We start from the raw sequence: 121,466 nt of genomic DNA on the forward strand, positions 1-121,466 counted from the left end.
GATTACAAAAGTTTAGGTGAAGGCCTGTTGAGGTAGGTAGTGTCAGTAGTCGTAAATATTGTCACGCTAAATATAATTCTCCATTGGCATATTGTCACAACGAAATGTCACGAGCGGAATTAGCTACCGTCTATTAAACCATTCAAAGTTTTTTGAGACTTTCGCAAGGAAACATCGTAAATCACCCTACAGACGGATTGTTGACAGTGTGCTATTTTTTGGGTCGGATTTGTTGATTTAACTAGTTTGATAAGATTATCTGTCAATAAGGCTTTTTGAACGATTTTTTTGTTACAGGGGTCAAAAAACTCGAACAGACGTTATTGGAAGCCTTGAGGTAGATAAAGATTTGCGCAACGAGTGTAAAATCTTGTGAATATTAACATGCAACCTAAATTTGAAGTCTGAGGCGCAGGCGAAAAGTCATGAGAACAAATAAATCTTGCGACATTTTACATTCCTGAAATTGTTGGAATCCTTAAAATCTCCATGAATTTTGATATCATTGATGCAGAATAATGAATGAAACTGTATGTATAAGAGCCGTGGCCTAATTTCCGGACAACCGGAATTGTGAATAAAAATTGTGGCCGTGTTGTAATCATGTTGCATCCTCCCATTGCATGTAGTCATATTAATTTCCTATTATCCTGTTTAACATAATTCTGAAATTCGATCATATCATTGTTCGTTTGCCTCCTTGAACTTTTCACGGCTATAAATCGTGGGCACTTGAAAACCGCCACCCTCTTCGAAAATATTTTGACTAGTCTTTAGATAAACCGCCCTTTTGTCCCGTGCCTTTCCGTGTCAATACCTCGACCTTCTTTCTTCCCGTTAAAAGCAAAAAGTCGCACCGAACCCTCTGACAAGCCAACTATCAATCAGACAAAAATACAGCAGGTAATTTAAAGTAGAAGAACCCGAGTCCGTGTGTTTACAGATTCTAATCAAAACAAGGCGACCGCCTGGTCAGCGCCCAGCCAAGTCCACACAAAAGCAGTGCTCATTCCTCACCATCGGTACCATTTGGTCCACTAAGTTCACCTTCGCAGAGTGATGCTCTTGGTCTTTAGGAAGGCGGCATTAGTCCAAACACTACAAGCTCGCTCAAGATTTACTGAGGTCCCTTTGCCGACACGGCTGCTCCTTTATCAGGTGACACTTCTTGTACTAATGAATGTTTTCGTGGCCTTATTCACTTGTCCGACTCTATGTGGGTTTCGAGGACCACCGTTTGGACGAAGAGAGAACCGGACGGGCTGCACTGACCGGATAACACCTAAGAAATTCGATTCATTAGGAATGGGTGCGTAATCGGAATTCTTTCCGTTGGCCAGACGGAATTCTTCGGGCGCTTCGGGACCGACGCGGAAAAAGTTAATTCATTAAACTAATTTTTCCCAGACATGATAAACCATCAAACGAAGCATTTACCTCTGCAAATTAACAAAATAAATGCTTTCCCCGAGTAACTAATTTAATTAACATAAACCACAAACCACCAACCACACATCTCTGCGACAACCGCTAGTACTTTTAAAACAGTAATAACCCAACATTTAAAATCAAATCCTGAAGACTTCTAGAAGCGTCTCACCGTCAAACCGACTTCCATCGCGATAAAATCTCAAAGCATCCATATAAGCGCATCCCAACCACAAGATCAGATGATCGCAAAGATAACATTGACCATATCTCCGAGTCTCTTCTTGTTACCCCATTTGTTAGCCGGGATAGAGAATGTACCATATCTGAACTGGCTCGTTTTTGACGTGGTATTTTTCTACAGGCGTTAAATTAATAGTGTAGTGACTGAAAGATATAGCTACCTTGTTAATAAGAACCCACGCAAGAGCTTGACCTCCCTGGAGCGTGGGTTTTTCTTGCGAATAAAGATCAGCTCCGAATATCGGCCACTATGTCCAAGAAAAAGGAAAACTGACCTACGAGAAAATCAGGTCTTGTTTACGTTTTCCCAAGAGACGGTTACATCACTTTGTAAATAGTCAGAGGTGTGTCTAATATTCTTCGAAACGATACTTTATGTTTGCAAATATTAGGTGGATTTATAAAAACGGCAATATTTTTAGTGGTGTTGCTTTATCAGAAGAGTGCACTGACCGGACTATGTTTGTTTCCATTAGGATCATGTTGTAACAAAATTGATGATGATTACACTGACATGAATGCAATATGAAACTTTCTTACCAAGTCACTATTAAAATTAGCACCAATTAGACTCTCCTACTTGTCATAATTTAATAACTAGAATCCCCAGTTTTCCCAACCTAGAAACTTCACCTTCTGTTCCGGAGGGTGTCAGCCATGAGAGCCATAAGCACAAAGCTCCAGCATCATTTACTATGCCTACCCATAAATAATAAAATTCTTCCACACAGATCGCATCTCTAACACCCGCTATGTAACAGGAGATCGTAGCACGCTCTCGACCAATGGCATTCTTCTTCGTCCGACGTGTTTTAACATCTAGTTTCTTCTCCTTCGGTGGACGAAAGATGAAGAGTGTTGGTGTAACGTGCAAGAAGTCGAAGATGCCGTGAGTAGGTTGTGTCGAGCGATACCTGCTGAGTTTCAGATATTATTAATATTCTGACGAGTCACCGAGCTATTCAAGAGGTCGCTGTAATACATGTAAAATTCCGGATCTCTTCAGATGGATGATGAGTTTGGATTGAACATTTCGTGGATGGTGAGGTGATCGACGGATGCATGCCCTTCCTGAAGGGAAGACGCCAGTTCGGAAAAATAATGTTAATAATACAAGAATATAAGTTCCAATTCTCTTATTTCAAAATTTTAGGGGATAAATCTCTAATTTCACACAGGTAGTCTGGCAATTTTTTGCAACTGAGACCATAAATTTTCTTATTTACTTACTTTAAGAAGATTATGTTTTGTGGGCGGTGCATATAAATGAGATTACAATCAACTATGGAGAGATTAATTTTACACATTTATAATAATTTGGGGCTATTTTGGACTTTTGACTCAACTCGAAAAAATTTCTTGGAATAAAATTTCATCGAAATCTACAAATTCTACAAAAATTCTCAAAAATATCTTAAATTTTATTTTCATCTAGTTACCATTGAATTCTTTTTGTGCCGCTCATATTGTACTTTGTCTGAACTAGCCCTGTCATTTTGAGCGTCTGTCAATAATGTCACTTGTCAAATGTCAAAATCGCAAATAAGAAAAGAATTTAAACAATAAACAGAAAAATTAATCAGTTTAATAATCGTTCTGATGATGGTAGCATTGCTATCGAAACGCGTGTCAGCATTTTTTGACAAAATTTGGTGTTTGGGAATAAATTGTAATTTTGATAACAAAAATTAAGCAGATATTGAACTTTTTATTTATTTGTTCGGAAAATCGTAGGCGACTAGATGAAAATCATTTTGAAACGCTTTAGAATTTGAGGCAAAGTTTGTATTTTATCAACGATAATGTTAGCAAACGTAATTTTTGGCAATTTATGAGTTTTTGTGGAAACAATCGCCAACTCAAATTTAATTTAATATAACGGTGCGAGCGGCACAAAAATATTACATGCTAAAGATAACTGGATGAAAATCATTTTGAAGCACGGTGTAGTTTAAATTAGCAATTATTTTTACAAAAACTGGAAAATTGCTAAAAATTGCAATTCTTAGACGCCGCAACGCCAAATTATCTGTGATTAAAACAAATTTTTTTTCCCAGACTCCAAAAGCTTCAACTGTGAACGCATGCAAATTTTCAAATTTTTATTTTTAAATTTAAAGATTATTTTAGGCTTAGTTAAGTTGCTGAGTTCATTTTGGGCTAAAATAAATTTTTAATTTTATGAAAAGTACATAACCAAAAAAAATATCGTTTATTTTGTGTTTTCCAATTTAAAAACATTCTATTTTATTCTCCAGATTTTTTAACTTTATATTCGATGACCAGTATTAAAAAAAATAAGATTTTTTTATTTCGCGTTCATAATCAAGATATTTCGATACGCGTTTGAGCGTATTTTGGTATCGTAATGGAGCAATCCCGTGCCAATATTTCCAGGATCTTATATTTTTCTTAGGTTTGCAGCAGACAAACCGTCAACCTGCCGTCAACGTTGACAATTTAGATTTTGGTTTTGATAAACCATGATAAATCGATCAATACACTATTATTTCTTGTTGTACTTGGCTTAATAATTCATCGGAGAAAAACTCTTTAGATGCAAGAGAACCATCATGATCATGATCAACATCTTAGCTCTCTTGGCTCCTTTGCGCTCCGGTAACCTCAAAACGTCACACCTGTCAAACTGACTGAAATTGGATTTGGCTACTTCGAATTTTTTTCCCGAACATTTTGCTAATGCCAACTACCCTAAAAATCCCTAGATTTCGAAATGAAGTTTTTTCGTTTAAAATAAGGCGAAATAGAAAAAATAGCGTATGATACTTGTTCATAATGCATTTTACCGCACTTACTATTTTATTACTTTACTACTTTAAAAACGTGCGTGCGACAAAATGTTCATTATGAAATACGTTTCATAATATACTATTTTCTATCTCCGTCAAAATAAAATTAAAATGGACTTAACGACTTAAGCCGACAAATAAGAATAAGATTAAAGAAAAACAAGGAAGCAAGAAGAACTTCTTACAATAGAAAAAACAAAATTTAAGGATGGGATTTATCTAATTATTGCGAAACGAATTTTTAGGAATTTCCAATGTAAGCCATGGCCAAAAAGCTCTTCTTTGCGAAATAGCCTATTTTACTATCAATTTTATCTACAAACAAAAAATTGCAACAAACAGATGTCACATTCCTGATAAAAATCGACTCAGCGAACGGATTAATCTAATCGTAAATTTGTAATGTGGAAGTTCCAAAATTGGGCTAAAAAAAGCGATAAAAAATTCGCGTTATTAAAACCACATTATCTGGTCTGTGGGAATTTGGCAAAAACGAAAGCCCCTTGTATATTTTTTTGCGGCAACTAAATAGAAAGTGTTCTCCATTTGGATTATTGTCAACTTTTGCTCTTGTCTGATTTCTCTTTCTTCCAAACCTGCTCAGCGGTTAACTGCTCTCATCCTTTTCCAAGTTTTTCCTACTGTTGAAGTCACCTGCTCCCAGGCACATGCACATTTCAGAAAAGTAATTCAATGTATAATTTGTTGTTGGTTTGTTGGCGGCAAAAGCAAGTATTTGGTTTATTCGCTTAACGCGCATTCCGTGTCGCATTCCACCTGCAAGTTTACACGACCGTAATATCCAATTACTGAGTTATAAACTTCTTCTTGGGCTCAAAAACTAGATACAATTTTAATGTGCCAATACCAGTATTTATTTAAGGACATGCAGTTAAATTTAAGGACCTAATTACCGACTCGACTACCATTATGGGAACGAAACCATAAAGTACTTGTATGTATGTTTGTTCGAAAATTAATGGAATCGAGAAAATTGAGACGTGTGGCTCGTTTACTTGAAAACTACACACGAGGGAATTTGTTGATAATTAGGAGTGAATTCTATAAGGAGTGATTATGACGGAAAAAAGACCACATCCGTGCTATTAGCTGTGTCAATACACCACTACAAGACGTCGTTATGGACAAGATGACGCAAATGCTTGTTTAACTAAACGTTAAGCTAATTAACTGGCAGAATTCCTTATGAAAAACTTGCATCCTGCGTGCAAGATAAAACTTCACCTTCCAGGCTTGTTATTAACTATTATTATTATTACGAAGTAGGGTAAAGGTGCCTAGAGCTCATTTCACTGTCAAGAAAAGAATTTTAAAATTTCAATGACAAAAGCATCGATCCGATAAAACATCAAACAAATTCCGCCAAACAAGCATAATGTGAAGTTCTTTGCAATTTATCGTTCAAAAAATCCGACCCTCGCAGTAGGTGTCTAATGGCCGATTAGTGGGCTATAAAGTTAAAAGACATAATGTCTTTGCGAAACAATACATTATTATCCGGTTTCTTAGGTGAGTTCATTAGAAAATTAAATTTTACAACCACAGAATGAATTTGAGGCGAAAAAATGTTAGGCATCAATCAGTACTGTAAAATAAAGACAAACAGAAAGGAAATGTCATTAAATATAAACAATTGAGAGTCAAGGCATGAAGTTCATTATCACTGTCGTAATCTCAAACACCTCAGAATTTATTAGCAAATAATTGTACTGATTTGAAAGATTTTATTGGTAATAACACTTACCTTCAATTGCAACAAACCGGTTTAATTAGCGTTTTACCTTTAACATTTTAACGCCTAATTAAATAATTAAATTAAAAGAGAAAATAACAATCAGCAGATGGTAGTAAGACACTCAATTACGCAAGGCACAATGCCATAACAGTAATGAGAGAAATTCTTATAAATGTCAAGAAACCATCTAAGTTTATGTGATCTGTCGGTAGTAAAAGTGCGCACGGATCTATGATAAATTAATAAGAAACTAATTAACGAATTGGTCGAATTTTAAATATGCAAAATCCAGGTATAAGAATACGACTAAAGCACAGGAATGAAAGTACTCTAAATCTTTCAAGGCCAAGTCTGCAGTGTGGTATGTGGCATAACAAATTGATTGTAATCATCAAATGGAAATTTTAATGAAACACACAATTAAATGGCATTTTATCGGAAATGTGTGCCACCTCAATGAATACTAATAACGACAAAGTTATGAAGTCGTTTCATTGCAACTGAATAAAGAGACTTAATTAAAGTCTCAGTTTTCGAAAAAAAAAGTGATCTTTCGTAAGCTCGTTCTTGGCTGTCCTAATGAATCAGTGGTTTTTTCGACGCTCGTCATCCTCTTCAGAATACAAATTAACTCCTAGTTAAAGTTAGCACGACCTGTGCGTCTGGCCTAGCCCCTTAAGGGTGGAACACCGTAAAGCAAAATTTCAGTTTTCGTAACTATGCAACCCAACTTGCAGTCGACCTGACAGCTGTCAATCATCAATAAGGGTGCAAATCCTCTGTTAAAATTTACACATTTTCTACTTCTTGAGAGTAATAAACCAAGCCGACTTGCTTTTGGTCAACAAACGCATTTCATCTCGCCGTGTACATTTAAGTTCGAAATTGTTCTTAAAAAATAGTTACGAATTATTTAATATCAAAAAGGCCCAATGTATTACGATATGATAATAAAAGTACAAGGCTAGCCACCTAATAATTTTGAGCACAATAACATTTTTTTAATAAAATTTAAAACAAACAAGATAAAAAAATGAATGGCCGTCCGAGCAAAGTTGTAAGTCCCAAAATTTGCGATTCAGTTTTATTTGCGGAATAACATTATTATCATCCAAACAATAAATTGTAAATAAAATAGGAAAGTTTTTTTTTATTCCGAAAACGCTTGGAGACAAAGTGCTAAAAATTGTATTCAGCATTTTGAAGACCCGGTATTTCTTTTGAAATAAAAAATTGTTAAATATGTAGATACATGACATATTTTCAATGTTGATTCTTTTTATGTAAAACATCTCTTGGGCGAGGCGGTCGGTTTCTTACTTTTCTTATAAACCGTCAGTTTGGTCAGAAATGTTCCCAATTCACCTACTTGTAATAAATTAAAATAATTTAAAACTGCACGTTTTGGTAATAAATAATTTGCATTTTATTATCTTAGGCCCAAACTTTTAGTTTGCAAGTATTTTTCACATTAAATATTGATGCCAGATGTTGGACTAAAATGACCAAAAACAAAAATTGGGGTAGGGAAGAATATAAATGAGCTAAGAGGTCTAAACTAATCACTATAGTTGAGTGCGTCACATAGTGCTTTCCTGGCTTTGTGATTTTTCAACTGCTTATCATCAACAGCTAAGTATTTATAATTTTGGTTATTAGAACCAATAATAATTAGTTTAATAACATAATTGGGTATTAAACTGGACTGTAGTAGATATAGGTCTGATTAATTAGTAGAAAATAGCTTTTCCGTTTTTAATTTACCTAAAATGGGACATACATCAAAAAACAATCTTAGCGTGTTCGCCAAACGTAAAAGTAAAAAACAACTTGTTAAATCAATTTTAAAGAAAAGAAGACAGTGTTCAAAGTCTGAACCGACAGATCAGAAATCAATTAATAGCTCAGATAACGGTAACTTTAATGTTAGTGAAAGTGATTATTCAGATGAAGTTTTCCTAATTGAAGAAAATTCAACTTTGCATAAAAATAACGCCGAAACGTTTATTCCCGATGGTCGTAGAATTGTTGATATTGGTCATTTTTTCTCAACTCTGAAATCTATAAAGCATAACATTTTTGATTGCACTTTTGATAATATTGAAATTAATAGTGAAAAGCGTTACGGTTTACAAAGCACGTTTTTTTATAAATGTACGATGTGTGGGGTTGTGGGACATTTTAGCACCGAACCTGATGATAGAATTTGTAAAATTAATGATGCGGCTGTTTGTGGTGTTATCTCTACAGGTGGGGGTTATAATCAATTGTCAGAATTTTGTTCGGCCTTAGATATCCCTCAGATGTCTCAAGGAACATACGGCCGTGCGGAGAGTAGAGTTTTTGAACACATTCGAAATCTTTGCGATGATCAAACTATTGAGGCCGGAAAAGAAGAATACGAATTAGCTATTAGAGCAGGGGAAGTTGATAGTGATGGAGTACCTTTCGTAACAGTCATTGTGGATGGCGCATGGAGCAAGCGGTCATATAAATCAAACTATAACGCATTGTCCGGTGTAGGCTGCATCATAGGTGCAAGAACCAAAAAAGTTCTTTTTGTAGGAGTTAAAAATAAATATTGTAGTTTTTGTAATATTTACAAAAAGAAAGATAAAGTAGTCCCGGCACATAACTGTTTTAAAAATTGGGAACAGTCAAGTACGTCAATGGAAGCGGCATTAATTTTAGAAGGGTTTAAAAAGTCAGAGCAAGTGCATAATTTACGGTATAAACGAATTATAGGGGATGGGGATAGTAGTGTTCTAAAAAAAATTCGAGCTGCAAAACCATATGGTCCGCATTATTTCATAGAAAAAATCGATTGTCGAAATCACATACTTCGCAATTATTGTACCAAAATCAGAGAGATATCAAAAACTCCCAAAACAGATGTAACGCTTAGAAATTTTCTAAGAAATAATCTTTTAAAGTTCAGAGTAGCCATTGTAAGTGCAATCAAATTTCGTAAAAATGAAAATTGTCAATTAGATGAAAAAATTGAAAATCTTAGAAAAGATATTTTAAACGGACCGCGACATATATTTGGTAATCACGAACACTGTGCCGGTTATTTTTGTCAGAAAAGTGGTCAGACAAATGATATTTCATTTTCGTTTTTCAAAAATAGTCCATTGTATGAACCATTTCAACAAGTTGTAAATCGAGTTGCCAATTTATCTTCAAGTTTGCTTTTTGACGTGGATAATAATGCTGTCGAATGTTATAACGCCATTGTTAATAAATTTGTGGGTGGGAAGCGGATTAATTTTTCTTCACGGGGGTCTTACCAAAGTAGGTGTTTTGCCGCTGCAATAAGTTATAATAGTAAAGGGACATTTTTGTATCAGTTGCTAGAAACAATGTCGGGAGAACATAAAGTTGGTACATATACACACATCTTTGCACAAAAAAGACTTATGAATAAAACTAAAATGAAAAAGTTTACTAAAAAAAATAGACGCGACAGCGCAGACTCTGACTACGGTAAAAACAATAGTATAAGTGTTCACATAGATGATATGTCACCAGATGAGTTTCGGAAAGTAAAAGACGGGTTTTTGTTAAAGTTATCACAATCAGATCCAGTTACTATTGAAAAAAATACTCGGAGCCAGCGGAAAAGCAATGAGTGGAATAAAGAGAGAGCCATCCGATTAACCGCAAGTAACTTTGGCAAGATTTGCAAAATGAGAGATTTAACCAATACTGCGAATACGGTTAAAAATATTGTTTGTATCGATAGAGCGTCATTAAAAACACTGCCAAAGTCAATGCAATTTGGAATCGATAACGAAGAACGGGCTAAAATTAAATTTGAAAGTATTACGGGATTAAAAGTAGAGTCGTGCGGGTTATTTATTGACATCAATCAAAAATTCTTGGGAGCTTCTCCAGACGGATTAATCAGTGCGGATACAACAATAGAAATTAAATGTGCTTATGCGGCTCGCGACAAAAATATCAAAGAAGCGATTAGGGAAAAGATAATTAGTTACTGTACTATTAATGAAGATGATATGATTGTATTAAAACGTAATCATGACTACATGTACCAAGTGCAGGGGCAACTTCATATAACGCAAAGAAAATGGTGCTATTTTGTTATATATACAGACGTAGATTTAGAGTATTGTTTAATTGAAAGGGACATTGAATTTTGGAATAACAATATGGCACCCATACTAGAAAAATTTTACATGCAAGCAATGCTTCCGGAAATAATTGATTCTCGTTGGTGTAGAAATAAACCAGTTCGAACAATTTTAAAAAAAGATTTGTAACCCACTCATTTGCTTTTTTATTGTGCGTGTTAAACAGAATAGAATCTAAGCGGTTTCTGACAATTGATTTACATTTTCTTTACTGACTGTTTTTCTCTACTAACAATTTTACCGATTTCCATTCCTTTCCCGGCAAGATGTGGTTCTAGACCTTCTCGTGGTTCTTGCTGAACGACTCAATGTGATAATAATGTGTCGACTAACATAGGACCATTTTTTATAATGCATTTATATTTTAAATTTGCCCAAACTACAAGGCTATCTATATATGTAAAAGTTGTCAATACCACATTCAAAACATTAGTAAACTACAGAAATTGTGTAAAAATGAGAATAAAAATTTTATTTTAAAAAAAATTAAAAAACATGTGGTGTAAAAACTGGCATAAATTCGACACATAAAAAAGATTAATATCTGTATTATCAATTTTATTCATTTTTATATTACGAACCGAATTATACAATAATTTAATTGAAATAGTAAAGTTAACTTGTTCGCTCGAAACCCATGAAATAGGAATTGTATTTGGGAACACCGATTTTTTTATGACAGGGTTAAAATTTGGGTCTCTTCACTGCAGGTATAGAGGGACAGACACCCCATGGAGAGTATTAAGTACTTAACTGCATATCGTAAATCATGCATCCAGAAGAATGTTGAGTTGCCTACCTTCGCAAAAATTGCCCTATTTTGTTATGGACTTTTTTCATAATAACTAAAAAAGTTGCGACTTTTAAGAAAAAACGGCTTCGTACCATAATGTAAAATAAAAGTTGCTACCACCTCGGCACTTTTTTAAAACGGTACGGCTTATAACTTCTTCTGAAAATGGATTTTAGAATTTAAACGTTTTATTTTTTATAAAAAAAAAATAACAACTTTTTTCAAAAACCGGCTTCGTACCCTAAAACAAAAGTGTCTCAGCAATTTATTCACATTTCGTTCACCATTCCAACTCATAGGATGTGACCGCAATTTGGATTTTCGTTTTGCATTGCCAAGCGGTCTACTGCGCTTTACGGTGCGGGACCCTTAAATGGAAGAAACAGACGATCGTGTTGAGACACATTCCTTTCGTGTATGCGGTCAGTGTTAGATGTCACCGCCGCCACAAGCACACATCGAAATTCGAATCTTTCGGCATCGAATGTCAGCCACAAAAAAGGCCAACCTCTCTTCAATGATCCCAATTAATTCGACCTGGACGGTATCGGGTTGCCTTCTTTCCGACGAAAAAGGCCACTTTTTGGCCAACTCTCCCAACGGAATCGCCTCTGAGGCCTTCACTGACCTTCCGTGCCGCCACGCCCAGCGAGAGATGAACTGTTTTTCGTCATTATATTAAATTTACACTTTGGTTTTACTCGTTTTTCCACGGAGGCCGATTAATGGAGGATCTGCTCTTCTGCTGACACCTGCTACCACTAGTTGCGGTGCTAGACCTAGCCTGACGGCTGCCAGCGCCAGCTGGAACGCACGATGGACAAAATGCCACTATTCTTCCAGGGACTTTTTGTCAACGGTCCAAAATGTTCAAACAGGCGAATGAAGAACTCTTTGGAGTCCTGCTTAATCGCAGCACTAACAATAAAAAAATAATGGCCGATATTTTAACAGTCTCTAATGTGTTCCATCTTCCAAAAATTTGAAGGAAAAATATTCCATAAACCAATTGATGATTATACACATATCTACCTAATCTTTTGGTTACAAGTTCTTTTGAAACTTTTCAAAGAAACCCAAAATTTTTGCCAAGCTTTATATGGGAATGTAGAACCAAAAATGTGACAAAGTAACAGACTTGTGCGTCTAGAGGTAAAAATTTGTCTTTAAGTATATGGGAGTATTTTGTAAGAGTAGTATAAATATTTTATACACCATAAATTTAATGTTTCAGCCTATGGCCATCCATATCTTGGCCCCATTACCATAATCACCAGTGTGAAACTTGCCATCGTCAGCGCCGAAGCTCTTAAGACACCTTCAGACCACACATCCAGCGGCACGCGCCGTTCCTCGTCTTTCGAAGTGTCTCGTTCGGCAATTTCCGTGGTCTTCTTGGGTGATCCTGTTGCGCAGAGACCACACATATAGCGGCACGCGCACGTTCGGCTGATTTCGGTCGCGCACGCGCTCTCTCGACACCTTGGTCCGCTAATCGGCCAATTTGTCAATTACGGCACTGACTTAAGCCCACCTAGCACGTTTCCCATTGGTTGTACGCAGCGTAAACGCAAGTGTTAAGTCGGTTTAACTTAACGTAGAAAAGTGGCTTTTTGCGCGGCAAAGTGCCAAATCGAGGATGCCGTGATTGTGGCGCTGGCAGTCTTTTGTTCTTGCTGGTATGGCGAGGGGCGAGGGGGCCAGGCGACATTCCACTGGCCCGTGGGAAAGCCGCTGGACTCTTGTAACTTGTACAGCGCTACCCATTCTCACTCCTTCACTACTAAAAAGCTGACTAAAACGTTTTGGTTATTTTGGAAGATCGACGATTTACGATAACGGCTTTCGAGAATGAGTTATGTGGGGACGGGGGCATTTACATGCGATTCATCGCTTATCGGCTTTGGGACACTTGACCAAATCTTCTTCAAAATGCTAGCCTTATCGAGACCTATCCTACATTCAGTCTTCTTCATTTGCCGATGGTAATGATCACTTGTAAACCACTGAATTTTTAAAAATTCAAAATAATCGATTTTATTACAAAAAATAAACACATTATTAAATATCGTATTGTATCAACTGTTTTAAAATGTTTTAAAAAAAAACTACAGTTGCGAACAATATATTTTATAAGAACGATGAGAACTGATTTTGAAGCCGGTTCTGTATTTTTTTTGTTTATTTAAACAGCCTAATTAAGTATTAGATAAATAATCGAAAACAGTAATAACCAATCAAAAGTACTTTTAAGATTTAAAGATTTAACATAAAAAAATAAAAATTTGCATCAGAATAGGCAGACCCGTATTGATTTATTTTTGTTTAGATCGATGGTTTATTAATTCTTTTATACACGACACGGCAATAATAGTGAAGCGTCAGTTTAATTAGATTTCGAGAAACATGAAAAGGTGTCCCAGAGTTTTTGCTTGAAACTTCTGAACAGTTTATTACGTGTTTATGCAACCAGTAAAATGCGTGTAATAATTCAAAGATTTCATTTATTAAAATGTTTGTTCGATTGTTTAAGAGCACCAACTTTTAGACACAGGGTCAGGCAACACATTGAAAACTAACTTAATAAAACAGCATTTTTTCCTCAAATTTTGAATACAATTTGCATTAAATCTAAAATGACAACTGAGATATTTTTAACACATTTATATTGAAAAAAAAGTAAATTAAAGGTTGATTTTACAAACCCTCACAATAAGCTAAAAATTACATTTTTAAGACGTCGCGACGCTAAAACAATCAGTGATAAAAAACAAATTTTTGCGCCAGCTTCTAGAACGTTCTCAACTATGAGCGTAAGCAAATTTTCAAAATTTTTAAAATTAAAGACAATTTTAGGGGTAAACACAAGTGTTGCCGGACCTTATACATATAACTAAATTTAGTTTTATTAAAGTTTTATTGGTAAATAAAAGAGTTATTGTCCATAGTAATTGTCTTTAATAATAACACATTTTAACTATAATTTTTGTGTAAAGTTAGATACTAAAAAGTTTTGTATAAATAAGAAATTCTAGATTTATAATAACCAAAAAAAAAATTGGTAATAAGCAAATTAAGCATTAAAAAATAAAATAAAATATAGTGTATTATGGGTTGCCTGCTAACAACGCTATCAACAAACTGGGGATTTTTTGTAGGTTGGTACCGGCACCCAATTGGCGCCATTTCATGTCAATGTCAGTTAGTTGTCAAACTCTAACCGCAATTGATTTGACAATTTTCCCTTTTTTTCGATTTTGGTGTAAATTATTCGTTAAAGCATGGCTTCCTTGAAAGACATGTGCCAGCAGTATTTTGCAACAACTGATATTTACGAAGTTCTAGGAGTAGAACGGACTGCCACAGAAAAACAAAGTAAGTCAAAAAAAAACGATTAATAGCAGCCAATTTTCTTGTCTTTGTAGTTAAAAAAGCGTACCATAGATTGTCGCTTCTTGTCCACCCTGACAGAGTTGACGCCAGCCACAAGGAAGTGGCAACAGAGAAATTCAAAGTTCTTGGAAAAATTCACTCTATTCTTCAAGATGAAGATAAACGCCGATGTTATGATGAGTGCGGTGAAATTGATGATGAAAGTGATTCTAATTTCAATTGGATGGAGTACTGGGGAGCGATTTTCAAGAAAATTCATCTTAAAGATATAGAGGAGTATGAAAGGAATTATATTGGTTCAGAGACTGAACTGCGCGATATAAAGAAGGCCTATGTCGGGAGCAAAGGCAATATGGATCTTATTCTGGAGATGGTCCCTTTCAGTAACTGTGATAGTGAAGAAAGAATTATGGAAGTTGTCAGGAAGATGATTGATGATGGGGAAGTTGAAGAGTACTCTGGATTTTTCAATGAATCTAAACTGAAGAAGACCAGAAGGAGGAAGAAGTATGAAAAAGAAAAGAAGCTAGCTGAGAAGATTGATGGTAAAGACTTTCAGTATCCACTTCAATCATGTTTAAACTTATTTTTAGTGAAAGCGCTGGAGCAAGAACATGCAGAAAACCACGAAAAGAGAATTAAAGGCTTTGCCGATTTTATTAGTAACATTGAGGCGAAGTATGGGGGCACCACCAAACGCAAATCAATCACAAATGGCGCAAAGCCTTCCCCTAAAAGGAAGGCCAAAAAATAGAAGACGAAACGATAAGTTGAGCTTAACATGTCTTCTAGATACTCATTTTGTATTTTTTCATTATTATTAGATTTGGATAGAGCACAGTATCATTTATTTTTCAAAATAATTACAAAAAATATAAAACTCCCAATTACTCCCTATGGATTAGAACATAAAAGCCTAGACACGCTAAAACCGCGTACTGAAACAAAGAATTAAAGTTGCATACACGACTTTTTCTTCACTTACCTTAAACTTAGGATATTCATTCATTAAAATAGTGACCATACCAACATAAGGAAGAAAACCTCTAGCTCTCCCAACTACATCTTTTTTTGTTAACCATAATTGTCCAGGGGCATATAGCCCTCTGTCATCGACGCTGTTATTGTCGCCTTTAGTCAAAAACTTTACGGCTCCACTTTCCCTTGAAAATAACTTTCAGTTATAAAAATTTTAAAATTAAAAAATTACTTTTCATGTAGTTTTAACACCCTGTGGACTATTGGAATATCTCGCCCTTCAACCTTGAAGACTACGATTTCTCCAACCCTTACAGGTTCCTCAGGATAATTAGTTAAGAATAATAAATCTCCCCTATGAAAAGCAGGTTCCATACTACCAGAAAGAACCACAACAATGGGGCTCTCACTACCCGTAACTACCATTAAGCCTTTCCATATCATAAGTGCAGAAGAAACTATCATACCAAAACTTAAAACTTGGTATAAGAACTGTAATGTGTTTGGTGGTTATAAATATTTAAACACATGTTAACCCAACTTACTTGACGTTTATTCATGCGTTTCACATCATCAAACATTGTAGCGACATCCATTCTGAATTATTTCTGTAAAGAATATGTAAAAATGTGGAACAAATGGGGGCTTTTCAAACTCCACGTCAGAGTTATCGAGTTGTTGTGGCTGATACGCCGAGAGGTATGACAGCTTTTTGACAAGTGACAAGTCGTTGTTACCAACCGTACAAATTGATCGGTTAAGTCCCATGCACACTAGAACAAACGATTAATGGTGTATTACTAGTTGCCTGACTAGGCAATAAAACCATTTCGAAAAACTTTGAATTTTTATTCAGTCTCCACTTCTCATGAGTTATTTATCTCGGATCGATTGACAAAAATTTCCTCAACAGATTTAGAATCACCGATAGTTGCACTTGGTGGCTTTTCTTCGTTGCGTCCCCAAACTGAAGCGATGCTTTGCAAAGTTTTCAAATCCTCCAAGCTCTGTTTTACTTTCAACAACTCCAAATTGCACATATTTTCGGTTTCAGCCAATTTCCTCTTGTAGTTTTGCAGCTCCAGCAACTGTTTTATTGAGTACGATTTTAAGACATCGTCAAACTTCTTCGAGTTTCCTTCACCACTCCCCAGACAACAAACACTGTTGATGGATTTAAGAACTTCTTGTCTCAACGAGTTCCTCGACGGTATTCTCTTTGTACACGTGCACATCATTTCTTGTTGCTGCTGGAGAAGTCTAATTTTTTCTATGTCCTCTCTCCAAAGCTCCTTCTCCAGTTTTAGCTGATCTTTTAAGTGCATTATGGAGGTTTGCAACGAAGTCATTCTTAGGCGAAGACGCTTTTCGTTGGATTCAAGAACAATTTTTTCCGATAGTGAAATATCGCTGCTTGAGTCGGTATTGTCTGAAAGATCCCCACACTCTGTGTTTGTGAGAAGAGTTTCAACACTATTTTCCATTTTTAAGGATTTAAAAAAATTCAATCTTTCAACTTGAAATGAGCCTTCTTTGAAATTCCCGCTGCGTTCCGTTGGAGAGTTTTAGTTCGTCAGATTGGCAGAAAATTGACAGCCGCAGGTCTTTTTTAGATTTTCGCTGTGTTGAACTGTCAACATGAAGTGAGTATTTTGATAAATCTAGCTAAATTTTGATCATCCGCCAAGGAAATGGTCATATTGAATTAGAATTGATCGTTTTTTGAGTAGACGAAACTATAGTTGCGGTTTTTTTCCAGGATTGGGTTGTGTGTTTACAGTGGGTACAAAATTTACCCCGGACATGGCAAGACCATGGTCAAAGCCGACGGAAAGGTAAGAAAATGTTCATTATAACCCCCTAAAGACAGTTTTCCCTCAGTTAATTGTCTTTAACACAAACAAGTAACAACAACGTAACCTCACTTTTCAGACCTTCACTTTCCTCAATTCAAAATGTGAGCGTGCTCACTTAATGAAACGCAACCCCCGTAAGGTCACGTGGACTGTTTTGTACAGGCGTAAACATAAAAAGGGACAGGAGGAAGAAGCCACCAAGAAACGTACCCGCAGAACCCAAAAATTCCAGCGTGCGATTGTAGGTGCTTCTCTGAATGACATTTTAGCCAAGAGAAATCAGAGGCCTGAAGTGAGGAAGGCACAACGAGAGCAGGCTATTAGGTGAGATTTAACAATGTGAAGTTTGGGGTCTTATGGGGGATTTTAGGGCTGCCAAAGAACAGAAAAAGACGACGAAAACCGTTAAGAAGGCCACCCAACCTGCAAAACAAGCTAAAGCTGCCCCTAAACAGAAAGCCGCCAAGAATGTGCAAAAGGCTGCGCCCAGAGTAGGAGGAAAGCGTTAAGTGTATAAGTTTTATAAATAAAAACTTTATTCAAGGGATCGTGTTTTATTAGTGTTATTATTACTATTATTTTAGTAATAAATGAAAATAAAAATCCCCTAAATCTGAGTTTCGGAATTTTGACAGTTCCGATTTCTAAGGTTGTGGTTGCCAACCTCACTAAAATCTTTCCTTTTTATTTCTTTCATGGAAGTGTGACATCGAAAAGTAACAGTATTTAATATGAATTTACTAAAGCAGGATGAAGACTCCTTAAATTTACACGAGTTGGGCTTAGAAAAAATTAAATACGGGGAAGAGCTCATTGTCTCAATTCAGCAGTATAAAAATTTAGAAGGCATACAAAAACTACAACGCAAAATTACACAAGAATTGAATTTTTTGCGACAGGTGATTATACTATTTTAACTTTGAAAAACTATTTAGTTTCATGCAGATACTTAAGAATGGAAAAATCAAGAAAGAACATATTCAGTGTTCAAATCTAACACATTTCTCAGCAGTGATGAACACCCTTTCTAAAATAGACAAGTGCATTAGTGTTAACAAGGTATTTGTCTTAGAAGACAGAAAGATTACCATTGATATAATTTGCGATGATGGACTGACGTGGATGAAAGTAATAGCAAGGAATCCAAAGTCTTTAAGTCAGATTTGCATGGGAGATGCTAGCTATGGAGTGAGAAGTATTATAGATCATGCAGAAGATTACATGGATTGTGCAAAGTTGAATCCCAGACTTTTTCAAATTCCAAAGGTAATTATTTTCTTATAAGACTTTAATTATTGGCTGAAAATCTAAAAAATTGATTTCCCAACACAATTTTGTGATTTTATAAAAAATGATGACATAAGTAAACAAGATTTTTATTGGGCTTCATTCTGTCCAGGTAGTATTTGTTTTTGTTAATGGCGTAGGAAACAATTTGGCTGCAAAAATAGAATCCTTGGGCATTAAAGTCGAAGGCCCGCGATTAACAGAAATCGATATTAACGAATCCGAAAACACAAGCGAGGACGAATTTGAAAAAACGAATGAGTCAGTTGAGTCAACTTTATCCTCCCCCAACATTTCCCACATCACAAAAATAAATTTAGACGTCTCAGCAATGCTAGCTTACGTTAGTTCAGTTTGTAATGGTAGCGCCAATCTGTACGAATTTCCAATTGGGGTCTTGGCTCAACAAGCAGAGTGGGAACGAAAGAGACCCCAAAAGCCCATTTTAGACGAGTTTTTCAAAGGTGAGCACTAACTAATCAAACTTCAATCAATGTTCTTTTCAACAGGAAAAAAAAAGTATTGTTGCGAAACCGCAAAAAGCAGTTTTCTAAGCATTGTGAAGACAGTCGGAGGCCCCAATGAGAAAAAACGCTCCGAAGAGTTCTTAGAAACGGTCAAAGTGCTTCCAGATGATGCTACCGCTGAAGACGCGTCGGACGATGACCACAGTGTTCACAAGAACGTTCAGTTAACACCAGACAGGTCTTTAATCGTAGGGGGAAAAATAAAAGAACGCTCTCTGACGATTTTTACTTTTGGGGACCGAATTGGGGCTGTTACTGTCACGTCCAACGATGGCTTTGTCAGGGCTGCTAGACAACAGGTTCGGGAACAAAGGCAAACGGCCGAAAATTTATTTCTGTTTTTAGGGTATCGATTTTGTGGTCTTCGTGCATGAGTCCAGGGCTCTAACGGAGCAGAAGGAGCAAACCCGAGCTATCGGCGTCAAAGTTCCTTCATGACGTTTCCTGCTTTCTGTATTTATTACTGCCAGGTTCTCTTTGAATAAGATGTTTTTATTGAATAGAAAACAAACTACAAACTAAAAAGCTAGAAAATAAACTAAACTGTTTCAAACTCGGCCAAAACTCTGATGGGGTTCTGCGGTTTTCTTTGTGATCCCTTTCGTACCACGGCGCGGATTTCCTTCCGCTTTTCCAGTCGAACCAATGGTTTCTTCTCCGGGGCCTTCATCTTCCACACCACGACAGGTGTCTGAAAAAATAGGTGAAATTCTGCTCAGATGGTACAAAACAGATTACCTTCACAGATCCCTGTCTTGAGAACTTAGTAGAAGCGATGTACGACGACTTCACCGTAAGCACCACCGCGTTCATCAAGTTCTTCGCATTTTCAATCAACGACGTCGCGCTTTCCACCCCCGCAATGATCAATTCTTCGTTGGAATTATTTTCAACGTCTGCTTTTACTTTCGCGATGATGTTAATCTGATGGGAGTACAAAGCGACCCGTTCGATGTAAGCCTGCAGATCATTCTTGATTGAACCTTGAGGGCAGTCATCTGCTATTTGTTGTGTTAATTCGTTTAGTCTGATTCCAGCTTCGGAGATTTTCTTAGCTGAGCTGATGACATCGCTTGTGGTTTTGAGGGGGCCGCGTTGGCGTACGAAGTCGGTCATTTGGATCATTATCATGCACATGTACTTTGCGAGAACGACAATGTCGTTGTTGGCGTCGTCCCATTTTGACACTTCTTTGTCGAAGGTGTGTTTCTCGCTTTCGAAGTTTTCGACTTGTTCTAAAATCTTCGTTTTTTCTTCCTCTGGGAGCTGATTCATAGCTTGCTATAAGAGACATTCCTTTAGCTTTGCGTGTGGGAGAAAGATATCTTACCCTGGCCATCGTAATTCCGCTGTTAACATCCTCAACCTCTTCAATCGTCGTGGAAGTGGTCGTGGTGATGAAGTCTGTGGTTACCTCTGAAATAAAAATGCAATGGTACGAAAAAACACAATTTCCTTACTCTGTATCAGGTTGTCTGTGGTGTACATTGAATCCTCAAACTCGACCTCCTCCGGATCCAATTCTTCGTCAGCCTAGAAACCTTCTCTCAACACTTATTCTAATTTCAACAAGAACTTACTCTATTCATGAGCACCGCTCGTCTCACTTCGCGAACTCCATCATAAATCAACCTCGTGGCATCTATAAATTCATTCTCATCGATCTCCTGCTCAGGGTTTTCCTCCATGGACTTAATAATCTTCTCCGTCTTCGCACAGAACTTCTCAAAATCACCATTTAGCAACTTTACCGCTGCCAAGACATTCTTCGTGTACATGCAAGGCTCGTAGTTGTCCATCTCTGTATTGACAACATCAGAGATCCTGCCAGCACGATTGCGGATACTCTCAATCACGGCCCTCAACTTCTGCGGGTCTCGTTCTTGTACAGCAATTACATATTGGTTCATTTCTTCGTACATGTGCTGGTCGAGGACCGATAAAATGTCATCAATGGTGCTGATGTCGTCTACTGCTTCTAATAAAATGCGAACTTGTTCTTCCCATGCCTGTTTGTACGCAGTCATGTTTTCCTGATCGGTGATGCTTTCGGGCGCTTCTGCTAAGATTCTAGCAGCGTTGATAACTCCTTCGCAAAGACTTGGGAGTTGGGAGGCGATCAAACGCACTATTTTGACGCCGTCTTCATTGTTAGACAACTCGCATACATGGTTGGCAACTTCGATGAGTTTGTTGCAGTGCTCGGTGAAGATGGCGGCGCATCTTTCGACGTCTTCGACATCGCCATTTTCCGCGGCAGTCACTAGAGCTAGAAGTGGGGTTTCTGTATCAAAGAAATTGTCGGAGACTTCATCCGCGACTGCTTTTCCCAACTGTCTCTTCAGCTGTTTTGTCCTCCTGGTGATGTCCTCCAGAGCTTCAGGGCTGGGTTGAGTCATGGATTGCGTTAGAAGATTTTTAAGAGCTTCACGAAGCTCGGTTGCCCCTGACATGATCTTGTTTCTCCGCTCGTCGTTGATGCTTGTAGATTCAGAAATCAAAGACACGCCATTGATGAGCTCTTCCATTTGTTGTTCAAGAAGAGTCTGCGTGCGGATTTCTGTATAATCAACAGAAGTTGTCGTTTCGAGAGTTTCAAAGGTTGTAGCAACGCGTCCAGCACCTTCGTACTGCCCAGATCCATTCTCTGGTGTCTTTCCTTGGGCTATGTCACTGATGGTGTTAACAGCCTCGCAAATTTGCCGGATAACTTGGTCTTTATTAGCGACAGCAGCGGGAAGATCAGGATGGGAAATGAAAGACTTCGATGCTGAGAGCAACATTGTGCTACTTTTCTTAAGGACTGCTCTGGCAGCGGCCAGATCGTCTCTACTTCGAGGATCAATCAGATGCTGTTGGCGCCTCCCGGATTCTGCAAAAAGCTGCCGCGATTTCTGGGTGTAGTTCTTCAGCTCTTCCATTAGTTGGTCGCGATTGGCGCCACTCCGGAGCTTCTCCAAAGACTCCACAACAGAGTCAATACTTTGGATAAGAAGTTGGACATCTACCATGTCGGCGAGGATGAGCAGCCGCGTCACTGCCGCAAGTAAAGCTCTGGCGGCTTTCACCATTTCCGAGCGTTTCTCGGAGGAGCATGGATTTTTAACAAACTCTTGCGAGGCGGAAGACATCTTCGTCCCTGGATTCGTTCAAGTGATTGGGGGTAAAAATTCTTGTATACTTACCAGTGGTGCGAATCTCTTCAACAATAGCCATTATGTCTTGGGTTACATCGGGGTTTTCGATGGCGAGTTGTTCACCGTTTTCGATAAAATTCGTAACGGCTTTCTCCATCGCCGCCACCAAAACTGCGCCTTTCTTCGACTTGCCCCTCCCTTTTTTAACAGGCTTTTGGGAGCTCACCAGAGTCGTAACTCCAATAATTAGGGGTTGCAATTGTTGTTCCACTAATCTGGAGCGCACTTCGAAGTTTTTGGGGTCCCATTTTACCTGGATTTTGCTCGCCATTGCGTTTGCGGTTGGCAAGGACAGGATAAATTCGTCTACTGAGGTGACAAGCTTATCAAGGTATTTTTTATCAGTTGGCAAACAATTTCACAGTAATGATGAGTAATAGATAAAAACCAGCTCACTCCCCGGAATATAAACTTTAAATGCACGTTATAGCGGAGTGAGCACGTTCGGATTTTTTTACTGTGATTCATGAGGGAAAACGTGTTGGATCTGAAAATAATGAGAAGTGGTCTTCGCTGTAGAGCTGAAGAGTTTGAAAAACGCGTCAGTTTTCGTAGCTGTTTATCAGAGCGACGGGTCATTGGTTGTTGTTGACTTTATCTTATAAAATGAAAACACAATAAAGACATTATCAATTTATTCAATTAATGTTGCCCAGACTACTCTGCCCACAACACCAATCATCTGTTTAACACACAAATTAAATAAAAAAGCCATTTCACTCTTATTAGTCTAATACCCTTCATCAGACCACGTAATTTCATAATCGGCGTACTTCTTCTTTAAAATATCCACAGTGATTTGATGATCCGCCTTCCCATATCCCTGTGAGTATCCATAAACCTTCAAAACTTTCTTAGTCGGATCATGGCTAATTCTTCCTCCTCCTAAGACTTTTGAGCGCCAGTCTCTTATAACATTAGCCTCCTTTAAATTCTGAAGCTCCTCCGTTACTTTATCGTTGATATCAGAGTGGTAAGAACAAGCCGCGTAGCCGCGAACTATATTTTTATCCTCAATTTTACTGTCAGTGTTGGGACATGTTAATTTGATAAGGATATACTTGAAGACTCCTTTAGGATCGATGTCTACGTCAACAACTTGGGGAATCACCGCTGCCATGTCTCGCGCGCTAAAATGAACGATTTAAAATACGGTACGGTGGCATTTGACGAATGATAAATTTAAGGAAATCACTCTATATATCTTGACTGAATACCTTGAGCTGGGGCAGAGCCAAAATTTTTTTACTACGTTCAAATAAAGACGCCGGAAAGTTGAGTGACGTAACGTTAATTTTCTCTGATAATTAATTCGATTATAATGAGCCACAGTTAATAGTTTTTTCTGTGACTAGTTTGATAAAATTAAACTTACCACCGGCTGTAATTCGATAACCTCGCTTTTAACAAGTTTGACAACATTCCATGTTTTGACAGGTGACAGCGACGTGGGGGATTGCAAAGTTTGTAATTGGTACTAACACTCCATTTTTATGTGTAATTTCAAAAGAGTAAAAAATAATACTTATTGCTTGGTACGACAGATCTGCATCTACATTTTTTGTCGACACTTTCAATCAATTGAGATTCTGTTCTGATTTATTTTTTCTTTTATTAAGGAAATTGTTAGGGATTTTCGTGTCGCTCACGTGGTGCTCTTTTTCCTGCCTGTCAAGTTGATTATTTTTTCAGTCAGTTGTGGACAGTTGTGAGAGGTGTTGTGTGCGTGTACAATGATGGCTGCTACGTTAACCCCAGAACAAGAAGAAGTAAGTTTGTTGGTTTTTACAATTATTTATCGTTGTTTACGTTTTGCACGACCTCAGAGGAAGTTTTTATCGATCGTTTCCTTCACATACGGCACAAACTACGCCAAACAAAAGTCAAACATGGGTTTTAGGTAGGTGTCTTGGTTAAATTACGGAATTGTGTATTTTATGTTTCCTTCCCACGCAAGATACACAAGTTAGTCATTGTTTCCATGCTTTATTGCTGAAGATTTTGTTACCGAAAGATTGCAGAAGAGGTTTTTGACGGAAAGTTTATCGACTACCTGTGGAGCAATTGTTTTTTGTTGTGGGCTTTAACTTTGTAAACAATGAGGTCTTGAGGTCTTGGCTTTGTTTCTTTGATTTTTTGTGTCGTCAGAGGTTTTTATTGAGTCGATCAGTTTATTTTGATTGATAGGAAATTATGCAACGAAATCAGACAGAAGCACAATTATTGATTGCTGTGAATAACTAAAAATGAATTTATTCTCATGAACCGATAAATCAGATTGTTCGGTTTAAATTGGTTATAATTTTTCTTCCATTGTTAGGGAGCTATAAATGACTAATCCCACTGAATTTACTTCGATTTCTTGAGTTTGTGTTGATTTTACCATCTTTGGAACTCCCATCCATGTGTGTCATGGTCTTCTGTTCCCTAGTGTTGCGTTTATATGAGTCAACAGACACGTTTTTCTTTGGTGACGAAAAGGTGAGGCTTCAAACTCCTCATTTACTAAGTATCTTTTTCAATTCGTTTCTCTTTCGATAAGATTAGCACGCTTTTTATCGTTTTCCAGTTGAGTAATTGACTTTCTTGGTCTGTTACATGCACCGATGAAACTCAACCAGTGATATAATTCTTGCACTGCTTCTGTTGAATCTTTCAGTTATTCCCAAAGAAGCACGTTTGGAATATCAGAATGGTATCGTTTCAGCGGTATATTCACAAAAATAACTTTTTATAGTACACATGTGTTGGCTCGAATCATCTGGAAGATTTCACGTAAACATTATTCGTAGTTTGATTCTTGGTATAAAACTGTTCATGGAAAATTCGTTGGTAAAATTGCGGTGGCAGAAATAGCGAGGAGTCGAATGAAGCTTCTTGGTAACATATCCGGAATGACATTGTTGTCAATGGGGACCATGCGAGGCTTATTTATAAATCACTTTTCAGTTGATTGCTATTCAATGTGTGACCGCTTGAGGTCAGCTTCTGTGCATCATTTAAATACGAAAATTAAAGGTCGTGAAATGATGTTTCGTCATTATTTGTACCTTTTTTTTTTTGTTTTTGATAATGAAAGACACACTTCCTCGGCGCCCTTTTATAAACAGGCCGTGCCATCCATTTTATGGCACCCGTTTTAGCTGGTGCTGTTTATTTTTACGTTCGTTAAATGAGGACGCAAATAGAAGTTTCCGGTAGAGACGCTTTGGCAAGAGTGACTTCCGTTTTAATAATCGACAACTTTCCTCGGGTCGTGACTTGCTGTTTCATAGCGTTAAACGAGTTTCGTTTATTTGTCTAACGGAATTGTCACTCTCAATTACTCCTTTTTTCAGGCAACGAAAGATTTCATCGAAAAAGTCAACGCGAAATATCGTAGAAAATTAGGTCCTGTGTCTTGGTCCACTGCTGTCCGATTTTTGTACGCCCGAAAATTCGACGTCCTTCGAGCTTTGGTCCTTTTCGAACAACATGAGCTTACGAGACAACGCGAAGGCTTGAGCTGTTTCGACCCACATAAAGAGCCTCTTCACTCGGAGCTCCTCACTGGAAAATTCACTGTTTTGGTAGGTTGTGATGAGTTTCTCGGGTTGATTTATAAATTAGTTTTCTTTTCTCACTGTTGTTTGTTTTTCCAGCCGAAAAGAGATGCCGCCGATGCCGCTATAGCTGTGTTCACCGCCCATAAGCACCAACCGACGACCAGCACCCATCAAGTGACTCTTCAAGGCGTCGTTTACCAGTTAGACGCCGCGCTGCAGAATCCTCTGACGCAAAGAGCAGGGATTGTCTTCATCTACGACATGTCTAACTCGAAATATTCCAATTTTGATTACGACCTTTCGCAGAAGATCCTCACTTTGTTGAAGGTTAGTAGCAATCAACCTACTACCGATTCATTGATTATGTATTAGTCAAAGAATAAGTCAAGTGGAAAGTTAATTCAAATGACGAGTCGGAATTTCACTGCGAAAGTTCTGCGGTTCTACTGCATTTCTTCCAGTGGACGCTTTGAGCCTGTGATGAAAGCCCGAAATAAATTTTCTGAGTAAAACCGCGAACTATGACAAACAACCTGTTTACGCCTTGAAACCGACAAAATTTTATTTAAAACCTCCGTTTGCGAAATGTGCCATTGTATTCTTCTCATTACGTAATTAATTGTATTCATTTTAATTACCTACTTTTTTTTTCAAACGGCACAGCCTTGACCTTGCGAAAATCGGACGCGATGATTAATATTTTTCCCTATTTGTGTTGGGACGAAATGTGGGCGTTTAAGCCAAATAATAAACATCTACTTTTTGCGTCGTTTATTATAATTGTTTGTTTTGTGTGGACACCGAGAAAATGGATAAAGAGGAAAAGCGCCCACATAATAAAACCTTGTTTTCCAAGGGCAGTCATTATTTATGTTGGTTATAAAATCAGCGATAATAAAAGTATGGAAATGCGCAAAGAATGTGTTACGTAAAATGCGGGTCAACAGCTTAGTTTTTTCGATTTGAAAGAAAATGCTTTTCATATCTGCTATTACAACAAACCAAAGCAATTACGTCTAATCATTTTATGCTTTTAGTTTAATGGCAGTTGAATCATACTAAGAAATTTCAGCTTTGATTACCCATAAAGTTGTTCAGTTTGAGAGAATTTCATTATTTAAGTTGGCGATTTTAGTTAAATCCGTTCTGATCGTAAACAGTTTATACTTCACGTGGGGAAATTCAGAAGTTTGGTTGATAAATTTTATGTCTTTGGAAAATGCTTGGAGCGGCACGGCATCAAGAAAACTTTACTGCGATTCGATTTTTAATCACCGAAAATTTACAGTTGAAATGACTAATGAAGAGCAAAATTATGCATAGAAATTACCTTACATACGTCATCGGCTTTTTCTTTTATTTTTTTAAATTAGAACATGATCATGCAAACATTTGTAACGTATTTTTTGCTTTTTAAACGTATTTATTGAATAAGGTGAGCCAGAAATAAAAAAAATTAATAGCTGCCCATTAACATCACTGATCGCTGTTCATTAAATTAAATTGACACATTAATATTTTTCGGACCAGAATAAAACGGATTAGTTATTTGTGTAAAATTCTAGACTTTTAGAAATTTTACGATAAAAAGATGGCATTGGGCATGGCCACGGTTTTACAATCACGAAATACGTTTTTTCTGACCACTGGGTCATTTTGTTTAAAAAATATATTAAATATTATGGTTCAAACTGGAACTTGCAGCTACCGTCGACTTTGCTCGGGAAAACAAGTGGTGTCCGTTTAAGTGAAGTTTCACTGTATTTGATTCCGTTTTTTATAAAATGTCCCAATAAGGCGGTTGTCCCAATTATCTAGGGCCCCAATTAAGCGGGGTCGACTGTATTTGCAAAGATTAATAGTCAAACCAAGAATTGTATTGGGAATTAGAAAACAATTAAACTAAATTGGCATTTTAAAATTTTGCAAATTAGATTTCACTTTTCGTATCTTTCAGTGTGTACCCACGGGGATTCCACGGGTTCTCATGGCCTTGAGGGGTCCGACATTCAAAGCTTTACAAGAATCAAATCTACAAATTTCTGAGTTAGAGTTTTAAAATAAAAAAAAACTTGGTTAAACGAAAAATAGCCACTTTAGAGCCCACACATAATTTGTGACGCCACTGGCATCTTTAATACTAGAAATGTACCAAATGGTCGTTAAAATTAGTTTCCTGTCGAGATTTTTTTGGTTTTACTAAAAAGGACATTCAATCTGTGTACAAACCTGCGCACACTATTATTCAAAGTGTTATTTTATTTGCAACCTTCGAACGATAGATAATAAATTTCGCAAAAGACAGTAAAACCATTACGTCTCCACACAGATGTCATCAGTTTTTTAGGTCGTTGGCAAGATTTACGACCTTCGATAATCTCAAACCATCTGGCTATAAATCGATTGTATTGATTTTGTTTCAACAGGAAGAAATAGACGAATTTTGGGTGTTTTTTGGGCAATTTTTCGTGAGAACGCAGCTATGGAATTTTTTACCTTGGTGTAAACTCGCAGGAACTCCTTGAAAACATGGATAAATGCTTCGCGGAATTTCGTAAAATCGAAAGAAATTTGCTTATCCCATCATGAGTTCTTTGAAAGCAAGCATGATGTAAAAAACGCTGCGCATTAAGCAATTTAAAAATTGCATCTCTGCCGTCATTGTTATTAAAAGTAATTTCAGGATAACCGTCCTAAAACAAATTGTGGTCACGTAAAAGTCCTTAAATTTGTCCACCTGCTTTTTATTATATTCGAATCAGTACAAAATGGAACACGTTCACAGCACAAGCGTCCATTTTTACAAAACAAAACCTACTTATTACGGTGATTAAGCGTACGCAACCGCATTTTTTTCATTGTATTTATATGAACCTGTTACACTAATTATTTCGAGCTTATTAAATCCACGACACGACGAGGCACCCACCATTACGTCGGAAACATCTTGGAGTGAGTCATTTTAGTTGTTTGCAATCGTTTCCGAAGTGCGCGCCTAAAATTCCGATATTGTTATTTACTTTCTCGAAATTTTATTTTCGCGTTCGAATTCGTGCGAATGACTTTTTTTCGAAATGACGATGTGCGCAAACTCGACATACGCGGCGTCGCGGCGTACATACACCGGGACATCGATTTTAGTCGCATGAAACGTTTTGATCTGTTGCTCGAGAAACTAGACAAGAGGGTAAAAATCGCCCCTGTATCAAGCTGCAACTGTGGGGACGGGGTGTGTGCTGCTTTCACTAAGGGTGCTTTTTTCATGCGACGCTGGAACGGTTCTAGGTAAGGAGCGTTACGTAATTTGTGCGTCGATTTTTGTTGTTGTGGTTATTAGGGGTTGGTGGTTAAATTGGGTGGATTTCGTAACGATTAGCCGACGTGGAAGTTAAATTCAGAGTGTGTGGTGCGAATTTCGCGATGCTGGTTTTGTTATCTTCAGGTATGTTTGGTCATTTCCGGCTTCCTCACAACATCTCTTTACAGTTATCAACCGGCACGTCTATCGCATACGAATGTGGACATACCGACACTTCATTGTCAATAGTTGTGTAACGGAGGCGTCTTTTGTTCATCAATTTCCATATTCCTTTCCGCTTGTTTTGTTTGAACGCCAATTCCGCGATACTCACCTATTTCAGTCAGGTAATGGGACTTCCTCCACATTGTCTCAACTGATTGTTACTAGAATTTTTTTACTCGAGGACCATTGAATTATTTACTTCCGGTACTCATCTCTTATTTGTACCACTATTGTCAACGAAGAAAGCAGCTGAAATGTCAGTGCAGTTTTTCACGTCGGTATTGATAACAAACGTAGGTGTGTGCAATGTGGGTCATTATTCATAAGTGATTAAAAGAGAGAGTGCTGATGATAATAAAACGAGGCTTTGTTCGTTCTTAACTTAGTTTATCTATTTCGAAAAAGATTATTCACTAGGTGCAATTTATGTAACAACACCTGATGGAAAACCGTGCCAAATACTGCAGGAAATTTGTGGTGGACGTATAATTCCTCATTGATGTAATAACAAGCGATAGCGGAAAATACATTTGTGCAACAATGCCTATTATGAGCTTTTATGTGTGGATAATAGAAATCGAGGCAGCACCGTTTGTCTTTTCGAGATAAATGTAATTTGCATCTACTGCTGTGTTAACGTCCTATTTTATATTAACACGTCATGGAGGATATTAACTTGTAATTTATCAAACGGTTATGACATAATAGAAGCAGTAGCGGCTACCATAATTGTTCGTGTGTTCTAACATTAAAAATACACACACAATGGAACGAAAGGGTGCTACATATTTGATAACAAAGTGAAAACGTGTGATGAAATATTTCCAATTTAATTCAACAATGACTGACATTGACCTTTATTAATTAACTTCCTTGCTGCGATCGATTCGTGGAAACAAATAAAAGTCCAAAGGTTTCAAGTCAAATCATGTCCACGAGGCCCTGTTGCGGTTTAAAATGTTGGTAGCACTGTCAACCAAAGCTACCAACTTCGTTCCTAGTATTTTACAGTACCCCCTCGTTTTTTTCACCACAACTTTTTTTGTGTGACTTGAATTGGTCTCGACAGGGAGTGAAACCTATTCAATTTAGTTCTTTTCTCGGAGCTCAATTATTGAGGTCTCGTTTAGTACGAATCCAGCGAACAGGTGCTTTTTTAATTGAAATGTTTCAAAAAAAGTTTGATGGATTTTCTTTCATGAGTATCTAAACTGTTATCGATGTACGCTCGCTGGTTTTAAAATACTTTTACAATAAAACCACTGCATTTATGTAGGCTATAAACAAGATTTATTGCTATTCTGATTGATCTTTTATTGATAAAAATCTAAAATTCTCTCACACGAAACCGTGCAACTTTTATTTTCTTCGGAAAATGTTGATAGTGATGAAAGATCCGACTCTAGATTCTAGGCAGTTTCTTTGATATTGCAACTGCAATTATGTGAAAGGTGACATGTTCTAATATTATCCTCATGAACAAGTCAAATGTTCCTTAAATTTAAACGCCGCTAAAGTTTTATTGCGTTCAAAATTAACGAGTTTGCTGTAAAGTGAAAACCCTTGAACTCTCAACTGAACTTGGAAAATTATGTTTTTTTAAATAATAAATACAAAAATGTGTGTTTTTATTTAGAAAAGTGGTGTAACGTTGTGTCATCGCTCTCAAGGTGAGCTGAAAGGTGACAAGAAAATTGTTCTAAAAAAAGTGTTGGGAGTTTCTTGTTGCCACGTGCAATTTACACCCAATTGTATCAAAAAGAAGAAGATTTCAGGATGTCATCTGCAGATCTCGTGGTTTCAAAATATTTTGCTGTGATAAAAAACACCTTTGAAGTTTTTTCTGGTTCGTGTCCTATTTACGTCTTTTGATCTGTAATGTAGTTAGCAGTTGTATGGTTAACTTAACTGGATAAAGCGAATTCGTTCATATCAGAGCTCTTTTTGCGTTTGTCGTTCCATCTAATTTTCCAGCTCGAATCAAAGCGCACACAGAAAAAGCACCTTCACAACGACGACATTTCGTTGTTTTCCTGTAATTACACAACTCTGGAATTGAACGCGACACCAGAAATGGAGTTGGGAGTAAAGTTTGTTAATTGCACTCCACGGACTAACTCGTCTCTTACGAATTCATGCTACATTCAAAATGTAAATTATTTTTCTTTTTCAGGGTGGTTATCCAGCCAAGCTTAAAAAGGTGCTCATAGTAACGGCCCCATTGTGGTTCAAAGCTCCGTTCAAAATCCTCCGATTATTCGTGAGGGAGAAACTCCGCGAAAGAGTTTACACCGTTTCAGTGGCGCAACTGGTAACGCACATACCAAGAGAGTCCTTGCCGACCCAACTTGGAGGCTCTCTTATTCTGGACCATAATGGTTGGCTATCATTCTGTATGCAGTCAATGACCGCTCGGGAGGAATCCTCGTTGCCGCAATATGGTTGGTAGTCCTCCAACGAGTCCGACTTCTTTTAACCCCGTTTTTTTAGATGGCAAAACGCCATCTCCGCAGAAGCGCATCCGCACCCCGACCGAGATCGAGATCTCGGCATCGACCAATAATATAAATGTGGATAGTTGGACTGAAGAAGGGAATTTGAACCCTCCAAGTAGCGCTTCGAGTGGATTTTCAGATGATGACTCGCTCCATGGGGATGGTGCCGCTCTTACAATGCCACAATTAGTCGATTATGTTAGAGATAGAGGACGTTCGGGGCTTATGCAGGAGTATGCTGAAATCCGAGCGAGGCCCCCTGATGGGACTTTTAATGTGGCGAAATTGAAAAACAACTTGCCGAAAAATCGTTACACTGACGTGTTGTGTTATGATCATAGTAGAGTGATTCTTTCGGAAATTGATAGTGATAAGGACAGTGATTATATACATGCCAATTTTGTCGATGGATACAAGCAAAAGAATGCTTTCATCAACACACAAGGTAAAGGAAATGAACTAGCGGTTTCTCGAGGAAATGACAAAAATTTCCTAGTTTCATTTTTGGCTTGCTTCTGCGGCCGGGAAATGCTATCCGCATTCCTCGTATCACTAATGCAGAATTCGCGGATGCGATATTTACGTTATCTACACGTTATGACCCATCATTTATATTCATGGACTTTGTATGTATATCAAAATCTATTTTCTGTCTTGTCACTTTTCGGCCATAATACCTGCCATATGTCGTTCGCACGATAACGCTGACGGCCAACTCATAAAGAAGTTAATTTTCTGATCCATTATGAATTTTTTTGTTAAATATTTGGATTAAGATTACAAAGCCAAATTCGGGTTAAGATAACGAGTTAATGAAGGCAAAAACTCATGTCTGTTATTGATGTAATGATTGCAGGTCCTTTACCCAAAACGACAAATGAGTTTTGGCGGATGATATGGGAACAACACACTTTAGTGATAGTGATGACGACAAGAGTGATGGAGAGAGGGCGTCCGAAATGCCACCAGTACTGGGAGACTGAAGTCGGGGGCGAAGCCACCTATGGTCAATTTACGGTGAAAACGATAGCTGTGGAGCAAGACTCGGATTATACAGTTACCACGATTAACCTTATCAATACTAAAGTAAGAAAGAACGCACCGACGGGTCTTTGGGGACTGTGTTCAATAACCAAAGACTTGCACCAAAAATAGAGTTCGATGCCCCAAAGCCAGTTTTGCTCTTTTCAGACTGACGAAACTAGGGAAGTCTCGCATTGGCAGTTCACCTCGTGGCCCGACTACGGCGTCCCTCGTTCAGCTAAAGCGATGCTGGAGTTTTTAGAAAGAGTTCGACGAAAACAGACCGCCATGGTCGTGGCGTTGGGCGACACATGGGCGGGTCACCCTCGAGGGCCTCCAATCGTGGTCCATTGCAGTGCGGGGATCGGGAGAACAGGTACCTTCTGCACGTTAGACATCTGCATTTCGCGCCTGGAAGATCTGGGGACGGCGGATATCCGAGGGACCGTCGAGCGAATCCGCTCTCAACGCGCATATTCCATCCAAATGCCTGATCAGTACATATTCTGTCATCTCGCTTTGATCGAATACGCTCTTATGAAGGGTCATCTGCAATCGGCAGACCTCTCTGGGTTTGATCCGAGTGCGGATGACGATTCTGATTAATTACTTGTGCTTTTTAATTCCAACATGTGAAGTGAATGTTTATAAGGGCGATTATTTATTTTTAGTTGTATGTCACATTTTATGGTCTTGTTCCAACAGTTCCTTGTACAGATGGTTTGTTTTGGTCGAAAACGCGAGTTTTACAGGTTTTAACGGAAGAGTAGTTGTGTATTGTGATTGTACGACAGACTTGTGATTATTTAAATGAATTTTAGGCGAATTTTTGCAGGATTCTGCGCCGATTTTTACATATCTTCCTTTTTGGGTTCGTTAGCCGTGGTTGTCGCAAAATAAAAATAGATCTATCTTGTAATATGACATCCAAGCGATTGTTTGGGATATTACAAATTTATTTTTATATCCTAATCCAATAGATGTGTATGTACCATTCAAAGTTATTGTTGACTTTAACGCTTCCTTATCGAAATGTACTAAATAATTCATATAGATAGGGTTAACTAATTCGAGTTCAAACACCTGAACTTTCTAAAGACTGTCCAGTTTTAAAATGTGTACTACTTCTTATTTGTGAAGCTGTTTAAATAGAAAACCCCAAAGTTGCGTTGTTGCAGGTTCAGTTTCAGAGGTTACAAGCCAAAATGCTAGTTTTAACCGGATCTCAGATCCTTATAATAACTTTCGTGTACTAAGTATTATTTTCATTAGCAGGTACCAATAGCTACTTTCTGAATGAGGACAATTGCCCTTATCCAAAAGTAGCATATTGATACCCACTTTCATTATTGTGAAATAGTTGAATTTATGAAACTGTGTATTGTAAATATTGTATTCTGATTTCTTAATACAAAACGCTTTTTACATTTTATTTTATTTGGCCACCAAACTTACATCTTCGGTTACTAAGTACGGCTACTACACATAACAAAAATGTATAAAATTATCAACAAGGGCATTAAATTAAAATATCACCAACAAATTAAGTACTTAAAGCTTTGACCTGAGTTTGAGAGCGCGCTCCCTCAAATGCCGCCGCAGTATTTTACCAGTAGGGTTTCTGGGGATTTCGTCCACGAAGACAACACCACCGCGTAGTTGCTTCTGAGTAGACACGTTATCTGAAGGATTGAAGATTAATCTTCGGATGTACGTGGCGTTCGAATACTTTACCTGCAACGAATTTTTGTAGTTCTTTGTCTGTGACGGGTTTCCCCGGTTTTTTCACGACGAACGCGAGGGGCAGTTCCCCAGACCGTTCGTCAGGCAAGCCGATAACGGCGGCGTCTGCCACCGCCGGATGTGTGAGTAAGAGAGCTTCGAGTTCCGCCGGCGCCACCTGATAGCCTTTGTACTTGATGAGCTCTTTAATTCTGTCGACGATGTAAAAGTAGCCGTCGTCGTCGTAATACGCGACGTCTCCTGTGTGGATCCAGCCGTCTTTGTCTATCGTTTCTGCCGTGGCTTTGGGATTGTCGATGTAACCCTTCATAATTAAAGGTCCCTTGAAACAGATCTCCCCTTCTTTGTAAGGCCCTTGCGCCTTCCCACTGTCATCAATCACCTACGAAAAAACTGAAGACTACGGAAACAGAACGGAAAACAAATTACCTTGACCATCATTCCCGGGACGATTTTCCCAACTGATCCAACTTTCGTGGTCCCCAAAGGACTCACCAAGACCCCTAAAGTAGTCTCGGTCATGCCGTAGCCTTGGGAAACGTGCCCCACTTTGAAACGGTCCTTTAATTCCCTTTCCATGTCTTTTCCCATGGGGGCAGCCCCAGTTCTGATTTCTTTGATACCCGATAAATCGTACTGTTTGGTGAGGGGGTGTTTGAGCAGCACCAACATGACTGGGGGCGGCACCACCAATCGCTTAATTTTGTACTTGACCAGCGCGTCCAGAAAAACTTTCGTTTTGAACTTGCTCAGAACAGCCATTTTCTTGCCACGGAGGAGGTTTAGAAACATTAGCATGAACCCCATGGAGTGGAAAAACGGCGCGAGGCCCATCATAGCGTCGCTGGGGTCGTCGTTTTCGATGATTTGGGCCATGGTGGTCCTAATCACCAAATGTAATCGAAGTTTTTGTTTATTGGTACAATTTTTACCTCATGACGTCCACGTAACATGTCATGCTTTCGTGAGTGCACATCACTCCTTTCGGCAAGCCGGTCGTTCCTGAAGACATGAGGATAGTGGCGATGGATTCAATCGGTTCCACCGCCGTGGCTTCGAAACTTTCATCAACGTTTAAGTCAGCTCCTGCGAAAAGTGAAGATGAATATTTGTTTTGTGCAATTCTCTTGTTACCTGCGATTAGATCTTCGTGCATAATGACTTGTTTGTGTTTGAGTTTGTCTTTGCCGAAGAGAACAAGATATTTTATTGTTGGGTGCTCGGGCAAGATGCGTGTCATTTTCTCGATGGTCAATTCAGAGCAGAAAACCACTCTTGGCTTTGAGAGGCTGAGGACATGTTTCAGTTCACCTTTGGAAGAATACATTCGTTTAATGTTTGTTTGTTTTTAAATCATTAAATTTACATAAGATTTAATGACTGCGAAAATAGACAAAAAATACATGATGAATCAATAATGAGTCGACAAATATTCAATGGTCACGCTGTTAATTTTAAAGGTCAATCGTTCTAAATGATTAGATAATAGTTGACACGTTATTACGACACTGATTTTTGTAAAGATAAAGTTTACACTTCTCACTGTGTTGACTTTGAAACTTTATCTTTCAAGGAGTTGGACTCCGAGCGGATCAGCTGAGGTATGCGTACCTGGAGTATAGTCAGGGTTCAAAGGGGCGAACACTGCCCCTGCAAGAAACGTAGCAACTGTAATAACAGCGAATTCTAATCGATTTTCGCTATTTATGGAAACGGACTCTCCAGGTTGAATTCCTATCCTTCTAAGCCATTCTACAAGTTTAATAGCGCGGCTGAGTAATAAACTGGCGGGTAATTCTTCATCTGTGCTAACATCAACCTAAAGAGCAATATCAGTATTTTGCAATTGTTTAATTGGCGGTTTTTAGATTATACTTACTTGTAAAACATTATCACAATGTGTCTTTAATAGCAGGAGTAAAAGTTCTCCTAAAGAACCTTCAAGAAAGCGTTCTAATTCAGGGCCTACAATAACGTTGGGTTCAGTTTCAGGCATTTTTGAGCACCTGTTGAATAAAAGAAAGATTAATAACTAACAATAAAATGAGAACAAACGGTTTAAGTATATTTTAATGATGATTATAGTTTCCCCACTCCTATTCAACAATCAGTGATATAACAATCAATTTAGGAATTTATAAGTACGTAGATTATTTATTTAAGGGCAAGCTCAAAATATTTAATGCACTGACAAAGTGTATAAAACATTTATGAGCCGCAAACATATTACCGGAATTTGCCCTTAATTTAAAAGTTGATAAAAATAATTACTTTTATGAAGGAAATATCACTTATTAATTGAAATGACTGACCAATGTAAACAATTAATTTTAATAACAACTGCATTAAAATACCGTGTAATTAACTTCTAATTAACCGCCAATAAATTACCTTTAACAACAAGCGGCACTTGCTTAACACTTAACTTTAGGTTAGAATTTAAAATGTCAATAAAATGTCATCCGATAATATTGACCAATCAAATTCAAGAACTCGCGCATGTGGCTTCAGTTTAAAACCCATCCCAAGCAGTGGCGTAGGCGTTTTGTTCCGCTTATTAATTTTCATTTATTTTTAATTAGAACATCAATAATTCATTGAAAGTTATCAATTTTGTAAAGGCGAAAATTTTACAGTAGTTTCTATTTTAAAACACAACGTAATTCGCTTGTTTAATTAAAATATTTCATTATCGCCGCCTCAGAGATTGGGGATTGTTGTGAAGTTAGCCCTAATGACCCTCAAAAATTCATTTTTTTCCTTTACCACATGTGTGAGTCGCACAGTTCTGTACTCATTGGCAATTACCAACTTCGAAAATGTCTTATTAATAATTTTAATCATTAATTCTTTATCTGCAGGCTAACTTCACGTGGTGCTTTGAAATGAAAGTTGACAAGGACGCCGCCTGTCAAATGTCAAGCTCGTAAACACTAGCTAACCTCACTTTTCTCAAATTTGTGTTTTTGACTAAAAAGTGGACTAATCACGTTGTTTAACGTTTAAATAACCGCCATGACCTCAGTAGATATTGTGATTGAAGAGAAGAAAGATGATGCGGTGGACAGACAAAAAGTGAGTTCGCATAACCTGTAAATTAGCTTGATTGTTTTTTTAGGTGTGCCCCTTTCTTCTTCGCGTTTTTGTGTCTTCCAATGGTTACCACTTTAAACCGACAGACTACAATAAAGGGAACACTCCTCAAAATGAGTTACAAATTTATACCTGGAAGGACGCGACGCTCCATGAATTGACTCAATTAGTCAAAGAAGTGAATCCTGATGCGCGAAGGAAAGGGACTAAATTTAGCTTCTCTCTAGTTTTTCCTGACATGAGAGTCCCTATTTACCGCATGAGGGAAATTGGGAGCACGACTACAGGGATCAAAGGCCCTGATGACTTGAAAACTTTGAGTCAATCAAGGTTCTCAATAGGAGACTTTATGGACATTGCCATCACTCCTGCTGACTCGTGGAACTCAGGAGGGCGAAAAGGGTACTCTCAGAATTACAACAACCACAGGCAGAGGCCCTACTAATTCTATTTCTAACAATAAGTTTCTTTCTAATTGTAAGCAAATAAATATTCAAGCCACTGATTGTAGTATTTAATTTATTATCTCATTATGGCATTACAAACTATCCTATCTAAACCTAAATATGTCCCCCAGGAGCCGGTCGGAACTGTACTTGTTGTGGCGGTTTCCTAGGTTGCGGATGCACCTGTGGTCTCTGCGGAAGCAAATCTTCATCTTCCTCTTCAGGTTCATCACATTTGTTCCCCGTTTCGTAACTGTAATCTCTGCGCACACCATCAGGATCTATGTATCCGTACTTCCCGCGAGTAATACAGTCGATACCCAAAGTTTCTTCTTTGAAAGTACCATCTTCATTTTCGAAACCCCATGTTATACTGCCATCTGCATTGTCAGTTCTGTACTTTCGAAGAATTTGGACTGGAGGCTTGCGAGTTCTGCTAGGGCGCCCCTCGTCATCGAGATATTGAGAGGGTTGTCTGGCAGGGCTGCGGGTGGGCTGCCTTACCTGCTGGGGAGCGGCGACGGGGATCTGTTGACGAGTCTGAAAGAAAAAAAAATCTAAATTACAAGAGCATTTTTTGTGTTTTATTGGTTGCATAATTTTGCTTACATTGCCGAATAATTGAACTCTGGAAAGACTGTTCGGAACAGCGTTGAAAAGTACAAAAAGAAAGCAATTAACAACAGTTATAGTTTGTTGTTTGTGTATAAAACTTCATTGTTTTCTATTTAGCTTCTAAAGAACAGTATTACAAAGTCATGAAGTGTTACAAAGGAAATGAAACTTAACGGAGCAAAAACAACAGAGAACAAAAAAATAATAAAATGGAAGAACGAGTATTGATCTGTAGCAGTTTGTGCCCCCAGAGAGGCACTGATTCCATTGAAAATATCATTAATACTCATATTATACAACATCCTGAATTTTATTACAAAAAATACATCCAAAGACCAGTTTTGCCTATAAAATCGGTGCTAAATTACAATATAAGTTCCAGGTGCCAATATTTATTCGTTATGGCAAAAACGAGTTAAACGGGTTTTTCTGAAGATCCCATTTTCGGTGTTATTGTCTTGTGGCATTCATTCACTTTCTTTTTCATGAAGATTATAATTTAAAGGTTTTATTTTGTTTACTTAAAAATTTCATCGTGAAAGTACAAGTTGTGGTTTTTGTCGCTCACCTTCATGCTGCAATAGCTGCTATACAATAATGGAGTTGTAATTGTTACGTTCTAATATTCTGGCTTTAATAACTTTTTTTTAAACGAGAGATGTTTAGTAATTGAAAATTAAAATGAAAAATGAAATGTACTTCATTGGCCTGATTTTCGATTCTGTTTGAAATTGAAATTTCGTTGTCATTGCCATATTAGAGTTTGATTAAATAAATTGGTCGTAAAAGCTCTTTCACGGGAGCTTTTTGTCCAGCTTTGAAAGGCAAAAATTGATTGTGGTATTATGGAGCTCGAATTTAATACAGATTGTAACTTATTGCTTCATCTAGTGTTCAATTAACTTCCTCATGGTAAATATTTACCTGGTGCCTCACCGGCTGCGGTTGTCTCACAGGCAGCCCCTCATCCCTAACTTCCTGTCTCAACAAAGGTCTTGGAATATTCTCCCTCGGTTCCTGCCTCAACACCGGGAGAGGCCTACCCTGTGGCGGACCGTCCCTTACATTTTCCCTTAGCACAGGAATGGGTCGCTCGGGTCGGAAATGCACCGGACGTGTGGTTTCTTCTTCCGGTGTCACAGCTTGTCTTACTGCATTCTGTAAAGCTGAGATTCCTAATTTCGTCACTTCGTCATCAAAATTGCCTGAAACTGGAGCTGGAGGAGCTTCTTCAGGTTCTTCAATCACGGGACGGATGGGTATAGGGGCGGCGTTAGGAATAGGCGGTCTTCTAACACGAAGAGGGGGGCCATCGTTGATTCTTTGGTGGCGGAACGGGGCTGGTTTCCCTTGTGAAACAAGAACAGCACCGGGGATGTTAAGCCGCGGGGGGAATTGGGCGGTGATGCTGTCGAAAACTATCTGTAAAATTTTAAAATGTTTCATGAAAAATATGAAAATGTTTTGTAGTGGGTTTTATTTGACAAATGAGTGATGTTCGAACGTTAAAAAAATCAGCTTCATGGAAAAACACCCACGTTCATTACGTTCATATTCAAATGCGAATTGTTTATTTTTTGTACAATACGTAATGAATTTTGAGAAAGAAGAAAGTGGAGCATGTTGGAAATTCAAATGAGTTGCATAATGAGTTGTTCAATACTTGACCACAAGTATTTTCGATTTAAAAGGTGTGGACATTTCTTCTGGAAAAATTTTGTACCGAAATTAGTAAGAGCAAGGTTAATCTTTCGCATTGAGAGTACGAGGAATTCCAAGGATAGGCGTCGCCGGTAGCGAGTTTGAAGAGTTGCTGCAACGCTAAGGGGAAGTAAAGAAATTTAGGGAAATGTGTGGCAAGTAATAATATGTGGGGCAAACGAAATTATGTTTCCTGGTTACTTAATATAAGTTCATAATTAGTTATGACATAATATAAAAAAATGATCAGTATGATTTGTTATCTTAAGAATGTTGTGAGGCGAAATCCTTCATTTGAAGTAGCGAGCGAGGTATTGCAATCAGATAAGTGGCTATAAATGTCAGTGTCGAATAATTATTGTTAGACAAAACGGAAAAAAATTCAAAGAAAACATAAAAATAAGGTTTTCATACTTGAAAAAATAATCATGCCACTCTTCCGTATTTCATAATCAAAAGTAAATCTAAATAAAAAATGATGGAGTTTCTCTGTTACACAAATCAAAAATTGTCTAAATTAATTAAATGTAATGTTAACCGTTAATTAATTTCCCCATGACACTTTTGTTTGGTTTTAATTAATGAGATGCACCTTTTGTAGCAATTTGCATGTATTTAATTATCTAATTAATTGAAATTCAAAACAATGTTTACATAATTGGCGCACAAATTCTTGAATTGTGGAAAGAGAAAATAGTCAATCAGAAAATGTGATTTACTGGTCAGGTCAGGTCAGGTCAGGTCAGAAAACTTAGTTCTCTAAAAATTTTGCTGTTTTAATTAAGTTCGATAATGTGGGTTTATTTCTGTACATCAGAATGTACAGATGTATCATCAAAATCAAACAAATGCGGTCGCAAATTGAAATTTATCGCCATGTAATTATTTAGCATCTCTTCATCAAAGTTCACTTAACCGGTTCTGCGTTTGGAATTTATCATTGCGTTATCTGCCAATTTATGTGAAATTCCCTGCACTTTTTTCCCAAATTTCTTACCGAAAATAGTACACACACTATCCCAGTTGCTACCTTCATCTTGCACACCTCAACCACTCAACAACTGAAACATGTCCATTGGTGCCAAGTATTTTATATAAGCCGCACCCCACTGTATATGCATTCTCGTCTCGTGAGTGGCCAAGCCCATTTACAAGACACAGTATCCACTTTCACACTCTGCGGAGTCCCTAATTGTGGCATGTTAACCGAATAATTGGATCAAGATTTTAGCACCTGACAGGTGACCCTCATAAGTCAATTTTCGCTCATCAAATTCCGTTTGAAAGAGCGTTTCCTCACTTCTTGAAACACCACAGGACGAATTTAAAAGGGAAAGTGCATGAAAATTTCAGTTTCGCACGTGTCACCGAAAGTGTTCAATTTCACCGGTGGATATTGTGCACTCAATCAAGAAGTTGGAATTGAGCGCTTACCGCTTAAGCCTCGAAACACATTTTTCTTGGAAAGGTCATGTGTTAAATCGGGTTATATAAGCCGGCGGTCATTAACCAGATGATGGATTTTTCAGATTTTTTGTTGTAAACAATAAATAATTCACGGGGACTTAATTGCATCACAATCTGCGTCTTTTATGTAATTGCAAGAACATATTACTGCAGGTTAAATTCCGCTCTCAATTCTTTTTCGAGGATTATTTCCGCTTTCTTCTTTCTCGAGCGATTTTGTGGTATTTCTTTAGTTGATAATCTTGCGCGAGTGAAATGTTCTAGTTTATGAATCGCTCGTCGTTAAAAAATTACAAGGGAAATTAAATTTGCATCTTGGAGCTTTGCAACATAAGCTACTTAACTGCAGCTAAATACGCTAGCTAAGTTTGTTACATTAGATCGCCTTTACGTAAAGAAAGGTAGTAATGGCTCCTTAAAATCGATTTTTAGCGACACAAAGAGAAAGGAAGATTCAACGGACCCTCGTTAATTTTTAGAGCGATTTTTAAAATGTAAATCGAAAATTAATGACACGGGAAGGTATTTTCGCTGTAAAAGTAAAAGTAAATGATTTAAAATCATTTTAATAATTTGTGGCGCAGGTACTTTGTATATTGCAATGTAACCTTATCTTGACAATAGGAGTTGGGAAATCTGCAGAAAATTGATTTGGAGTGCTGTCATTAAAGAAGTAATTGCGTAGATTGTTGCAGAAAGAAGTGTTTCTTCACTCATTTCAGAAAATACCGAATAACATGACTGAATATTTTAACGTAGTCTTGCACTCTTTTTTTTCTTATAATGAACTATTAATTGCTAGCATCCGCAATTCAAAGCCGTTGCATTAATTATAATTATCAGAAATCGATATTTTGCATTTATATGCGATAAAACCCGAGGGGAAGGTTATGAAGTTCATCTGATATTATGCACCGAGTTCACTCAAGCATTCAATGAACAGAACAGAATTCATTACTTCTAACGGTACGTTATCCATTACCGATCTTGATAAAGCAAAACAAGCAGAAATAATCTTGGTAGAGCTATGCAACTAATCATATGCACGTGTGCGTTGTATATCTACTTTACTTGTCTCGTAATTTGATTGATTTAAAATCATAATAGGAAGAGTATCAAGCTGTCGATACGTCTTCAAAGCGAATTTCACGCAACTTAACTCCGTAAAGTTGTTCACTTTTGTGAAAGTTTCACTTTGACGTTTTCTGGACAGCAAATTATTTGGAACCACTCTAGCCTCAAACCGTGTTATAAATGATGTTAAAATAGACCGGAATTTAGGTGAAAATTGAACAATCGATCATTTTGCGTGAAAATATAATTTCAAATCGTCTTGCATACATGTTGTTTTGTAAACTAAAATAGAACAGTTTAAATTGAAGTTGAGGGAAATCGCCCCTAAACATAAATTGATGGTTGTGAGCGAAACAAAGCCGCGACAACTTAGGAAAATGTTGACATTTCATTACCCCATTTAATCTTAAGCGCGGTAATAGTTAGTCAAACAGAAATAAATAATGAGTGCGGTTCAGCAGTACTGCTTTAAATTACATTACGCACGTAAAATCGCAAATTTGTGTTTAATTACATCGAGTTGTAATAAATGGGGGTCGCTTGTTATGCCGGGAACTGCGCCCTTGAGGCAGACGTTCTACTTTCGCACTTCCTGCACGAGCTACATTAAATTCATACGTAGTTACAGTGTGTAAATCTTACATTGTGGTACTCTAGATTTGAATCTTTATTTGGGAGATAAATTCTAACTACAAGACACAAATCATCGGGTATGTTTTCAATTAAGCCGTTTTGGTGAACTACACATAAATCAGGAGGACTTGGAAAACCCAAATTGTAAACAGTGGTTAGCTGTGTGATGAGTTGCTAAAATAAAGGTAAGTTGCCATTATTTACTACCTGTCAAAGATTTCTCAAAGTGAGGAGGATGTTCCTGCTTATGGCAGTTAATTTAACATCATTGAGGATGCTATTTTTAACGTCGTGTCGTGTTGCTGAGGTTTAGCGCCTACACAATTTTATATCAAACTAACAAAACTTCAGTTAAAAATTCGGTCCTACATTTTCCGAAAGTCGAAAAGTCGAATTAAACTTCATGACTATGTCAAATTTCTGCGGTCGATATCTCGCTTATTTTTAGAGCAAATTTTGGTTATTAAGGCGCATTTTACGCAATATTTCGGGCAGATTCTAAATCTGAGCTTCAAGTTCACATCCGATAACAAATAACTGAGCTATGACCGATCAAAGTTTTGGATATTTAATTATGGCAAAAATAAAACAACCCTTTTTGGAATCGGTTTTCCGGCAATTTTTTACCTTAGAAATCGATCTTAGATAGTTCGAATTCAAAATTTTCATTTCTTTAATGTAAAAGTTAGCTGCCTTTTGGTCTCTAATTCAGACTCGGTCGCTAGTTCGCTTATTTATGAAGCTTAAAGTATTGGTCCTCATTTTACGCAGAATTTCACGCAGAATCCAAAAACTACGACAGATCAAGTTTTTGTCATCGTTTTTCTAGCGATTGTTTAGTGAAGAATTTGTTTTTAGATTTTCCGGAAAACCTTATTTTGTCAAAAAAAAAATCACGACTAAAACTAGGTAAAACTTCTGCGGTCGACATCTCGCTTTTATTGAGTGAGGCAAATTTTCAAATTGATGCTTTTTTTATTGCGTTTTTCTGGGTGCTACGTTTATGTATTTGCTCAGTTTAATTTTTGTGAATCATCCTGTACATAAGTCATAAACAAACCTCCTTAAACTTTATGACTAGCATCAAAACTGCAAGAAACACAACTTTTATTAAAAAAGTTGACATTTTGGTTCGTCGTCTTTTTATAAGCAAATGAAAACTTTCCATGTGAATAAACACATTCCTGTAATACTTTAAGAGTGCTTACCCTTTATCCCCCAATTTCCTGTTTGGGCCGCGCCGTGAAATAAATAAAGGAATGTGGGGCGCTCAGTGAAAACCCACCTTTCGGTCCCGAATTAATAATTTTAGGGTTTGCATTACGCTCAGGAATGGGGATCTTTCATTGTCAGAAGTTTACAACACGCCCTTGAAGCTCAATTATCCATAAACCACAAGTGCACTTGCACTGCTTCTACACAATCATTAACCTCCGTGTTACGACGAGCTGAAAATGCAATGAAGACACCAAACATCCATAATAATGGTATAAAGTACAACGGCGTTACATGTAATGACGGCCCACACTGCTAGATAAGATGGAGCACTTTACACGCACACGGGTCTTCTCTTATTCATCCCTGGTGTGCCATTCTTCTTCATCATTCCTGGTTTACGGACTAAATCTCGGTTCTGAACTGTCTGACTTTTACATACGACCACGTACTGTATACATTGTTACCATTTAATAATGAGTCTGGAGTTTTTTCGGAACATTTTTCATTCTATCGAAATTAACGACACATTGGAAGTGTTATGTCGTATAACAATTTATAGACATAGGAACACAGTAATTGTGCACTTTGTCAAATAAAATCCAATTACAGTCCGTATCCGGTGTTTCGGGCTTGTAGAAATCTTTACGTGCCAAGAATAGTGGAGTTTGAGAATCGTGTTAATGGTACAACAATGGGCTTGATTAATGATATACAAGCTTTTGTCTTAATTGATACGTCTTAATCTAGCAATATTCCGCATTATCCACGACAGAAATGTCTGAGGTAATGAGTTCTTTTAATCATTTGCCTTTTCTGCATTCACCGGTCTGGAAAAAGATGAATAAGAGGAAAATGACAGGATGAAACGATGAGCAAGATAATTGATCGATTTTCTTCACTACAAAATAAGTGTCGTGCCAGAAACAAAGACTTACCCGTATTTCATAGTAAATATCCTTCACGCGAAACTCCTACAACACTATTAACTCGCGAAATTGATTTGCTTTGTATTCTTGTCCGACAAAAGCGACCTTCGTATGTCGGAAAACACCCCGGAAAGTGCATTTTATTAAATTGATTTTTGCCCCTTAATAATCTTTTGACACGTTTCGTTTTTAATAAAGCTGCACTTGCTCTCTTGGCAGTTTTGTTTATTTTATAAGGCTATATTTCATTTATAACTTTATTAACACTGATCGATATTTTTAGCTGAAAGCACTCACGCGGGCAGACGAAAAAACACAATTTTCAAATCAACAAATCATACTTTATTTAAAGCAAATAGCTGTTCGAGTTGTATTCACAAAATCATAATTTATGGCAGACATTTAAATTAGTCGCCGTGTTTTTCAATAAATGTGTGCTTAAACTTCGACTGACACAACAGGATTTAAAATGCACGCATCATAATGGTGGATGCGCTGGGATGCGTAGTTTTTTTCTACAATCGATTACCCTCTAGAAATCTATTTCGGTCGATATCTCGTTTATTTGTTAAAGAAATTTGAGCTTTACGGGCTTATTTTACGCAGAATTTTGCGCTGAATCCAAAACCACCCTTGCTTTTCTCGTCAGTCAACAAATAACGGAATTAGAGGCGTTTGAAATTTTGAAGGTTCGGAAATGATTTTGCTCCGGAATTATGGCAAATACAAAAAAAACTCTTTTCGGAATCGTTTTTCTTGCAATTTTTTAGCTTAGAAATTGATCTTTGATAGTTCAAATTCGAAATTTTATTTTTTTAAGGTAGAAGTTAGCTACCTTTCAGTCTCTAATTCGGGCTCGGTTGCTATGTCGCTTATTTTTAAAGCAATCTCAAAGTATTGTGCTCATTTAACGCAGAATTTCACGCCGAATCCAAAAATATCCTTATTTTTTACTCGTGAATTTTACTAGTGAGATTTCCAAAACAAGTTTGCTGTGATTGGTTTATTTGAAAAAATAATTGTCTCTTATTGGTCGAATCTATGGTGAGTTGAATTCTCAGCTTAATATCTCTGCTGTATTGTACAAAGTTGACATTATTATTCTGAAATGACACATTTGTAGACACAAGGGCTTACCATCTAAGCAACGGAAAAAAGTATTTTACAATTTAAAGAGCCAAAATAGCTATTTCTGCAAAAGGTTGGAAACCCGTTGGGGGCGTAACGTCTATTTCGCAGGAGCAGCAAACAATATTTTTTTTACGAGTGCAGCAAAATACAAAATTTAAAATTTAACTCTAAGTAACTGTTCTGACAATTATTTTAAAAATGACACTTTTCTGAAAAAACTTTTTGCACTATTTTGGAGTGGGGAATGGAATTTTAGAAATTCCAGAAATTTAGAAATCTCAGAAAAGTTGATGAATCATTTATAAACTCGAGTACAAAACGGTTGCGCACTTAAAATTTTACTTTTACTTTACTTACTTACGTATGTCACTTTTACGCACTCTGATGTAACATTTTTGCATTTAGATCTAAAATAATGTCATTTTGAAATAAAATTGATAAACGAAATGTCACCTTTGACACAGTTATTGTAGAAAATAATGTTGAGCCTGCAAATAACCCTTTCGAAAATTGAAATATTTTTCACTCCCAGTGGAAATTAGGTGAATAAAACACAAATAGAAGGACGCATTAGCGCTCATTCTATTTATTTACAAATAAAAAATATACAATTCAGAGCGGCTAAATAAAAACCGGCCTCATGACAGAGGCTTATTTGTAGAACCAAATCAAACAATAATATTTTTGTAAAACCAAATAAACTTGACTAAAATTCGTGTCGGAGAGTTTAAGCAGAATTAAAATGAAAACCAAATTTTAACTTTATATAGCGTTTGTGGAAAATGGTATCACAAAAGTATTGGTCACTTTGACAGGCATTGAAACTGTAGGTAAATAATGTACTCATATTTGAATGAAATTTAACGCATGTTCGTGCCGACTGTTCCAACTCCAACTGTTTAATCTGCGTCAAAACTAGTGTGTAAAACAGTACCATAGTCATTTTATTGGTTTGAATGTGATCATCGACTTTGTTTACACTGAAGTTATTTTTAAATCATGTTATTATAGGTCTAAAACTTAATACGTATCAGGTTTAGAGGATCCGATTTGATTGGTATCCTCCAGTGGATTTATCCAAAAACAAAAACATGAGAGGTTCACATAAATAGAACTCCCCAAGGAAGATTAACTGAAGAGAATTATCAGAAAAAAACGGGAAATATAGCTTGAAATAGGGCGGAATTTGTTCAATATTTGCCGTTCTGAAATTAATGTGCTCACAAAATATATTGGGGTTGTTATGACTAATGATATTTTAATTATGAATAAGGTCGTAATTTCCTTTTTGTTTATGTTCCTTTATTACAATGAAGAATTTAGCTATTTTAAAAATTTCCCGAGTGTGTAAAAATTTTTTTCTGTCGTTTTGTTTCCGGCATAATAGACAAAACAAGGTCCACATTTGTGTTGTGCTTTTTGGAACTCCCATGTTTGTTTTATAATTATTCGCTTCCACAGTGTGTAAATAAAAATTTTATATCCACTGCCTGATTGTCTTTATTTTTAAAAATTTGTTTGTTATTCCACGCGCCGTCACTTCCAACACCTCCATTATAAACTCGCATGTTACGTGCACTTTTCCACCCTCGTCAACTTCCTCGATGTAAATCATAGTCATAAATAACGCCATAAAGCAGTCGTACCACCCATCGATAGTAACAATTAACAACATAATTTATTTGCATGTGTAACTCAAACGTCCACGTCTCGATTACACCGATAGCGCGTTCAAATATCACGTGCTAAATATCACGTTCCAAAAAATTTATTATATTTTAATGTCGCGTGGCCACGCTCTCATTCGAACGATTTTGTATGAGATTGGACGAAATTTTGACATCGTTGTAAATTTCGCAGATAATCGCCGTCGAAACGATTAATTATAAATAAACTGTTGACCTACGTTCGCGATTTATGATGGAGGTGCAACTTAAACAAGATTTATGGGGGATTTCTCTTGGGCTTATATTTTTTCATTACGTCTCTCATTCCAACTTTTCGATGTTTTAATAAATCACGGTGCGAAAATAGGCAAATGTGCTGCATATGAAACGTATCGGTTGCTAAATGAATTTATTCTACGCATTGAGGGACGGAATTCGAGGAGTTACGAGCAATTACACGATTTGCGTTTCACAAAGGATTTTACCCCACAAGGAGCTTTTTCGCGATTATTTATAAACGGCGATATTCCCGGGTGAAATTAACCCGGCGCATCCGCCAATTTTAAGCCCAAGTTTACACGGAATTTTCAAGTGCACACAATGTTTCTACTATGGGGTAATTACCGAGTTAAAACAATGCTCCGGTTTCATTTGAGGCACACAATTCCCTGGATAGCCAACTTTGATCATAATTTACTCCCGTTTTTATTTAATTCGAGGTATTTTTAATAAACGAGACGATTTGTCTGCCTTTGTGTCGAAGCAGTCTGACTGTTTTTCTTGCGATTTTTTTACCTTAAAAATTGGTCTTAGATAGTTTGCGAAATTTTCATTTTCTCCATATAGAAGTTAGCTGCCTTTCGGTGTCTAATTCACTCGGTCGCTATGTCGCTTATTTATTAAGCAATCTCAAAGTATTGTGCTCATTTTACGCAAAATCCAAAAAGGTAAAATTTGTTAAGATCGGCTCTGTAACAACTGAGTTATGAGCGATCAAAGTTTCGGAAATTGAATTTTAATTTGAAATTTTGCGACTCAAGGGATGATTTTTTTTTTATTTTTCATGTTTTGTTCGTTCTATCGACCTGAGATTTGGCCAGTTGATAGATCTCAAGCTGTTGTTTCGATCGATATAAAATTCAACAGTTCAGCGTCTTTAAAATGACCCTTAAATCAGCCTCTGTATGTATAATTCGGTCTATATCTCGTTTATTTGTTAAGCAACTTTGAGTTAGCTTCTTTAACGCAGAATTTTCCGCTGAATCCAAAAATATCCTTATTTTTCTCGTACGTTAACAAATAACTGAGTTAGAGGCGTTTGGAATTTTGGGTTGTCGCCAGAGGCCAAAATTTTGGAGGTTCAAAAACGATTTTGCTCAATATCTGTGAAATTATGTCAAATATAAAACAATTCTTTTTGGAATCGTTTTTCTCGCAATTTTTTATCTTAGAAATCGATCTTAGATAGTTCGAATTCAAAAATTTCACTTTTTCAATGTAGAAGTTAGCAGGATAACCAGCTTTGATCATAATTTACTCCCGTTTTTATTTAATTCGAAGTATTTTTAATAAACGGGATGATTTATCTCTCTTTGTAGTCAAAGCAGTCTGACTGTTGCTCTGTTTCCTTATTTAATTTCTCCTCGATATTCTCTTCATTACGACTTCCGGAAAATCGATGTGGGATAAGTATTGTGTAAATGAATAAACCCCCGATTTGCTTAAAGCCAGCCAATTAAGTACCTACTCTTGTCAACGCTTTCATTTAAGTTTAATTAAATGAGTGTCAATCAACACCTCGTTGTGCGGCAATCTTCTGTGAATGGGGGCTTCCCCAAAACAGTGATTTGCATTCCGACATGGCGATGAATTTTATGGAGTTGAAATTGGGATCAGTTGGGTCTAGTCATATCGATTAAATCGTAGTGTTACTGGGCATCTCAGGTCAATCAATTGGAGAAATGAAGATTGAGAGGAGTTTGAGTTGTTTAATTTTTTTATTTGTTAGTTTCAACTTCCTCACAAGCAGACACATGTGTACAAAATGGTTAGAACTCTACCTCCTTCTGTGTAAGTTTACACAGAGAACCACATTTCCCAGTTAATTTTATCGTCCGTATGAGCTTTCAGACGATTAAAATTCAAACTCGATACAACAGGAGCAAACTTACTCCGGTTGATAGTATCTTAATTCCGGACTAAATGCACGATTCCGGTAGCTTTTGTCGCAATGAAACAAAGCCGCACTCGTATATATCCGTACAATTCTCTCCAAAACAATAATTCTGTTTTTCCAACACGTGCTGCTATATAGGTATATTTTAAACCCAAAATTTATAGCTAACCACCGATGTGTTCATTTATTACTTTCGTCTGCCAAATCTTTGTATAAATTAATGATGTACCGTACAATTTCCTCGTAGAAAAACAAAGAATTTATTTACTGCTTCGCGAACTCTTGGTTGGACCTTGTTATCATTAATCATTTTTTGCTGGGTTTTATTGAAAAACGTTAGCGACGCTCATGAATATTGTTTGGGAGAAAAGATCCGTATTGTTTTACCAGAAAACATGGATAATCTTCTAATCTGTACCTTTTTGCGTTTTAATCGCGAATTTTTGTTTTCGGGGGCAACTTGCCGTAAAAGGCCAGATTATAACAAAAACGGGAAAGAACGGGGCTTGTTTTGTTCGGACGTTTTATTCAACGAAATTGAATGGAGTTTTATCGTTTTTATCTCAATACGGAGAAGTTTGGTGAAATTTCAAAATGTGCAATTCATGGGGGATATTTTGAAAGGGTATTAATCTAGTCGACCACTGTAATAAATAGTAATCGATCGAAACGCTTTTTTGTAAATTTCTCATTTCAGTGCATAAATGATCCCTGGTTCGTTTCAATTTTAATTTCGTTACTATCTGTATTAAACCATGAAAATTAGAATATCCGGGTAAAGCTAATTACTAGATTTAATTTCTAGAATTTTATGGCAAAATCCGGCGTTCTCTTTTTGATAAATTCGCCCCTTAGTCCGTTTCACGTCCGCAGACCTCCTCGAACTTTGGCCTGAATAGCTACAAGTTAAATTATCGCCTCTCGTGTTCTGACATGTCACGGAAAATTTGCAAGTTGTAATTAAGCAAATAAACTATCGTAACAAGAAGCCATGTGTGGTCGCAGCATCGCAAAACTGTATAAATTTAACGTCCCATTCATATTCCCCGCGGCGGTTTTTTTTCTTGGTTGTCCGATAGCGTTATTATTGTACATTTTCATAAAAGTCTCCTCTAAAGCCAGCAATGCGTATCAGCAAAAAGCCACGATCCATTTTCGTGCGAATTCAGTCGATATTTGCTCGTATATTACGCCCACGGTAAACTGCCAGTTCGGCATATTGCGGTTACTCAACCTAAAACATCTAATATAGTAAAGTTAATCCGATTTTCAACACGAGTCGTAATGAAATCGTGCGATAATCTCGCTGAAAAAGTCAAAGTGGACAAATTTGCTTTGGAGAGCTGGCGGCTGAAGTTTTTCCTTTAATAATTGACCTCTTACTCGGAATTTTACTTTTAGAGCAAGTTCATTAATTATCGGGGATTCGGGAAGCTTGATTAAAATTCACCTTTAAACTGATGTTAAGTTAAACTTTTCATTAAAGCTATAAACCTCGCCGTTAGGTGTTTACATATTTTAGCAGGTTTCGCAGTTAGTGCCGTTTCTCTTATGAACAACTTGATTGTTTATAGAACATGGAGAACATTAATGAGGAATGAATTTACTTAGAATGAATTAAAACAAACATTTTTATCAAGCCGTGTTAAGTAAATTTCACCTTGTTATCGCGTAGACAAAGTTGCCGAGGGGTGGAAAATCGGCAATGTTTACATTGCTCAAAATTCGGAGAATAGTGAAAGCACACACATTTTTTTTGTAAAAAAACGCTCGGAATCTTTATGTTTGACTACAGTTTGACGCCAAATTAACACAGAAAGCTCGTGTTCCGATTCGAAAAAGTTATTTGTTAATAAGCGTAAAGAGGCTTAAGCGCAAGCTTTTGGTCTTTAATTCAGACTCGGTTGCTATCTCGCTTATTTATGGTAAGATTCGTTGAGATCGGGTTACAAATAACTAAGTTATGAGCGATAAAAGTTTTGGATATTGAATTTTGAGTTGAAACATTTTCAAAGTTGAATCTCTGAAACTACAAACAATTTTGAGAAACAGTTCTTACCATCGTTTTTATCGGCTCATTTAACTTTGAATACGCCTTCAAAAAACGAGAATTTGATGGTCGATTTTTTGGGCAAAAAATTTTTGCCAATTTTCAAATTTTCGTTTTTTGATCGTCTCTCGTAAACTAGTTGCCCGATCGATCTGAGATTTGGACAGTTGATAGATCTTGAGCTGCTCTTTCGATCGATGTAAAGTCAATAATATTAATGGCAGTTTTCGCCCCGAAACAGCGTCTTGAAAGTGACCCTAAAATCACCTCCTGAAAAAGTAATTCGGTCAATATCTAGTTTATTTGTTAAGGAAATTTGAACTATATGGGTTCATTTAACGTAAAATTTTGCGCTGGATCCAAAACCACTTTTGTTTTTCTCGTCAGTCAACAAATAACCGAATTAGAGGCGTTTGAAGTTTTGAATTGTTGCCAGAGGGCCAAAATTTTGAAGGTTGGAAAACGATTTTGCCCGATATCTTCGGAATTATGGCAAATATAAGAAAAAACTCGGTCGCTGGTTTGCTTATTTACTAGGCAATCTTAAAGTATTGTGCTCATTTTACAAGATCCAAAAAGCTAAGATTTGTTAAGATCGGCCTAGAAATAACTGAATTATGAGCGATCAAATTTTCGGATATTGAATTTGTTGTAAAATTTTTAAAATTCAATATCTTTAAAAGTACGAAAAATTTTAAGAAACGGTTTTTGCTATCGTTTTTCTCGGATCATTTTACTTTAGAATCCGTTCTCAAAAGTCAAAAATTCAATGGTTGATTTTTGGGCAAAAAAATTTTGGTGCCGTTTTTCTAACGAACAACTTGATTGTTTATAGAACACTAATGAGCAATGAATTTGCTTGGAGTGAACGAAAACAAACATTTTTATCAAGCCGTGTTAAGTAAATTTTACCTTCTTATTGCGTAAACAAAGTTGCCGAGGGGTGTAAATTCGGCGATGTTGACATTGCCCAAAATTCAGAGAATAGTAAAAGCACACATTTTTTTTGTAAAAAAAACGCTTGGAATTTACTGTTTGACTACAGTTTAACTTGGACGCCAAATTAACACAGAAAGCTCGTGTTCCGATACGAAAAAGTTATTTGTTAATAAGCGTAAAGAGGCTTAAGCGCAATCTTGTTTCATTAAAATTCATTCTGAAAGCAGTTACATTAACGTAAAAAGCGTAATCTCCTTAACTTAAGAACCAGAGCTTTAGACTGAAAAATAAAAGTTGTGACCAGAGTTTTATTCAAATTTTCAAGCGACTTCTAAAATACACGCAATTGCAATAACAAATACCGATTTCTTGTTTGTTGGCCAAGAATAATTACAAAACCGTAAATATTTTCGCGGGTAAAAAATATTCACCTGGATAAATTCCGGCACGATCAAACCACTTTTGAGTTTATTCAAGTTTCAAAGCAATTTAATGCAGAAGGGTAGGAATTTTTGCGGACGGATTCTATTTGTGGAGTAATTATTCATGGAAATGGAACGGGCAGGTGTTTCATTCAGCTTTAGATTAATCTAACTTTGGCTGCAGACATTATAGACAATGTTGGCATTAGTTCTGCTATAGAATCGGCGAATCTTTGCGGTGCAAGCTGTTAAATTAGTTTTATCGAGACAATAAGAGGATGTCCTCGCGATTCCTCCGCTTATAACAACTTTTAATTGATTTCACTTTAGGATTATTATTAAATTAAATTTAGTGTTTGCGTTTCGAATGGAACGAGTCAATTCAGGGTTAAGTCTTGCTTTTCTTTCCTAATAAATATCTTTATTTTCTTAAAGCTTAAATGATGCTTTCTTGAAGAGATTTTACAGCGCAAACAGCGGCATTGTAGTTTTGTAAAACAAATCAATTCTGTTCTTTCTTTTCTTCACACTTCTGTTTTTTCTTTTACATTCAATCTCAGGTGCATTACTGTCTGTTCTGCTCTTTTTTCCTCTTCCTGCATTTCAAAAAGTTCTCCCTTTACTTTTGTTATACTTTTATTTCCATCTCCTAATCAGTTTTTTGTCTATTTTAATTATTTATATTTATTTTTGAAATACTTTTTTGTTTTTGGTAATTTTAGAAAAAAAGCCAAAAAACCGCATCTTTCTATCTGTCTTTTGGAACTAAAAACTCATTCTTTGCGCAATTGTAAATGCTTCTAATTCGGTTATTTATTGATGTACCTGAAAAGTTTGAATTGTTTTGAATTCTGCGTGAAATTCTGAGTAAAATGAGCACAAATTATTTGAGTTTGCTCCGGAAGTAAGCAAGATATTATTAAATTAGACTTGGATACATAATTTTTCGTCAGTTTTGCGTCGGGTTTAATTCAATAATTTTTCCTAAAAAAAAGCCAAAAGTAGCGTGAATCAAAGTGTAGATGTTTGAAAAGTTTGTCTATTTGTATGGTAATAACTGGTACAGCAAATTGATTTTCAAATACAGAATTGTCTTGATAAATGGAGCGTTTATCAAATCAAGCACACCACAATTTTCCCAATCAAGAATAAAATATATCGTGTATATTACAATTAATATCACAAAGCACGACTAGTTTAATACTGCAGTGCTCCGCTTCAAAGCAACCATCGCCACTGTCCATGAACACATTTAATTTGCTTTATTGCCACTCCACAGCCGCTGACATAATTTAAAATGTGCAAACGCATCAGCAAAGAAGCGTCAAACATAATACATCAAGATAGGACATAGTATACTCGTAAATTTGATTTAAAAAAGCTCGGCTGAAGGATTTACAACCCTATTATTTCAGGGCGTCTGAAATTTTTATCATCAATGTTGAAACTGGAAATTACAGCTCCAACTAAATAATAGAACGCTAACTTTACAACTGATACACTTCTCACAACATTGTAGTAAACATATTACAAGTCGGAACAGATTTAACGTCGCTATTTCTCACGCCTTGTTTGTTGCTAAAATTTTTAACGACTTACATAAAATCTCTGTGGCCACGAATGGAACCAATCCTGGCAAATTTCCAGAGCAACTGTAGCCACCCTTTGGGAATCTGCTCACCTTTGTGGCGTTGAGCGATTTTTTGTTTTGAATTAGATTTCGTGTCTGATTTCAGGAAGAGCTTTTATGTGTATTTAGAATGATGCATCTCGTACGGTGGATTATCTTGGGACAAAGAAAACCGCATGTGCTTCCTAGTTAGAACCCTCTATGGAATTTTTTAGGAGTTAAATGCATGAAAATTACTTTAGGTTTTAGCACTAGAGTGCTTCCGTTTCGTAAAATCAATTAAAGTTGGTTTGAAAGGCAAGTTTAATAACTGTCGCTAAGTTCGTGCAGTTTTACGAGTTTCATAATTGTCAATACGGGAAATGAAATTTTTGAGATATTTCGTGTTTGACTGGAAATTCCGACTGTCCGTGAAGGGCCATTATTTTTTGCCGTTTACGTTGTACTTTTCACACACAATGTGTAAAAGTAGGTGAACAAGATTCAATCTAAAATAGCTGCCATCAATTTCCAGCCTTTTGTCCGAGAGCCAATATTTTACACGCCACTTCTATTCAACGTATTTTAGACATGATGCACTGTATTAGTTAACGGCCAGTACGTATTGATTGATATACAACACGTGTTTGCAATAAATAAAAAGATCAGTTTTAGATTAATTGTGCTATCTAACAAAAGCTGGCATTTTATACAGATTTTTGCTTTTTTCGAGACTGTATTTTGCTTAATGGCTTGCACTCCGCTACACAGCAATACGCTGCATTTTTTCCACGCTACTCGTAATTAAACCCGGACCGTAATGAGCCCATTTCTAATTCAACTTACGAAATTCGTTTAAGTTTTTCTGAGACTCGTAATTGTGAACAAATAAATCGTGTTTTGTTCCTCTTACGTATTTTTCTTCGTTATTGCGAATTAAAAGCATAGAGTCACGTTTCAGATCAGGCCAGGAGATTGCGGAAACTTTTGAAGAGAAGCTGTATTCCCACAGGAATTATTCTTGAAGTTGAAATAGATGGAGACATTGCTTGCTCACACGCAGAGATTCGACGCTTGACTTAAATGATAAAAATTTGTTTCGTAGCGTGGAGATAACAAGTCAAAATGACGTTTTTAAACCTTTAACTGTTATACCGGAAGTGGCAGTCAACTTCCTCATTTTAAATAGAATACCCTTTATTTTATTGAATTTTTGAATTCTACAGTATGATTGAGTTCACAAGAGGGAAAAAAAAGTTTATTTTCCAATTTACAAAAATATGTCATTTTTGCTTATTTCAAAACAGATAAATCCGCAATTAAAATTTCAAAATTATTAGTTTGTACTCTTAAAATTATTTTTTTCATTATTTTTATTTATTAAATTTTGTAATCGTATTTAAATAATAGCAGGCTGTGGATTCACAATATCAAATAGTGCGTTAAAGATTAAAGAACAATTTACCCAATAATGTGTCAGCATTAAAAAATTGGAAAAAAATGCTATTGCATCCTTAACAATAATTGAGAAAATTCGAAAGTCTTAAAGAATGACGAGTTAGTTAGAACTATGTGCTAAAACAGGTAATGGGTCAATCAAATAGTGGAAATTGGTTTGAGTTAAGGAACAAATTTCATTCCTTTGACATTTTTTGCAAAATTAAAAATAAAAAAATTCTTTGTTATTTTTTGTTTTTTTCGATTTTAAGAACACAGCTTCATAATATTAAAGTTTAAATTTAAATATTAAATTAAAAATTCGTTTGTTTTAAATTAAGCAAAAAATATTATTCCTTTGTCATTTTTTTGTAAAATAAAAAATAAACTTTTTTTTCCTTCTTGTGAACTCAATCCGGGGACATACTGTACATATAAGCAAATTGAAAATTGTTTTCTGTATACCGTGCTATACCTAAATTGCATCATTTCTGAAATATCTCGATTTAAAAAAACATATATTAAATTTGCATTACAGAAAAAATATTTTCATAAACATTTTTAAGAATTTTTAGTAGAAAATAGGCCTAATACATAAAGTTATTACAAAATTTTATTGTACGTTTATATTGCGCTTATTTTTCAATTAACCTGTCGATTTTGAAATACAGGGAATCCCAAAACTCGTGACCCAGAGAAAAAAGGCTTATGAAGGCAACAATTTTGAACCAAAATTTTGAAACAAAAATTTTCTAGCTCAAAAAATAATCGAGTTAAGACAAAAAAAAACCGTAGCCAATCTGGAACCTGAACAGAATTTGAAAATCGGTAACTATGGACACATACATATACTATCGTTCATTGGTCAGACTCTTGTTGCTTAGGAAATTGGGATGACCTTTTACTCCACCTCTAGAATAAGCTTTCGGCTGTATATTAGCACCCTGTATATTATAGGGTATTTATTATCAAGATATTTTTGAAATGGTTCAATTTAAGTATAGCACATTATACATAAAGTCACTCATAATTTGGATGCAGAATCTGAAAATGCAATAATATATGGGATGTTTCATTTTAAATAAGCAAGTCGACTACTACTTCCGGTATAACCGGAAGTGTCACGAATATGTATCTACGCTTATTTTTGTTCCCAAAATTTCAAATTCTCATCTTTTGTAGTTTATGAGAAAAATGTCAAAACGGATATACAGGGTGATTTTTTTAAAACGGCAGGCGTTGTAGAATTTTTATTTATGAACCGATTTCAAAAATTTAAAAAACAAATTAAATGGTTTTTAATTTACTATAAACTGATGATTTTAAAATTTTTCTAAATGTCTTAGTATTTTTGGGCGATACTCAATTTTCTTATTTTAAATTGGAACCCATATTTTTTTTCATAATTTGGAAGATATTAATTTTCTTGATTCAGAAATGTGCAATATGTTCTACATCTACCAAAAATATTTTTTAAGAAATTATCGAAATTGAAAAATAAGCAATAAAAGTTAATAAAATCTATTGCATGGTGTCAAATAAAAGAATGCCGTTATTGTAATGTCAAAAAGCAGCAAATAACAGAAAGGATCGGCATTTTTTTTTTGAAATTATTAATAACAAAAGACAATAATAATTACAAATCAGAAAAAATAACTACCTAATTTAATTAAAATACTGTTGAAACGCCATCCCGTTTTTTTCATTGCACAATTGACACCTACGAGAAATACATTGTGCATTGTAAGGTGTAGCCCCACCTTGTTGAAAGAAACCTTGTTCTTTCTGTTATTTGCTGCTTTTTGACATGACAATAACGATATTGTGTTATTTGACACCACGCACCTAGATTTTATTAACTTTTATTGCCTAAATTTTTTCATTTTTGATTTTTTTTTTTAATATTTTTTGTAAAAGTAGGAAATGTTACACATTTCTGAATCAAGAAAATTAATATCTTCTAAATTATGAAAAAAAAATATGGGTGTCAATTTAAAATAAGAAAGTTGAGTATCGCCCAAATGATACTAAGACATTTAGAAAAATTTTAAAATCATCAGTTTATAGTAAATTAAAAACCATTTAATTTGTTTTTTAAATTTTTGAAATCGGTTCATAAATAAAAATTCTACAACGCCTGCCGTTTTAAAAAAATCACCCTGTATGTATACGTTTATGCGTATAATTAGCTGTGTCTTGTGTATTTTGAAGATTTACGAGTTCTTAACATTATCTGGAGGTTTACAACTGTTTTTACAACAAAAGTTTTCTGAGAAAAATGACAACAATCATACAAGCGTAGAACAAAAATTCAATTTTATACAGCGTTTTGAAGTTGAGAAATCTGCTAATGGTGCCGATTATTGGTAGTTTTACCCTAAATACACAACGGCACGCCGATGTAACTTTATCTAATATTGTGTGCATCGGAACCAAAGGGGCTTGAGGGACAGGTTATGTAGCACAAATCGCGAAATGTGCGGAGTTTTATTAAAAATTTCTCAGGATTTGGTTCGGAGAAATCCCGGCGCATCCACCATTTATCGTGATTTGAAGCACACTTTGAGACGAAATAAACAAACAAACTGTTGTTTGTAATTTTAGGACCTAATATTAAAATGAACGAGTTTTATTATAATTTGCAGAAATTGTAGCTGAGACGCACTTTGAAGTTGGGAGCTGAGTAAACATGTTGTCAAGCTTAATTTTAATACCGCTGTTCAATATTAACCACGAGTCGGTTTGATCATTTCTCTTTATCACATTTAAAGCGCAAGAACTCTAACCAGACCTAGAAAACAAAGATTTATTCTCACGTCTAGGGATATCCAAGAAAAGATCGTTTAAAAATCGGTCTTTGTTTGCGAGTCCGTTTCATCGTTCTAGAATTGCATTTTCTACGTTCTCCTTTATTTATTCCAGTTATTTTTCATGGTTAAAGAAAAATAGTAAATTTGATTGTTCTCGGAGCTCGGTCGGAGTTAGTAAAATTTTGCCAGAAAATTGCAAAGTTTGTTTCTAGGTTGTCTTTAAGCTGTCTCTGTTAAAGAAAATATTATCATATACATCCTCTCCCGAGGTGATTTTCCGGCGACGTGTGCTCGACGAAAATTTTTGTGAATAAGGAGATTATGTGGAATGTGGAACACCGGTTTGTTCTGCACGGTCTGCTTTATTATGCTTGTACACTGTTGGTTTCCCGCGGAAAATTTACAATCGATTTTAACGCGAAGACTTTATTTTCATTAAATCGCCAAAAGGGAAGTTAGGAAAGAACGATAGGAATTTACATTTGTTGCTCGTGCAAACAGTCTGTATTTAGCAGGGAAAATAAAACGAGGAAAAGAGTGCTGTTATGAGCAATAACAGCGGAAAATACCAATGAGTGGTTAGTTTAAAGCATAGTTGAGATGAATGGGGAAAACAAACAATTTAAAGAGAAATCTGGGAAAAGCTCAAACATCGATTTCACGTCAAGCACGAGTAAAAGAACTACAAACGGAAAATTTCAACATTACTAGATTAGACAACTCAACTAAGCTCGTATTTTCATTAATAGCTTATGGCTTTGTATCAAAGACGATGTTAACCACAAAACATCAATCATTTTAGTGTAAATGCTTTCTCACTAAGCTCACCGAACAAGCATAAATTTACATTGCGCTTTGTTTCCTTGATGCACGTCAAAGCAGTTAATGTTATATTTATGATAATTGCACTAATAGCACAGGATCATATTAACACAACACTTAATATGTATATTTGCATTCCCAATTGAACAAATATTTCGAGTTTAATCATAATTTCGAACAAAGCTATAGTTTAAACTGACCGTTCGACCAAGTGATACACGAGTTTCGGTAACTCCGCTCGACCAAATCCTTTGTTGCAATAACAAGGATTTGGAAAATGCAGCTATGGTTTCTGTTTGGTTATCTGACTTCCGATATCGACGAGAAAACTTCCCGTTAATTTATCGTTGGTCCACTTACTCCCTTTGGCTAATAACTGTCTAATATCAAGTTTGCACTATTGACTCCTTCTTCTTGTTGCAATTTTAATCTGGGAATTTGGGAGATTGCAATAGCTAATTTAATTTTTGGTTAATTTCAAATAATTGAGCTGCCTCCCCTTTTTTGCGCCACTTTTCCAGATTAGACGCGTTTAAAAAGAAACCACTCGATAATTGGGTGGAACGGGAACCCTAATGTAAATACACGTCGACACACAATGCCTTTTTTCCGTCTCCTAAATAACAATTTTTCGAAAGTTTTCCCGGCGTAATAAGTACGATCTCCCGGTGAGATTCCCGGATATGCCTGAAGGAGTCGTAAGATCTCCCGAATAATTTTCCTGGGGGATAGCGGTAAACCTGATACGAATTCAGCCTTGACGAATAAAGATAACTCTTTTATAATACGTCACGTTTCACAAACACGCGTCCAATCTAAACACAATTTAAATATGAAAAGAACTTTCAGTTGTATTTTTTGTGGGCGTTACGACGTGATAAACATACCCCCGAATTTAAAATTAGCATGCATGGTGTGACTTAACCTTTCATAAATTTATAATTTACACTGATACAAGTCCGGGAGGGAAACTCGGCATGTTTAGAGCTGATTGTGAGGTTCTTTGTGCACGTAGCTTTAATTAATTGTTTTTGTCGAGAGAAACAGTTATTGAATGCATGTGCAGGAGCGCAAAATGATTACATTTGTATGCTGCAGAGACTCCGGTAATGTTTGCGAGTGGAAAGAAATAAACATATTTCATCGACTGTATTATCATAGAGCTCAAAGGTCCAAGTTCAGCGAAACGTCACTCGCAGACTCTCTTCTTTTTGGCCCAAATCAAACTTTACCGAACAACAGAATTGTTTCAAAAACATGAATTGCTTAATTCCGTGTGTTCTGGTTTAGTTCTCATCAATACAGAGCGAATTGCTGGATTCTATACATAACAACAAAATTTGGAAACTTTGTTTTAGATAAACCATGCACAATCAGAGCCACAAACTCCAACGGTGTTTGTTTGTTGTCGGAGAAGTGTCCAGAAGCAATCAAAGAACTTCAAAGCTCCAAGTTTCCTTAGACTTGTGGCTTTGAGGTCATCAGACCACTGGTTTGTTACTAACTTAAAACCATATGACAAGATTGGTCTTGGTAACAATTGACACACTGGAACAATGTACTTTACTAAAATTTTACAATATTGTTGGAAAGACAACCATGCACCAGTGTGTTGCTGACGTGTGGTTTTGTTGTTCTACTACTATTGAAAGAATTCCTAGGCAGGGGTAGTTTACATACATTTAAACCGAGAGGGGGGGGGGTGGTTGGTGCGGTTTAACATTAAATTTGGGTATTGGATAATTCATTAATTCAACAAATTAACCAGCGTTACCACATTTATGTAAATTTCGAAATTAAAAATCAGCCAATAATAATTATTATAATTTATTCATGTTGCTTGTTTAACATTCAAATGCACTTCCAATTAAATTGAATGATGAAGGGCAAGCTAAATATACATATTTAGCGCAAAATTAGAATTTTATATATGTAAACAAATGTATATTTATCAACAATTGTGCAAAAAGTAGGTGTTTTAGGAATATTTTGTTTAGTTCAAAAAGTTGCCGTTTAGTGCATACTGCACATTTTTTGTTTAAATACTGCAAATTAGCTGCAAAACTTAAAAATAGTTAATATAATCACCGGCTTAAGTTGTTAAGTTGCTAATTTCATTTTGAACAAAAATAAGTTTTTGATTGTACAAAATAAATAGTGAATGTTGTATGTTACGATTTCTAAATGAAGAAACATTTTATTTTCATTACTTAAATTTTTAAATTTAAAATTTGACTACATATGAAACAAATAAAGATTTATTTATTTTAAACGACTTAAGCCAACGTTATTTCGTATTCGTTTTCATATTTAATTTTAATTTCTCTGGCACTAAATTGAATGCAGCAATTGTAGATTCGTTCCGAACATCTTGTGAGATGTTTGCTTTGGTTATTTATCATTTTAAACACACTTTGAGACTTTAAATGGTCAAATTACTAAATCTGCGTGTCACGTATTTTACAAACAAGCCACCCGTAGCAACGGAAATTTCAATGGTCGTTTAATTTTTTATTTCTTTATTTTCGTTGACAATCGCAGTGTAAATAAAGTGTTGCTGTATTTTATTGCGGCATTTTATTCATCATTTTAATTAAAGTAATGAGTATTTTATAAGAAAATGTTGTTTTTTTTATTTATTTGATATCAGATGTGAGATGATTTCTAATTAACTTTTTTATTCATTAGAAATAGAGAACAATCGTACATAAAAAGCTGTAAGACACACGTTTAAATAGTCTAATTTAAGGTCAGCCTTTCATTCCATAAAGAATTACTTTTTAAAGTTAAATTATTGAAATATATGTGCTTGTCAAAAGTTTTGTATTTCGAGTAATGATTTTTATGTAACATTATTCCGCTTATGAGATTTCAGAACCCTGGTTTGTTTATAATGGAAAATATGTACAATGGACTGAAATTGAATAATATTTTAAAGGATTACAAATGTATCAAGTTTTAATTTTTTAAATAGAATTTGGTTTACATTGTCGCTATTTATACTTTTATTTTGTATTGAACTGAAATTAAAAATAATACCTAAAACAACGTCTTCTACATGGAAAGATGCTAGTGAAAAGATTTTAATTAGGAGTAGGTATACGGTATACGTGATTTTTCCTGCAGAGAATTTACTGATCTACAAAGGAAACATTTTAGACATCAGCAGGATTTAAAAGGGAGATGTTAGATACCTCTAATGGTAAAGGTGTATGTTAATTAATAATCGTAAACTATAATGATAAAAAATACAGAGCCCCATTTTAAATTTGGCGCTTGCAAACAATTCTTTACAGGAAAAATGAAGTTTGGTTTAATTTTCTTTCAGTTTTAATTAATTTTTTTATTTATTATGTTCGAAGTTTTGTAATTCAGGATGCTTTAGATGTCGGTTCGCAAGTTTGAAATTACCTGAACTTAATTCTTTTATTATTTTTATATCGCGATTAAAAATTTGACTTTATCATAGAATATACAAAAATGTAATTATTACGGAGTATAAGCCACAGACGGATTTGACTTTTATTTATTTAATGGTGGAATTTTGATTTAAATTTTAATATTTTTTAGTAAAACGTTACAAATTAAATCTTTTTTTGTGTTATAGAAGTGTTTTTATTGCAATTAAAATTCTAAATTTTTATACTAACAAAAAAGGAAAATTAAACATGGGCTTCCCTATTTAAAAAACACACACTGTAGACACCATGCAAATGAATATAAAACAATTAGAAGAGTACCACACCTCCGATAAACAAAGAACAGCTTCTTTAACCTGGAGAGAAAGAGGTGTCTTCACACATCACACGTGACTGCAGAGCACAACCAACCACTATAAAGAGAAGAAGCGACGTGAGTAGTGTTGAGAATCAATCCTGTGATGCCCAAAATTGGCCGAATCAAATTTGCACGGTTACTGTTGATCTGATTTTAATTTTTTTGCACAATGACGACCTGTGACATGATGGGCATTATAGTCCTAAAGATGAAACACGTTTTCTTTGTATGTTGATTGGATTAAAAAGTTGGTTTGGCCTCAATACGAAGGCACGATTTGTCACAGACAAGATAAACGATTTTAATTGTCTATCAGTCCATTTCTTTTACCACCACTTCCGTCCATTAGTCGTTCCAGTTTACGAAGCACGCGATCACGTTGATAAATCTGTACTTGAATTTTGATTAATTTGCGAATAGGCAGGATTAAATTATTGATTTTTATGGAAAAATTTGTAATTTGTGGGTAAAAAGTCACGATTTTGTATTATTCATATACGAAACAATTTGGGATCCTATACAAGATAACTTGGTTTGATATTAAAAAAATAATGTGATATAACCGCTTCTGGAAAATTCCTAAGATTTACCGCTCAGATATATTGTAAAGAATCGATTTTATTAAAAGAGACGCTCCTATAAATTTGACTCAGGTAAAATCAATAGAGTTCTTTGTTTTGAGTTATTAGAACTTCGTGCACTTCCTGGCTAGCTTATTCCATATTCAAATCTACCGGTCATCTATAAATCTCACGTAGTGAATTTATTCAAAGGGTTGGACCGATCCTATTTTATTTAACATTATGCACGATAACGGTTTGTAAGAATTTGGGATACCTGTTTCTTTTTTGAACAAAGTATCATTTGTAACTATTAGGGATGCAAACGCAATACGTCGCGCTCTTATCTCGGCGATCGGATGCAAGCTTCCCTCGGGATCTTCAGCGGCCTATTTCGGGCCTACGCCACATTCCCATTTATGTAAAATACGTCGCGGCACAAAGTTCAGACAAAAGTTCAGCCAGTTATGAAGAAACATAAGCAGCTCTATATTTATCGCCTCGTCGCATGTTCCATTTAAGGGTGTAGGATTTTCAGGATTTCTGTGAAGTTGATTAATAGTCGCGTTCGTAATCTAAGGTACCTGATGATCTATCACTGCTTGCTCAGGAATCTGAGCCACCTAACACTCGTAATGAAAATGCTCGACAGACGATATTTCGGCCAACCGCACATTAACTCGGTAAAAGAGACGTGTTGTCCCTGAAAGATGATATTTTTCGATGCAAATGACTTTCCAATTTTAAGGGGAGTGAAGAACACTGAACTGTAATCTCCATATTCATTAGGCATCAACTTTTCAATATCCTTAGTTTAATATGCGCAATCAATATCCGCGAAAAACTTGGAGGAATTAATTAATTATTATAAGATATCTTTATCTCTTTTTTTACGGGTAACTTGAGGCATTTGCATAATAATAGCGCATAACTTAACTCACATCACTGATCTCCAAACTTCAATCGCCGGAAAAGTGCTGCGACGGCACGAACGATAACGACAACAAATACGATAAATAAGGCGAGGACTTAATTCAATTACCAGATCAATCTCCAAACAAATTTTCGTATAAAATTCCACCGACACGCAGGGCTCAAAAAAAACACGCAAAATTATCCGTATAAATAGCACAAACACTGTTTTTTATCGCGAACAAAACTTCCCACTTAATCATTTAAAATAAAATAAAATAAAGCGACAAACATAAATAAACGTTTCGCTGATAACACCACGTACTAAATTTCACCTGCGAAAGACGATCTGCATTTTTTTTTGTACGGTTTTAATGTATTCACTGGCAGCGATGAAGAGCATTTTTTTCCGAAATATATCTTTCATGTTGGCTTTAATAAAAACGGGGCAATTCCCTGTGGACGAGAAAGTTATAAATGCGAAATTAAAAAATATAATGCTTTATTGCGATAATCGCGTCTCTTGAGACTTGGAAAAGCTGTTTTTACTACAGAGGAAATGTGTACGAGGAGGCGTTGATAAATTCTTGGCTTAACACGGAGGAAAGTAGCCGCAAGAAAGCTGCGAAATCCACGTGTTTTTTAAAAAAGTGGTGTCCTTGTATAATATTTTGTCGTTTTAGCTGCTTGAAATCTGCGAGCGCTTGATGTCCTCCAGCCCGTAAAGTTAGTTATGTTAAATTTGTCTTATTTACATACACTCATCTCCACAATACGAAAGTTTTAAACTCATTACAGAGAACCTTACTCTAAACTTGGTGAGTTGCCAAATTAAGTATAAAAATTTCTAAGTTACGAAGTACGACAATAAAAACTTAACAAGTGAAATTCGTACGAGCCGCTAGAAATCGATATTTCAAACTTCCGCGTAGATTAACGACCTTCCTAATTTTTGTTTGTTTTTCAGTATATTTCCATTTAGAGTTTCTCGATGGACTTTTCTGAAATGCTGTCCTAAGCGAGACCAAAGAGCATATGAGCGCACGATGTGATTCATTGAAGCACATGTATTTTATGTTTGCTGACTACAAACGGTCCTGAATAAGTGTTGTCCTCAATTCAAGACGTTGCATTGTCATCCTTCTAATAAATCGATGCAGCAACAGAACTTTGAAGTGAGAAACGGAAATCTGCTCGTTTACTGGAGTGACATTAATAAAGGATAATGTTTCGTCCAAAACTGTCGATAATTTCCGCAAGGTCCTGTTATCATTCCAGGAAGTTTCCTTTGTCAAGTCACTCAACACCTTGGACGTATTGTTGCTGTTTTAAGTTTTTTTCCCGGGATCGACTTTCGCGTTGTACAAAAAAATGTGAAACAAAAAATCCCATTGGAGTGGAGGGAATCAGATTTAATAATACTCGGTATCGATTAATTTTTTGAGTGCGCCGATCTCCATGTTAATGAAGCGAAATTAAATTTTACGTCTTACTCCAACACTTTCTGGAAATTTATAGTTGTACGCACGCTGTCTGCTGAATATAAACAAGCAAATTTATGTAGACTTGCGAATTGAGTGATCTGCTGGTTTGATAATAATTATTTCCAAAGTTCTATACATGCACACAATACTAATTAAAGTTTCCCTTTCTATTCACGCTTCAATGTAAACTGCGAGCTGTATGAATATTCATAAAGTAATGGAACATGTTAACTGTACAGACTACAGACGCATTTCTCTTATTTGCACGGAATAACAGTGTTCCTCACAAAAAGCGAGCGACATTTAATTTTTCCTTCGAATCACATTTAATTTTGACAAAAAATGACTCCCAACAAAAAGGATCAAAGAAACTCTTGTTACCAAACGTTTATTTGTGTTCCAACGTCCTTTTCGTGTGAAACAAACAAGTCGCAAAAAACTCGTTTTAAGTGAATTACAACCGTGTTAAATTATATAAAAGCAGCTCGATCAAATAACCACAAATTGAGTTCTGACTACCCAAACTAGTGGAAAAAAGTAGTTGATACGTTCCATGGAAACGTATTCAGTTATATTCCGAAACCAAATAAACGGAATTGGAGGGTAATAAAAAGAGGAATATCGAACAAAACCTTTTCAGTATGGAAACTAAATTCGGTAAAAATCAAATCAATTGAAAATAAAACAGGACAGTTTATTTATAAGAAGGAAACAAGGCTTTCGGTTACGACGTGGCGACATAACTCCTCTGTCTCGGATGAAATAATAAAAATTGTGCATGTTTGTTGATGAATGCGACACCCTGCTGTCCCATAAACTTATATGAATCGTATAAATTCGATCCGCTCTCTTTATTTCAGCGTTTATTTTGCTAACATTGCGAACAAAGAGGACTTGCGTTGTCTCTGCCGATGACCAAATTAATGTAACAGATAAAAACTCTCCCTGCGCATCCACCATTTTTGTTATTTTTTTTAATTCTTTTTTGTCGTCTATTGTTTTGTTTTAAAAAAACACGTACAAACAAGCTGGATTGTGCTCAAATAATAGTTTTAGCCATAAATATAAAGAAATTTAAAATTTGAAAATTTGTTTGAAATGCTAAAACAAATTTTTGTGCAAAAAATGTACTAATTCCACTAACGCTTTATCGGGACAAAAAGCTAATTAAATATTAATGAGTCTATGAATGCTTTATATTAATACCAAAATCAGTTGTACCCGAAACTACAATTTAATATAAAATAATAACATAAGTACCAACTAATTCAGAGTTAGCTACGAATCATTTCATTTTAGGATTAATATAAAACATGCCGAAATAATTAGAATTAATGTAATGACATTGCAATGTTTGGAATATAATGTACAAAACATGATTGAATGTAAACACGGATCGAAATCGAACGAGAAGTTTTTTATAATAAAAAAATCGCACTTGTTTGAATATTTTCATAGCAAATGTTTATTTAGGAAATTCGATTAACTCGTGTTGGCTGTTTAATTTATTATCATTTGATGTCTAAAACATGGAGCCTCTTTGACAAGTATAAAGGAACCTTTGTACTAATCTCACTTTGGTCCTGTAGCTGCAAGGGACTAATTTGAATTAGAGCTAATCGTCAGGTTAAGATACAGAACAGATAATTCCGTCCCAGCTTATGTGCTTTCGGTAATATCGCTTGACTTTGTATCTTATTGAATTTGACGGCTTGGTACTTTTGAATGTATTCAGAATATCGGTTCGATTAATCAAAGTATATACGCCCCAAAACGGTAAACACACAAGTCGTAAACTCGTGTACTTCCGATCTTTTTGCGGGAATTTCATATCGAACCTGCAGAATTTTCATGAATTTATCGCAACATCGAGAGTGCAAATCCGATGTCGACTCGTTCGGTGCCAAGTTTTTTGCTCTTTGTATAGAAAGTTATTCACCAATTGGTGTATACAATAGTTCTGGTTTTGACACTACGGAGAAATATAATAAATTTTTGCCATTTTGTCCCATTCACACGAGAATACAGGGAAACTGATTTATCGCGTTTTTACACACAAAAATGCCACTTTTTATCTACAAATGAATTCAATCGGTCAAGAGCCGAATTATTTGCGGCTTGACACGAAGAAAACTTTGTTGGAAAAGTTTTAAACTTGTCCTGTTCATTAAACTCGAAGCCTCAAAGCTTAGAATTAGCCGAGTCTGTTTCTACTTATCTAAATTGGCCTATGCAACGGTTTGGAAACTGGAGGGTCACTCCCTTAAATAATAACGACACATTAAATTAAAAGTAGTGTCAGACATCGCGATAATGATTTTACTCTCAAAATTTAAAAGAGTCGAATTAAATAAAAAGGTTTTATTTTACCTTACGAGCGGTTTGTTGGAGGATCCAGCACAATCTCTTTCGCATTAACTTAATTAAAATGAAATGAAACACGGGACCAGGAAGACCGACCCTTTACTCATTTAAATAAAATTATGAGGAATAATGAAAGAAGTTGCGCAAAAAGCAGAAAATAAAACTCCAAACGTTTCGTGAAAAAATGACTCTGTTAAACTATCAGGAGTTCATCCAAGTTCCGCACTGGAGAGGGATGAAATTAAATTTATAACTACTTTTACGCCCTTCCGGAATATAAAATACCAACTCGGTTGCGTTGTTTATAAGCTTATTATGACCTTTGTGTAGTTAAATGCTTTATGAACACTTAAATTTTCTAGGACTGTAGATTAAACTGACACTGAAGTTTTAATCCGGAATTGTTGCAAAGTTGTGGGCGTACTTGAAAAAAAATTACGCTAAATTGACCCGAGTTTTCATTATTAACAGACTTTGCAGCTCTTAATCCTTGTAGAAATTTTGCCGTGGTAAGATTATTCTGATAAAAACTACGACTCTGCAGCTCTCGATTAATTGGCATCGCGAGATGAAATTTTGCTAGACAGAACAAAACAGGATATTAAAAAGAACAAACTCGGCACTTTTTACTTTTGCTGTTGTAATTTGTTTACCTACTCTGTATACTCGTTGGTTCATGAACGTGATTAATTTAAAAAAATGCGGGTTTTTATAAACAGCTTAATTCTCCGTGTAAATAGGTAACTACGTGTTCACTTTTCCAGAAATTGTGGGAAATTCCATCCGTTCCTCATATGATGCAGAGTTAAGTTAATTTTTTTTCTTTTATAATGCAAAACTGGAATTCTTGGATGCTAATTGGCGTCAAAAAGCCAACGGTAAAAACCGACAAGCTTGTAGGAAAAACTTTTGAAGAGATGAGATTTCAGTTGGAAATCGCAAGACGAGGTTTGGAGCTTCCCGCATTGGGTTTCTAGAGAATGCATTTAAAATGCAAAAGAAATTTATTTTTTATCAATTTAAAATAATACAAATTTCTGTTAGAACGCGTTCACTTTTTGAAGTGAGCAAACGCAGATATTCTTGCACCAAGAATTTGTAATTTGAAAGTAGTAGAAAAAACAGGTTTCTAAATCGAATTTGGACGATAGCTGGCTTATTTATGTGCTCAGATTACGCAGAATCCGAATAATTTGTCATTCTCACCATAGGTCTACAAATAACGAAGTTAGAAGCGGTTAAAATATTTTAGTTCCCATATGGAAACACCTCGAACATTCTAAAACTAACTATTTAAGAGGGTACACTGAGCCCATATTATTCATTTGAATGAAAATCTGCAAGAAAAAAACAAAAAAAAACATTTTGAATACGTACTACAACCTTGAAAGCATAGAAATTCAAGAGCTAGTTATTTCCCCGGGATTATTTGTTAATTGTTTGTTTTTGTAAAATATATCAAACTTTTTTAAACTGTTCAGTGTTGGTAAACAATCACTAGTTTTTGCTGTTTGCATTTCCAGAATTGCCCTTAACTGAGGAATAGAAGTGGTAATCCGAAATATTGTAAACCGCGCTCTGCTTTATAAATCCGTGAATGATGCATGGAACAATTTATCCGCTCAATTTAGTGCAACTTCAGCGTGCGTAAAAAAACGAAAACTTGGTAATTGGGCTGAAAATGTTGTCAATATCCCACTAGACCTAAACTTAATTGCATAAAATCCATCTGTGGCTAAAATCAATCTCTATAAATCATTTACTTCGATTACAATAGATGACAATTCTGTATGGCGCAGGAATCACGCAATTTTGGGGTAGAAATCTGATAAGTCACAGATTGTACTGACGCTAGATTATGTCACTATTGTTACATAATTCGCTCAAAGTGTCCAGATATTACTCGCAGTCACGTCCAATTAACACAGCTCTTTGTTTTTTTAGTAGCAGCCTTTGAAAGTGTATCTAATTAAACTCGAGTATTGTTTAGGATAATTTTTCTGCGTCGTTGAAAGTTCAAAAGATCCGTTCCTTTTTGAATTTTGTTCCCTCCTTCGAAATTAGTTTGCGTTTGTTTTGCATTCAATTTATCTCGGATCTAAAAGCGCTTCTGCCTTCCAATTGTTACTTTATATCCTCCAGGAGCTTTATCTAGCACTCTCGGGACTAAAGCACTTGTTTAAAAATTAAGGTAATATATATGCACTTTAGTGGGAAATTTGTTTCTTTTTGTGGACAACTTTCCGCTGAATTAAATTTAGATGAGACATGTGTGTTTTACAAGAGAGCTTCGAAAGTAAACACTGAGAAACAGTGCGTCCTTTCTACGAAAACAGTAATCTGAATATTAAGGTCCCAATCTGTTCTTAGTCTCAGCATCCGGAAGTATTGATTACAAAGCTCAGCGGTAAAAGCTCTACTTCGTATTATTATCACAGCGGAGTTCGTTATATAACAGACTCAACCCTACATGAAGTTATTTTCGGTAAAAAAAACAAGTCCATAAACTAATTTGTATCAATTTCGGGTCCTGATATAAATCTCTATTATATACGAACCAAACTATACAACTATAATAAATTTACGAGAATAATCAAAATAAACTTTGTTTACGTGCATTACATCCTAAGGTTTGGCTCTGTTCATAACTTCTCGGTCTTTTACTCCCAGTAAAGGATAATTTTCGGATGGGAGAGAGAAAAACCGGAGAAGAATACTAAGCAGACTCAAATCTGCACCTACTTACGAATTGATGGCTTCTCTGCCTTCGTTGCTTAATTTGTGAGGACCGCAACAAATTTTCTACATAACGGCTTCATTATCGGCTCGTAAATTGTTCACGGTTTTACTTCGAGCACTTAAATCAATCTGGAGATTTAAAGACTTTTTCTTTGGCAAGCTTCGCTTTCGAAATGGAGTTTTCAAGGCAGAAAGAACAATTTCTTAGAATTAACGTGATCACTACCGTCTCCGCAAAACTAGTTTTTAACATTTTTAATAGCTGCAATTTCTAGTGTAAAGCTTGGGACTAACATCGTGAGAGAAGTCTTACTTATAAATTCCGGTAAATACTTTACAGCGGTAGAATTGGTAGCGGAAGTTGGTAAACTTTATCAATTAATTTAAGACGTTTTCGATATTTACGCCGCGTGATCTGAAATCATTTTTATTTAAGTGAGTCAGAAATTTAATGTTTAAAAAGAGCAGAATAAATTATGTACGAAAATGGAATCAAATATGGACAAAGGATTTTATTCTTGGAGTTGATGAAAAACTTTGAAATCTTTGAAATCTCGTGGATATGTCAGATTCATTTCTATTCTGCGATATCGTTTTATGTTAATAATAGAAGGATTTCTTTTTGGATGTAAGTCTGATATTCAATATTCTTTACATTACATTGTAGGCATTTCAAAGTACAATAACTTTGAAGTCTATTTTGCTGATATCAGTGATCTGGACAATGTGTTTTACATCTACGTTTTTGTTAAGGAAGAATTCTTTCTTATATCGAGCAGATATTTTTTCTACAAGGTGTTTATAAATGTTTCTAGCATCAAGGGTGGCTATGAAATGTCAAAGAAAATTTGGCGCTGATTATAAATCTAGGTTTGAATTATTTTAAATTAATAGTGTTCTTTGAGTACGATGATTTTAAAGTTCCCGAGCATTTTGTAAGATTCTCGGTTTTTCTTCAGGACTAAACATTTTCAAGATTTTCAATAATATAATTTCTCCAAAAATCGAAATTTTCTAGGACTTTTCAAATGACTAGAGTTTTTTCGCTTTTTTTATCAATTTGTTAAATTTTCAAAAATTTCAGAACACTTAATGATTTCTATAATTCAGCATTTTTTTTATTATTCTTAAAGAGACTTTCAAGAATATTATAGAAATCTCGTAAGATTTCGGGGATTCTCATTAAATTTTTGCAATTTTCTAGTTTTATTTAGGATTCTTGAGAATTCACTAGAGGTTTCTATTTTTTTTCGACTTCTAATGAATGATTTAGATATTGTAATTAGTTTTTATGGTATAAGGGAGAAAAGTGTCTTGAAAATGACCCTAAAAACACCCTTTAAAAATTTAATTCGACGGATATCTCGTTTATTTGTTAAGGATGATCTTAGATGGTTTGAATTCGAAGTTTTCATTTTTTCAATGTGGAAATTAGCTGCCTTTCGGTCTCTAATTCAGAGTATCGGAGCTCATTTTACGCAGAATTTTACGCGGAATCTAAAAAAATAAGAATCGTTAAGATTGACCCATAAATAATTAAGTTATGAGCGATCATAGTTTCGGATATTGAATTTAGAGTTGGAAAATTTTTAAAACTCAATGTCTCCGAAACTAATTTAAATAAAAGCGCAAATTTTAATTTTTCATATTTTTATTCGCATTGTTAAAAGCGGTGTGAATATTGCTGTACAAATTATGTATTATTGATTTTTTTTATTAAAAAAAATATTGTTTTAATAATGAGATTTATTTTATAAAATGGACATTCTATTAGTAAGAATAATTGTGAAACAATTTCAAACAAAAGTTTTAAGATTTTTTAGGATTCTTTAGGATTATTTAGAATTGTTTATGATCCTTTAACTTCTTCAATATTCTACAATTCTTTATAATTTGTTAAGAACTTTTTGAATCCTTAGGTATTTTGATTTTGTCTTTTTTCGTGCTTCTTTATTCTTCGAAATTTTTTGACTTACTAGTAAATTATAACATTATTGAATTTGTTCAATTTTTTGCTTCATTTGTTAAATTCGTACATTTTTCTAATCTGCATGTTCTGCAAATATTTGCTCAGATATTTTTGAAAGATTCGCGAAGTTTCCACATTCTTTAAAACTTTCAGTTTGTTTGGATGCAATAACTTGTTTGAAAATGTAGAAGGTTATGTAGCATTATACAATTTTACAAAGAATGAAGAATTATCGTAAGTGAAATATAATAATATAATATAGTTTAATATAAATAAACTTATCATGAGATTTTTTATAAAGTATCTACTGGTATGTTCTTGGAACAGCTATTAACACAACAATTTCAGAAACTACATTCTCCTAAAATTTCTAACGTTTTCAAGTCACGTCCATTTGTTAAAATATTTTCACAAAGATAAGAAAATTTGTTAATGGAACTCCCCCATATTTTTATTTCTGAACTAACTTTCCGACAATAGACGACGTGTGCGTCAGACTGCTCTCAACTTCCCGTCCGCGTTAGATTTTTTTCTAACAATCGTAAAAAAGATAATTCCCTCGGGATCCCATATCAAATTCCATTTTCACGCATTTTATAAATTCAAATACCGCCGCATGACAGTCGTGCCCGAGTTTCGGTGATTAATGGACACATGTACATAAAGATAACAATACCGTTTTGATTGATGGAATAAAAATCGACGTGTGATAAGCGTCGAAATCCCAGTTAATTAAAATTAATACGTTATACAACACGGGTAAACGGATTGTGTCAATATGTAATTAAAGAAAGAAGTTTGGAAAAAGTTCGAATGGACTGAAGGGGAAGTCGGCAAGTTTATCACACGGTTTTACATTCATCCGTTCTTTGTTTGAAAGCAGCAGAAACCAGGACAAATGTGCTTGAAATAATAAAGCGGCTTTTAATTTATGGCGGTAATAAATTATGCACGGAAAGAAATGTATGAAGCGGTGTAAGCAGCTGCTTTTTCTTAGTACTCGATATTACGAAATTATGAATGTACGTTAGTGTTTCGGGTTGTCGACGGCACTCCCTTAATAATTAATTTTTGTCAGAGAACACGATTCTTGGGGGATTTAATTGAAGACGTCTGATTTATAGTCGAAAAAACACGTAGAATTTGCTTGCGGAAAATCTCTGTTTTTTAAAAACAATTTACGGGCAATTCAGGACCCTTCTTCGGATTTTCACCTCCGATTACTCATGCATGACGTTAATTTACTAGCTCCAAATCGATGCTATTCATTACCATAAATCACCAGCTGAATGGAGGGTAAACAATAATACATAAAATTATCATCTCGAATACAAATGTCCGTGAATTGAGGTGACCAACGTGTCTGTTCATCACTTATCGATAACTCATCCTGACATTTCATTTCCCCGTCCGCGTCCCTAAAATCCCACGAGGTTTCCGCTCGCAGTTTTAATTTTTGAAATTTGGTGGATGCGCCGGGCGAAAAAATCTCGAATATTTTTCGCCTTCCAAAACAGCGTTCTAGTATGATCTAGGAGAATTATATATTAGTGTAATTTAAATTTTAAAACCGCCAAGCTTGAGTAAGAATTATAACTGCATTTATAAAAATGAATGACATCATTGCAACTGAACCGTTAAAGTTATAATTAAAAAGAAAGATCGTGTAAACTTTAATAAAACTCGGATTTCCATAAAGTTAACACTGGAATTCCTCCAAGAAACTTTTATTTCAAAAATCGTGTTTTCATAGAGACTATTTTCGCGCCAAATACAAAATAACATGTAAAGCAAAATTTGTTTCTATCACATCAACTTGAATCGCATCTCCACAACTGGAGAATCCTCCATCTGAAAATGAATTTTCAATTGAAGGTGAGATGGAAATATGAATATAGATTGAATCCCAACAGTTGTCACCTACCCTTCTCTGTAGGGAATCTCGTCGAGTACAGAAATGGACACAAAAACCCTCATTTGGAAAAAATTCTTCAAATGGTTGAATATCTTTATACCAGAGCTTAATCCGGCGGTGATTTATGATTCAATGAAACATAACGATGAAGCTAATTTTACTAAAAATGTGCACGAATGAAAGTGTGAAAAACGCGGTCTGAAGAAAAAAATAATAAGTTTTTGTCGTCAGCCATCAGTTTTATTCCTAAATATAGTTTGATGGATAAAATATTACGTATCTGTCCTGATGGCATGTATTAGTTCTTCGAAGATTACTTCTTGAGATACCTTATCAATAATAAATTGCTTTTTTCTTCGCCTACACGCGATATGTCTAGAGTTGCGTTATCTTAGTCTCTGAAGAGAAGTTTACTGTTTCGTATTGTCACAAAAGTAAAATAAAACAAAAAATAAATTCACGCTCGTCCATTCCGCAACCGTATTTACTTACACTCTCTTAAATAATTTAAGTCTATTATTTACATCCCTCCGACACAATGTCTCGTCCCAAATCTGCGTTTTGAGCCCGGAAAGCGACACAAAAAGTAACAAATGTTCTCTCCACTTTTAATTGTTCGAATCTTCTCGCTCGCAAAGAACTTGCTGGCGGCCATTATTAGTAACTGGAACTAGTATCTCAAAGACAAACTGTTTACGTGGTTTGGAAACCGAATCTGAATGGTCGTTTGTGTTGTCTTAGCGTTAAGTTCCGAAAGTTTTAAGGCCCGGAATAGCGTAAATTGCGTAAGTTCCAAACTTTGTCCCCTATCCCATTGCACACTGCATAAAAAGACGTTCACATAATTAACTCATCATCATAATTAGACACTCTTTGAAACTGTTATTTCCGTGTCTTGTTTAGGAAGCCGTGCTCAGGTCAACTTAACAATGAATAATTCATCTTATTTGTGAAAATAATGGACGAATGAGCGCACCTGCTACGTCTACACAAAAAACTGTATTATAAACGTGTTCTCCAAACAAAGGAAACCGGAGCACGTAGAAATGTTTGTGTTTGGTTCTTTGTTTGCTGTATTTTGGGAAAAAATTATTACGGAACGGAAGTGCGCTGAAATGGAATTTATAAGTGCGGATTCCGAGATGGTAAACCTTAATTTTTAAGAAAATAGGACACTTAACCAGTCCCTGAAAAAATTACGTAAAATGGTGGAGGCGGCGGGTTATTAAAATTCAAAACATTCAATCGATGTTCTTTTCATGTAGATTTTTCAGATCGTGATTCTCTGTAATCTCTGCTATTTGTTATTTAGTGCTTGAAATCGTGTCTTGGATACCTACCTAATTAATTTTAACCGCTACTTCATCTCATTTAAATTCAACGAGTTCTCGGATAACCGTATTTTTGTGCTGCCCTGATCATGCAATTTCAGTGTCATTTTTTATTAAAATGGCTTCGATTTAAATGTTCCAAGTATTTGGGTTATTTTTATCCAACTTTCCAGAAAACGTGAATAAGTTATTGAGTAATAACTTTTTATTCCACCGTTTCAGTGTAAATTCATTTAGATGTATTTTTCCTGTGAAATTGCTTATAAGTTTTCGATTCTTTGAGCTTTTGGCTAGCGTCCAAGCAAAGAAACATAGATTATGACCGCTAGAACAGAAACAATTGATCGGTTCACGCGAAATTAGGCCCATTGTTGCGTGCGTTTTGAAGAGAAAATGGAGCACGAGTCCATGCCCTGGCATTTGTATTGTTCGGACGATTGTGGTGGTAATTATGTACGAATAGGTATGCAATTAGAGAAAAGGGATTTCGGTGGTTGACTTATGGCACATGCGATCGCTAATCGCCTATCACGGTACAAACCAGAACATGATGTGATTACGCCCGGAATACATCATGTCCGGAGCGGCGAGATTTTTCCGGTTGGATGCTAATCATCTACTCGAGAAAAAATAATTCCAGCCATCTCCCACGCGCTTAATTTAACCGAAGTCGTCGGAAAAAATTAAAAAAATCAACGGTGACGAATGAGGGTATCAATCCTAGGAAATTACCTACAAGAATGTACCACTTAACGTTCGACTAAAGAGTCTTTAAACCTGTCTTGTTCCACCATCGACCCGATAAAATTCCGAAATGCTTGAATTTATAACTTTCATACATCACAAGGGAGAAAAAGCTAATATTTCGGCGGAAGTTCGAACGACGAAGCGACAAAATCCGTGAACCGAATACTTATTTTTCAACGTCTTATTTAAACGTTTATTTACCTTGCCACTCGCAATTCTCGTAAACGTCAATACTGTTAAAGCATACTGATCTTTTCGGGATTTATGACAGACGCGAACTTCCAACAAAGCTTCTGGACTTCGGAGTGTTAATTTCCATTGCAAATACGGCAACACCGAGACCATCTCTTGTAAATTTTACCATGGAAATGCCCTATATATTTTAGTGTCACTGCTGGAAAATACTATTTCTCTGCATCGCAGGTAATTCAAACTTCATAAAAATCTGACATATTGAAGCGTACGTTTGTGTACCTATTTTAGATCATATTGCATTTTTATTTATACGTACGATGTGACTTTAAAGGGAGTAGAACGAAAATAAATTAAAAAATACCAAGCATCTGTCTTTGAGAGGCAAGTTTTAGCCTCCCTACTTAAAATAATTTATTGATCGTGGGGAAAAGACCTTATATATTAAGTTTTGATCGCTGCAAAGACTTTTATGCGAATATTAAAAGACAGGATTTATGATAAAGTGCTGTAATTACCCACTTAAAGACATGAAGTTTGTTCGCCTTATATTCCCGATTTTCAAACTCTAATAGTTTAAGTCATAAAGTAAACATGTTTGAATAATTCATTATGGCTTTAATGTGTCTATGTGCAATTTTTTCAGTTGCACATTGAATGACTTTTTTCTCTTATAACAACAAACTGGAACACACAAGATGGTGTAAATATTTGATACCAAAGACAAACAAAGCTTTTGTGAGGTCATAACAAGCGGCATAAAATACTAGAATTTTTATAAGCATTGATATAAAATTTTAATGAGATATGTTGCATCATGGATGTCCGTACAAGCTTAATGGGATATTCTCTGTTAAGTAGTTTCGATATTTCGAAAAATTAAAAAAAAAATCAAATTAATTTTCTTTTAGTTTATTGCATTGTTAGAATAAATACGCATGTTGGACATAAAATATTTCAATAATTATAACGCTTGAAAGTATGCCAGAGAAAAACTGCTTCTTGAATGTTCTCTGACTGCAGTTATTATATCTTCAAAATATTTGCACTTTTTGGCGTTGCCACCAAATTTACTTCTTGATGTAGAAAAACTTTCATATATTGAAAACCAATTTATTTTTGTTTGCTTCGAAATACAGTCGTCGTAAAACTAAATTTTTGTGCGCTTACCTTCGTCGCAGCGCTTTCGCTTTTCTTCACATTAAATGTAAGCACATTTGCATTTTAGCAACAGTAAAAGGTCGTGGAGTTTTGTGTTTCCTTGTACTTTCCATGTCCATCAACTTCATTTCCACGCCTTAAAGGAAACTTTCCCAATAAACCTTTTTATTACTGTTAATATCCATTCTAGAATCAAGACGAGCTAGTAAATCCAACTTCACTTCAGTACGAAATTCGGCTCCCGACAAAAAACAGGAAGCTTGATCCCACAGTCCCATTTTATTGCAAAAACTCCAAATTCTTTCTGTTAACCATGCGCCCGCTTTTAATCCTCCCACTACTCCCAAACTTAAGTATTCTAGCAATTGAAATAAACAAGTAATTGTAGAAAAAGTCGAGGGTAGTTTGAGTCCTAATTTCTCAAGTACTTAGTTTGTCATTGTGATCCTTTATCTTTCCGTTTTCTGGAAGCATATCTCATCAGAGGGGGTTGTTATGTTGTGCGTTTCATCAGGGCGCGGACCGGCGCAATGCTTTGCCGTAATGTTCGTACAGTTTCACCCTCAGTACCTTCGCGATTTTACCCTCGGCTGTGTCGGGGTGGGTGACCGAAACACGCTCGGGGATGATTTAGTGAAGGATTTGACACTTCCGAAAGTGGATTTAGTTGACAGCCAGAGGTAAATTATTTCGGCAAAGAAACAAGTTGCAACAACTTTGAAACAATTTGTCGCGTTGTTAACACGAGTTGAGGGGTTTTGAATTTTCAAATAAAAAAAGCTTGAATTTTTCGATTATATTAATGGGGCGCGCTTTCTGTAAATTGGCTGATTTCTTCCGAAGTAACCGAATTACCTTATCGAGTTTATTTGTAATGAATAATACTCTGTTGAAGGGGAAAGATACGGAATCGGAGGGTGAAGTTGCGGCGATAATTTGCCTTCAGGAGTGGCACTTCTCGTGGAATTATTCACAGTAAACTGAAGAAGTAAATTAGGATTTGTTTCGAAGCGAGAATTCCGCTCAGTTTTACCCCAACTATATTTATTTAGTCGTAAGTTCTTCTAGCGGAGCCTACAATTAAACACAGACTGTTGATTCTAGAAACTATGGTAAATAACCCAGCAACAACTGTTTACAGACACAAAACCATGTACATAGCAAATTGTGTCCCCATTTTAACCTCTCAAGCCGTCCTTGAAGTAAGTACGTCTGGACGCTGTAAAAAACCGTCAAGGGACCCCCGATTTTCCAAACTTTCGAAAGCCTCTTATGTCACCCTGTTGTGTTTGTCTTCCGAGAATTCCCATAGAAAAAGCTCGCAGTCTCGCTGCAACATGCATGAGTGCTATCCTGTCATCCATATTAAACAGTGTCCTAATGCACGAGTTGAAAAATCATTACAAAGCACCAAACTCTCGCTGGATTTATTTCTGCTCATTGCGTTCGGATTAAGAGGGATTAAAAGAGTTTGGCAATTTCCGTGAAGCACGAAACGTAAAACATTATAAATTCTCATTGTAAATCGAAACTCGACCTTTTCGAGTGATTTTAAGGCGGTGCAGATTGGGTCAAGAACTGCGTTTAAACACGGCATTAAATTTCAAAGTGACAAACTTGGAGTTTCATTGCCCCAATTGATATTGTCACGTCTTTGTTGGCATTTATCAAGCATGAAATTACCGGTCGGATTTTCAGAAATTCCATGTATGTTCGCTAATAACTGTCATAAATTTTTACGAGTTCCTCTAATGCCAACTATGGATTGCATTACTTTTTCAGTGAATCTAACGTAAAGCTCTTCCAACTTTAACGACACGGACGGAGTAAAGTTGACATAATCTGCGGTCAAGAAAGAAATCTGAGAGCTTTCGCCCTGAAAATAATTTTGTTATAGCGCCGTCACTAAAACTAGTTTACTTTGGGTAATAATGTTGGCATAGGACAGCAATATGTAAAGCCGCGGTTTCGGATGGCAGATTTATCGGAAGACTGTGTAATCTGTTGGTTTATTTCATCTGTAAAAAGGGAGTAGAAAAACAAGAAGCTTTAAAGGTGTTTGCACTTCTTTCGAAGGGTTTAATCGAGAAATAAAAGTAGTGTAATTGCGGAAATATGGAAGCAGCATTTCGACTGCTCTTATATTTAATTATCTCCCAGTCGCCGCGTAAGAAACTTAATGGCCTGAGAACAAAATAAGTTGAAAGTACACTCCCAGAATTCCTTGTTGCGGTAAAAGCTTATTTGAATTTAGCATCCGAAAGCGCTTATTTAATATTTCACCATTCTTGTCCGACCCTGCGTTAATAATTAATCGCGCAAAAGTTAATTATTACCGATTTGTAGCTTGTTAACTGTTTTTGTTGCGTTTTGCAAAATGAAAATTAATTATTTATTGTTATCTCTGTTTTATCGAATTTCTGACTAATTGCAATTATTAATTACAGGACCGCTGCACCAAAATTTGGATAGAGAATGGATGGGAGTCATTAGTTATTCCCAGAAGACACTAACATTAATCGAATTTCGGGAAACCATCGTATTCCTGTTTACTGTGACCGGCAGTTTTCAGACTCAAATTCGATAATGGATTTTCAGTGATGAATATATTAACGTGAACAGGACTAATACGATGTTGCCACAAGTGTGGATAAAGTGCTTGTGTAGTTTGACATTAATTCGGTGTGGTTGGACCGCGCCTTCTGTTGTGCAAAAAGAAGTACACGGTAAGCGCAAAAAATTAAAAGCTTTTTGTACCACTTGTCATTTGTCCGGATCTCTAATGGGGCATCTTCTTGCCAACACATTTTTGCTTAGAAATCATTAACAACTTCCCTTCACTGTTAATTGAAATATCCGACAAATGCGATGTGGTGGATGCGCCGGGCAACCATTTGAATGAAAGTTAGGGTGCAGCATAAAAGAAGCAAATGGACAGAAAAATGCTGAACTGACAGTCAGTTCAGCGGATTGAGACGTTTTAGCTTCAGTTGTGCTGACACAATTTTCTTCTTCAATAAGTTTGGGTTACCAACTGTTTGGTGACTCTATTGTAATAGTATAATTTTTACAGGGTGAGTCAAGCTTGCGTAGTTCTTCTATGACGCTATTATAAATAACTATTTTATATTTTTGAAAAGATGAATGTATGTTTGAATAAAATAAATATCTTAAAATTAATTTTAGTTGTCACAGGTGCATAATTTTTTTATTGAGTAAGCTATTCTAAACTATCAATTTTTATATTTTTGGTCCAGGCGTTGTCAAGTGTAATAATTTCAGTTTTACATTCTCATCATCATTGGTTTGATGGAATGATACGCTTGACAATTTCTGACAGTTGTAGGTAGCATAACGTCACTTTCAGTGTTTAGGGGTGGTTTTGGTTATTAGAAGCATTCAAATGAAGTTTACTTCAAATGCCATTTTTACTTATTTTCTAACAGTTTGGTAAACACATAAGGGTAGTAGTAGTGATACTTCGCTATTAATTTTGACGAGGGTAGCGTTTGTAGTTCAAGCTAAGCTTTACGTTTCTATTGATTTTGTTTTTCAATAATAACTAAATCTGATTATTTTTAGATCATATGAAATATTATTATAAAAATACTACTAACGGACGATATTAAGCAAAATTAAGTTAACCCTCGATATTGCCAATAGCATAATAATCGCAAATTCCAATTTTTTTTTAAAATGAATTAATGTTTACATTTCGCAAAGTATTTCTACTAATGTCTTGGAAGGCTTGAGTTATTAAATTTTTCGTCTTATTTGGTGGTTGAAAGTTACTTAAAAGATATTTTGACATACATATCTCAAAAATCGCCTATTTTAACCATGTACAGATTAAGACAAGAAATGATGAAAATTTAAAACAGAATTCATTACATTAATAATTTACAGGGAGTTCCATTTAATAAACTCAAGTTCTGGCCATTTGTAAATCGTCTATTTTTTACATTTAAGCATAAAATTAATTTCTAGTCAAATCAAGAGAAAAAGCATAGTTTAGTTATTGAACGTGTTAAGTTTTATCTTTATATCTTGAAAGGCAATGGTGCTATCAATTTTTAAATCAGTGACTGCAACTTCAAGAATTTTGGAAAAAAAATCATAACTTGGCAACGCCACGACCAAAAATTTAAAAGTTAATAATTTTGAATAGCTTACTTAAATAACTTACAACCTACAACTTCACTAAAAGTGGTAGGTTGCATTGAAAGAAAAAATGATGAATGCAGCCCTGCAAAATTTTATTCAAAAATATACACCTTTTCCAAAATATAAAATAGTTTTTTTATAAAAGCGTTACAGAAGGGCTTGTATAATGGTGGAGGCGCCGGGTTAAACTGGGAATTCATATTTCCAATACACCCCGCACGTTTGTTGGTATTTTTGTAAGTTACGCCGTTCGTTTCCACACCGAAAATCACGTTATGTGTAAATATTAACCGTCCCCTTCTCCATTATTATTCACAACACTGTAGGTCTCATGTAACTTTCCCACAGCAGCACGCGCTTATTGACATTTTTATTTAACAGCTGACACTGATGAAAACAGGTCAGTTTTAACACCACATCAAAAATTCCAACATGTCTCTTTTCAACATGAAATTCGCATTTCAGACACGAAACTGTGAAAATTAGTCCCATGCATCAAAAGCACGCACCCTTATCCAAATATTAGGATTTGTAACATGTCTATTTTCTCACAATAATGACTAATCAGTGTAATTTATTTCCCGATATATTTCCTGAGGCCTCGCGGGATAAGTGTTTCCCACTAAATTTGGATCATCGTTAAACCCTGTCACGGTTATGTCGAGATTTCTCTCTAAATGAATAGGGAGAAAATTAATTTAAATGTCAGTGCGTTTGCTCTATTGCGTTTACGACTTTTAACTCTTACACAAGGGAGATGTGTTATTATTGCAATTGAAGAAATCTGCCTTGTTGTGAGAGAACGACGAGGAGGGTTCTTTTCAAGTAATGAATTAAATAAGTTATAGTCAATTAGTGGAGACACCAAAGGTGTTTTTCTCTAATGAATTTCACAGTGGTCGCTCGTAAATACTCGAAAAGGTTAGAGGGGTCATCAATGCTCTGATTTAAGTTTGGACCAGAGCAGTTAAAGTCTGGTGAGTTTAGAACTGTTACACAGTTGCAGAGTTAACTTATAAATAGATAAAAATAAAGTCAGTTACTGCGGACCCGGCGCCTCCACCATTTTTGTATTTTTAAAATATTAACTCACCACAAAATAAACGTTTACCCCTTTTACACGAGTATTATCTCGAATCAAAGGTAACCGGCTTAAGTGCAACAATGGCACTTAATAATCGCACTATTTATTTCCGAGAGTACAGAAGGTAGGCAAAGGACAAATTTAATATGAGAATAAGCGCAGGGTCAACCCCGAAACAATCTGCTTAATTACAATTGTGAGGATTTACTAAAACACAAAGGTACTTACCCTGACAACCAACATTTGAATGGAGCACATTAGGCCCGATAAAAACTCTACATGTATACGTACAAGTGGGTCAACGACTGTCCGCAAATGTAAACATGTAAAAGCAGAAAATGGTACAAAAAAATCAAAAGAAGCGACGGGACTAGATTACTCTCAACTTGTGCTGAAAATAATTGCGCTAATTCATTACCACACCGCCTCTATAAATTTATGTAATCATCCTGCATTATCAGTTCATGCAAGTTTAATAGAGCAGCTGCACTCTAATTGCGAAGTTTATTTTCTTGTCGGTTGGATATCAACTTGAGACGCAACAGTTTCGGAATGTAAATTTCTTAAACTTGTGTACATTACAGTAATGCTCATATTTCACGGAAAAAAGAGATTTTAATTGCAAACACGATTAGAATCCACAAAGTTTTCAAGTTTTCAGAAAACGATTAAGAGTGAAAGTGCTGAGGTGGTTTCATCATTTTTTCTGTGACTTCGGTCAATAAATATGTTTCTGGTTTTTGCGACGATGAGTGCTGACCTATTTTCAAACATGGAAACGTCATATTGAGGCCAGATGGCTTTATCGACATATAAAGACGAGATGAATAAAAAACTGAGAGGAACAGCACTAATGCCCGGAATAAAAAGCCTTCCATTTTAAGGCAGTTGACGAGAAAAATACGAATTTATTTTATTTTCGGGGTGAACGGAGGCGATTAAGTTTATCTTTATGACTCGCGCGAGTTCATGATTACAAGATAAAAACGACATAACAAGGTTACTAATTTCAGGATGGATTTGAGTCGCCATCATTTTCTTCTTGCAGTTTCAGCGGACGTAAAGCGGTTTAATCACTTTCGTTCATTAACGGCGTTCGATAGATGAAACTAGTTCCTTTCATAATTTAATTGAAAAATGGAAGCGTTCATTCTCGTAAAAATGCAAGGGTTTGATGGAAGTCACTAATTTAATTCGCGGTGTCTAATTTTGCAACATCTGGTAAAACGAACGATTTCTTTTCCGTGCTTAGAATGGCAGCACCTGGGCTTCAGGACCAGTACGGGCTTAATTTTGCATCATAAACTTCTTAGTTTAACCCCATGCTCTATACTCTGGCACTATAATAAAATACACAACTCGCACGTTGGGTATCAGAAAATTGGATCAGAACTCCAGAGATGATAACGAGGCTAAAGTTACGTTCATTAGACACTTCTTATTTTTGTGAATAAAAATAAATATAGCAAATCTCGCCGTAGCTTGAGTAAATTCACGTTTCTGATGAAAAACGTGCCTTCTCAAGCATTCAGATACATTTTAGTTGACTTTGTCTTCGGATTGGAGATTTATTCGAGCTTTGTCTTTGTTAAATAATTTATTTACATGTAATTCAAGTTCGAAATTACTTACCTTTGAGCTTTTAGATTTTCTAAACCTCCGCTTCACACGTCCTTAAAGAGGAGAGGCTTGAGGTGTAATATTGTACTTTTTAGGTGAAAATTCTTCGCTCCTGACACCGTCAATCCTTTAGCTTTTTTCTTATCCCCATCTCCCCAGTGAAAGCTCTTTGAGGAGGTGCACGTTTACTGCTATAAAATATTATGTAATAAATCTGTATTTCGGTGCGGGAAAATGCGAAGCTCCGACCCTCTTTCTCAAAAATAAATAATACTCGTTGAACACACAACACCAAACTTTCATTCGGACAGATATATTTCCCTATTAAAATGGTAACTTGTCCGAAAGGTATCCCACTAAACCGTAAATCATGAAAGCGCTTATCTAAAGTTTCAGGAACAGATTAGAACAAGTCGGAAGCTGGGTTAGAAAATGTCAAATTTCCTTCCTGCACTTGACCTTATGCGAACTGGTGAAAAGGGCAAACGAGTCGAAAGTCGTGATGCGAAATAATTTAATTAAACTTTGGGTGACGGGAATAAACGGTTTCAACATACACGCGATGGACTTTTTCAAACTGAGAGTTTCTTCTGGCCGTGGCGCGTTAATCAATGCGTGGATTTTAATAATGGATAGTTTAAAATTAAGGTTAATCAATTCCGGACCACAGACTGATTGGAAGCGTGATTAGCTGTGCTATGGTACACTGCGACGCTTTAATTTATTATTAAGAAGATAATTCGATAAATATCGTGCACGTCAGGAGTCGGCGCCACTGCAATAAAGCAATAAACTCCAAAAATAGAACCCTTTCCGAATAATGAAAAACTCTTCCAAAAATTTAACGTGAGAAACCCGTAATATTTTTTGTTCTTTTAACGTTTAGGTTTTATATTTCGGCCAAAAAGCGGAGATAATCTCAAAATTTATGATGTTTGCCTAGTGGTAAATTCAAGGAAGGCGAATTGATCAAAAAAGGGACGGTTAACGATCGACCACGTTTTTCACAGCGTCCGTTCATTTTATTGGGCTTTTATTTGGTTTTCATTTTCACACTTCCAATTTGGAGAAAAACTGGACGCTGCATTCTCTACTCTTTTAATATAAATTATTTGCTGTCGGCGACGTGATGGGCCAAGTTTTCATAATGGAAGTTGAAACATACGTTGTGACCACAGATTGCGAAAGTCAGATTGTATCTGTATCCTTTTCGAATGTAAAAACCGGAGAAAGTTCTTATCGTTGTTTGAACGAGACAAAGAGGCTCTGGAGAAAATGGTAATAGATTTTGAATTTTCAGATAAATGTTTCGTTGTTATTTAAATCACGTTTTTCTGTTTTTGTTTGAATTTGGCAATATCCACAAATCCGAAATTTGTTATAACATAAAATTTTATTTATTTTTCAATACCACTGCTCAGCAAAATTAAATTAAATCTGATTTTTGCACGATTATTTAAATTTTTTAACTGTGATTGAATTTTCATATTAATTTTTGTAGTCTGTGATTAATATTGAAGACGTAGCTTTGGCGGCTTAATGTGTCTAACATCTCAGCGTTCCTTCTCAGTTTACTTAATTTACTTAAAGTAGAGAAGACCTGATTATAAGCCATCAACTCACTAACTTTGTTGGCAGCACTGGCTACTTTAATTAACGTTGTTAGTAAAGTTGACGACACATGTATCTCAATTTAATTAGCATCTTAATGAAAAAGTCAAAATTCCGACTTACTTTCATTCGAGAGAATAATAATTAATAAATTCGTTCCACCAGCGCTTCCTATTTTCATTCAAGATCAAAGCGAATAGTTGCATCTCGTTAAAATTTGTTTGCTGCATTAATTTCAACGTTTGCGTGTTCGAATTATGCTTGTGTGGATTTGAAATAGTTAATCTTGAACGTAATTAGCTTTGGTTTAAAGTACTTTTATTGCGTGTTTCAATTCACGCGAATCGGCGGAATAGAGCTTGTAAAAATAAGCTAATTGGGAACCAAGTTCGAACTTAGAGCAAACAGCATAGTTTCATGTTACTAAAAGTGAGAGTAAAGTTTTAACTTGTGAACTTTCGCAGTAAATTAACTCAAGCGGCAAACTTAAAGCTTTAACTCGAAGAAGCTTAAAACCTTCGACCTTTCCTATGTGGGTACCATTAAAATTGATTTACTTTACGCGCGGACTATTTAAACGTTTATTTTCTCTACGACTTGATGGATCCGTTAGTCTAATTGCAGCAATTGGCGGAAAGTTCCTCCCTTTCACTTAGTGCGGCTGCAATAAAACTACCTCTGAAGAGATTGATATCGTTTGAAAATACGGCAAAGTTGCGTCTAAGCGACATAAATTTCATGATAATAACTACTAAGTTATATTCCGCCCTAAAACAGTTTGGGTTTCGTACATTTTGCAACATTATCGTAAAACCGTTGTTGCTGCGGAACGTTACTAAAAAAGAAATATGCCTAAGCTCCGGGGAACATCATGCTTAATTTCCCTTTCTCTGGATCGTTCTAATTAAAACTTTCGGGTTTGATAATGCTTGTGTGTACACTTGCGACCACAAAGAGGGCTTAAGGTTGTACGAGCCATTAAGTTCTCCACTTTTTAGTTAATGTCTTCGAGCACTTGCTCCAAAAATAAGAATCTTAAAAGTCGCTTGTAGACAAAGGAAAATTTCTGTTGTACAACTTTTTTCTCTAGTTCGTTAATTATTTCACCGAGAAAATTTGTGTCGGATTGTAAAGTTAAAACTCTTTCTAAGCGACGAGCGAAATCCACTCCGAAGTCGGGAATTAATTTTTCATATCCCCATCGCCTCTCATTTAAAGTTCTGCAATTCTTTGCATAAATTGTTTTGTTATTGGCCGCCACACGCTTTTTAAAACTTTGAGTTACCGTCATCCACTTCTTCTTCAAGAACGTACTTGTAATAAGACGATTAGAGATATAAAATCGGAAGTCGACCGCAGAGAAAATTACATCTCCGAAAAAATAACAACCGCTCTAAATCGAGTCGTTTTTCATTTTTCAGCTCTGACTTCCTCCGGTGTTAAGTCAGTGTCATTTTAGCAGGTTAGAACAATCCAGAAAATCCAATTACTACCCCGAAAGACCCCGGTCTAATTGAATTTTCTTGACATTGATCCGAAATAATTTTTCACGATACACTTCTTTTGTGGTTTTGTTGGAATCAATCATGTTCAGCTTAATTAAATTGCGCGGTCGTGTTCAAAGGAAAGCGCAATGTAATAGACAAATAATGACGTGGAATTTTTAGGATCGCATATGGTGAATGTTTCCGGCGGATGCCAAACTTGTTTGTTTTATGTCAAATTGTCTCGATGGGGACGCATATTGCGACTTTGAGGAGCGATATCATGTCATTCGAAGGTATAAATTGATGTTTCCGTTCCCTTGTCTTCCAATGCGTCAACCAAAAAATATAAACATATAAATAATAGATGAGGAATGTCTTTCTCATGCCTAAACATCGAGACAATGAATGATGCGCGTAGATTCCATCGAAGAAAAAGGATAGAGTGCAATCTCAGATCAATACTTTGATCACAAGACGCATACGACACGCTTAATAATAACGGAAATGAAACGATTCGTCCAAAGAGAAGTTCGAGTGATAATGTCGTTGGAAAGTACATACTTCAGGATAAAATATATAACTGAATTTATTGTAGATGTATACAATGGTGGAGCGCAAACATTTCCACATTTTAAATTAATGTTGGAGTGCTTCGTACACACTAGATAACCGAGGGAAATTATCGCTGGCGCACGAAATATATAATAGAGTTATATCCTTCGTGTCGCCAGTCACCGTAACGAAAGGAGAAACTGCAGGAAGAAAAGATGGAAATTCAATGGTAATTACAACGGCGATATTCACAGTCAAAACAGTCTACGAGAAAATCTCTTTTATTTTAATTTTGCTTAAAAATTGTACCTATCTAACTAAATGAACCAGTTGCAGGTGAGACAATTTAAATCAATTTGCAAACAATATCCGTGGTTTTATTGAAAATAATTGTCGTTTAAATAACACGTAAATGTTAATCAGAATAATTAAAATTGATTAAAACTACGAAAATTTGGGTCACGTAAAATCCATGTGTTGCTTAATTTGAAAGTTTATATTGTCCTACGTTTATTCCGGAATAAAACTATATTGACCAGAAACATTTACAACTTCCGGAACATTGCAGTTTTGTACGTAAAGGAAGAAATTTAACACTTTCATTGCAACTTTCTTGTGCGCTCAAATCAAAACTAAATGTGAGTAAATCCAGGTGATGTGGGCCACCAAACTTTTTTTCTAATTTCAACGAAACTTTGATATTTTTCTCAACATGCATACTTTAAAAATTTCATGAAAATTATTTTGGGCCAGATTGCTTTAGAAATGTTTAAAAGACAATTATAGAAAATGTATTGGTGGGATATAATAGACAAAAAAATATTGTACCCACATATTTCAAAATTACGATAAAATGACAAATTTTAACATTTTTAAGTCTGTCAAGGCAGTTTGACACGATCACATTTTTTCTCAAATAAATACGAATAATTACGAATAAAAATCTCGTGCCAAACAGCAAAATTGGAGAAAATATTTTTGCCAAAACATGTCCTAAAAATTTACAAATAAGTTCACACATCTGCGCAGTAACAATGCGCCAAGTGAAGAGAATAAACCCCCAAACCGCTGATTTTGGAGGTTAGCAAACAGAAAAGATTTTTCTGCATTAATTTTGTGACAAATCTTTAACGTCAATTTGAAAGAAAAATTCTCAAATTTTAATTCGTAAAAATTTGAGAAAAAATGTGATCGTGTCAAACAGCCTTTAGTCTTTGGGAACGAGCTCTATAGTTTATAAATATACAGGGCAAGTCGGCAAAACCTAATTAAGTACGAATTAAATACAAGACTTTATACTCGATTACAGTGAAAACAATTTTCTGTCAGGAGAATACGATTAGGCATTGAAAATAGTGTGCTGCTTTTAGTGTGGTGGTTACGAATTGTGTTTACATTTGAAGTGTAAGTAAAAAAACTTAAACCGTGCATAAAATAAATAAAAAAACGGTCGTAAGAGCCACTTTATGGACGCTAAACGATACCGTAAAACATAAATTATTATACAATCAGACATAAAAGTATAAATAAGCGCTTTATTTTGTTTCTTTTTTGTGTATACGATAATTTTCTTGTTAAAATTTCTACAATTTATTTTTTACGTCTGTGCTTGCGAAAAATGCGAAATGTTTGCCACAATTATTTACAGGGAATTTAAACAGCATTGAGTTCGTTGAAATTAAAAATTGGAAGAAAAATTTTATAGGACGGGCCACTTGGAATAACTGATATAAGCAGTTTTGAGCAGTTTGTTTGCATTGTGTGTATCGATATTCACTCAATAACTCCATTCAATAACTCATAGCGTGAGATTACCACCAAAAAAGTTAAAGAAACGCAATTTCCATCTCGATATTCGGTTGATTTGTTTAGAAATAAGAACCGTCTGATCAGAAAACTCAATTTAAAGTCGTCAAAAGATTTCCATCCATTAAAGTGTATTTCGTGGGGTTATTGAGAAAGAAAAACTGAAAGTATAATTAATCGAAGTTGCTTTTTGCGAATTCTCCGTAAAATCCCGTTCGTCCGAGATTTGTGGGATCATCTCTGAGTTTAATGGCTTCGGAGTAATTAGGAAATCAAATACAATTTGTAGTGTTGTAGGGTTAATTTTTTATAGGCAATTTCCCCGATTTAAAATTCTCCGCGCCCCCGAAATAACAATTTCATAATTTAGAGCGACGGTGCGGAGGACTAAGTTATTTAATCTTTGCGCTTTGCTTAAGTTTTTCTTCGTTGTTCTTCGTAGGAACACTATATAATTTATTGCCCTAAAATAAACTTGTTTTCTGGGAACTAAGTAACAGTAAATAAACTCGCAAGCGCAAAAAACGCCGAATCCGTTGTAAACTTCTTCCTTCTTTCTACTTACCGAATTTTATGCTACTACAACAATCGTTTATTGAACATAACATCTATAAAGCTTTGTTTTCGGGGAGACACGACCACCCTACTTCTCTACACAATCCCTTCATATTTTATTGAAGATTCCCTGAATGTGTCACTTCCACGTCACATCGACGCTTTCGTATCATTTCTGTGCTTTCCATGCATTATTTATAGCTCTTTAAAGACCGGCATCTGTATAGATCGGCAAGATTTCCAAGACGTATTTAGACCACAGTCAGCAAAAATTGATAATATTTTGCTTGATCTCACCAAAAACAATAACTTGTTGATCGAATGAAAAGTGAGAGCATCGCGCAAGCAGCATACACGTCATCAATCATATCCCGCGATAAAACCAAATTTATTTTTATGATTGCAAGGTTTATGACTGTGTGCAGCTGCTAGAAGTCTTTTATCAGTTACGGATTTGTTTCCCTTCGCATTGAAATTCTGCAAAGCAGAAGGCGGAAACGCGCTTTTTATGTTATGTGAAAAAGAATTTTTAATAAGCTGAGAGGTGAAAATTTTATTAAATAACTTGTAACGTTTCAATAATGTCAAGATAGAAAGAATTTTGACCCGGCGCATCCACCATTTCAAAGGTAATTTTTATTTCTGTTTGGACACGCGACTGAATTTGCATTGATCTTTTCTTTCGTGTAACAATCATTTAAACCTGAAAGAAACGATCTCATTAAACCGGAATTTTATTAAATAATTTGTGACGTTCAGAGAATGTCAAAATGGAAAATTTTTGACCCGGCGCATCCACCATTTCAAAGGTAACTTTTTATTTGTTTGGACACGCGACTGAAAGAAACGATCTCATTAAACCGGATATAAAGAGGAGCCGACAAGATTCACTTAAATGGAGTAACCGCCGGATATAATCACAGTTTCCGGGCGCCCGTCAATACATCTTAAAGAAATTTAATATCGAACAAGATTGTCTACATTCTCCTTAAAATTACCCCAATTTTTTGTGGAATCAACGTCGTTTTCAGTACACGTCTGTGTTAATAGTGTCGAAAATTACCCGAAATTCGTTTTTTTTGTACAAAAGAGTTCGTTTGGAGCCGACATCAAAATAACCTTTTCAGTTATTAATTTGACGGAAAAGCTTTTGTCTTGTAATTAGAAGCTCCGCATCGTGCAAGTAGTCTAGTTTTAATCTGTTTGCAACTAAGTAAGCAAACATTATTAAATTAGCGCAATTATCGTGCACAATGGTGCAAATTTGCTCCGCCTTATTATGGAGTAGGCAAATTCATTTCTTGCTTATGGCGATGTTAAATTTTTAGTAGTGGCGCCTACGAGGAAATGTGTTTACGTTTAAATTGAGTTTGTAACGAAGTAATTTTATTCTAGAGCATTATTCTCGGGAAAGAGGATTAGCAGCGGTTTCTTGACGGTTTTTGACGAAATTTCCAATCAGGTTTTCATTAAATTGAAATCGTCTTCTTTGAACAGTTTGTGTAACAATTTAGCTTTCATTTGCATGTGAATCTGACAATAAGCGGAATGATTCGTTGAGAGAAGACCAACATTGAAAATTAATTGTTTGATGGAGGAGTAAGCGCTTTTTCATTGCCGCAATCTGCATAATGTCGCACTTTAATAAATATTTCATGAATATCTGGGATTCCTGCTGAATGGACTTTACCAGGGGTCCTTCAGCTTTCGTTTTTCAGGATGTTATAACTCATGTTCGCCTTTTTGAACAAAATCAGGATTTTTATTATTTCGCCGGTGGATTTGCATAAGTTTATTTTTGGTGGTTTCGTTTAACAGGAGGTTGAATTGAAACTTTATCCAGATGAGGTGGTAAAACTTCGAATGCTTGACTCAGTTGTGTGATACAAATCTCGACGAGCGCTTCACCGGAGAGACATTCTGACGCAAAAAAATGATCAAATAATCCAGTACTACAAATTCATGTAAATAAATGTGGGGATTAGCGGTAATCAGTGTCTTGTTTATAATAAACTCAAACGGGAGACAGCTTTGATAAAATCGCAATGATTAAAACTGAAACACTGTTTAAAATACGCTCAGGTTTAAACCCCAATAAAACAAAGATTTACAACGACCTATAAATAACAATAAAATACGTTTGCGAGATTCATTTTCAGATATTCAAAAGAGCCATAAATTTTTATGCTTACCTACACGACATAAATTTTTGTAGCTGTAGCAATAAAATAAGAAAAGTAAAAATAGTGTTACAACTTCCTAAGTGAAACGTTCTTGTTATAACAATTTATACGAAGTGGCAAATTACATTGTTCGCTATCTGCAGGACGTGACTCGTATAAAATTACTTGTTTTACTGACACAGACAAGATTAGTATAATTTGGCCTTTAAAATAAGTTAGCATGGTAAGTCTGAATGAAAATGGTTTAAGTTAAGCCGTTGTGGAAACATTTTTCAGCTTTTGATAACAATCTTTTGACAATCTAACCGTTTAAAAGTTCAAAGCGTGAATTTAAAATGTAAATCGAAATTAATTTAGAGTGCTCAAGAGGAACAATGAGGATGTTAAAAGCATTTACTCTGCGTTGTGCTTTTAATAAATCACAATTTAAAAAACTGATCTTGATTAACACGTTTGTAGCTCGAGCATTTTTAATTAACTCCTCTCTTATCAGGAAAAATATCAACGAAAGTAAGGTTTGAATTATGCGAGGATTTGTCGCGGACCCTATTTCTGGGATCCCAATATGGCTTTTCCAATAAAAGTCTCGTTTACTGTGCTTTTTTCAGATTGATCTTTAATTTATTGTGATGGTTTCTCCACTCCTCTCCCGACTTTTGTTTTGCGTTAACCGCCGACGCCGCCCCTCGCATGAAAATTTATGTTATTTCCATTAAGCAAATTGTGCTCCACATTTTCGTACCTTTGATCTAGCATCTGCAACCTCTACATAAAGCGGACCGCAAAATCAAGTCCGACCTCAAGAACCTCTACTAGACGTAGTGCATTCCATTCCATCATGTTATTTCTTGTTTCAGACCAAGAGTATTGGTACGAACAAGCGCGAATTGCTTTGCGGAAGCGACTGCAATATGCTACGGACCGCCGGCCGCACGCCAAGAATGTGGTGTTGTTTGTGGGAGATGGGATGGGAGTGGCGACGGCCACCGCCGCCAGGATACTCCGAGGACAGCGCCTGGGGAAGCGGGGAGAGGACCACGAGCTGGCATGGGACTCTTTCCCCGCAGTCGCGCTTGCCAAGGTGAGCAAAAATCATTCTTCCTCTGACGAAAATCCCGCGGGAAATTCGCCGCCACCAATTAATTCTGTAATTAAATTTCACTCATGTAGCTGCTAGCTGTCATGTGTAGTCGACAAACGTTAATTTCCAAATTAATTAAATAACTAATTATCTATCATTGTGTGATCTAAAATTGATTTTTCGAAAGGATGGTCCTTTAAAACGAATCACAGACTGTTTGGCCACTATTAAACAGCCTGGAATGGGACAACAGGATAATAAAATACTTGAAAGTCTGGACTCTGGAAAAAGATTGTCCATAAAAATGATAAACAATATGAGCTGAAGACACAAAGCTCGTCCATTTGTAAACATACACGCTTTCTCCCAAACTTTACAAACTTTAAAATTTATAAGGATGCGCGGTATTCAAGCTAAATTTGTTTTTACGTTCAGATCGAAAGCTGCTTTCATTAAAACCGAGTCGACAAGTTTGCCTTAGTATAAATTGGATTTATTTGTCATCGTACTATGGTATAATAAAGTTTGCTATTTTCTCACAGAATGGAAATAAAACGGCTTTCTGAGCGCAAAAACCATTTGCATAAAGAGAAGCAGGAGGTAATAATTTAGGTCTTTTCTACCGGTTTCTCGAAGAAAAAAGCATTCAATTTTAGATAGGAATAAATGATTCGCGGAACATTTTATGGAGGTGAAATTCTGAGCCCAATCTGATTCTCGAGAGTTGTAAAACAATAGCTTCACGGTTATTTAGACTTTATTTTGAACGTTATTCAGCCGAGATGATGTACTGAGATACGGCTTTGCTGTGGCGAGATTCTGTAGCAATAAAAGAACGTTAAATACTTTGTATCAAATTGCACAAAGCTCAATCAAAGCAGAAAGGCGATGGTAATCAAAATATTAGCTAGTGAAACTGCGAATATTTTTCAAATTCAAATTTTTTCGATAATAATTATTATTATTAAAAAACATTATTACTCTTAATATGATTAAATTATTTGTGTTGTTAAAAATCTAAATGAAAAATTGGTAAAATTGGTAAAATTTTCTAGGGCTGGGTGCAAAATGGTGGAGGCGCTAGGCCAAATCCCGTGCATTTGATGAATCTTCAATAAATTTGCTTGAAGGAATGAAACATAGCTTAGAAAATTAACCCCGAAAATTCGTGCATTTTTACTTCGATTTATTTCCTCCAGAGTTGGTGTTAGTTATATTATAGCAATAAAAGAACGTTAAATATTTTGTAACGAATTACACAGAGCTCAATCAAAGCGGAAAGGCGATGTTAATCAAAATATTAGCTAGTGAAACTGTGAATATTTTTCAAATTCAAAATGTTTCGATATTAATTTTCATTAAAAAACATTATTACTCTCAATATGATTAAATTATTTGTGTTGTTAAAAATCTAATTGAACTCGTAAAAATTGAAATCGTAAAATTAGTAAAATTTTCCAGGGCTAAGTGCAAAATGGTAGAAGCGACGGGCCGAACCTCTGCATTTGATGAATCTTCAATAAATTTGTTCGAAGTATGTTAATAAAACACAGCTTAGAAAATTAACCCCAAAAATTCGTGTATTCTTTTCCCAATAAACTTCGATTTATTTTCTCCCGAGTTGGTGTTAGTAATATTATAGCAATAAAAGAACGTTAAATACTTTGTATCAAATTGCACAGAGCTGAATAAAAGCAGAAAGGCGATGCTTATCAAAATATTAGCTAGTGAAACTGAATATTTTTGAAATTCCAATTTTTTCGATATTAATTATTATTATTAAAACACATTTTTACTCTCAATATGATTAAATTATTTGTGTTGTTAAAAATCTAAATGAAAAATTGATTAAAACATAAATTTTTAAGTAAAATTTCCCAGGGCTAAGTGCAAAATGAAGGAGGTGCCGGGCAAAAACTCCCGTGCATTGATGAATCTTCGATAAATTTGCTCGAAGTAATAAAACACAGCTTAGAAAATTAACCCCGAAAACTTGTGCATTTTTTTCCTGATAAACTTCGATTTATTTCCTCCCAGAGTTGGTGTTAGTTTTATTTTGCAATCTGTTTTTGCCTTTTTGCAGACCTACAACATGGACGCCCAAATCGGGGAGTCATCAGCATGCGCGACGGCGTTGATGTGCGGTGTTAAAACAAACTTTGAAACCGTTGGTTTGGATGCTCGAGGTCGTTTCGAGAACTGTTTTTCCAGCTTTTCTTCTCGAGTCTCGTCTCTGATAGATTGGGCACAGGAGTCAGGTAAGAGCAGCGTCTTTTTCCCTTAACGAACATCGTCGGTGCACTTTTGCAGAATAAACAGTGCTTCTTGTCTAAGGGAAACGGTTGCTGACCGCATACTGAACTCTTTAGGAGGAAATCGAGGGTCGTTGCGAGTTGCTTAAGGGATATAAAAAATAACGGGTGTTTAGATAGTGGAGATACGGGAATTGGGAGTATTTTTTACCGAGTAGTGTACTGGAGCAACTTGTTGGGGTTAATGGAACACGATGGGTTTATCAGATCTGAGGGGTTTTTTGTGCGTTGCTAATTGTATGTTTGTTGGATGTTGGGGTTTATGTATTACTCTTGAGTGCATGCGACTACTCGTCCTTTTGGCTAATTGGATTAGCACCTAATTAACACGGGATCTAAAGCGCGAATATCATAGCTATATTGCAACATCTTGTTTGTGTTTGAAGTTAGAATTGCTAATTCCAGGTCCGGTTTTGTCCGAATTAAAATCAACTCTCGAATAAATCAAGAGAAATGATTTATCATGACGCTATTACTCAGCAAATTCTCCCCTTTGCGCGAGCACTCCTCCTTGATAATTTCTGAATCGAAGAACCTATCTGGCATGCATCGCTGCCTCTTTTCTAACAAACTAGCGATAACTTCGACATTCCACCCTTTTCCTGCATAACTTATGAGCCTTCCACAACTTCCATTTCAATTAATTGTTCTCTGAGGGGCGGCGCCCACACAATACCCAAGTGTTAATGATTAGTCTTCATTATCAAGATTTATGGCAATATTCACAACACACGGAAAAACGCAATTCCTGCAAAACAAAGTCAGCATGTCTGCGGCGCCGCCAACATCTTGGGATGCAAGTGGAGGCAAATAAACCGGAATTTATACCTGGAGCCGCCGTGTGTTGATGACAGTTAAATTTTGCTCCACTGAAATGTTTATGCGGTGTTTCGCTATTTGTCGCGGACCGTCTTATCGATCGCACTGTGTACATATTTTCATCAAAACAAATTAAACAAAAAGTTTAGCTTTGTCTAGCTTATAATCCCTGTCGCAAGTTTTCTATTTAATGTCGAATTTAAAACGTGCTAGCTCCCTATTGTCCTGATAGCGGGAAACTTGGAGGAGCTTAAACCGATTAAGCCTCGTCAGAATGGAGAACAAGGGCAAAAAATTAACGATCTCGAACGGCAAAGTTTATCTAAAAATGGACACGGCCGCAGTGAAAACTTCATGAATCTTTGACTTTCTCGACAAAACTAATAAGATAAAATGGCAAACAAAGCAAAGAAAGTCTTCATGGAAATATTATTTAAGCTCGAACAAGACAAAAGGACTTGGAAGTTTGCCAACGTGTAAGCGACTGACCTTCAGTGGAGTAGACAGAGAAAACTGATTAGAAACGAGAAAAATTATTCGCGTCCAAGAATTTGTCATTCCGAACAAGTAGCTTTCAGCGAAAAGAATATCAACCCCGAGGGAAAAGTATTTAGCTCGTTGAAACTGCGGAAGACGGATCATAATGAGTTTAAACAAATTTAATACAGACGGTGAGTCGGAATTCGCATTTTGGGATTGTTATAATAAGGGAGCAAAAATGTTGCCGTTACATCGTCTAATTGCCCCATCAAGTTGTTTAATTAAAGTTGAGAGCGAGATTCTTACTTTCGTTGTTTATAAATTCGACTTCGATTTGTTCTCTCTGGTAGGATTTTCGCGACAGCTAAGAGCGTGTATAAATCTTCTCCACTTTAAAATATTGTCTGCGAAACCGCAAAATCTGAACAGTGGCAGCTTTTGTAAAATTTTAAAGTGGAAGCATTATCCTAATGAGAATTCCTTTAAGCGAGACGGCCGTCAATGAATGCACCATTTTGAAAGCATGACTAAAAACTAAGGTAACACTTTTTGCTTTTCCGTTTCATTTCTGCTCCTTCTGGAAGTAATCTGCAGGATAACGATCGCCCATTAGTTCATATCCACGGGGAACGTATTTGAATTCCAATTTATGCTTTATTTTTTCTTTCGCACATAAAAGAGAGATTGAGTTTTTCTGATGTTTAAAGAAGAATAATTACGTCGACTGAGGGTCTCGAATGAAAATTTCACGTGTTTGATCAGAAAACACGGCGGTTCCATGTGGAGGTAGAATAACACTGTAAACGTGAAGAGGTAAAAGAGAAGGATCGAAATAAAATTAGTGACGTTGAATTAGTAGAGCTTTGTTGTTCCCTGCCGAATAATTTTTCTCTTCGAATTCCACCAACCTAATCCCGCGTTCGTGTTTCGGCTTCTCTTATTTTTGGCTTTTCCAGGGAAATCGACGGGAATAGTGACAAACACAAGAATAACTCATGCCACACCCGCAGCATTGTACGGCCATTCTCCGTCACGCTACTGGGAAGACGATTCCAAAGTTCCTCCTGCTTCCCGGAAATCCTGCAAGGATTTGGCTCGCCAGCTCATCGAAAACGATCCTGGACGCAATATCAACGTAAGTACCGATCCGCTAATTCATTCGCCTCACTTTCCACACAGCTTCGTCTGTTCCTGACTTGATTTAACTGATTAATTTCTAGTCATTAGGGGATGAACGACGTTTGATCTACAATTAGTTCTAACTACTAACACGCATTAGCGAATAGCAGCTAACCATTTCACGACGATGTAGTAATTAAATACTGGATAATGTGACGTAATTATTATTGACACAGGCGGATTTATGATGACGTTTCTAAATGACGAACAGGAGATGCTCAAGTTGTAGGAAATGCACAGACATTTTCTGCAGCCTATCAAGAAATGTAATCCGAATTTTTTTTTCAGTTAATTTTAACTAAACTTTAGTTCCTTCGAAAACTGTAAACTGTAAATTTTCGTCAGAATGCTTTAGTTTGTGAGAGTTAAAATTTTGCATTTTTGCATGCTTAGACTAAAAAAATTAATTCTAGAAATTTTTACAAGCCCATTGTAAAAATTATATTAATGGAATTTAGTAGCCTCAAAGAAAATTCGTCGAAATCTGTATTTTGGGTTGCTTTCTATTTCTTGTATGTTTTTTGAAATGACTCAAAATCAAAAAAAGCACAGAATTTGGAAATTGCATCACTAATTAGCACAGAATTAGAATAAAATTATGGCATATTAATTAATCTGTTTTGCGATGTATGATGCTGAAACTTGACGCTCATTTTTGTTTTTGAAATAAAATTTTTTTCAAAGAAAAAAAAAGCACAGAATTTAAAAATTGCAGCACAAATTAGCACAGAATTAGCACAAAATTATAAGACCAATTTGATCAATTTTTGCGACAGCGTCAAGTTTGAGTATCATTTTTGTTTTGGTAATAACTCAAAAACAAAAAAAAAAGCACAGAATTTAATAATTGTAGCACAGATTAGCACAGAATTATCATAAAATTATGACATATGTTTAACATTTTTTTGCGATGATTCTCAAGCTTGACGCACTTGCCAGCAAAACATATTTTATGGCGGAAATTTGTTATTGGCATTACTTGACACTGCGTACTTTAAAATGGCGGTCGAACAAATTTATAGAAGCCAAAGTGAGAAAAAATTGTACTGACTAAACTAGAAGTTTGCTAGCAATGTTTCCTCTAGAGGCAAAAATTCGGTCATTAAGCTTTAGTTTGACATTAAATTTGACAAATAAAAAGTGTCATATTTTTAGAAAGATTAAAATTTTTCATTTAGCTGCTATTTTATATTAAGAAGCACAATTTGGAAAAAAATAGTTTTTTTTAACTATAATAAAGTTATCTTTAAACGCGTTTTTCTCAAAACTACATTTTTCAAATTTGCTACAATTCGATCGTCTTGAAGTATTTTTTTGATTTATTTTGTATATCTTTTTCTGTACGATGAACCTCCAGTTTTTTGATTGTATAAAAAATGTAATTTTGGCGAGCCAAAAATCATAAAATTTTCGAGCAAAATTTGACTTTTTTTTTCAAAAATCCGCCATTTTATCAAATTTCAAAATTTTTCTACTATTGAGGTTCATTCCACGAGAAATATCTTTTAGTTAATTAATCTTTTTATTTTTTTTATTTCAACAATGGTGAAGGCAGCAATCACTGCAGCCAGCAGTGGAGGGCCTTTTTTTTCTAGTGGCTTGGTAGACACTTAATAATTTGGGCAGAATTAAATATTTTTATCAGAAAATTTGAAGTTTTTTTCATTATTTATGTAAAAATGTATCCTCTAAATTTGAAAACATTTCTTGCAGTAGTTTTCTTAAAAAAAATCCGAAAAATTACCTTTTTTTAAGGAGGTCACAGTGGTTGCCCCTAAAAATTTCAAGAATTTATTTTTTTAGTTTATGAAGAAATTGCAACACTCTGTATATTTGAAACTAAGGTATTCTTTTCTTTTTTAAAATATTTTTTATTAAGATACCGATTTTTTGTTAAAATTGCACACTTCACCTTGTATAAAATAATCAGATTATTTTCTGCGGAATTCCTTTCTCATTTTTCTCCACACAATGCACGCAACAATGCAATTTAACTAAACTAAATTTTAATTACATATAACTTCTCAATTGGGGATTTAGAGTGAATTCGTTTTGAAATTACTGCTATTTACTGAAACGTTATCATCTTTCTTTCATTGGAAGCTATTTGAGCCATTCCATACTCAATTCAAAATCTCGCTTTATTACTGAACATTCTGAATATTTACGCTATCATCAAATTTGGTCCAATTCGACGTAAAATCTTGATTATTGCATTTTCGACTACGAAGGCGCAACACACGTATCTAATATTTCTACAATATAGTGCTGCATCTTTCATTTCTCTATCCTACACCAAAAAATAGAATTATTATTAAATGTAATAAATTTTATATGAAGTTACAATCTAAAAGGAGTGCATCTGCTCTGCAGTTTCTGAGAAGTTCGAAATATCAAACGAGTTCAAAGAAACATGAATCAAAAAATTTTCATTCTTGACAGAGCAAAATTTCTGTGCATCTCTGAATTCATGCTTGGTTAAAAATACATTGCTTCTTTTCCGTGAATCTTTTCATCGAAAAATTAAAAATAGAGCGTGTTAAAATGGCGGAGGCGCCGGGAAAATAAAAGGATCGGGCTTATGTACATTTGGCGTGCGCTAGAAGTGCCTCGGAGCCCGTCATTAATTACTAGATCTGGCACAATATTCCACGTTTTAAATTGGTTACGCTTTATGCTCTCTTTAATCATTACATTACAAAGAAACGGACTTTCAGGTTCTTCATTAAAATACCAGAAAATCCCATAATACTTTATTATTCTTTTGTGGCTGCGTTGAAAACACTGTGTCTTTTTAGTGGCCTTATTATAAACAAAATGTAGTTTCAAAGGAAATGTAGACTAAAACTTATGAATGCTTTGCAGAGGAAACAATTATTTCTGACTTTGATGTTAGATACCTCTCCATTTAAATCTGCGCGTGGAAAACAATTTTAGGAGCTGTCGCGTTCGTGACATCAATCCTATCTCAACATAAGCAATAGGGACCTGTCACTGTAATCTGATGTTGGCAAAGTACTAATTATTACCGGCTAAGTGATTATTCACAGGTGCTGTTGGTAATCTTGATTACAAAATGGCCAACAGAGAGGAGGCCCATTAATTGTCATCTTGAATTTAAATTCGCCCCAAAGCAAGCTCGTTTTTTCTTTGATGAAATTTAATAATTCATAAGTGAACTCAATATCACTTGACCACATGTGAGTTTCATTCAAAAGAATGGAACGACGAATTGTGCGGAACACTGAACAGATGGTGCGTGAATTTATATTAAAGAAGCAGGGTGATAAATAATAAATAAAGAAACATCCAATAAACGGTGCGGTTTTTTTGCTTGTTAGTTTAATTGCATTATTTAATGGAAATGTGGTGATTGTTCCGTCGAATTATGCATTCAACCATGAATGTATCAAAATGTGACAAACCATCGATCAGAGCATTGTGATTAAAATTTCCCGATACCGCCGACAATTTATTATCGAAATTAACCGCCATTCAGTATTCATCAAACTTCCATAAACTCGTTTCTATTCTATATTTCATTAAGACACAAACAGGAATTTTTTCGTTTGACCAAGCACGAATTTTATTGTTTACAAAACCTGAAATGTCGGGAATGCGGTCTCTGTCCATCTCGATGAATAATGATCACAGAGGGTAATTGTGTGGCTTAAATTTTCAAAATAATGCTGATACTACTGATGATTAATTATTTATGGAGTCTGTAGAGATTGAACCTAAACAGAAGCAGTGTGCATTAAAACATCCCAAACTTTTCGACTGAAGGACGAAAAGGGTAATAAGAGAAGACTCGTTAATCTTAATTTTCTTAGAAGCCATGTGAACATCGTCATTTTGCCGAAACTACAATTTGTTAATTTCATTAAGAGGTAAATTAATTGCTTAATGAAATTAGTGAAATGGTGGAGGCGCTGGGTACGAAAATTCCAACCTGATCGAGTTAAGAGACTTGCAGGTGCTTAGAATAGACTTTTTACTGAAGATGAATTACTGCTTAAAATTTTACGTTAAAATTGTGGAATAGTAAATTTCCTAGCATCGCCGCTGATTGAGTTAACGAGGTTGCAGGTGCTCAAAGTTTCAGAATAAAACTTTCTTCTCTGAGATAATCAATTTTAATCCATCCACGCCAAAAGTTTAAAAATTCAATTTTCATAACTCATTGGTACGAGCGGGTCAGTGCGCTCATCAATACTTTACGCCAATAATCCCTGTTACGGTTCTGGAAAACTCAATAAACCTAATGGGTATATACACAAGAGTGCTCTATTGATATCGGTGGAGCAACTACAGGACATAAATTGTAAAACTCTTAGCGTTGAAATGGGAAATTTTCAAGTTAGACAAGAAGAAAAGTGAGTTTTTTTTAATCATACAATTTATTACATTGTCAACCTGCCTGGATGTAATAATTGAAATCTGCCAGTCTCATCAGCGTGGATCGTTTATCGATAAATCGCTACATCCTTATTGCAGTTTAATAGTTGTTCGCCACCAAGTTACGAAATTCAATTTTCCGGACAATTATTTGCGAAAGTAAGTGAAGTGGAACGTCCAACTACCCCAAGTTGGTAATTTCAAAAATTTGAAACTTTCTAATTACATCACAAAGTTGAAGTTTCCCATATTTTTCTCGTTAGAAGTCTTGATTAGGGTAGTAAAATCAACATATTACCAACTTTTGTAGCAAACAATTACTTAGTTACTGTTTACGATTATAACCCTCATCTTAACTCAAAGCGTTATTTAAAAACAAAAATAAAATCTCCGGAAGACTTTTGTTCTCTGAGATAAAGAGCAGCAATTTTATCTAACAGACAAGAAGTAAATTGTTTTCTCTAACAAAAAACGTCTTTTGAAGCAAGTGAAGCGGAAGTGACGTAAGCAGTCTTGTAACATAACTTCTGACGCGATTTTTCAGCCCCTGACGTGAACGCGCATAATTGAGGCGGATTTTTATAGTTTGTAACGTGAAAAATGGAAATTTATCCATGTTGCAGCATCGATAAAGAAAACGAGCTTATGAAGTTACAAATTTCCGCTTATCTATGCACCGCCAAAAGCGCTGATTTACGAATTTTCGTGCAACTTCGTGCGTTGGATTTTTATGTGGGAATAGATTTCAGCGCTTTTTGTAATTCTAATCACTGTTTCCTGAGGTCCGGAAAGCGTTTCCAGGTATCCCTCCGAACTTTATGCTGATGGATTAAACGACAAAAATTGATTGATTATGTAAGTTGGATGTTATTACCCGAAAAAATGTTTCCAAGGGAAATTGTGCGCCAACGCTATAAAACGGCAACAAAATTTTAGGTGCTTGTAAAAATAGCAAAATATTTTTATGATAGTAATAAATTGCGTCACAGTTGATTGTCTGTTTGTCGAGTTAATGGACCATTTATTTAACCCCAAAACGAGGAATTATCAAGCCGAAAAAACCGTCATCAGGCTAAAAGGCGCAAATGAGTTTCCGCATTTTTGTCACATTATTCTGTACGGAAAAATTCGAGTTTTAGCTTCTTTGTAGGGAATTTGATGGGAGTTGGTAAGTCGTAATGGCGGAATGATTTCTGATAGAACAGTTTTGTGTGGAAGTTGAGCCCAAAAGTGCCAACTATAAAAGATGTAGTATAAATACTTCCCAAATGGAAAATCGATATAGATTAGGTACTAAAACACACAATAGTTTCGTGGCGAAGTGAGTAAACTGAGCGAAATGCGCGGAAATTATCCCTCGAAAATGAGCTTTTTGTGTCATATGTAAATTTCTACACAATTTATGAAATCGTGTAAATAGTGTAGTCCCGCTTCCATTACGAGTAATTTAAAATCCGTTTTTCTTTTCCTGAGTAAGTTTGCTCATCACGCAATTCTAAAGAAGCCGTTCGACAAAACAGAGCAAACGAACACCAGCGCCAAAAACATCAAAAATAATAACTTCTCGTTAAAGTGCACCGACTCAGACTTAATTAAAATCAGCCATGTTCTGTTTAATTATTTGCCAACAGATAACAGCGTCAGATTTCCTTCAAGCAAGAAGAAAAAAAAAACCGAACGAAAAAATATAATTATTCCCCAAATCCCTTCTTGTTTTTAATTAATTTGGCACCGCTTTCAGGTCCTGCTTGGGGGTGGTCGCCGGCATTGGTTGCCCAAAGTTGCCCACGACCCAGAACAAACTAAAGAAGAAGGTCGGCGCCTCGACGGACGTAATCTCATCGATGACTGGGCTCGAGATAAGAAAAAGCGTGGACTCAAAGCCGAATACGTCTGGAATAAAGGACAGCTTGATAAAATTAACCCCAATCAAGTCGACTACTTGCTGGGTGAGTTGGGAGTCCTTTTAGGTTTTGTCATTTCTTGATGAAGTAGAGGACTGACGCGAGCTTTGTAGCCAAATATCTTTGAAATACAAAAAGAGAACTTTGGACTTTGTCGAAGTGGTAAAAAAAGTTGGCAACGCTGCGACGAGTTTTTATTACCATTATTTCACTTGTACCTTACTGAAAATACATCCATAGATCCGGTTTTATCGCGACGGTATTTTTCAGAAATGTGTGGAGAGTTTCCAGGTTATGGAGCAACTTTGTCGTGTTTACATATTGGAGCTTTTATTACACTAGTGATAGCTTCAAAACACACGATTTATCAATTCTCACGTTATTGAATATCGAACAAAGCATCGTTAGCCTGTTTTACCTGAATTTAGTTTGATAATTTCAACGAAATTGGATCGTGTTCAATATAGAAACGTGTTAAAAGTTACAAACAGGCGAAAACTAAAAGACACACAATTTGCTTTGTTATCAAACCGGAAACTATTTATTAACTAATTCAATTAATAAATCTATTTAGTACGGCAACTGTGTGAAATTACGGCTGTTTTGAAAACACTCACTGCGTAGGTTATTGGTTTGGAAAATTAAAAAACAATTCAACTTTATTTGAACCGCAACTGCATTAAAATTATCTTGTTGCAACACAATACATTAATTTCATTAAACCGTAAATTGTTAATAAAATTAGTAAAAAGGTGGAGGCGCCGGGCAGCAAAATTGCAGCGTCAAACGACGTTTAGTTAACGAGGTTGTAGATGCTTGTATAAAACTTTTTATGTAAAACGAATCATCTTCCAACCATCCATGTTAAAAGTAATAAAATTATATCACAACTTTGGTGGTGAAGACGCAAAAATTCCTCAAATTTTTCCGAATATAATTTGGTGTGCTACAATACCAATTATACAAGTTTAATTAGGTAAATTTCTAGTTTAGTTTACTCTGTGGGAATTCAACTGCAAGTTGAAGAACCGAGCATGCAATTGTGTTTTATTACGTATATGCACAGTATTTCTGTACAGTGCAATTTCCGTCACTAGTTTTGTAAGTTTTGAAAACCAGTTCAAATAAAATGCTGACAGGAAACCAAGCAGATTTCAAATTAGATCTCATCTTTGTGCACTTAGCTCCACATATTATGTTCTAACGTCTAGTTACGAGTTAAATCATGTAAAGTTTGAATCAAGTTTTATTCAATCTGCAAAGTTGCCCTTACAACAGACGTAATAGGAATTCAGCTTCTATGCATTTGTCACAGAGAAGCTTAAAACACACAATTTGTTATTTTTAGAATATGATTCGTGCAATTTCTCATTGAAAACTTGGTTATTTTGCAAAATGCGCTCGCATGGTTTTTAATTAAAATTCTATGAACCAGATGTTTGGAATATTCATGCGAGCATTTGCAGTTAAAGACCGTATAGATACTTTTTATTTAATTTATCATCAATCAGATTTTTATTGAAAAATTTTCGTCATTGAAATTGCATCCTTTTAAATTTTCATTTGCACAAATATTTGTGAGAGATAAAAGCAAAACTGCGCACACAAAAAGCGCTTTTGCTAAAAAACCTTTGCAACAATTGCGGCATCAAGCGCCGGTGATTAAACGAAAAAACTATAAAAAGTGTATGTCGACAGGATTATTAAAAATAATAACACTCTTATTGTAAAAAATCTCACGTGTGGAAATCGCTTGAAACGTACGAAGTATTTGCAAAATTTGTTAAGAAAATTCCGGCGAAAATTCTCCGTTTTAATACCCATTCCAGAACAAACAAGCTCTTCAGATATGTATGGAGCGTCACGCGTTGCTGAAGGATCCTCTTAAATTTTGTAAATAAATTCTGATGTTAAAATAACTCGACAAAGCTTGGATACTTTTATAGCTCGCGGCTATGTCGTAATGGAATTACTGAAAACAATTTTTGCAGGTCTTTTCGCTTATTCTCATATGGACTTCGAAGCCGACAGAGACGCGGGTCCTTCAGGAGATCCTTCCTTGGCTGACATGACCCGGTCCGCGCTCTCTATTCTCTTGAAGAATCCCAAGGGATTCTTCCTGTTTGTTGAAGGTGAGTTGCGTAATTTGCATAGTGTTATTTCAGTGTTAACTTAAATTGCGGTGTTCGTTAAACTTTCACAGACAATGCAAACAGAGCGTATATTTACGATCCAGGATTGGTTAACAGGATTATATTTCGTGCATCAAAAATTAATGTGGATGAGATCCTTTATTAGATGTTTTAATAGAGTGCTGCTTATAACAAAGGTTTGCGAAGTTGTAATTTAAATACCTGCTGGGTCTTGTTGTTGCAAATTCCTGGAGTGCTTCAGATAGCGTTCTGTTATTACGAAAACTCGACTTTGGCGCTGTTATAAAAAGCGTAATTTATTGCCAATTAGCTCTTATTTTAATACATGCTTATCGGAATTAAATTAATTTCTCATTAGTGCGCTAGTTGCTCAATTCTCGTTCGCGTTTCAATCGTTTTGAAGAGCGCTCATTCCTGACTTGAAGACAAAGTATTTATAACTAAATTTTAATAACTTTTTTTGGCAAATTATACACTTTTACGATCGAAAGGGCTCGCTCATCACAATAGACCTTTAATACAGCTTTGTGAAAATGTCTTCATTTAACGTCAAAGATCCAATTTGTTTCTATTGTCCGGTGTCTCCATCTTTTCGTTTCTCATCGTTTCCTTTTAAAGGAATTCAATTTTCAATTGTACAGATATATTACGAGCTTGCCATTGATAGGAATCGAATGAAACGTCTGCTAAACACGGAACTAATTTATTATATTAGAACTCTTTTGAACACGAGTCGTGCAACACAAAGGGCACACCTACGTAAATTAAGTGTAAATTAAATGGCGACGGGATAAAAGCAATTCTAGTGTTAATAAGCTTGCAAGTCTAGTTCAATGTTAATCATAGAGGTTCCCGGAGCTCTGGAAAAACTCCGGTGTTGCATTGAATGCCAACACCTATGCGCTAACAATACAATTTCTGGAAACTAACTAAACTGAAACCATGAATTTTCCTTAGAGCTCAAACATTAACTTGGTAATGACATGTCCAGTTCACGACCGGTCTATTTATTTAGCAAACTGTCACAATAGTTCATTGTTTACACTAAATTATTGTCCAATAGTTAGAGCAGTGATTATTAGTTTGCATAGAAACTGAATGCGACAATGTTAACCCTTTGTAGTAATTACCCCTGTCTAATTATGCGTTCAATGTGGTATGAGAATTTCATCGGAATGTAAGGTTCACTCATTGGAAAGGCTACGAATGTGTGCTGGAAACTTTCCTCGGAAAACTATTCGGGTAACTAGGACTGGGAATTGGAGATTAACTTGAAAAATACAGAAATGAACGCGCCAATACGGGAGATGTGATTTAAGTCCTTCAAACTTTTGAAATACTGTTCTTTATAGAGAGTCAAAGAGCAGACGTTCGGGATTAATCAAAAATATTCCGCCACAAAGGCCTTTGGTAATGAAAAAATGGTGGAGGCGCTGGGATAAAATCGAAGAATTTTTCGGCATTATTTTCCGAGTAAACAGACCTTGTTGGCTCAACCGCCGCTGACATCGCTTATTACTGTAAATAATTTGCCAAACAACGCCATTATTGTAACGCCATTACTGCAACTACATAAATTACAGTTTCATGCTAAGACGTCTAGTTTAACGCTCTCGTGAATAATCGTTAGTGCCAACTTGTCCTGCATTATAATGAGAGGTATTTCAGGCAACACATCGGCAATTCATGTATGTTCGCTTCAAGTCCCAATTTATTAGCTCGGATATTATTCAGATTACTAAGACAAATGGATTGTCGGATTGGAGAAAAATGACGGTCCCTCGTTCGCGTCAAAGAAAACTGCTCGTGGCGTGAAAAATCGATTTGGTGAGGTCTTCAGTAATTGTTTATAGAAATCCTCAATTATGAATGTCGTTGAAAAAACAATCTAACTAGCTTAAGGATAAACCGAGCAATGTAAGCTCTTCGTCAATAAATTTGGTTTACGAGTTTACAGCGGATTTGGGATTCAATAAAATCACGAAACAATAATGTGCACAGTGGAAACAAGCGATTACTGCCTGATTATTGAAAGAATTTACATTTAATGGGAATTTTCGGGGACAGATAAATCTATAATGGGATCTACATAATTGGCTTAAGTCTTTCTGTATTAAAATCGAAAGTTGAAACAAGCGTAATTTTACGACCGTGTTATTTAGTCTTTTACTTGTCCATTGTTCGGTTAATAAACCTTCACTGTAGCATCGTTTCGGAGGAGCTTTTGTGTGCGGATTTACGCATAATTTCCGCAAGCAACAAACGCCTTATTGATGTCTTTTGTCCATAGACCGATGTTATTATCTGGATTTCCGAAGCATTAAGAACATAGTTTCGGGAATGGATGGCAATTAAAAGTGACACTGATGAAATTATCCGCACGAAACACAATTCTGTCTTTATTTATTCCTGACAGTGAGGCATTTGAGTGGACGCCGGCGTCGCTTGCTCATATTTTAAATTGTTATTATAATGTGGAAACACCTGCTGCTGGAATACATCCCCATAGCGGGAATTATTGATCTTACGATAGAACGGCCATGTTTTGCCGGATTTTACAGGAAACCAAATGTACCAACCAACAAAACTTTACTTTTCAAAGCTTGTAATGAATTAACTGTGATCCCAAACGGGTTCATTATTTTTTTAAATAGACGCGTTTGATGTTTGTATTCGTTGAAACGTTATGAAATACACAAATAGAATTTTTTATCGGTGTTACATAAAACCTCTTACTTGGCTTTTTTATAACTGCCTCTACTAAAAGTTTAATTACTCTCCTTCCGACAAAGCAAGTCTCGAATACCAAACGAAGTAAAAAATATAATTTCTCCGACTCGTCATTTCCAGCCATTTACATAAATATCACGATTTTTTTGGAGCCGTTTCTCATCTGTGAGCAATCTTCAAAACAATAACTCACGTACAGTAATAAAACTTGGCGAATTCTAATCGAAACGAATAAAAAAATTCGGCTCCAACGACATAATTATGTAAATGCAGAATTCAATTCATGAACGGCACTTTAATCTACTTTCAAAGTTTCTGAAGTGGAAGGACTTACGACCCTGCTTGGCCAAAATTCAATATTAACATCACGACGGAATGTCAATGGCTTGTGACTTGTACTGACACGAATTTAAAAAGCGTGGGCGGAAAAGGAGCTTTTCTATTATTAAAACATTTCGTATCAAGATTGATTGACACCTCGTATCGTAAAAGCGGTTTACATCTCGTTTTCAACAATGACTAATGCACAGAGTAATCTGATAATATCGGCCCCCACAGTAAACAGCTGTAGTTGCTTGTTTGCTTTTACAAGCAAAGTGATTGGTTCTGGTCCACATAGTTCAGTGTAATTACTAGTATTCGTGTGCGCCTATAATGATGCATTTTGAATTTTCAATGTTTTTGTAATTTCCAGGAGGCCGAATCGATCATGCTCACCATTACAACAACGCTTATCGAGCTCTGGATGAAACCCTTGCGATGGAAACGGCGCTTCTCGCAGCTCTCGCCCTTATAAATCCAACGGAGACGTTAATAGTTGTAACTTCGGATCACTCCCACGTTCTAACAATGGGAGGACAAGCGACGCCACGGGGACATCCCATTCTCGGTAAATGCTTTCTTTTAATGCTCGCGAATATTCAAGTTAAATAACGAGGGAAAAATTGGAATCAAAGTTATATCTCGCAGTTATTGTTGAAAGGAAACCTCTCACGTCTCACCACAGTAAATCAGTAGTAGACGTCAAGCTCTTAATATTTTTTCGCGGCATTTCTTTAGCACTGCCAGCCAATTTGAAGACGCCGCAAAAACAAACTTGAAAGCTGTCAACAAAAATCTCCGCAAATTCTTCACGTGCTATGACCTATCGAATCCACAAACAATGTTAACTCGAGGAAATAAAGTGATTTCTCTTGTTCGTTCGTTCACATTAATAAATTAATATTTTTTGTTCGCGAAAAAAGTAATTGATTACCTCACTTACTCGGAATTTATCTCTTCTCTGAAACTAATGAAAACCGACAGAAAGATACACATCCATTTTTACTAAAACAAAATAAAGCGTGATCACTTCTGATCGGTAATTCTTTACGTGTCAAAATTATGTTGCCCCGACTCGACTTTTTTCGTGCTAATAGGAAATGTTGGTTCGTTCCAAAGTTGGGAACTCCGAGACGAAGCACGCCAAACATCAAGAAAAAGAATCCGCAATGAGTTATTCCAAGACAAGTTGGTCTTTTTCGAGTAAAGTGCTTTGCTAGATGCAGCATAAATTTACAAATTTAAATCTGACGATCTCGGTTGACTTTTTCAATAACGCTGCAGACACAAATTCCGGGTGCTTTGTTCCGGGTATTGGATTTAAAAAAGAGAAGATATGTTTCTTTCAGCTGAAATATGCTTTGCTGCTTGTGCGGATTGTTGTTTATGTAAACATGCCTCAGAAGTGGCAACGGCCGACAAAGCAGCGAGCTTTGCCTCTGTACTTTGAAGATAAAATTATTTAGCCTATAATACAATAGATTTTGCAAGACGCTAGGATCTAATTTTAAGATATTTGTCCTGAGGTACGCTGAAAATATTGAATAAATAAAGGCCTGGGATTCGTTGTTGACCGAAGATGGAATTTATCGATCTGGTATAATCCGTTTAAGTGAGGCTTTATCATGTTTCGAATGGATCAGCTAAGCCGATTAAACAATTAATTCAAACTGAAACAATATTGATGCGGTGTATGAAACAATCATTTTTTCAGGTCCTGATAGCAAGGTGTCTGATATCGACGGCCAGCCATACACCACCATCCTATACGGCAACGGCCCCGGCTACGCCACCCCCCGTATCGTCCCCATGAACACAACCACCGTTTCTGATGACCGTAACCAAGTCCACGGTTCTGCCGTCCCCCGCCAATGGGCCACCCACGGCGGCGAAGATGTCCCCGTTTATGCTCTGGGTCCTCTCGCAACCACCCTCTTCACTGGAACTTTCGACCAGAGTTATATTCCCCACGCTGTCGCTTATAGCGCTTGTCTGGGCGAGCACCGCCTCCGGTGCCAAGGCATCGACAACTACACCGTCCCTCAGGTGGCGGCATGTGTCGCCCCCGAAGTCTCCAGCGTTGCAGCCGCCGGATCTCCGGTGGTGGTCGCCAGCAGCGTGATGGCTGACGACGGCCAGAGAGTTAAGAGTGCGGCGGGGGCGGCGGTTGGGGCGCTGTGGTTAACGGTGGGCGTGGGATTTGCGGTTACGTAATCGTAGAGTGTGTTACAAGAGAAATTGTAAATATTGTGTCATATTGCGAGTGGTTTGGAAATGGTGTAAAGTGTACAGTAAATTGAATTGACCAATGACTGAAGTTGTTGAAGCACGTTTTGGACATTGTGCACGTCTTGTCACCCTGTAATTAGACGATCTAGCTAGGGGGAGGAGCTGGTCGTTTAACTGTTTTATCATCCACGGTTAAATGTTTATTTCAAATTGTATATTTGCATTAAGAAATAATAAAAGTATTATACGTATTAATCGCCCAATTATTTACCGAAACCTAAGCCTAATGGAAATATTTGTAATTTTATTAATACAATTATTTATTTATTAATTTAACGATATTAATATTTATGTAATAATTTTTGTCATGAGTAAAATAATTTTGACGTCAATTATTAGCATCAAATTTCATTTATAACACACCAAAATATTATGAAACATTTAAATTTATTCTGCGCTGTTTTAAATAAAGTAAACAACTAGACTATATGGAATAAATCAACTTCAAAAAGACATCAAAAATTGTAATTTGTTGTTCCTGTTTAAAACTTTTCTCATAACAAGCTCCGAAATGGACATCACAAATCCCTTTTTACTATTTAATTGAAAGATGCAGCACCATATGAAATGAGTTTGCTAACTCAGTTGCCTGTTTAATTATTTTATCATATTCAACCCCATATTGTTTGAAACTACCCAACATTTGTCTAGCGGTTTCAACAAAGCAGATCTAATAGACAGTCGTGAAAGAAAAGTGTGGGACGTAAAATTTTACACTGAAACATCCGTGTCCAAAACTGATTAAGCATTTAGCACCAAGTGGTCATTATTTGTTTTATTACACAATCTCATGTACTTTATGAAATACAACTTTACGACACAGTTTTATATCTCATAACTCAACTTGTATAAACTACATGAAGTAATGATTTCCCGATAAATTCCTCGACAATTTTGTGTATGGAAGTTTTAAGTACCAAGTTTTCCATTGGCGTTATTCCCACAGGTTCAACTTTAGTTTTTGGACACGTTATTCGACGTTTACATTTTTTAAAGTGTTGAAATATCCGATCCCAGGAAAGTATCAAGTTTTCCGGTTTTTGTACGTAGAGTTCCATATAAATTATTAAGTTTCATTCACTCAAATTCGGTAACGTCCCTCGGGATTAGAGAACCCCGATCGAAATCGTGGATCCAAACTTGTAACTCCTGAAGGAGCATCGGCCATCCAAAGTCAGTGGTAAATAAAATACTTTGTGGCCGAGGGAATTCTGCAGACTTTTAATTGTTGCAAAATTATGTTGACAAAATGTGGTTAAAATCATTAGTTAAAGCTCCAAAATCGGATTTTTAAACTCTCCCTCTTGGAGAGAGTTCCTTTCATGCAAAGAGGTGATGTAAAGTTTAATTTAAATGGAGTTAGCACAAACAATAAAGTGGGGTCGATAATGAAGCTTTATCTTCCGGTTTAGCCCGGATTATTACCGGTGTCAAAAATAATTTCTTAAGAAATTAACCGTGCTTTTCTGAAGCACGACCTCTTAAATTTAAAAAGTTAGCGGCGATTCACAGCAACACAAAAGATATTACTTTAATTCTCACAACGTGTCAACTTCACTGTTTAACAGTCATAAAAGGAAGTTTAGATTAAACGGAACTCTCCGAAATACAAAAATGTAGGTCAGCTCAAGAAAAGTTGAAGTTTTGATCGAAATTGTTTTGGTATATTTGTAGAGTTCTTTTAATTGGTGCTAATTTGTCTACTGTTTTGTGTCAGCCAGGTTCGAACAGAAGTACAAGATCAAGATTCCGTCGCACATAGTTAACAAAAACTCATTAAATGAAGTTTTGGGAGAATTTGCGAAGTTCTTGGATGTTCGGCGAATTATTACTCTCCGATTTTAATTTCAAACACTAATTTAATATTTGCGCCATTTCATATCCAGGATTTTAAAAAATGTAAGTAACTAAGGCGACGACAATTAAATTTTAATCAGATAAATGGAATTTTCTGTTTCAAAGCTCCTTCAGTTTCTGAAAGAAAAAAAATGATTAATAGTAAAAACAGGCAGATTCTGAAGTATTTCAAACGTAGAAACTTTGTTTTTAACGGAATAAATCACTTTTTGATGTGGCGAACTAAAAATAATATTATATTTCTATACAGAGAAGCTTCAGTAGGATTTAGACTGAAATAAAATTAATGTTTTACCTGAATGCATTTTCACTCGCAACACGTTCAGCGCAGTCTTCTTGAATTTTAATCCCATCAAAAATATTTCCATAAAATGTGTCGAATAAAAATCTCTAGATTGATTGCCAACTCGTGAATCCTGAAAGCCTGAAATACTCTGTACACACGATTAAATTTGCATTTTTTTATTTTGAACTAATTAACATTCTGTTAAATCTCCCGGTGCTCGATACTACAAAATTGGTGACCACTTTAGTGGCTTCAGTGTGATCACTAATGGTTGAATTGTTGAAACGAACTAAACCTATTTCCTGAAAAATATGTGGGTTTTGTTTTCGCTAGTGTTTTTCAGTTCTAAAAGTCTTTCTTCGGCAAAACAGTTTTTTTGTTGTTATTTTAACACGCTTGACATCGGAATCCTGTATAACAAGCATATCAATGTTCTTTGAAAAACCGCGACAGAACCCGGCGACGTAGACCATTTTATTTCATCAGTCAAAGGAAAATTACAACTGAAAGCTCTGTTATTTTGCAAGAAAATATCTGTGGTCCCAGCAAAACGTGTGGTTTCACTGTGTCAGCAATCCATTGAACAAATTATTGTTTGTTATTAAAGGGAAATGCAATTTGATAGCACAGAGCGTGAACGTGGCGAAACTGAAATAATTACAAATATTGATTTTAATCCGGTTTTATAATATTGTAGGGAAACTAATTAGTTTTCAGCAAAAAGGTGACATTTAACTGGAAAACAGCGACTGATGATCCGTCTTGAAACTTTATTTAACTATTCGCTTCAAGTTTCACGTTGACAAAGCTCTTATTTGTGTTGGAGCTTTCTAGGATATCATCTTTCGTGATACCTCGACACTAACGATTTCTAATTTGGTCTGATGAGAACTTAATCTGACTAATGAAATTAAAGTTGCAACAGCGTGAAAGTTACGTTTTTCAGTTGACAAAGTGCCGAGTGGAAATTTGTCATTTATTTCATCAAAACACGTATTTCTTGAAGATGTTTGAAAAGTGGGTTTACAACGTGGCAATAAACAAGAGCCACCCAAAATTTGCATGGAAATTTGTACTTTATGTACTACAAAGATTTAAATTTAGTTTTTCTTCAGGGAAAATGTCTTTTCAGTTCTGTGGAACTTAATTGAAGTTTCAAAGCACAGATCGAGACTGCATTTGCATGGTTCGATTCTGACTTTGACCACCTCAAGCAGTAAGTTTCAAGTGCTATTTGATGCAGTTTATTCCCACATCGCTTTAAGACGTACCTTGCATTCGCGTGGGAATGCAGGAAAGTTTATGCTTGATCCAGTACGATTAAACACTCCAATATTGAGAGGTTAATCTCTTGAAATTTCGCATATCTACCGATTATTTCCCAGAGGTTCCTGCGACCAATTAAGCGTGATGTGGGTCAGGATAATTCTTATTTTATACGATCATGAAAAGTGGATTATTACTAAACCTAGAATAAAAAAACCTGCGGGGGTTAATTGGGTCGATGCTTGTTTTCTATGATAAAAAGAAAATGGTTCAACCGTTGGTTGAGCGCGGCCATTATGGCTTTTCTGACTAACATTAGGAAAACGTGGCTTGCATAGCTGCATTTACGATCTTCCAATACATTAACGCCATCCCAACTCACCCGAATTTTATACGTTTAATGGCGTCACTCGGTTAATTCAGAGGAAAAATCATTACGAAGCCGCTACGTGCAGAAAATATATGGATCTATGCATCACTATTTCCATTGTCACGCAATATGCGAAAAAAACTTTCCATGAGACAGATACAAATTTTCCAATTAACACAGAAATTTTTCCTTGTCTTCTTGCATATGCCTCCACATTTCACAGCCATCAAACACACCTTTACATCAGCAGCAACAATTCCCAATTACGTTGGTTGAACACGGAATACACTTCCCACATTTTGCTTAATAATTCCGGCAGCTTTTACTAAAATTGGCCCGGCAACATTGGTGACCCCGTGAAATGTTTATAAACCGTGACCGTGGAAATATCTTTTCGCCCTGTTAAAATTTTACAATAAGAAATCGGTGAAGCAAAATCAAACGGTCTTCCCTTCTTTAAAAGGGTGCGCGATTCCAGGACATTTTAAACCGGAAAGCAAACGCATTAAGGTGGTCCGGTTTCCATTTCGGTACAATGCTGCCGCGATCAATCGACTGGATTTGTCATTCTGGCCATGTCGAGTGCAGACAACTTTCCGCTCTGGAACCACTTTATGGAAATGTCATCTTCAGAAGTACCTGCGCGGCTTATTGCTTTTATTAAATTTTACAACGGCAGGATTGTTGTCTTTTACGTGCACTCGGTTGTGTTATCATCATTATTATTACAGTAGCTCTAGAAACTGAGCCATAAATTAATACAGATCAGACGCGTTTTAGTTGTAATGAGAATTTTCAATTATGCATCTGTTTTAATGTAATTGGAATATTTCATTAATGAGTTACTAATTTGGGCCTCGAATTGCATGATTTCGGTAAATATTCACGAATAATTTACAAATTTAGGTAATATACATAGCTTATATGAAATCACAGAAAAATTGAGCCGGCGCATCCACCATTTTTAAAATAAAATAAAATTTATTGTGACTGCTGTAACTGCAAAAATGTATAAATAATCCATTTCCACATTAATTTGTAAATATAAAACATTAATCCAGAAATCAAAACTAACGATAACAGTGCAAATAATCGCAATTTTTTTAAAATCCGATTCGTACCGATTTTAATTACATTCGAAACAAAAATATCTGTTAATAGCCTTCGTTATTTTATTTCAACTAAATATGTTGTGTTCGTTTTTTATTCTACAAAATAAGACGAGCAAACATATTGAAAGATTAAAAACAGCTCATTTATTATTCACTCGTTTCAGCACCGCCACAACAGATTACAAACGTATTTCAGATTTCAGAGCCAAATGTTAAAAACGACAGAATTCAAAGTACATACATTTAATTACGACAGTCGTGAAAAAATAATAAATCCTACGGGAATTTGAACAAATCGTCGTATTAATTAGATCCTTGCGGAAATGCTTTAGGTTTGGTATTCTCGATTGGTTTGTGGAAAACGGAAACGGTGAAAATACAGCAGAAAAGAATTAATAAGTGGAGACAATCCCGCAAAAATCTGTCGTTTATTTGAAGCGTGAAACGTGCGGAAGACCAGATAGCAATCTTTCGTTTTCTTGGATTCTGTCTCACTCGAGAGCGTCATAGGCGTTGGCACTTTAAGAGACATTTATTTGTAACCTTGCAGTAAACACTGCCGAAAAAGTCGAAGGGAATTTTGGGATTAGCTCGAGGGTCATTGGAGTTAAATACTTCAAAGAACACGAGTCTTGGATGTAACGAGGGAACAATGACAGTGTAATCCGGCAGTTCCGAATTTCATCGAAAAACTAACTCCGTGAATGATTAAAAAGTAATCACAATTTGTAGTTTTGAAATTGAGGTATTCATATTTGCGGGTGCAAACAATGAGTATTTCGTTATAAACTGGTAAACTCAACGCTTGTGTCAATATTAATAATACAAAACATGCAAATTTTAATAATGCAACAAAATGTACAATTTGCACAGCAGGATTTCCATAAAAAAGTGAACACTGTTAAAAATTAAATGAAAACAATGCACAGATATATCAGCGCGGTAACTTTTCCATTGGCGGTAATTCATTAATACGTGCATTTATGGAATTAGTGTCACCTCAACCGAGCTTATAAATAATACTGCAAGCGTTCAGCAAACAAACTTCACAAAATGCATTTGTACCAACAACTTTCGCAAACAAGAGTTTTCAACTTTCGTTCCGAACACTGCAATCCCTTTCAGAAGTATTTAATTTTATGAGTGGCGTCCTAACAGCAGATATATGACACTTTACAAATTATCCTCGCTTGAGTCGACAGACCACTATTAATTTCATCAACAGAAAGGAAAGGAGAAACTCCTTTTAGGATTGATGTATCGACAGGATTATAAAATATCAAAAAATTGAATCAGAAGTGATGTTAATGCCATACATTTGTCCATGACCGAGATTGAATTTTCGGGAAACTCTATAAAGACGACTTTAATGTAGCAATAAATTACACTAGTCAACGAATTTTTGAGAAAAGCTGGTTTGCTACATGAAGTCCGAATTTAAAAAAAAAATGAAATTTTTGAAATTTTTTTTTAGGTTCAATTGTACAAAAATTTATTTTCTTCAGTTTTTCTTGAAGACTCGCAAAATTACGGAATAGTGATTTGGAAAGCAAATTTAATAAGGTTTCCAACGACCTAAAATCTCATCGCTAAGGTTTGTACTTCCCATGATATTTTTGAAAAATTAGTGTTATGTCTCAAAAAAAAAACTTTTTTTTGGGAATTTTCATATGCCATTTTCCATATAACTCAAGAATTATTTTATTGAT

General features: G+C 35.7%; 12 protein-coding genes and 1 long non-coding RNA gene across 17 annotated transcripts; 7 read left to right on the top strand and 6 right to left on the bottom strand.

Moving 5' to 3' along the window:
- The first annotated feature begins 14,346 nt into the window (after positions 1-14,346).
- On the top strand, positions 14,347-15,418 carry LOC148173145 (dnaJ homolog subfamily C member 9). The gene is made up of 3 exons (XM_088039412.1): positions 14,347-14,559; positions 14,610-15,122; positions 15,171-15,418. Exons 1-3 carry the CDS (start codon positions 14,466-14,468, stop codon positions 15,329-15,331), a joined length of 768 nt encoding a protein of 255 aa, XP_087895538.1. The 5' UTR covers positions 14,347-14,465; the 3' UTR covers positions 15,332-15,418.
- Positions 15,409-16,301, bottom strand: twr (signal peptidase complex catalytic subunit SEC11 homolog C twr). The gene is made up of 4 exons (XM_088039413.1): positions 16,101-16,301; positions 15,788-16,047; positions 15,563-15,740; positions 15,409-15,515 (listed from the first exon to the last, which is right to left on the bottom strand). The coding sequence occupies exons 1-4, from the start codon at positions 16,149-16,151 to the stop codon at positions 15,465-15,467; spliced, it is 540 nt and encodes a 179-aa protein (XP_087895539.1). The 5' UTR covers positions 16,152-16,301; the 3' UTR covers positions 15,409-15,464.
- LOC148173147 (uncharacterized) lies at positions 16,158-17,039 on the bottom strand. The gene is made up of 3 exons (XM_088039839.1): positions 16,467-17,039; positions 16,364-16,417; positions 16,158-16,328 (listed from the first exon to the last, which is right to left on the bottom strand). The coding sequence occupies exons 1-3, from the start codon at positions 17,037-17,039 to the stop codon at positions 16,158-16,160; spliced, it is 798 nt and encodes a 265-aa protein (XP_087895965.1).
- Positions 17,040-17,105: 66 nt separating this feature from the next.
- On the top strand, positions 17,106-17,955 carry RpL24 (ribosomal protein L24). Its single transcript, XM_088039202.1, has 4 exons — positions 17,106-17,198; positions 17,315-17,390; positions 17,488-17,735; positions 17,782-17,955. Exons 1-4 carry the CDS (start codon positions 17,194-17,196, stop codon positions 17,918-17,920), a joined length of 468 nt encoding a protein of 155 aa, XP_087895328.1. The 5' UTR covers positions 17,106-17,193; the 3' UTR covers positions 17,921-17,955.
- Positions 17,956-18,031: 76 nt separating this feature from the next.
- LOC148173149 (UPF0415 protein C7orf25 homolog) lies at positions 18,032-19,792 on the top strand. The gene is made up of 5 exons (XM_088039201.1): positions 18,032-18,310; positions 18,357-18,677; positions 18,811-19,162; positions 19,208-19,524; positions 19,571-19,792. Exons 1-5 carry the CDS (start codon positions 18,143-18,145, stop codon positions 19,661-19,663), a joined length of 1,251 nt encoding a protein of 416 aa, XP_087895327.1. The 5' UTR covers positions 18,032-18,142; the 3' UTR covers positions 19,664-19,792.
- LOC148173150 (catenin alpha-like) lies at positions 19,764-22,757 on the bottom strand. The gene is made up of 6 exons (XM_088039196.1): positions 22,411-22,757; positions 20,806-22,364; positions 20,686-20,758; positions 20,556-20,641; positions 19,964-20,506; positions 19,764-19,916 (listed from the first exon to the last, which is right to left on the bottom strand). Exons 1-6 carry the CDS (start codon positions 22,691-22,693, stop codon positions 19,764-19,766), a joined length of 2,697 nt encoding a protein of 898 aa, XP_087895322.1. The 5' UTR covers positions 22,694-22,757.
- Positions 22,758-23,042: 285 nt separating this feature from the next.
- LOC148173151 (14 kDa phosphohistidine phosphatase-like) lies at positions 23,043-23,987 on the bottom strand. Of its 3 annotated transcripts, XM_088039204.1 has the most exons (3): positions 23,798-23,987; positions 23,160-23,552; positions 23,043-23,104 (listed from the first exon to the last, which is right to left on the bottom strand). In XM_088039204.1, the coding sequence occupies exons 1-3, from the start codon at positions 23,842-23,844 to the stop codon at positions 23,101-23,103; spliced, it is 444 nt and encodes a 147-aa protein (XP_087895330.1). In that variant the 5' UTR covers positions 23,845-23,987; the 3' UTR covers positions 23,043-23,100. The 3 variants fall into 3 exon arrangements, with proteins under 3 accessions (XP_087895330.1, XP_087895329.1, XP_087895331.1); XM_088039203.1 differs by having other exon boundaries at positions 23,043-23,552; positions 23,798-23,925; XM_088039205.1 differs by lacking the exon at positions 23,798-23,987 and adding an exon at positions 23,640-23,778 and having other exon boundaries at positions 23,043-23,552.
- A 92-nt stretch (positions 23,988-24,079) lies between these two features.
- Positions 24,080-33,716, top strand: Ptpmeg2 (Protein tyrosine phosphatase Meg2). Its single transcript, XM_088039198.1, has 7 exons — positions 24,080-24,191; positions 25,761-25,991; positions 26,064-26,294; positions 31,664-31,931; positions 31,981-32,430; positions 32,842-33,071; positions 33,177-33,716. Exons 1-7 carry the CDS (start codon positions 24,156-24,158, stop codon positions 33,612-33,614), a joined length of 1,884 nt encoding a protein of 627 aa, XP_087895324.1. The 5' UTR covers positions 24,080-24,155; the 3' UTR covers positions 33,615-33,716.
- LOC148173153 (uncharacterized) lies at positions 28,801-29,539 on the top strand. The gene is made up of 3 exons (XR_015770274.1): positions 28,801-29,252; positions 29,305-29,409; positions 29,454-29,539. It is a non-coding gene; the product is annotated as an uncharacterized LOC148173153 (long non-coding RNA).
- Positions 33,717-34,387: 671 nt separating the features above from the next.
- LOC148173154 (luciferin 4-monooxygenase-like) lies at positions 34,388-37,226 on the bottom strand. 2 transcript variants are annotated; one of them, XM_088039200.1, is made up of 8 exons: positions 37,143-37,226; positions 36,631-36,757; positions 36,363-36,570; positions 35,886-36,062; positions 35,684-35,837; positions 35,181-35,634; positions 34,743-35,133; positions 34,388-34,690 (listed from the first exon to the last, which is right to left on the bottom strand). In XM_088039200.1, the coding sequence occupies exons 2-8, from the start codon at positions 36,745-36,747 to the stop codon at positions 34,560-34,562; spliced, it is 1,632 nt and encodes a 543-aa protein (XP_087895326.1). In that variant the 5' UTR covers positions 36,748-36,757; positions 37,143-37,226; the 3' UTR covers positions 34,388-34,559. The 2 variants fall into 2 exon arrangements, with proteins under 2 accessions (XP_087895326.1, XP_087895325.1); XM_088039199.1 differs by having other exon boundaries at positions 35,684-36,062.
- A 386-nt stretch (positions 37,227-37,612) lies between these two features.
- On the top strand, positions 37,613-38,349 carry Bin1 (histone deacetylase complex subunit SAP18). Its single transcript, XM_088039187.1, has 2 exons — positions 37,613-37,826; positions 37,870-38,349. The coding sequence occupies exons 1-2, from the start codon at positions 37,767-37,769 to the stop codon at positions 38,287-38,289; spliced, it is 480 nt and encodes a 159-aa protein (XP_087895313.1). The 5' UTR covers positions 37,613-37,766; the 3' UTR covers positions 38,290-38,349.
- On the bottom strand, positions 38,346-41,770 carry LOC148173156 (uncharacterized). Its single transcript, XM_088039185.1, has 3 exons — positions 41,604-41,770; positions 39,830-40,327; positions 38,346-38,830 (listed from the first exon to the last, which is right to left on the bottom strand). Exons 1-3 carry the CDS (start codon positions 41,640-41,642, stop codon positions 38,405-38,407), a joined length of 963 nt encoding a protein of 320 aa, XP_087895311.1. The 5' UTR covers positions 41,643-41,770; the 3' UTR covers positions 38,346-38,404.
- Positions 41,771-43,752: 1,982 nt separating this feature from the next.
- Positions 43,753-115,061, top strand: LOC148173157 (alkaline phosphatase-like). Of its 2 annotated transcripts, none has more exons than XM_088039532.1 (9): positions 43,753-43,965; positions 82,586-82,864; positions 96,058-96,281; positions 98,365-98,539; positions 100,849-101,027; positions 107,211-107,418; positions 109,365-109,505; positions 112,951-113,145; positions 114,292-115,061. In XM_088039532.1, exons 2-9 carry the CDS (start codon positions 82,771-82,773, stop codon positions 114,789-114,791), a joined length of 1,716 nt encoding a protein of 571 aa, XP_087895658.1. In that variant the 5' UTR covers positions 43,753-43,965; positions 82,586-82,770; the 3' UTR covers positions 114,792-115,061. The 2 variants fall into 2 exon arrangements, with proteins under 2 accessions (XP_087895658.1, XP_087895657.1); XM_088039531.1 differs by lacking the exon at positions 43,753-43,965 and adding an exon at positions 80,710-80,818.
- The last annotated feature ends 6,405 nt before the right edge of the window (positions 115,062-121,466 follow it).

The sequence above is a fragment of the Gnatocerus cornutus genome, chromosome 6 (assembly GCF_029298725.1).
Source record: "Gnatocerus cornutus isolate USDA-ARS CGAHR chromosome 6, icGnaCorn1.1, whole genome shotgun sequence".
NCBI classification, from domain to species: Eukaryota; Metazoa; Arthropoda; class Insecta; order Coleoptera; family Tenebrionidae; genus Gnatocerus; species Gnatocerus cornutus.

Bases quoted from the DNA above. Each gene is read 5' to 3' on its own strand.
- LOC148173145 (XM_088039412.1), top strand. From the start codon at position 14,466: ATGGCTTCCTTGAAAGACATGTGCCAGCAGTATTTTGCAACAACTGAT. The intron at 14,560-14,609 runs GTAAGTCAAAAA...TTGTCTTTGTAG, and splicing joins GACTGCCACAGAAAAACAAA to TTAAAAAAGCGTACCATAGA. The intron at 15,123-15,170 runs GTAAAGACTTTC...ACTTATTTTTAG, and splicing joins GCTAGCTGAGAAGATTGATG to TGAAAGCGCTGGAGCAAGAA.
- twr (XM_088039413.1), bottom strand. From the start codon at position 16,151: ATGGATGTCGCTACAATGTTTGATGATGTGAAACGCATGAATAAACGT. The intron at 15,741-15,787 runs GTAATTTTTTAA...GTTATTTTCAAG, and splicing joins GTGTTAAAACTACATGAAAA to GGAAAGTGGAGCCGTAAAGT. The intron at 15,516-15,562 runs GTAAGTGAAGAA...TCTTTGTTTCAG, and splicing joins ATGAATATCCTAAGTTTAAG to TACGCGGTTTTAGCGTGTCT.
- LOC148173147 (XM_088039839.1), bottom strand. From the start codon at position 17,039: ATGGAAAATAGTGTTGAAACTCTTCTCACAAACACAGAGTGTGGGGAT. The intron at 16,418-16,466 runs GTTGAGGAAATT...ACTCATGAGAAG, and splicing joins CTATCGGTGATTCTAAATCT to TGGAGACTGAATAAAAATTC. The intron at 16,329-16,363 runs GCAACTAGTAAT...CGTTTGTTCTAG, and splicing joins TGGTTTTATTGCCTAGTCAG to TGTGCATGGGACTTAACCGA.
- RpL24 (XM_088039202.1), top strand. The intron at 17,391-17,487 runs GTAAGAAAATGT...CTCACTTTTCAG, and splicing joins TGGTCAAAGCCGACGGAAAG to ACCTTCACTTTCCTCAATTC. The intron at 17,736-17,781 runs GTGAGATTTAAC...GGGGGATTTTAG, and splicing joins CAACGAGAGCAGGCTATTAG to GGCTGCCAAAGAACAGAAAA.
- LOC148173149 (XM_088039201.1), top strand. From the start codon at position 18,143: ATGAATTTACTAAAGCAGGATGAAGACTCCTTAAATTTACACGAGTTG. The intron at 18,678-18,810 runs GTAATTATTTTC...CATTCTGTCCAG, and splicing joins GACTTTTTCAAATTCCAAAG to GTAGTATTTGTTTTTGTTAA. The intron at 19,163-19,207 runs GTGAGCACTAAC...TCTTTTCAACAG, and splicing joins TTTAGACGAGTTTTTCAAAG to GAAAAAAAAAGTATTGTTGC.
- LOC148173150 (XM_088039196.1), bottom strand. From the start codon at position 22,693: ATGGCGAGCAAAATCCAGGTAAAATGGGACCCCAAAAACTTCGAAGTG. The intron at 20,642-20,685 runs GTAAGGAAATTG...TTTTTATTTCAG, and splicing joins CACAGACAACCTGATACAGA to AGGTAACCACAGACTTCATC. The intron at 20,507-20,555 runs GTAAGATATCTT...TGTCTCTTATAG, and splicing joins GCGGAATTACGATGGCCAGG to CAAGCTATGAATCAGCTCCC.
- LOC148173151 (XM_088039203.1), bottom strand. From the start codon at position 23,844: ATGTTGTCAAACTTGTTAAAAGCGAGGTTATCGAATTACAGCCGGTG. The intron at 23,553-23,797 runs GTAAGTTTAATT...CGTTCATTTTAG, and splicing joins TTATCGAATTACAGCCGGTG to CGCGCGAGACATGGCAGCGG.
- Ptpmeg2 (XM_088039198.1), top strand. From the start codon at position 24,156: ATGATGGCTGCTACGTTAACCCCAGAACAAGAAGAA. The intron at 26,295-31,663 runs GTTAGTAGCAAT...TTTCTTTTTCAG, and splicing joins AGATCCTCACTTTGTTGAAG to GGTGGTTATCCAGCCAAGCT. The intron at 32,431-32,841 runs GTAAAGGAAATG...TAATGATTGCAG, and splicing joins TGCTTTCATCAACACACAAG to GTCCTTTACCCAAAACGACA.
- LOC148173154 (XM_088039199.1), bottom strand. From the start codon at position 36,747: ATGCCTGAAACTGAACCCAACGTTATTGTAGGCCCTGAATTAGAACGC. The intron at 36,063-36,362 runs GTACGCATACCT...ATTCTTCCAAAG, and splicing joins GAACCCTGACTATACTCCAG to GTGAACTGAAACATGTCCTC. The intron at 35,134-35,180 runs GTAATTTGTTTT...GTTTTTTCGTAG, and splicing joins TCCCGGGAATGATGGTCAAG to GTGATTGATGACAGTGGGAA.
- Bin1 (XM_088039187.1), top strand. From the start codon at position 37,767: ATGACCTCAGTAGATATTGTGATTGAAGAGAAGAAAGATGATGCGGTG. The intron at 37,827-37,869 runs GTGAGTTCGCAT...TTGTTTTTTTAG, and splicing joins ATGCGGTGGACAGACAAAAA to GTGTGCCCCTTTCTTCTTCG.
- LOC148173156 (XM_088039185.1), bottom strand. From the start codon at position 41,642: ATGAAGGTAGCAACTGGGATAGTGTGTGTACTATTTTCG. The intron at 40,328-41,603 runs GTAAGAAATTTG...AAAATTTTACAG, and splicing joins TAGTGTGTGTACTATTTTCG to ATAGTTTTCGACAGCATCAC. The intron at 38,831-39,829 runs GTAAATATTTAC...TTTTTCTTTCAG, and splicing joins CGCAGCCGGTGAGGCACCAG to ACTCGTCAACAGATCCCCGT.
- LOC148173157 (XM_088039532.1), top strand. From the start codon at position 82,771: ATGTTGCCACAAGTGTGGATAAAGTGCTTGTGTAGTTTGACATTAATT. The intron at 101,028-107,210 runs GTAAGTACCGAT...CACCGCTTTCAG, and splicing joins ATCCTGGACGCAATATCAAC to GTCCTGCTTGGGGGTGGTCG. The intron at 107,419-109,364 runs GTGAGTTGGGAG...CAATTTTTGCAG, and splicing joins TCAAGTCGACTACTTGCTGG to GTCTTTTCGCTTATTCTCAT.